At 41.6% G+C, this 121,896-nt stretch overlaps 5 protein-coding genes across 10 annotated transcripts in view; 1 reads left to right on the top strand and 4 right to left on the bottom strand.

The window, feature by feature from the left end:
• Positions 1-260: 260 nt before the first annotated feature.
• On the bottom strand, positions 261-48,617 carry kcnn3 (potassium intermediate/small conductance calcium-activated channel, subfamily N, member 3). The gene is made up of 9 exons (XM_073485744.1): positions 47,517-48,617; positions 35,561-35,656; positions 21,190-21,486; positions 20,026-20,147; positions 17,796-17,937; positions 11,642-11,752; positions 4,139-4,266; positions 1,635-1,704; positions 261-692 (listed from the first exon to the last, which is right to left on the bottom strand). Exons 1-9 carry the CDS (start codon positions 48,615-48,617, stop codon positions 261-263), a joined length of 2,499 nt encoding a protein of 832 aa, XP_073341845.1.
• Positions 48,618-61,860: 13,243 nt separating this feature from the next.
• Positions 61,861-78,879, bottom strand: adar (adenosine deaminase RNA specific). 5 transcript variants are annotated; one of them, XM_073485086.1, is made up of 16 exons: positions 78,794-78,879; positions 73,789-75,559; positions 72,890-73,215; positions 72,037-72,232; positions 71,551-71,735; positions 70,780-70,933; positions 70,369-70,607; positions 69,416-69,572; positions 68,661-68,829; positions 68,353-68,446; positions 68,123-68,239; positions 67,795-67,922; positions 67,495-67,677; positions 67,218-67,330; positions 65,938-66,101; positions 61,861-65,263 (listed from the first exon to the last, which is right to left on the bottom strand). In XM_073485086.1, exons 2-16 carry the CDS (start codon positions 75,424-75,426, stop codon positions 64,939-64,941), a joined length of 4,188 nt encoding a protein of 1,395 aa, XP_073341187.1. In that variant the 5' UTR covers positions 75,427-75,559; positions 78,794-78,879; the 3' UTR covers positions 61,861-64,938. The 5 variants fall into 5 exon arrangements, with proteins under 5 accessions (XP_073341187.1, XP_073341190.1, XP_073341189.1 ...); XM_073485089.1 differs by having other exon boundaries at positions 65,974-66,101; XM_073485088.1 differs by having other exon boundaries at positions 70,780-70,915.
• Positions 78,240-90,106, top strand: LOC141011799 (neuronal acetylcholine receptor subunit alpha-7-like). The gene is made up of 13 exons (XM_073485092.1): positions 78,240-78,309; positions 78,415-78,460; positions 79,811-79,852; positions 80,330-80,392; positions 81,729-81,868; positions 82,634-82,678; positions 83,642-83,751; positions 83,843-83,922; positions 84,165-84,332; positions 85,840-86,034; positions 86,470-86,556; positions 86,676-86,785; positions 88,896-90,106. The coding sequence occupies exons 4-13, from the start codon at positions 80,341-80,343 to the stop codon at positions 89,781-89,783; spliced, it is 1,875 nt and encodes a 624-aa protein (XP_073341193.1). The 5' UTR covers positions 78,240-78,309; positions 78,415-78,460; positions 79,811-79,852; positions 80,330-80,340; the 3' UTR covers positions 89,784-90,106.
• A 5,041-nt stretch (positions 90,107-95,147) lies between these two features.
• Positions 95,148-107,240, bottom strand: snx27b (sorting nexin 27b). 2 transcript variants are annotated; one of them, XM_073486007.1, is made up of 13 exons: positions 106,848-107,240; positions 103,275-103,506; positions 102,884-103,076; positions 102,590-102,654; positions 102,390-102,494; positions 102,188-102,266; positions 100,588-100,751; positions 100,411-100,500; positions 99,755-99,904; positions 99,531-99,659; positions 98,446-98,505; positions 98,291-98,353; positions 95,148-98,175 (listed from the first exon to the last, which is right to left on the bottom strand). In XM_073486007.1, exons 1-13 carry the CDS (start codon positions 107,177-107,179, stop codon positions 98,131-98,133), a joined length of 1,707 nt encoding a protein of 568 aa, XP_073342108.1. In that variant the 5' UTR covers positions 107,180-107,240; the 3' UTR covers positions 95,148-98,130. The 2 variants fall into 2 exon arrangements, with proteins under 2 accessions (XP_073342108.1, XP_073342107.1); XM_073486006.1 differs by having other exon boundaries at positions 98,305-98,353.
• Positions 107,241-119,019: 11,779 nt separating this feature from the next.
• The window catches only part of LOC141011463 (ictacalcin-like), a 6,572-nt gene continuing 3,695 nt past the window's right edge, over positions 119,020-121,896 (bottom strand). The window contains exons 4-5 of the mRNA XM_073484625.1: positions 119,251-119,349; positions 119,020-119,145 (exon numbers count right to left, since the gene is read on the bottom strand). Of these exons, the coding sequence (XP_073340726.1) occupies positions 119,020-119,145; positions 119,251-119,349 (225 nt within the window). The remainder of the gene's footprint in view (positions 119,146-119,250; positions 119,350-121,896) is intronic.

Below are 121,896 nucleotides of genomic sequence, written 5' to 3'. Positions count from 1 at the left end.
CTCCTTCCCTCGTCAAGGAAAGAGCCCCAAAGTCCCTAACATGTCTCATCATTCACACAGGCCCTCCATCTTAATCCCATTATTTCTCCTCATAGTCCCGTCTTCATCCCTCTCTCATGGAGCGCTAGTTTCTGAGGATCACCTCACATATTCTCTCCTCTCTCTCTCTCTCTCTCTCTCTCTCTCTCTCTCTCTCTCTCTCTCTCTCTCTCTCCTGTTTTCTCTTCTTATTTGTCCACTCCTGCTCCTTAGAGCTGTCTTCAGCAGCTAGAAGTGCAGGTGTTGAGGTTGGGACTAGCCTCCAGGCTCCCCTCTGGGCTCAGTGGTGGGGGTGAGAGAGGGGACTCCAAGGCCAAAGAAGGGGCCTGGGATAGAGGCGGTGCTGGAGATGTGACCTGGACTGGAGAAACTGAAGCTGGAGCAGTGGTTAAAGAGGAAGCTGGGGACAGTGGGACCACAGCACCTCCTCCTCCTCCCCCACCACCTCCTCTACCATCCCTTGAGTCCCTCTCTCGGAGCAAGTGGACCAGGGCGGCGTGCTGGGCACTGAGGGTGGCCGAGAGGTGGGCAGGCAGGGTGTTGAAGCCGGCGGTGAGCTGCTCCACCCGCGCCTCCAGGGACAGCATCTGGCGCTCCAAGTCCTCGCTGCGGTCATTGAGCTCCGACATGAGCTCATACATTACGCTCTGCATCTGTGAGAGGAGAGGAGAGAGGAGAGGAGAGGAGAGGAGAGGAGAAGAGAGGAGAGGAGAGTGGGAGATGACTCAGTGCACACAGAGTACTTCGAAGAAGGGAGACAGCTTGCAAATACGTAAACAGGAGTATAATAAGGCTCGCTTTAGTAAAGCTTGTTTAAAGAAAATTCTTTTGTATTGAATAAGCAGTCAGTGAAAGTAAAAGAGAGTGAAGTAAATGTGGAAAGAGGGCAAGCGCGAGGCTGGGGATGAGTGAGTAAGACACTGTGCAAGAGGAAAAAATGTCCAAGAGGGAGTAGAAGCTGGAGTGAAGAGGAGGCTGGAGGGAAATCTCTGTGTGGGCGTTATAACATTGTGAAGAAAGAGAGAATAAGAGACAGGAGAGAGAGGCTGAAAGGAAGGCCTTGTCCCTGCCTTGCACATCCCGGCCTCCGTAACCATGGTAAACGCACAAGTGGCCAATTGAGATGGAGTCATTGAGATGGCATAATTGCAAAATATTTGGTGCTAAAGGCAGTGCTTCTTGGAAAGAGACACACACACACACCCTCGCTCGATCGTTTTCCACCCTCTTATTCAAGTCTCCATCTCACTCCCTCTCCTCTCTCCTCTCTCTCTCTTTCACAATCACATACACACTCACACGCAGACACACACACACACACACACGTGTGCACTCACATTCTCACTCAGACACCCACACGGTAACAGAAAAACATGAGCACTCCCCTCCCTCCTCTCATTTCCTCCTCGCTCTCTCACTCAGTCATCCCTGTTTTAACACTTGTTCCGTTTGTTGCTAGGAGACACAAAGCCACATAAACGGGCAGGTCAGAACTGAAACGGAGGAATGTTTTGCTATATTTTGGGGGGCAAAGGCATGCTAGGTATGAAATACTAATCTGTACGATGTGTCTCACAAGTGTGTGTGTGTCTCACCTTTGAGAGGTCCACTAGTGTGTTGGCCTGATCGCTGAGTTTCCTCTGCTCCATTTTCACACTGCGTAATCTGCAAACACATACACACACGTTAAATACACACACACATAGACAGTTAAAACCCAGTAAATACACAGTAGCCGGTCCAGAGAGCTAATCCCCTCGGGTGTAGACAACAACAATGTGGAGCGGTCACCTTGCCTATTTCAGCTTTATTTCTACCTGCAGTGTGTCGCTTGATTTGAATGTCCACACACAGCGAGCACACAGTGTGCTGCTCTGAAACACTGTAATTTTGTATTGAAGGTGAAAGTGTACATACATTTAAAAGGTGCAATGTCTACAATATGGCCACCTGTCCGCTTACTGCTGCTCAATAAACTGTTCCAGCAATCTGCAGCTGCCGTTAGGCCATGCAGCTAGTAGCTCTATTAGCTGACTTGAGTCTGCCTGGAGTAGACCTGACATCATGACGGGAGTCACCGCAGCCAGGGCAATGGGGCTAACTGTGAACATGGCTGGACACCGGTCTCGGACTGGCAACAGCCTCTGAGACCAAAGGATGCTAGCTTGATGACAGGGGATAGAGTATGGAGGTGATTGTCAGTGTTACTGATGGAGACAGGCTGGGACATGAGAGGTGTGAAGTGGAAAAGAAGCGAGCAGGGGGCGAGGAGCAGGAATATTTTCTTACTTTTCTTACTCAGTGAATTGAGGATTTATTTTGACTAAATCAGAGGTGATTGTGGAAAGATTTATTTAGTGTCTCTTGACTTTGAAGGGAGTGTTTTTTACGATGAGGTAATAAGGCAATTAAGCTCGACATAGTTCAGTCAAAGAGATAAACTTGAATTCAGACAGTGTGCAGTTGTATTTTCTGTTTATAAGGAAATACGCCTAGAAATATTTACTTTCATGACATTTTGTGAGTTTATGTTGTTTATTTATTAGAGATAAAACTGGAATTGTGAAATGTAGCAAACTAGCCACCCCCATACATCCCCCAGCCGAAACTAAGGGGGCTATCGGAGTGGTATCACAAGACAGGATGGACCGAGGAAAGCTGGTTCGCATGCTAACTTCAGCAGACATCTCTGCGACACACTGTCGCTTCTTCACATTCTGTTGATGACTGAAATTCTGGCCATATCTTACACATTGTGCCTTCCGTGTTGAAATAAGACAGAGACCTTAAAGGTGCATTATGCAGTTTTGGGGGAAACATTTTAATCAGAAGAGAAAGATCTTTATTTACAGATTTTGTTATGCCTAACCAAATTAAATGAACAAAGTCTCTTCATTTCCATGACTGAATAAACTGAATGAAGAAAATGACAATTACATAATGTTTTACTTTGTTTATATGTTGCGGACCCTGCCAACTTTCTCTACACTTACTTCAAGCTAATTTTCCTCTGAGAACAGCTTGTTTATTCACTTATGGAAAAAATAAATATTTCTGAGTTGCAAATATTTAAATTCTGACTTTGAATTTCTTCTCCAAAAACTACAAAGCGCTCCTTTAAGATCTAGACTGTAAAGAACAGGATAGTTTTAATACCAAGAAACCTTCTCTTCTCTCCTACGGGGAAACAAACTTACAGGAACAAAATTTGACAAGATAAAATAAATCGTCTTTCTTCAGTCCAATTAAAAATAGAACCTGCCTGAATCTCAAACCACAATACAATAATTAGTGAACTGAAGGTCTAATCTGTGTTTTCATAAAACAAACCCGGTGGCTTCCGCCATTATAATGAAGCACAGACTGATTTTATGAGGCTGCAGACTCAGATGAACTTGTCTCCTTGTTACACGAACAGGTTTGGCCCAGGTTAAAAAGTACTCATATGCCCTAAAATGACCCTGCTACTGTGTTCACAGAGTCTCATCGACAGTCTTTATGTAACAATTAAAACAGCCTTAGGTCTCTTGACTCTCTTGGCTTTTGAAGGCACTTGTTAATGTTCTCCAGTCTAGACCGAATTGTTAAAAGATCAAAGAAGCAAGCAACAAAGACGAGCCACTTAATTGTAATGCTAGACAGTGGATATGCAAACATCTTAGAGTCAAACAACCTTTAACAAGACAGGCACCCTATTAAAATATAACTAAACAATGCATGATTAAGTTGTGCTGTATGTATCAACAACACTCCTCAGCAGAGATAATATGATGATCAGAGTCTCTAATAGTACACAATGCACTGATTATCCAGTCCCACAACTGTATTTGCCTGGTGTGAACTTGCCCTTTAGTAGATGATGATTCATTTTATGTGTGTGTGTGTGTGTGTGTGTGTGTGTGTGTGTGTGTGTATGTGTATGTGTGTGTGTGTGTGTGTGTAGGGATTCATGCACTTTATCCGATTATCAATCTGATTCAAACTGTGGGTGGATAGAAAGTACAGCTGATTTCAAAGGATAAGCTCAACTGCACTGTTTTGTACATGTGTGTGTGCTTGTGTGTGTGTGTGCGTGCGTGAGTGCAAGGTGTGGTCTCACTGATGTATAGCCTGGAGGAACTTCCGCTGGTGTTTGCGGACCCTGGAGTGGTCGATCTTCTTCATCAGCTTGGTGTGTTTGTAGATGAGCCAGGTTTCCCTCAGCACGTTAGCCGCTGCGTTCTTTATCTGCTCCCAGACGATCAACACACGCACAGACACACACACACACACACATTGTTAGCAACAGGTAGCCCTTGGCAACTGAAGCAGGCAACAGGTTTACCCACCCCTGTTCTCTTTCTCTTATTCCCTCCGTTCGCTATTGTCTCCCTGCAAAAGGAAAAACCAAACCATCGTTCTCTTCTTAGAGGCTGCCCTCATTCTCTCTGTCTTCTCCCTTCACACACCGGCTTGCTTGCCAGTGCCTTTCATAAACAGCTCGCTCCTTAGGGAGATTTGGCAATGAGAACCAACAGGAGTCTGTCCCTCATGCACACTCCTCTCTATTCTCTCTGTCTGTCTATAGGCTATGCCACATTATATCGTAGACCGACTCAAATGGACTGCATTATCTTGGCTGGTGGGAAGGAAGTCATTTACTTCAGTACCATTGCGGTTCATTAAAACCAGTGATATTCCATTTAATTATGACATTAACTGAAAGAAACAATGGCAGCGTTACTTGCTGCACTTAAACTAGCTGTCAAAAACAATCCTCATCCCGGCAGAAGAGACGTTGGGAGAACAAGCCATGGTAATGATGCTCAGCGCAGTCAATGGCAAGATGGTTATTTTTCTTCATCTTACTGGTCAGACAGGCTTCAGTTGTCTTTGTGGCTGCTGCGATTTAATAAAAAAAATCGTTCAAAATGTCAGGCTCCAGATTGATTTATGTGACACGGATCAGGCTTCTACTATATCAGTGTATTTCCATATCTGCATCTGTATGTTTCGTGCACTGTATATGCTTATAGGTTGCTATGTAATTACGACACAGGGGTATGACACCCAGCAAAAAAAAAAAAAGCGCGGGTGGATACCATAGAGAAGGCAGAAGGGAGAGAGAATCTGTAAGGACATAAATTGAATGAGAGACTTCAAAGAGATGCTGAGCACTGAACAAAGAACAATTATACCCCCGTCTGAGGAGCACAAAAGACCCCGGCAGCTTGGCTAATCAGCACCTATCCACCGCAGTCAAGGACTGCTCGCACGCATACACGCCTACACATACACACACGCAGACAAACACACTATTGGCTACAGATGAAGAGAGTAGGAGGCTCTGGGCCTTGCAGATGTGTTTTCAATGACACCGAGGAAGTCAAACCGAAATGAGCTAATCCAACATACTATGGATAATATACAAGACCCCTCGAGGAGATTGAGCCACACAGCCAACCAATCACTCTTAATGACAGTTAGCATCACAAATTTACGATTTCTTACCTTTATACAGCTTGTGAGCTGATAAGATATTCAAATATAGCACGCAAATCTCATGTGAATAAAGTTTAAAAAATATTAATGTTGAGTTCACACGCCATGACAAATGGGATTTGGATGTTATAGGGCTGGAGTGTGAGGTAAACCCTGCTATCCCATGTTTCTCCCTCTGAGCCTCATCTCCCAGTGTGTATCAATAGGATTACAGAACTCCCATCCATGTGGCTGGGACAGCACTGACAGAGCTGCAGAGATCCTGAAGAGGCATCGTCAAAATAAAGACAAGCTAGTACAGCAACCACTGCCACATTAATGTCAACATCACTCCTAATTTCTTGATTAGATAGCTTTTTAACCCTCCTGTTATCTTCAAATTTACTAAGTTTATGTGTTAGGTACTTTATGTCCCTTTGTTGACAACTTATATACGCTGCATGCATCCAAAATACCTCTTACACGGCTGGTAAAATGTGCAAATCAACATAAAATTGCACTGATTGGCCTGAAATCGGAAAGAAAGATCTTATTAATGTTTCAGTGGCTTCATTACAGAGCCCCAGGGTGGCGGGAGAAAGAGAGAAAACAAATATCCGGGCCACGTTTTACTACATCGAGTGCTGGAAATGCAATAGCAATGCACAGTACGAGAGATACAATTTGTTCCCAACTTTTTGAACCAGCTTTGTTTATCAGAGCATTGAGAAATGGGAAATGCTAATTCTGAAAGACTATGAGTTTTCAAACATTAACTACTGAGCAAAAAAATCTTTTAGGGAGGTTAAACATTAAAAATAACAGGAGGGTTACCATCAAATTTAATTCACAGGTACTTACATTGTTGGATATTTGCAACCAAGTGTCAGTGACAGTCAGGAAAAAGTTAATTTGTCCTGATTATGTGAGAACAAAACACACTTTCTCAAGTTCTAATCATGAGCCAGGTTACTGAAGAGCACATTTAATACCCCTCATATCTACAGGCCCACTGGTAAATTGATATGTCAAATGCTATTTATCGGCTGATTAATCATTGCAGGCTGAGTGAAATATGATGAACGATGGCATCTTGTGTCTGCCTGGCCGGCTCGCCGAGGAAGTTTTCACACAAACTTCCTGTCCAGCAGTGCAGAGGGAGCCTGTTGCACTGCTTCGGGCCATTTAATTAGATGATGCGAACGCTTCAGCCTTCATTCAAATCCTGGGAGCTGCTCCACATGCAAATAACAGGGAGTGGTGATACCACACTGTTTGTATCTTGCAGTTAATTCCCCACAACACCACTCAGTATTTTTCTTTCTCTCTCCTCCTGGGAGTTAATGTAGAAAACGGCGGCAAAGACGGCAACTCAACGTGAAGTGCAAAGAATACTCCACAAGAAACCAAACGACGGCAGCAGCAGCCATCCGCGGACCATATGGCTTGTACTTGGGTAATCATGTTGGGGCCATATGGCTGGTTTGGGTCAAATATCTGTTCTGGCTGCTCCCCTACATGGCACACCTTATGGCAGGTACAAGAGAAATCTGTTAAGGCAAGGGGTTCCCACACCTCAGCATGTTGGGTGGTTGATGACATATTGCTGAGTATGAATCAATCAGTATAAATAGATATATTTTTGAAATGTCATCACAGTTAATACGACCACATTATTAAAATAGCAGTAACAGCTCTTTTCAAATAAGCATGGACTCGAATATTAACATTTTGGTATCTAGAAAAACCAAAAAAATAGAATTGATTAGGCTCTGACACTTCATTTGTTGCTCGTAGAAGAAAAAAACGGCATTATTTCCATTCATTTTCCGTAGTGATGGAGACATTCGTCAGAGGATCAGCATCAGAGGGAAGAGCCGAGACGCCTGACCCCTGCCAACCCAGGAGAGCATTAATGACCTATGTATGCAATTGGTAATTATATGCTGTGGTGCTAGAGATTCAATGGTGTTTTCAAGGAGAGCACAAAACATAAACAAACAGGCCAATTACCTTGGCAACAACCTCCCATGTGGCAGCAGTGACACGTGGCCTAACCTGCTCTGACCTTCCCTTCACAGCCGGGGTGACAAAAGGAAAAGAGACAAGTCACACACACACACACGCACATGCGCGTGCACACACACACTAACATGGTCGCACATCCACGGATGCCCAAAAACAGAGACAGGACAGGAGAGGGATCACAGGACACTTCATCAAATTAAAATAATAACTGTCTTCTATTACTTGTATTCATTTTTTTGTCTCCTGAATGAGGTCATTTGTGAGAAAACATTCACAGCACACCACAGAGAACCTCTCATGAATGTAGACAGTGCACTCTGGTTAAATTGGTAAAAAAAAAAGTGAAAAACATCAGAGAGATGTGTAAATGCATTCAGTGAGTGTCAAATCAATTTCTGTCGCTGTCACAATACGTCCACACTAATAATGACGTGTCGGAGAATCAGTTATTTTTACCGTGCGGAGTGAAAGCTAGCTGCGTGGAAATCTTCGGGGGTCTAGATTGCTCCCATTTGGCTAGTGGTGTAAACATTGGAAGGCATTGCAGCACCTCCTCCTTGGCCGGAGCCCAGAGTGTACTCTCTGAATATTCAGGGCGGGTGAAGCTCTGAATATGCCACAGGGACTTATAAAAGTGCTCTGAATTAACCAATGGTCCGGAGTGGAGGCAGAATACACAGTCGGAGTGCAAATTTATAGAAATACCTCACATTTTCAACTATGGAACCCGACTTGAAAAGCTTGAAATAAGAGTACTGACCTCAGAAACACAAAGTTAGCCACATTCACAAGGTCAAGCCACTTTCTGCTTCAGCGAGTGGCATTTAATTGACATGGTAGTGCCATCCAAAGGAAGGAGACACCACTTAGCCTACTGTACAGTAAGTGTGTCCACTTTTTTCAGCGTCGAGGGCGCTCTTTGAATGTTCACGGCGACGTTCTGACTAGATAGACTTCAACAGTGCTCTGAAATAACCAATACTTCAGTATGGAGCCATGCACGCATGACAGCCTTTAAAACACACGTTGGATGGCCTGCATCAGGACAACAAGCCCTGATATCAAACATGAGCACTCACAACCTCACACACACCATCGACTAGGGGCTATGTCAACGGTTATTTAATTAACATCCGTGTTAATCCTATCAAAGGGTGGGGAACACTTCACTTCACTGAACACTGCATGAAAATGAACCCTGTGCATTGAACTTTGAATGATGATTTTAAAGCACATGATAAGGCTATAAGGACCTCGGCACCCAATCTGCACCACACAAGATTTCGACTTCAGTCCTGTCGGGCGTGTCTGAAAATCAGATCTGAGGATGAAAGCAGAGAAGACTCAAATGACGCAAAGTGAATATATTTTGAAGTATGTGTCAGACAGTGTCAACAACACCGCACGTATTCGGACTCAAAATGATCTGTCGAAGGAAATGTTTATTTTCCTGCGTGCTGGTGCAGAAGTTTGTTTGGTACTGCGTTGGGCACTGGTGAACAACCACACCCAACACATTTTCTTTACGACACGACACATGTAAAGATAAAGACAATGACATCAAACACAGATATTACCAGGAACACGGTTCACTGGCTGAGAGCTCTGCTGATTGACATTTAATTGACATTCTTGTTAAGACTTCAAAGGGAAGGAATCACCAATTCACTAATGTAGAAAGCCAGTGTATGTGCTTTAGTGTCTATATGTGTGTGTGCGCACACATATGAAGATGGCCGGATATAAAGTCTGTCGTTGCATTATTCATTACCAAGCCTTGAGTGATCGTACTCTCTTGTTACGATGATATGGCAGAGAATGGCCCCCGCCATGTAAATCAATGTGGATACAACAACTTCAATCACTGGTCTCTTAGTAATAGAGGGCAGGAGACAATTACCATCGCATAAACCGAAGACCCTTTGAAGGAAATGTCACCAAGCAGCATGCTGCATTGAGCTGAATGGAGCTGCTGTTTGGCACCTCCCTTACCTGACGACTGGCTTTGTTAAGACTGTGATTTATTGAATTTTGGAGGACAGTCACATTAAAATGTTTGGTATTCTTTTTTATCTAGATATGAATAAAATATGAAACGCAACAGTTTTTATCTATCTCAATGAATGGCGTTGCAATGGCTTATAAAGTTACAAAAAAACATTACTTTCAATTAGATTTTCAGGAACATGAGACTACAATTGCCAGGGGTTATGTGGAAAGATTGCAGAGTAGCTCAATTAATTTCAAAATCTAATTATGAGTTGATTTTGAATATATTCACATACTGTGGGCTATGTGTTTAACAGCAGAATTAACATACAAATAGGATTGCAAATTAATGTGAGGCTGAATCTTTAGTTTATTTACAGTCACAATAACCAGCTACGGTAATAAAACTGCACAGTGCAACCCTTCAACCAACCCGAGTCAGTTTTAGCAACACCATGAGCTAAAACTAATAAATAAATGCATTAACCATATGGCTTTTCCCACTGCAAATGGCACAAATATGACAGAAATGACTCCGTTTGTATGAGTAGCTTGAATGCAAAAGCTCAGGCTCGTTTTTCTTTGAGGCTACATGCTAATGCGAGCTCGCTGATATGCTAACGTACTAACATGTTCCTAACAATGCTTACATGCATTACATTAGGCCTTGACGTAAGTCCGAGACATTATAAGACAGGAGAGAAACCACTAAAAGCATTTTGAATGGAAAAGTGTGTAACGCCAGAGACGGCAATTGTAGGACACGATTCCCACCCCTCTGCAAAAGCTAATCATCTGTTTTACATCAGCCAAAAGCCAAGATTGCTGCCTAAAAGGACTTTGGCATAATGTTTAATGTGCTAACCATAGCATGCTAACATTTACTGAGGTGAATATCTGTACAAAATTCAACGGCAATCCATCCATCAGTCAAGATATTTAACTAAAAGCCAAAGATGTCAACTTGTTGGTGGTGCTATTGAAAAAGTCAGGGGATCACTGAAGTGATTAGATATGGTACATGCTCTGGGGAACAAAAAATAGCTTAATAAATGTCATGGCAATCAATCTAAAAGTTGTAGAAATGTTTAAGTCTAGTCCAAAGTGTCCGATGATTCAAGTTCACTTGGGGGTACATCAAACACAAAAGCCTGGGAACAACCACTTTACATGGCCAGCTGAATTCAAGATCTTTTCTACATCTACACACACACACACACACACACACACACACACACACACACACACACACACACACACACACACACACACACGATCACACTGTTCAAGGTGCTAAATGTCTTGTGAAAACAGACTGTCTCTGACCTGGTCAGAGCCTTTCAGGAAGACAAGGTGAGAGCCCGGCTCCGATAGAGTCTGTTTGGCGTCTCTGTCCATATTTTATCCACACTGAAATTATTGATCTTTCCACCCCATTCAGTCACCCAGATACCCTGCTGCCATAATGTACCCTACATATTTGATATGGGAGCTATTTTTAAAACTTGCAGTCTTTCAACTGTATGAAAAATTGAAAAGGAGCGATGGAGGGAGGGTATGAAAGATGGAGGGAAGAAGACATGGAGGTGGCAAGGACGAAGTGAAAGAGGGGGGAGAAGAGGGACGGTGACAGAAAGACAGAGAGAGGGAAAGGGATTTACTGTAAGAGAGACAAATGTCAGAGGAGAGGGGCGGTGGGCGGGTTGGAGGGGAGGCCATGAGGCAGGAGAAAGATCGGAGTGGAGAGAAAGAGAGAGACGGTAAGTGAGGGAGCAGAACAGAGAGGGCGAGAAAGAGATGACCTTTTATTGCCTTCGCTCAGTCAAATAACATGGCACACTGTCACAACAATACAGGGTGATAATGTTGGGGAGGGTAAAGGAGGGGCAGTGAAAGGACAAGCTGTTTTACCGGCCTCTCAACAACCTTGTCTTCAACCCCAAAGCAATATGAAAAATATAGTACAAAATCACCCAAAGGAGGACAAAACATCAAACCTGTGTTTTTTATAAATTACAGGTCTGTTAGGGTAAGAACCTTGGCGCATGCAAAAAATTTGTGCTCCCCTTTAGGAATTACAGTTTTGCTTGTTTTACACTCATTCACACCACACAAGCCTACACACCCTCTTGGTGAGCTGCGTGTCCATCATGAAGTTGTGTACGTGTTTCTCGGCCTTGGTCAGCTCCAGCTTCCTGGCTACCACAGCAACCACCAGCGCCGTACAGCCTGCACCCTGAGAGAGAAGAGGGAGGGAAGGAGGGAGGGAGGGTGGAGGAGGAGGAGGAGAAAACAGAGCACTGAGTGAGTCAGTAAAGAGGAGGAATTGGTAAATCGGTGGCTTTTTGGCCGGGGAATTAGCCCAGATGATTGAAGGGAGCGAGGACAAATATGAGGATGGGAGACGCGCGACAGAAGGAGAAGTGAATGGGAGAGAGGAGAGGATTAAGAGGGATAGCTCTGTTCCAGATCCACATTTCCTCATGTCGAGAGGAAAGCCAAGTCTATTTTCACTTCCAATCCATCTGGTGTGAGATCCGTTCTATATCGCTTCTATATGTAGCCGAAAAATATTCCCCCTTATAGATGAGAAAAACATCAGAGATTGGCACTACCTAATTTCATTTAATTAGATGCTGTCAATCTGAATTACATGGTGTCAGTCTTCTTCTGTCACAGGAGGCTCCAGGCCTGCAGGAAGTGTAAAAGTGTAAAACACAGACCGGTTTGTCTGTATTCCAGCTCGGCCCACATGGGACATATGGCAAATTCATTTGGGGGAGAGTGACGGCAGTCTCTCAACCAGGAAGACATGCTTGAGAAGAGAAGAAGAGCAGGAACACAGGGAGGAAGACAGACTTAATTAACTTTCAGATTAGACACTGTCTTCAATGGGGCTGCTGAGTGCTCGCAGGTTCCTCTGAAGGGGCAGGAAAAAAGGGAGAGAAAGGAAGAGAAGATAAAGGGAGTGCAGAGCTATGAGTAAATATAAATGGGAGAGGAAGGAAACACAGAGAGGGATGAATGAAGGCGAGGCGCGGGTGTGTGCGCAGGCTGGGAGGAGAGAAAGATGGAGAAGAAGGCAATGTTAATGAGGTCACATATCTCCTGATAAGTAATGAATTAAGATTAAGAGTGTTTAATGAAAATGTATGAGTGCTCTTCCTTCCTGCTTTGCGAGCGTGTGCATCTCACAGTGGGAGAGGACGAGAGAGTAAAAGAGATATAACATGAGTGAGTTCGAGAGCGAGAGCGAGGGAGCATGCAACATTTTCTGAAGCGTGTAGGAAATAGCCAAGACTCCGTCGTGCACGCTCCGGGACGATAAGACAGGTTTGCCGAAAATAACTTTGGCTGGACTCAGTAAAATGTAACGCACTAACACAGCATTAGTGCCCACGTCTATACACTCATCCACTCTATTTGTGTTTATTCAACAACTATGAATAAAATATGATGAAAACCGATGGAAAACCCTTAGAGCATTCATACATGTCTGTGCTTTAGGAAGAAGAGCCCTCGACGAACAGTACAGTATGTACAAGTGCAGCGCAGAAGTGCACGTACCCAGCTGTGTGTATGTGTGAGCTGGTGTGTTCAAAATTGTCCTCTTCGGTCAGAAACAGTGGGGTGCTGATTGGTTTGTCAAGGCAGGCGATGTGCTGGTGAGTGAGTGTGTGTGTGTGTATGTGAGTTTGTTTGTGTATACGCCTGCATCCATTTGATTTCAGCAGGGTTCCCTGTGCAATCTCCACAGAGTGACACGGCTGATGATGGCTGCGCCGCTGTGATTTGTTTCATACGCCTGGGTGTTTCCCTCGCTTCCTCCACCACAGCGCAGCCATCAACGTAGCTGTCAGAGAAAAGGGGGGAATCACCCATCTGTGCCTCTGTGCAACATCCTCACACACTCCAGGTTAAAACAACGACATCTCCTCAGCTTCATGTACGGGCAGAGGAAAACAGTTCCCCCCGAGCGGGTCAGCAGGAGGAATTGGGGGACGATGTTCAACACACAAAAAATGATAAATTTAATTTGCTCAATTAGTGCGCACAACACAAGCACTTAGAGACAGACAAAAACACATAATAGGTTTGAAATGGCAGCTACTTTGCATCTCTTTAACCCGACGACCCATCCAGAGCTACAGTATATCAAGAGGCTGCAGTAGATGGAAGGCAAACAAAAACACAAACTCACATGGGCACCACAACACTTTAACCCCCTCCCTTCTCCATTTGACACTTCTATGCATCACGTAAACATTTGAGTTTATAACGCAATATAATGTAGTTAAATCCAGATATAAGAATATATAAATTCAAAATCGGCTTTTATTGGCCAAAGAATTTGACTCTGGTTTACAAAGCACTCAGTGTACTACACAGAAACAGACATACGACGAGAAACAAGGACAGAAAGAACTGAACAAATAATTCAAAGGTACAGAATAAAGGATGGTGAATGGTACAGGACAGAAATGTACAGTAGTATGTGCAAAGAAAGTGTATATACAGTATATTAAAAACACCATTGGCCAACACTGTAAAAAGAAGAAATATATGTGATTTTACTTAAGTATAGTGTGGGATCATGGGAGTTGTTGTCTTCACAGTTAAACAACCATCACTGCAGATGAAAATCTATCTGACTTGACGCCGGCACGGATGAGGTCATGTATTAAAGTTATGTTTAGTCACGTTGGCCGACTTTTGCAGTCAAAGCTCCTCAGTTTTGGAGCTCCCTGCCAAGGGGCTTGAAGAACCAGTGACGTATTTTGAATCAGTTTTTTTAAAAATGTACCTTTACACAAAAACCTTTTTCAAATTCTAGCACCTTGTTCTACTGCCAACACGTCTTATCTGTTTTATTATCAGTATTCATCTTTATTGTTGGGGGTTTTTATTCCACTTTTTGGATTTTCAATTGCTTGTTTTTATTTGCCTCAGTCTGTATGTTTCAAGCTTGTAAGGCACTGTTCAATTTTATTTTAAAACTGCTGTATGAATACAGCAATTTCTTCTTCTTCTTCTTGTTCTTCTTCTACTTTTCCTTGTTGTTGTTGTTGTTGTTCTTTTTTCTTCTTCCTCTGATAATAATAATAATTATTAGATGTATAGGATTCTGTTACAGTGTGTTATAAGCCATTTATTAAATATTTATACAGCTTATATATAGAGGGTTAAAGTAAAGAGCATACTAACATACATGAATGAGGAACTTAAATAGACACATGCATGCATACATTACAACAACATACACCCTTTGCTGTATAGAATAATAAAGACTACACACACACATACAGACTGACACCTGGCACACCCCCAGGTAGCCTCGGGGCAGTGGTATATTCCAACACTGTTGGCCTTCATGTGTTGTCATAGTAACAAAGGCGAGAATTTCTCCTATAGAAACTCATTACAATAATTCTCAACCAAGAAAAATAAATAAATAATAACCCTGTTCTCTGCCCTCCACTTGTCACCCCTGCCACGAGCCTCACCTTTCTGCGTCCACCTGCATACTCACCGTTTCTCTGATGATCAACGAAAAAAATAACCCACTCTGAACACTCTGAAGTGTGTGTTTGTGACAGGAGAGGAGAGTGTGTGTGGGAGTCACACAAAGAGTGTGTGTCAAGCTCTGTGTCAGTGTTTGTGTGGAGGATGCAGTCTGTAACACTGGGCCTGGGACGTTCTGTATCCAACCCCCTGGTTTGCGTCTTTGTGTGTGTGTGTGTTAACATTATAGTAAGAGTTGTACTCTAAAACACAAGTTGGATGATTCACTCAGCAAATGGGGGGTCTGTGTGTGTATGTGTGTGTGTGTGTGTGTGCATGAGTGTGTTTATTCACACATCTAATGGACTATACAGTGAGGAAAGTAGGTGAGCTGGCAGATACAACGAGGCTGGACAGACACAGTGAGGATGAGGTAATACACATGCAGTATCTCAGTTCTACACGGAGAATATTGGACTTGCTCGAGTTTCTCGGAGACGTTTCACCTCTGAGTTTGAAACTCAGGACTAACATGTGACCTGCAGGGTTTAAAGCCCGCGACACCTCACTAGTTGGTTAGAACCGAAGAAGCCTCTTGGACGAGAGGTGAAACATCTTGAAGAAACTCCGTCAAGTCCATTTGCCACTGTGTAGCACTCAGATACACCATGACCTGGATGACTGAGAAGCTTCACCAACAGTACGCATGCAGGTATCTGAAAGTTTTGGGGAAGTAGCTAGTGAGAAATAAAGATGCCAAAATCCTCTGTGTGACCCTAGTAGATGATTCAGATCATGATCTTATTTTCCCGTGTTGGTGTTTGTTCCTGGCTCATAATAATTAATGTTGCTCCGGGCGCATGGGAGAAATTGTCCTTTATAAAACGTGGTTAATGTTGTGAAAGGGTCTATTTGAAAGGACCAGTGTGTAGGATTTAGTATAATCCAAATAATTCAGAAGGCTCTCTCTCAAAACAAGGGTTTGTTTTGTCCATCCTGGGCTACTGTTGGTGGTGCAACATGGCAGACCTGAGAAAGGAAGGTTTACTGGCGATCCAGTAACTTACTGTGGAAAATACTTAAGGACTGTTTTTGAGAGATATGTCTGTAGGCTTTCTAAGTCGCTCTCTTGCATCTTAAGGCACCTTCACACGTCAACACTCAGCCATTGTGGTTGCTGCTTGACTGTGGGCGCACTCAGCTCAGACCTAAATGGAAGATTGCTGCGGTGATGGATATGGAAATGAAATGCTTTTTTAGCAGCTTATTATTTTCTTGATGAAACAAAAACAGTTCAGAAACTCTGCTCTTTGTTTTGCCAGTGGTCCCATTATCTTACCATGTAACTTGACTGTCCTGAGGACTCTTTACGGACGCTTTTTAAAATGTTAAGTGGTGCTCTTATTTTGTATGAGCACACTGGCTCTACATTTCACCCACTTTAACAAGCTCAACTACCCTACTGGCATTATCTCTATGGGTAAAACCTTGTGCACAATTATTCTCTCAGGTTTTAAAATCCATCAAAATCCTCATTCAGGCCTCCTTCATCTTTTTGAGAAACACATTGATAATGTAGTGCTTAATGCATTGCAGGACTCTGTGATATTATTACATAATTTGTTTAAAAAACAGCTTCATCCCCAACTCAGGTGAGCACCCACTGTGCAGTGACTTTCAGCTTTTCATCTGAACATAGTCTACTCTTACTCAAAGTGCTCTCCCCCTTGGCAACAAAAAAAAAAACATGCAGCACACTGTGTCCTATGAGAGAAGTACTCCCAGGTAACACATTATCATATTTTGAGTCCTAATTTCTTATAAAAATCAACCACAGCCACCACACTTATTAGCACATTTAATTTGAGATAACCTGACATTTAGCTGTAGAGCTATTAAGACATTTTCATTTTCTTGCATTTGAAAAGACACTAATTTCCTCCAGTCATTCAGAGCAGCAAATGTTAAAGTGTTAGCATGGTGTCGTGTCTGCATCCAGACTACAAAATGAGTTGAGTAATTGGGCAAATTTAAAAAAAACTTGTAGTTGTTCCTTTAAACAAAAGAACGGTAGAGATGTAGAGGAGAAGGGCCAGTGTGACAAAGCAGAGACAGAAAATGAGACAAAGAAAGAAGAAGAATGACAGAAGAGGAGGGGAGGACACCTGTGAAGTGAAGCAAAGAGAGGAGCAGTCGGCAGCTTAAACACTCATACCAACAGATGGACGGCAGATAGAAATAAACACATGGCCTCGGGGAAGGAGAGACGGACAGAGAGGAAAAGAGAGATGGAGGGATAAATAGAAAGAGAGAGACTGAACGAGAGAGTGAGGTAGATAGTGCTACAAGGAAAAGAGAGAGAGAGAGAGAGAGAGAGAGAGAGAGAGAGTGGGAGGACACGGCACACTGAAAGGTGGGACCTTCATTATGTAATGAGGACAGACATGGGAATAACACACACACACACACACACACACACACACACACACACACACACACACACACACACACACACACACACACACACACAAGCACACAAAAACACTAACATGCTCTTGTTTGCACGCCTACGCACCCAAAACACACAGAGGCACAGATGCAAGCTAATTCAGGGAGGATTGCCCAAATTACACAAATGGCAGAATTTCTCTCGCAAATGACAGAATGCTCTCTAATCTTCTGACCTTTGAACGAGGCGAGGACAGCACCGTGGGGGAGGGAGAGCGAGGGGGGAGAAAGGGGAGAGAGGAGAGGAGGAGGGGGTGTTATCCACTGACCATGATTCCTGTGAGCAGACAGACTCCTTTGCCACAGTAGGTGTGAGGGACCATGTCTCCATAGCCGATGGACAGGAATGTGATGGAGATAAGCCACATGGCTCCCAGGAAGTTACTGGTCACATCCTGGGCATCATGATACCTAAAAAGAAATAGAATCCGTGTTCAGAGGATAAAGCCAGTCAACGGTAAAAGATAAAAATAATAATAAAGAAAATACAAAAAATCATAACGGGCCCACTGGTCCTGTCTGCAAATGTGGGCGTCAAACCGAAAACACGCGTCCTTCAATTTCACCTGACACAGAACATAACACATAACTGCAGCTCTTGCCTCCATCATTCCTGTAATATGCACAACACTGTTGCCATAGCAACCAAACCCGGTGCAGATCTGAAACAAAGTTTCCCCCCCCAAAGAAAAATAACAGAGAAACGGAAATGTATCGCCTCGGATGTTAGCATCAGATATATTTGCTCTCTGTGTTTTAAGCAGTTCAATTGAAATTTTTGATGTTTTTTTCCCCCCATTTGTTAGTTTGGTTTGGAGATGCGGCGAAATACCAGTTAAACTTGGATGGAGACCAAACAACGGCTTTCCAGCAGACAGGCCATGATGCATTTAATCAAGCTTATTAACCAACTGTGATTCTCCCAGATTTCCTTGGTAATCTCGAAAGCATCTGAGCACATCAAAAAGGGATGGCCACTTCTTGCCTTCCTCTTGATCTCACATCAATAACATTACACGACTCACAAAATCAATTAATGTTATCATTATCAATCTTTAAATGTAAGTCGGCAATTTGATTTACACTTTGAAACAGTGAGACCGCAAGGTCAGTGGTTACTTCATATCCTCTCCTGGTTTTATATAATGTCAGATAAATGGCTAAAAAAAAGACCTGCAACGTGTGAAAAAAGGACGGGAACATTGCTGTTTAACCTTGTGTTTAGCATTTATAAGCAGTGAATAAACGATTAATAATAAACAGTTTAAAACACATTATCATATGTATTCAGTATTAATTAATGCACACCTGCGTTTGTCACATCATACATTGATGCCATGATCACCACGGGCACATCACACTGTATACAGTCACATCTTAGGTTAGTTAATTTTAGCAAAACACTGCCTAACTAGCTAGCTAACGTTTAGTGGTTAGCTTACATTATATCAAGAGGAGTTAGCCTAATGCCAGATCACCAACGTCAGCTAGGTTGATAAAGTCTCCTAATTTCTGTGGTAACGTTAAAAGATTTGATAAAGGACAGCTGAGGTTGGTTGCTGACGTATTTTTAAGATGCTTGAATAAGTGATCTTTAAAAGTATTAGTATGTACACTTTATTATCTTTGGACATAAACCAAAGTCAAAGTCAAACTATTCCTTAAAGAATTTTATTTTTTAATTAATTGTAAAAAATTAACTTTCAGGCTCAACATGTCTTTATGAGTTTTTTTTTAGAATTTTTTTAAATGCCTGATAACACACTATCAGGATTTGTTCATGTATAATTTCTCCCGGGCTGCAATTAATGATTATTTCATTGTCAGTTAATCTGTTGATTATTTTCTTGGTTAATCGATTAATTATTTGGTTTATAAAATGTCCAAAAATGGTAAAAATATGTTTCCCAAAGCCAAAGATGACGTCCGTCTTGTTGTTTCCACAACCCAAAGATATTCAGTTTACTGTCATAGATGAGTAAAGAAACCAGAAAATATTCAAATCAAAGAATTTGGGCTTTTAAAAAATGACTCAAACCAATTAATTAGTTATCAAAATAGTTGGTGGTTAACAGTTGACAACTAATCGATTAATAGATTATTCATTGCAGCTTTAGATTTCTGTATTGTAATTTCCAGTATATTATTCGGTGTTATTAATCACTCATTCATGTTTGTACATCATGGGCTTTAACAAAATCTAGTGTTTGTATACTGCTTTTAAATGCTGAATGGGGCAGTTAAAATAAAGTGTCTGAGACAAAAGTGGACAAACGAAGTAACAACTCCATCGCCTGGATCAAATTAAGTGCACAAGTGGTGAGAAAGCCTCATAAACTAGAGTCTAAAGAGGGATTATGTTACACAAATGCCCCAGATTATATTTCCTGCCAATTGAATTTAATTGCTCAGTTGAATTTGTCATCCAATCACAGTCCAGCGCTCTGTCTCATGCACACACAATACAAAACACAAACGACACAGCTTAGTTAAACTGACCTCTCGCACACTCGTACGGTCCAGGCGGCGATGATCCACAGGGAGATGCTGAAGACCAGCAGCACCGTCCCGGGGCAGATAGTCATGAGGGTTTTCATTACAAACCGTGTGTTAAAATGCACCTGCAACACACACAAGTACACACACTCAGTATAGCAGAGCTGATAAATATTGTAAAACACATTTTACTTTGCATTTAGCTGTGAATCCTGAACCTGTACGCAGTTTCCCACACAGACTTGCTGTTTTACTAATTAGTCTTTTGAGTATCTTTTGATAGCAGCAGCACTTGGAGGATCTTCACTGTAATTGGAGTCGAGATCGGGGCTCGCCCTCTAACACGGGGTCAAGCTATACAGTGTCTTTGAGTAATTGGTCCATTTCGGTGCAGTTTTTATCTGTGGCTCGTTTGTCATCAACTACTGTCAGACGGACGATCTGAGAGCCCTGGAAGGGTTAAGCAACTGATAAATGAGTTGTCATGTTAGAGCTGCAGTTCAATGGCAGCTCCACCTCCCCGTCACTGCAGCCAGAGGGTCAGGACAGCGCCACCGCGGATACACTGCTAAATTACTCATCTAAAAATCTACTCCATCTCTCTCGAAGTCCTCCTCTCCTCCTCTTCAAAGTTTGCTTTTTTCCACCGCTCCACGCTACATCTCCACTTCCTGATTTTACAATAATGTTTATCGTTTAAAGTCATTACGAACCTGGCACCAATCATTTATTGCGCGGCTTGTACACGTCTCTCCGTGCTCGTATTGCAATCTCATTCTAGTCTTTTCTTTTCATGCCCCATTTGAGCCGTACGCAATATCTTGTTCCCATTTCACGCTCCCGTCTCATATTGTATTATGAAAGATCCTCCACAGCTTACAACTAAGTCTCTATGCACAGCGACGACAAAAGGAGAGGGTTGAGCTGGTAGATGAAAAGAAACAGGGTGACTAGAAGGACAGAGGAGGGAAGGACTTGAGATAGTCAGAGAGATAGAGGCCGGGATTGAAAGGGGCAGTGTGGACACAGATTTAATTCAGAGAGAGAGCTCTTGACCTTACCTTTACAACTCCCCTCACCTCTTTCCGGCTTTGACGCACACACTCTTGAATGCACACTGCACATGCGCACACACACACACGCCTGCAAGCACAAAACTCTTCTGACCTTATTTAGGGCACCTATACTCCTGGAGGAGGCGTCGGTGAAGAGTTTGCTGTGCAGAAGCATGACTCTGGCGATGAGGTAGAGGCGCAGGAACATGGGCACGCTCAGCACCATGTCCAGGTCAGCCTCGGCCTGTGACGGAGCGTACGAGAAGGCCAGCCGTGCCCGCCACTGAAACTTAAAGTCCCCAGGCACTGGATGCACCGCAGACACCAGCAGCTCCAGAGCGATCAGCAGAACCCTCTCCATGGTCATGGCAATGCGCCAGTCGTCTGCTCCGTTGTCGATGACAAACAGCTGCAGGGACAGGAAGGACATGAAGAGAGTTAAAAGAGGGAAGGAGTTACACTTGTTTTAATGCGTCACTGTGCAAACTTTTCATCAGGATCCTCTGCTGGCACAGACCAATCATCAGTACAGCTGACTGATCTGATGATTAAAGGAACCAGCAGCAATTTAGAGTAAATGTCTCTTTTCCTTTTCATCTAATCAGTAATCTATTCAGACTCCTCGCAGTGCTTTGGCTCATTTTCATATAACCTATAACTCTTACTAAAATTAGATGATGCCGAGTCATCTGAAGTGGCTGCTCTTGAGCAAAACAGGTTCCTAATTATCACAATAACAATATTATTATCTTAAAATAAATACAACCATGTCGGCACTTCTAACAATGGTACTTTAATTGCAGTTTTCCCTCCCTGTATGTTGTTGTCTTTGTGTTGGTAATTGCTGTAGTTGCCCTTAATATCGTCGCCAAAGCCGTTGTTATAAGGAAGCGGTAAGAGCGGGTTTCATTACAAGGGGCACTCCTCCAGACAGTGCTGACAGGAATTGCGGGGGGTGGTGGTGGTGGTGGGTAGGTGGTGTGATGGGAGGAGGAGAGCGGTAGAAAGAGATGGATGAAGTGCAGAGGAAATGATGAGATAAAGATAGGAACAAGGAGGTATGAGGGAAAGGAGGACACGGCAAAAAAACCCCTCTCTTTCAGTCATCTTCTTCTTTTGAGTTCATAAAGGGAATTTTCCAGAGCAGTAAAATGATTTTAACCTGTTTATAGCACAAAGCAGTGGCCAATTCAGGATGTTTGGGGGGGCAGCGGTGAAGAAAAGGGCATGTATTTGGTGGGGCATCAGCACACTGATTCATGATACATTTATAGAGAACTGGAAGGGCTCCCTAGAGGACACTTTTACATGTTTTCTCCACTGGAAAGACAAAGTAGAGGGCACTTTAATACGTTTTTCCACCAGTGGCACAAAGGATGTGTTTCATCAGTTTTATAGAAATGTATGGCTGTAAACAAAACATAATGCCTCACAAAAATCAAGAAAAATTGCACTTTATTGTACAATATTCTTGAGGAATGTTGGAAATAGGCTGAAATCTTGCAATTCAGCAGTGCAGGTACATTTCCTTTTTGGTTAATCAAAATAAAAATATCATTCTTAGGATTCAATTATGAACAAATACATCTTGATAGTAGATTCTTGGACAGAGAAGGTGAAAGAGAGAGACAGGATTACGACATAAAAGAAGTAGTACAGCTTTAAAAGAAAGGTCGGAGCACAGTGAAAGAAATGAGGAACTCCCCTGCTGTAAATCAGCAGAGTTTACCACCAGATGCTGTGCAGCCTCGAGAAACAGCCAGTGCTAACAATTGCTCTTTACCACATGATTCATCTCAAGGGCTTTCAGCCCACACAAACATTTGTTTAGGAAAACAAAAAAAATACAATAACAGGTCAAACATCAGAACGAGCAGGCGTGACAGCCCGCCGCTCTGTGTCACAGCCAACTGGTCACTGACGGAGGCGGACTGCAGCTCTGCCACTTCCTCCACCACCTATGGATACACACACTGCATATTTCATCTCTATCTCTATCTATCTCAGCAGGATGTAAGTGTTTCCCTTGTTCTGCTGCTGTTACATGTATGCACACATGTAGCGAGCACATGTACACACACACACACACACATATGCGTAGCCTACGCACACACCTGAGTCATTGTGTAAGCTATCATTTGAACCGAGGGTCAAACACTGGCTGTAGTCTTTAATGATTTCAGTGAGTGTGTATGTGTGTGTGTACTGTACTTGTGTGTATTTGTGTATGCCTGAGTGAGTTTGAGAGAGAGTGTGCAGACCCAGCCTCGTCATGGTGACTGTTGCCAAGGCGACAACATCAAAGAGCAGCCAAGCTTAATTAGGATCCCCAGCGAGAGAGAGAGAGAGAGAGAGAGAGAGAGGGAGTGAGGGAGGGAGGAAGTCAAAAAAGAGAGGAACGCAGTGAGAGATGAGACAAGAAGAAAGAAAAAGGAGATGCAGGAAAAGAGACGGAGAGCCGTGTGTGACAACGAGTGATGAGGTACGGAGAGGAAAGCACAGACAGGTTGTCTAACACTCATGTTCGCTGCAGCGACTTGCAAAGGTTTATGTATGCGCGCGTGTGTGTGTATGCGTGTGTGTGTGTGTGTGTGCTCGCATTTTAGAGACAAAAATCAAGTCGCACAGTCACATTACAGAGACTCACCTCCAATTCGGGGACAAAAAGCGGGTTCCCGTAAGGTGAACCCACTGAATTTCAGGGTTAAGACGCATTTTTCAGTGAAAGTTTGGCTTAAGATTGGAGTTACGTATGTAGTAGTTACATTTAAGTCTCCAGGGAATGAATGTGAGTCAATGCAATGTTCTCCCAAGTGACAAAAATAAGTTTCTATGTCGGGCACCAAACTCCTTGCACATGTCGTCATTCGATCTTTTTTTTTTATCAGTGTGTGTGTGTCAGACAGACATCTTTCTGCTTTTCTCTGACTTCCTTCCAAAATCCCTCTCTCCCCTTCCTTCTCTCTATGAATGACATCTCTCCAAATCAAAACGGAGGTGATCCAGTTTCTTGCCACTGGAGGAAATGAGCGCCTCTCCCTTCCTCTTCCCCCCACCCTCTTCCCCTCCCATCCTGTCCTCCCTCGTGCTCCTGCTGTCGGTCTTTTCCTGGCTAAATCGCCACGAGGAAGGGATAAATAATTAAATTCCATTAGGAAAGTAATCTGTCAATGGAAGTGAGTGAGTGCCACTGCCCAACATGACCAGGACAGAGGCAGGGAATGACGGAGGAGGGGGCTGGGACGAGGAAAAGTAGGTAGTGATTGTCTATGTGTGTGTGTTCAAACACAAACTGTCAAGAGGGAAACAGGGAGGAAGATCAGAGCAGCACAGCTAAATAAACTTGGACATAAAGAACAGACCCATTGGGACAAATGAACAAGATCATGGGGAGAAAAAGTGTCCTCTGTTGTTTTTTAATTCTAACAAAACATGGCACTGCAGGGCAGAGGGCAAGGGATGAGGAAAGGCGACAGAAAGCAGACAGGACAGAAGGAGGGCAAAGTGAGAGAGGGAAAACAAAGAGCAGACCGGCGGGGAGGGGGAGACAAAGGCAAAATGTGTGAAAATGAGAGCAGCAAAGATAAGCTCTGGTCTCTTCACAGGTGAAGGTGTGAGGTCTGACAGGACACTCTCCACCTCAAGCATCCCCCACTGCTACATCTGCAAACTGCTGGAGGAGTTTATCATCCCTCCATCTTTCCTCCTCAGCCATCCATCCATCTATCCATCCGTCCATCTATCCATCCATCCATCCATGCCTCGACCCCTTCCAGTCCCTGGGGCTACCTCGGTAATTGTGTTAAGTCCCTGATTGCAGATGTCTCTCATCACGGAACCAGACGCAGTGCTGGCCAGACCCTGCTAGGGACAATGTTGCACATGTGCATGCACATACACACATCCAGACGGCGCTATCAAATGTAGCACAGACTCTTAAAAAAAAAAAAGACGTAGATGCAGGCAAATCAGCCTCATGTCGACATTCCCCCACGGGAGGGAAAAAGACTAAACCCCAGTCTGGGACGGAGACGGCCTTAATCAGCGAAGGAGACAGTGACAGAGCGAACACTGAAAAGCGTGCGCGCATACTTTTACACACATAGTCACACCTCTGGGAAATGTCTTGGTCCTACAGCATGGAAATCCCTCAAACAGGCAGAAAATAACTGGGGCGAGCCAAACGCACACGCGCACACGCACAGAGTGTACGTGAATATGCAGAGAGGATAACACGCTTTCCTCGACTGTAATTGCAGCTCTGAGGGAACACCCCCGTGGCTGTTTCTACATAGTCGACACGCGGAAGGAAGGAGAGAGGGTGTCATGGAAGTGCAAAAGGAAGTGTTGAAAAGTGTGAGAGATGAGGAAAGGTTCACAGTGTGTGCACGAGTGTTGTTGCCACTAGAAAAAATAAAAACAGCGACTGGGAGATAGAAAAAAAGAGAGGATTCCACCAGTGCTGCCTTGAGACCAGGAATCTCCTTCGTTCAATATGAAAAACAGCCTTAGTTACTAAAAATGGCCAGAGGCTTGCAGGAGACAGATCTGACAAGCAAACATTTCTTGGAAATGAGAGGGTGAAATGTTTCTTTCATGTCTACTTTCCGAGGAGGACACTGTGTTTTACCTCGCTCTCATTTTCTCCTCCATTATAAATCCCAAGGTGGATGTACATTATGTAGAATCTGCAGAACACGACATCATGAAGGAGTCCGAGGACTTGAAAGCAGACAACCCTTATTGGGAGGAGTTCACTTTATTTTCCTAATGCCGCCTTTCAGCTTTTGAGTGGCTGTGAGTGCCAAGGTTGTGTCTTCTTGATCAATGGACTGCTCCTAAAATCCTCCAAAAGTAACTTAATAACACAGTTCACTAATGCTCAAAGTGCACTAATGGAGTGGAGAAACATCTATTTCTCACACACTCCCTTGGAGTTTCTATTTGATTAATTTCAACAATGCATTTTTTTTTGCCTTTCAAGGCTTCATTTCTCGCAAGTTTGAGAGCTAAAAAGGAATTCTTCTCCTTTACAAGTACTAATTTTTCTTGTTGCTTTGTATGTAAGAGTTTGCTGGTGTGTGTGTGTGTGAAGAAAAGAAAAGAAGGCCACTGGTGAGCTGGCAGATAAGTGAGTCACGCAGCAGACCAGAACTTCAAATATGTGAACATGCATGTGTGGACGTCCCTGGATGCCACATGAAACACATGAAAGACGTGGTGCAAGCCTCCACAAATTGCAATGTTCAATTTTTTAACCAAATGTTAAGCCTGCATTTGGCCCTGTGAATCATTTATCTTTCTGATGTGCCACTGTGGTTCACTTAACAGCTGTCCTGAGAGTTTTTTTTCTTGATTCATAACTGGCTAGACTAATGATATTTCAATCCTCAAGCCTCCATTATTCCTGACCAATCTCAGTCAACGGGTACAACGTTAACTCAAACTAATGGCGTGCAGCTGCACAGATTGGACGGTAAATCACAGCACTCTCAACATGTCTCCTGAGTTCATGCTGGTGATAACAATCTCAGCTCAAATTCTACTATTATCTGTAAGATAATAGTCTTTATCTGTTAAGTAACACAGTTACAAAGACTCAGTGACGAAGTCTGACAAAGGAGCACACAAAAAGCAAGGTTAAACTCAGGCATAGAACAATGACTTTCAATTGATGATAGAAACACATTTTCAAGGGCGGTGATGAGACCATTGCTACAAAATCAAACAAGACTGAGTTCTGTAGATAAAATTCTTGATTTAATAAGAATATTTCCTTTCGTTGGTGTTTAAAAAGAGAAAATGTGACATGACAAATGTGCCTGAAGTGCATACACAATGTATTGCAAAGAAAATGTGATCAGATTTCATCCGAAACAGACACAAATACTGCAAGAAATAATGGGCAAGATAAGGTAAAGGAAAAGTTCACTCCAAAATGAAAATTCAGTCATTATCTACTCACCCTGATTACTGTGTGTTAAAGGAAGAAGAAATGTTAAAAGAAGAACTTAACTTAAGAAGTTGGGTGAAGTTTTGTAGTCCATAAAACATTTCTGGAGCTTCACAGCAAAACAGAGTTGCAGCATTCTCCTAAACAACTGAAGTAGATGGGGACTTAATGGGGGAAATAATAAAAAAGAAAACCAATGTGTCTGAAGAGATGTTTTCAGCTTTGCTTTTAGCTTATCAGCTACAGCAAAAATCTGCTTTAAAAGCAGTGTAAATAACATCTTCTCAAATCAATTTCTGACTTCCGGAGACTTTGATTACCCCGAAGGAGTTGTATGGAGCCATTTCATGTTTTTTTTTTCAGTTGTTTGTCTGCATTTTAAAACAAATCCCCATCTACTTCAGTCGTTTAAGAGAATGCTGCAACGCTGTTTTGCTGTGAATCTCCAGAAATGTTTTGTGGACTATAAAACTTCACCTGACTTTCCATCGGCATGGGGGTGAGCAGATAATGACTTAATTTTCCTTTTTGAGTGAAATTTTCCTTTAAAGATAAAACCTGATTTAGCATTGCATTCCTATAACATCATCAGAGTCCCAATGAAGAGTTAAAAAAAACTTTTTGAAATGAGAACCGGAGATATGATTTTTTTTGCCCCACACATCCTCAAAACTTACATCACCCACAATGCAACTCGATTAGGGTTATGCTAGCTGCGGCTAATGAAGCCTTGAGCAGAGATAAGGAGCAGGCAACAGAGGTCTGGTAAGCTCACCTTCTCATAACTCCACACCTTGAGATTTATTTACTTTTTCAGACAGTTTCATCCAGCTCTCTCTGGAGCAACTGGCACAGCAGGCAGCTAGAACTGTCAACACATTTTCATTTGTAAAATCGATGGAGATGCTCTGCAATTTATGGTTTTCTAGAGAAATCTTAAATATCTTCCTAGAGAAGTATGTTCTTCAGATGCTCTGACCCTGAACTGATCACACCTGAAGGACATTTGTACTTTGGACTGTGGGAACAAACAGTTCTGCTAACAGCTGAAATGATTCCAGACTTCTTTAAGATAAAATGTCAGCACTTTTTCACTCAGCCACTACCAGCAGAGTCTGATGGCCACTTGCAGTCCAATCTTGTGCTTTTATGCAAATTACACAGCAGAGCTGGAAAATACCAGCCATAACACACCAGTAACCACCTGCACAAGCACTTGATGATAGCATACTTTTGCCAAGGTTTGAGACATTATCAGGACAAAGAAAGGCTCCTGCAGAGGAAAAGAAGGGGAAGGAACACAAGGACATTTCTGTAAAAGTGCCTCCTATTTTCAGCAGTTTTCAACTTAACAACCAGCGTTTCAATAGTTTCTATATCTTATTGTCATAAAGCACATGGATTAGTCTAATCATTGTTTTCTGAATGTATGGAATGGATCAAAATGTAGATTTATTAAATAGCTGGCAGAGTATTGGGGATAGTTTGTCCTCAATCAAGACAATTCCCCTGAAACCTCTATGATTCTTATGAATGATAATTCATGATTAAGTGAATGTAATGAGGTTTTAAATGATTTACTAATGGTAAAGATGAATCTATTGTGTGTGATTGTAAATAAATGTAACCGAATCCCCCAAATTAAGATATTTTGGTACAGCTAATGTGTTAAAGAGTCTCAAGCCTGTTTGTGCTGCAAAACTAATCAGTAAAAATCTTCTGAAACTAATAGTTTTTTTTATTTTTTATTTTATTCATTCATTTATTTATTTTTAAGTTTATGTATATATTTTTTTATCTAATCATTTATTTACTTATTTTCCTAACTAATAAGTTACTGGTGCAAAATGTAAGAATTTTAGTTAAAAAAGTTAACTAAGATTATCAGCAGAATGTGAAGAAATAACGAGGTGGTGCGATGCGATGTCAAAAATGTCCCTGGGCCTGAAAACCTCTTTCTTCCAGCGGTCCGAAGCTCCTTGGTAGTTCTGCTAGCTGCACAGCTAACTGAGCTAACAAGCTAACATAAGCGAGAGTCATGGATGTATAAAAAGAATACAGTTAGCAGCAGTTAGCACTCTGGTGATATGCTGCCCATATAAGTGTTGGGAGTATGAATTTGAGGTGACTAATTTGCACGTATGGCACCTTTAATAATAAATGATGATGAGGTGGTATTTCAGGGGCGATATCTTTTTGAGAACCCATCGTTACATTTTGAACAAGTTTATGGAGGATTCTTGCGATGAATTTGCTCAAAGAAGTACATGAGAACAACCAAGAGAACAAGTCAGACTTGACAAAATTTTGGTAAGAATCAAAAGACATCCCAGAAAAATGTTGGAACACGAGTACGAGTAGTGATTGAATGACTGTGAAAATCAAACATTTGCATATCTTAATGGCAAATATCTTTCAGAGAGGTTTCAGAGAATGTGTCAGTGTGCTGATTTGTGCTCCGATGATTTCATCTCAACACACAGGAACCCACTGAAAATCAGTGTAACAACATTTTTGATTATGTTTGCATTTGTTCTAAATTTTTTTTCCAGTTTGCTGGATTAAAAATGAGAACCAAAACCCTGGAGTGTCGATGTGGCTCTGCTGACTAAGCACAACAGGAAACTGCAATGTTCTCACTTCCAATCAAACATTTCTCATGTCAGCTCACTGTCACTGTCATTTTTCACTGTGTCGCCGCAATGACAGCTCAGAAATCACACACACTTTTGCTACACGTTCATGTCGGTTACAGCGTGCTCCCGTTTGTTTTATGCAGTAAACAATTATCTGTCTGCCATAACAAGCTAATTACTGTCAGTAGTTAATAAGAACTCAGACTCTTTTCTTTGATGCCAGTGAAAAAAGGTCGAAATTTGCGATCTGGGATGATTGCCGATGAATTGCACTATAGTGTAAATTGACTGTTTCTCTGTATTTCATGCTGAGTACAATTGGTTTGGGCTGTCCCGTGACAGATTAGAAGAGACAGTGGAGACGGAGAGAGAGGAGGAAGAGGAGAGGAACATCCAAAAGAGGAAGGATGACATGAAAGATGTGACAGAGAAACACAGACTGAAAAAGAGAGAGGGAGAGAAATGCAGGCAAGTGTTAAAGTATGACGGGGGAAGGGTAAATAGGTGAGAAGTTGAATGCTGAGTAATGACGGAAGAGAGGAGTGAGGGAGAAAGGATGTGAAACTCAACAACAAAATTGAATTGAGGCCCAGAGGAGGAGAAGGGAGACACATCTAATCTGATAAGCAGGAGGAGAAAGAAAGAAAAAAGGATAGAAAAAGAGGAGCACGCTGATGGTGGTAAACAAAAAGTCTTTGAGAGTCTGCGATAAAAGACACGAGGAGGGAGAGAGAAATGGAGATCAGTGAGAGAGAGAGAGGGAAAGGCGGTATAAATGCCAGCTAAACCCGATAACATCAGTCTGATCTCGAGCAACTCTCTGCCTCGCCAAGCTTCTTTACACAAATGTATATATATACATGTGTGTGTGTGCGTGTGTGTGTGTGTGTGCACGTGCATGTAATATCCTGTTACATGCAGGGCAAAATGCTCCGGCAGAATTTGACGTAATCTGAGAACGAGATCTTTATTGAACAATGCCTTTCATTTCGCACAGCATTACTTCTCAGTGTGTCTGTGTGTTTATGTTTGAACCATCCAACAACAAAAGACACACTCACGTCGTATGCTGCTCATGTATACTGGCAAACAGGCTGGGCGCCGGCAGAGTATGACTATTAGTTGCATGTAATGAAACATGTATGGTTTCAGGTGTAGCCTACTTACTGTATATGAGAGCAGTTTTGCACACACTGCGCTAAGCTGTTATGGATGTACATCAACGAATGTACGAATTGTTGTTTTAACATTTCTGTTTATGTAAGCGTAAAACAAACATGAGAAAAATGTGCTAATTAGTTAGTTTTAGAGTTGTTAATTAGTTGAATTTTAAATTTGGACAGAGATGTCTCCCGGAACAAATCATGCAACACCACCTCCTCCTCTTCACGCTTGTTGCTGTGGGCATGTCAAACCGCAAAAGCTACAGCAGCATGCAGCTTGCTAACATTGAATAAATAAGAATCCTGTGATGTTCTCCAACAGCTTATGTGACGTTGTGACTAGCAGCCCTTCTTTTTTGTTTGTACCTGTAATCTTGGAAGTAAGGGACATGCAAAAAAGGGATGCTTAATCATCATTGCCTCTGTGTCCTGTCGGGGTTCTTAGATACCTTGTGATTTCGTCTCAATGCAGAAAAGTCAATAATCTGGAATTTAAAACCCACTTCTTGAGATTATGAATGATTGCCTGCAACGATTATATAAAACCGGGCTGTATGTTTCTGGGGCCTGAACCAATTAGATGGTGAAATGTAGCGGATGTAAACATGTGCGTCGTGTTTACATTCTAAGCTTGGCTACTTCTTGAGTTTTGGTTGTTTTGGCTGTGAGCAAAGATCTAAGTAAACTCATCTGTTTACTTTAGTCATGGATCATTACAAATAGGCTACACTATGTTTTATAAACATAGCAAGTAGTCACACAGCGACAAAAAACAAATCATGTATAGAATTTATTTATTTTTGATACATCAAGATGCATCGGTAGTCATTTTATAATTTTACTGTAGCACTCTGAATTGGAATTGAATCGTGAGGTACCTGCCAGTTTTTGGAGACTGTGCAACCAAATTTTATGACTAGGAGCACCGATGCAACTTGCAAACATTCCCCCTGTGATTTAGTTTTGTTTAAAACATTCAAATTTTAACACTATTTAAACACAGTCTGAACTTTTTGTTATCAATTGATGGTTTTTATAATATCCAGTATAAGGAGGTGCTGCAGCTTCCCCTTTAAAAGTTGTGGAAAATGACTTGTTCTTAAAGCACTACTTTGTGACTTTTTCCTTTAAAATAAAACAGAACATTGTTATTTCTGAAATTGTCTATTCATTACCAAAACATTTATCAGTGATTATGGAATTAATATGGAGTTAATATGGAAAAAAAAATGCAATGTACATGTCAATTTTAGTGGTGCCCCCAAAATCTTGTGCTGGTGCTCCAGCATGATCAGTAAGGAGCACCAGATCTACTGGTGGAAGAAGTGTCTGAAGCCCTGTCTCCATTCTCTCTCCTAATCCTGTCCCACTGCTGCATCACTTTCATGTAGTAATTTTTTAGCTAAATAACTGCACTGCCTGCAGGCGAATTTTGCCCTCATTTGAACGTTTGACCTTTCGACTCCTCATGTTTCACATCACCAGTCAGTCCACAATGCCTACTAAGATGATCACTTGTGTCCCTCAGACAGATAGCCCCATTGTGTTGCATCACGCTAAGTTCAATGGGTCGTCATGGTTCATGCTAAGCTAGGCTAAACATGTCCCGACTCCAGCTCCATACAAATAAGCACACACACATTTCTCAAAAAAAAAGAAGATAAAAGTAGCTATAACCAATATTTTGTGTATGAAAGTAGTTGCTCGTAGTCACAAACCCACAGAGAATTATTATGAGCATTTCTCTTCAGCTCTCAGGCGCTTTATAGATTCTTTCAGCTCCTTGTTTTCATTTGCCAGCCAGTAACTTTACTTCTTCTGAGACAGCTGTTTTAATGAAAAAAATAAAAACAAACAAACAAAAAATGCTCTTAAAACCACATGTATGATACCTGCTCATCACCAAACAGCAGAAAGACAAAGTATGCACAAGAATTTAGGTGCTGATGAGCCTAATATTTTCCTTAAGAGCTGACTTAAAACCAAACCAGAGGGAGAATATGAACATTGGACTACAAATGAATGCAGATGTGGCTCCATAACAGCTTGATGTGTAAATTTGCAACTGTTTGCGAACAGGTTCACCATATAAACTTAAAAGATATTATAATATGTCAAAGTTGTGTTTAGAGCTTGTCTGCTGCACCCAAGCAGCCAAATAATTAGTTGCTGCAGGTTTAAGGGACTTTTCCCTTTTTCCGTGATCATTTTCAGGACAATTCCTGTTTAATAACTTGGGATTTATATTTGTATTTTTACCCATCATTCCTACAGGTAATCATAATTGTACTTATACTAAGGTAAATGCCGATTGAATTTTTCAGGGATACTGTACATTGCAGCATTTCAAGGGTGCTCACCTTTGGTTTTACCTCCAAATAAAGTGCTTTTGATAAAATTACTAAAACGCTGGACTGTTTGAAACCTTTGTGATTATGTGACTGCAATTTCACTGTGTTCCCAAATTCAAGCAATTTCAGAGAGTGCAGTGATATAATAACCAATGGAAATGATAGCCCAAACTACCAACATAATACTCAAGTTGTAATAAACTAGGATTATCCTTTAAAGCTGTCAGCTGCTGTGGAGTAAAAATGCTAGTAAATTATCACCATCCTCATTCAAGTTATTATCAAAAGTGATTTGGGTTTAAATCCTAACATCTCCTCCCCCAGCCTGCTGTGATACCTTCCCACTACCCTCCCCGAGCTCCTGATTTCATTTAATCAAAAGGAATGATTTCTCACAGAGATTAACAGAAGACCATTTTCTCTCCCTCGCTCTCATTCGGCCTTACAGTAGCGGTATTAGCGTGCCTGTCACGTGCAGCAGCCACAGTGTGCGTGGGAGTATGTGAATGTGACATCAAACTTGTGAGCAAAGGCGAGGGTTCTTTTATCAATGAATGCTCAGCCACACACACATGCACGTGCACCACATGTGCATACATCGAGTCGGCTCCTTGAATCTTAATACGCAGCGGCTTCCCATTACTGACTGATTACCAGTCTATCAGTGCCCGTGTATGACAGTGAATAAGCAACGGCCGTCTAGTTATTGATCCACAGACGGAGAGTCTGAACCTCAGAGCTGAGTGCATCAGAATCCCTATCACACACCCGCTGCAACTTTAATAGACATTTTCAGCAACATCCAAGCTGTGATGTAATGAAAGAAAGAAAAAAAGTCCCCGCATTAAACTAATATGTGGTGAGATGGATGATTGTTGCTCCGTGGTTTAGCTGGTGGGAGTAATAGCTGGTGTGGGGGCACTCATTGAGTCTGATTCCCGCAAGGCTCCCATAAATAGTCAATGTGCATCGATTGCAAATGGCTTCAGATGAAAACCCCGGCTAAATGACCGTGGTACCATTATATTAGTGAAATGACAAACAGCAAAACAGATATCATGAAGCATGAAAGCATTTCTGATTGATTGTTTCAGCCTTACAAGAGGTTGAGGCTTTGTGTGTCTGTGTGCCTTGCATGTGTGTTTGTATATTAATGTGTGCTCGCTCTCTCTGTCTCTCTCTCTCTTTCTCTATTGAATGACAGGATTGTTATCGGCCGAGTGTGTATTTAACATTCAGTGTGGATCTGCTCGATGCAAAGCCATGCAGACTGTTTGGCCGATCCCACTACGACTCTCATTAATGTCATTAATTGGCTGGAGCGCACACACACCTGGGTCCTTTGGTCTATCTCAGGAGCCTGAGGGACGACAACAGAATGTGTACACTATGGATAGGGCTCAGATGTGACTCTGTTTATATATGAAGGAAACCACTCCTAGGAATGGCTGGTGGCTATTTTGGGAACTCGTGCCAAGAGTTAGATGAGGGGATCGATACAATTTTCATTTCTGTCTCCTAAATATGAGGCTACAGCCAGCATGTGGTTAGCTTAGCTGAGCATTAAGACTGGAAACAAGGGTAAACAGCTAGCCTTGATATGTCCAAAGATAACAGAATCTACCTACCAACACCTCTAAGGATGTAATCACTAGAGACTCGTCGCAGCTTCTTCAGAAATGCCTTGGAAAAGCGTTTCAGGCAAAATAGCGCGACATGGAGCTGCATGAACAGGAGCTCAAATTTAATTAATGGAAAAAGTGGTGCCACTCCATGCCTTGCACCGAAAAGTTACGAATGTTTTAACTTCTAAAAACTACAAAAACGAGACATGCGGCATAAGAAAGGAGTGCACACCAGGCACCAGTAGCTATGCAACTTGCGTTATTATGAATCCCACTGCATTTGAGTGAATAACTGCTCCGGACGATGAGTGATCCCGAAAGGAGGAGCTGAAGACCGGGAAGGAGGCCGAAGAGGTTGGTGTGTTTACCAGGGAAACTACAGCTCATAAACCTTCGTAGTTAATAGCTTGAGTCAAGCAAGCATTTAACTGAAAACATATTCAAGAAAACCTATGGACTTGAGGGAACCGGAAGTGAAAAAATGCTAACTGATTTTCATGTTTTAGGACTCATTACTATAGCACTCTATAGGGCGTCTTGCAGAAGTGCAGTGTGATCCATAATCCCACTCAAGCTAACTAAATATTGAAAAGTTGTGGTTTTATAGTGGGTTATGTGCATGGCTTTTTCTTGCCCAGGTGAAGTGACTTCCTGTAGTCTTAAAATAGTCCCACACAACCTTTCGTAAAACCATAAATGAGTGAGTGTGAGTGTACAGACATGTCTGCCTGTGGATGTATTTGCACGTGTCTTACCTGAACTTCCCGTGCATGGTAGGCTATGATGAGGCCCAGCAGGATGACTGTGGACAGACTGATCAGACACTTCAGGGCCAGAGAGTACATGGAGCTCTGTGGAGACAAAATAGACACACATGCCCTTAGAAACATGCGGCACAAACATGATACCCACATGATCATCTCTGCTATAAGGGTTGTTTTAATAATCATCTACGAGAGATCACAAAATCTTATGATAAACCACATTCGGTCACAAGTCTGGTTCAATTTGGAGCGAGTCCCAGATGTCACAACGTGTCCTCTGTCACTCCTCTGCTAAAAATGGCATGTGTACCGTAGTGGCACTACCTCAGCATGGACAATAAGAACAAACATTTGCAAACAGACTTTCAAACGCTGAGCAGAAGCAGAATGATAGTATTCGACCCGTCAATATCACTCTGCCGCTGAGCTTTAAATCCTCTGCTTGTCTGGTTTCATAGGGCTTATAATCAATGCACTGGGCAACTTCCGATCAATACAACTCATAGCACTTCAGTGGCTTCTTTAACCCCCTCACCTTGCACACTCAAGAGCACAGCAACATTTACTGGGGTTGATATGTATCTGCACACACAGTATATACTCATTTACACAAGAAACACACAGCTGCGCACTCGTCGTCTACATTAAGATAAACAGATCAGATGGAAGATCAAAAGGAAGAAACATATTAGATTGTTTTTGTTAGCTGTTCTCTGTGGAGGAAATGTTACTCCACTTCTTCTTCTTCTTCTTCTTCTTCTTCTTCTTCTTCTTCTTCTTCTCCATGTCAGTCTGTGTTGGTCGGTCTTTCCCCCACTTTGGTCCCGTCTTGAAGTGTTGTGATTAATCGTAATAAAATTTTCTACATATATAATTACAGTATGTCCGTCATAGGATCATAAAATCAAATTTTGGACAGATATTGTTTCCCAGACGATGTTTTATAATGTCTTTGGTGACCCCCTGACTTTCCTGTTGAGCCACCAGCCATTTAAATTTTTATTGATCTCTACAACTATTGGATGGGTCGCTGTGAAATTTTGAGAAATGTTTTCACGGTCGTTAGAGGATGAAAATTAAAAACGTTTATCTTTACGTTTAACACCTTTAAAAACATCTTTTTTTTAAATTTTTTTTTTAAAAACTGTACATAATGAGTCTGACAGTGTCATGGGAGTGCAATGTTAGACCAATCAACTGCTTTTCAAAACCTGGTGCCTACATTACCCAAAATGCAACCTAGTCACTGAGTGACATCACTGGAGGCAGTTTATCAGATTACATGCAGCTTCCTCTGGAGCCACAAAAGGTTTTATACTACTCTTTCACATATGCAGGCAACTCCCCAAGACTCGTAAACACACTTTAACATGTAAATTGGTAAACCCTTCACTGCATAGAGCAAAATGCAATAGGTGCTGTAAACAGAAGCAACAATTATAAGTAAATATAATTACACTACTCTGATTAAAAATGAGGTAACACTTTATAATAACCATCATTAATAAATGGTAAATGTATAGTTATAAGTTCATTCAAAGTTATTTAACGTTTAATAAATATTGTAATAAACCATTTATTAAGCGTGTTACCAATTACTTTTAAGTGCAGCTAATCAATTAAAGTAATCAATAGTTGGGAACTATTTCAGGTGTCAAACAGATCCTGCATATACAGGATAAGGCTGGTGTTATTAATAAATCTAATAATAAGACTAAAAACAACAATACTTTTATTATAATATATATAATATAATATCTATAATATTTTCCGACTTCAACTTCCTACTTCTGTACCATGTTCACTGAAGAAGAAAATACCAATGACTTTTATTTGGGTCACAAATATGTAGTTTATTATAGTTTTAGGGATTTCTCAGCTGGCGGGTCACCGTAGTTTTGAGCCAACATTACTCAAACAGAACAAACAGAACATATTGGTTGGGGATTATTTTCAGCAGTGGATTAATACGCCTCTGGTGAGTATTTCCAGCAGGATGGTGTATGAAGGAACGCAGAACAACTGTGTGGCTCACTGATGGTTGTCAATAGCATGGAGCTCTATGGCCCAGTGGAATAACGTACATCAGGCTTTAATGGTTGTTAGTAGGATCCTCAGTTTTGGCTTTTTACAGGATTTGTTGACTACAAGAAAAATATATAATATTTATTTTATTTTATTTTAATATATATTTTAATATATATATATAATATCCACAATTTCTTTTCAATTCTGATTAAAAGAGGAAAAAGACCTTTTTAAAAATACGTGCCCCTTAGGTTAAACTACGCCGCTCTCACTTTGTCTACTGTATCTATGAGCGTGACTGAGGGTTCGACTGATATTGACTTGCTGACCTTTCATCAGAAATTGGATTTTGTCAGTGTAGTTTACCAGGTATTTTAGTGTCAATATTCTGTTTGAAAAGCTCATCTAGCTTGTGAAATGTTCATAAAAAAGATTATGCAGTCAGCTGCAAAATGTCAGGAATCAGCAGTCAAACAAAACATTTAGTTTGATTCTGGGCTTTAGTAATAAAACCTGCTGCAGTTAGTGCTTCGGTTTTAAAAGCTGCACTCGCCCGCTGAATTGACTCATTTGTCTACATCAACTCAAGGACTATGTTTTGAATTGCAGAGTACAAAACCAAAAAAAAACCCCAGAGTGCATTAATTCTCCTCACATGACGAACACAGCAGCCCACTGTCCTCTTCAAGAGGAACGTTTCGACTGCAGCCTCTCAGATCAGATATCTCAGCTGTTAAGTAGGACGCCGTTAAGCATTCATTGCCAACCACTCTCTTAATTTGACTACGCGCTCCGAGTTTAGACACATATTACTCAGCCTTTCCTCCAATACGTTATTAAGCAGAATCTACATTGCGTTTTAGGTTCATGAATATATATTGCAAGTCAGCCTCCTGGAAAATAGAGTGTGTTAGTGTGTTACTGTGTCTATTCAGGGTCGCTGTAGATGCTTCATGGCCTTAATGGTATTAATTCGACGTCACACAAACACTCACACACACACACACACAGTCTATTTTGTTAATCCTCACTGACACCCTCCTCTGTTGAGTCTTCCTTTTTCACATAATTATCAAAATTTGAGGGATTGAATATGAGATTCGGTGTCCGTTCTGCCATTAAACTCACACAGACATATAGACACACACTCAGAAGGAGAGCATGAAGTAAGTGTTGTTCATTTGTTCCTCATATCAGTGTGGTTATGGGCCACTGCACAACAATGGGAAAATACCATCTAGCTTCGGCTCTCCGTTGATTTCCTCCATCGGTTTGCCCAAAGCTCTAGCTGTCTTTTGGTCTTTATTCGCTCACACTCTCTCCTCCTGACTCCGTCTGTCTCTCCTCTGCTAACATCTCATTTGTACTCGCTGAGGCAAACTAGGTGCAAAGGAAGCCAACATTGTTGTGCTAATGAGAAAAATGCAGACTTGGATTTCAGAATTGCATCTGTTTAGACACACAGCCAGCTTACTATATGTGAGTTTACTTCCTCTCTCCGCTCTCTCACTGCGTTTACCTTCAGCCTGTCTGCTGGACGTTCAGGTTTGTTTTCAGTTCTGCCTGTCACACTGTCAAGAGCATTTTGTTTCTGCCTGTTTCTGCTTCACTTACTCTGCCTGTATGGTGAATGACTCGCCTGTGACAAGACGTGTGTGCGCACATGCTTGCCTTCTGTTCATTTTCACTTTTTTATACCGCCACTGCCGAAAATTCTCGATTCTAATTGGCTGGCAGGCGTCCATTTATTTCTAGTAACTGGACACGTCTGATGCACTTGTTTGCCGTTCTAAATGAATGCATCTGCATTAAACTTGAGATAAATACAGCAGCAGTGAGGCTAAGGATTTGTTCATACTTCAATAGGGACATGGACAGCTGCAAACAGCAGATGCATGCACGCTACAATCTGTGGCACTTGAAAACAGGATGTGATCTCATGACAGCAAGCAGAAGACCTCCTTTGTTCCGCTGAACAGCAACAACCGAAAGTCCTTTTTGGATATTTGTACTTTCCAGAAGATCACGATGGCAACAGATCTCCTCACAGAGCCTCTCTTATAAACAAGCGTTCACTTTTTTCTACCACATACACAGTTGGAGTGCTTGTCATGTTTACATGTGGACCTCTGCAGGCATGGGCAGATGGATGCAACACGCATGAATTGGGTTTAAGTTGAAACACTTTGAAATTGTGATGTTTGATAAAGTTCAACATTTTGGAATATACGCTTAAAATCAGTTTCTTTCCAAGAGTTAGACAAGAGGATCGGTACCACTCTCATGTCTTTGCATTAAGTATGGAGGTAGAGCGAGCAGCCAATCAGCTTAGCTCAGCATAAAGATTGGAAGCAAGTGGAAATTACTAGTCTGCTCCTTCTGTGTTCAAAAATAAACTTACCAACACCCGTAAAGCTCACTAACTAATGTAAAGTTTATGGTTCACAAGAAGGTGATGTAGGTTTTTTTTTTTTACAGGGAGTTACATGCTGCAACCGCTTACTGATGACCAACAGGCGATCAGAGCACCTTCCCCAAATCTTCTCATCACTGCAGCTCTGTTTACATGCACACAAAAATGCCACTATTTTTCTGAATATGACAATGTTACACATTTTATACCAATCACATTCCACTTGGATATCCCGAATGTAGCATTTTCCGATCAGGACACATGGGATATTCAGACACTATTCAGGTTTGAGGAGCATTCTTAGGACATGTATCTCAATTGTGGTTTTTACTGCAGTTTGGGACACATGACTTCCTGCCTGTTCACGGACAGCTCTGTGCATTGCCTAGCCAATTATTTTGTAAGGCTCGGGTAGAGATGCATGCAACCAAGAAGAGCCCTCATATCCGGTCAGTCACCTTTTCAAAAAGGTGGTGAAAGAATGAAAGAGGGAGGCTGTTTTTTGTTCATCAGAGAATGCAGGGCAGCATGTAAACGGGAATATTAAAGGAACGTTAATTTTCATTCGCCATAAACAGCTGAGAGGGAATAAGTGTTGTCGCGACACTGGAATTTCTGACTTTGATACATTACATTGAAAAATATTGATATTCAATACCATGTTCGATACAGCAGGGAAAAACTGACACAACATTGAGGGTATATTTTTTTTAAATGAAAGATAAATACAACAAGGCTTGTGTACTGTGTGTTGAGCACAACAGCATTTAAGATAAATAACTTTTGACCATAGCAGAGGAATGGGAGGAGTACTGAATAATGAATATTGAAAGAGTTTCAAATATTCAGTATCGATATTTTTGACAACACGAGGAGGAAAATTGCATTTTTCGCGATCGGCACAAAAACCTATATACTTTGTTCATGTAAATGTAGTCAGTGAGGTTACCAGCAGCAGCGTTCAGGTAAAAGCACAGGTGTGAATAATCAACTCTGACTGAATTTCACTCAGGTGCTTCAGTTTCAGACTGCTGGTTTTGTGCATGCTGGCTCACTGTCACACTGCCGTGACTTATCGGCGCACTTGACTGACGTCTCCCATCATTATTGGTATCAGTAACACCTGTGCTCTTCCCACTGTGATGAGTCAAAATGTCTGCTGTGAAAACGGCTTCATGACAGGCAGACGGACAAACTGTTGTTCATCAAGAAACGGCATAAAAACATGCAACTCCATTTGTTACTGTCACATTTCTGTATGTGTACAGATTGATTAAACAATGTACAATGTGTTAGTAAGTGAACTTTAGCTGTGTTCGTAGGCGTTTTTGTTCAATTTGGACAGAACCAGGCTGCATACTTACAACCAGAAAAAAAGAGAAAAGACTTAAAGCAATGATCGCTTGAAGTTGAAGGAGGCCTGTGTACAACCACAAAGGCATTTCGGACCAAACTTGACATATACGTTATATGTTTTCATCTGCGTGTATGTGTAATGTGTAATTTGTGTGTGTGAGTGTTTCTTTCCCTTTTCTTTTTGTCCAGCTGTGCATAAGTGTGCGATTAGTGTGTATTGATCAATGGCTTGGTGGACAGCATGCAGAGATAATGAGCTTTTTGAGCGTCTTGAGTTCAATCTGCTGGCAGACACACAAACACTCACACTCACACACACTAAGCCAGGTAGTACCTTAATGAGGCTTTTCCCCAATTGTCCCCACCTCACCTTTGTTGACACAGATGTGAGAGCAAATACACGTCGCTTGACGACACGTTACTCTCGTAGTGATAAGTCGCTCGCTACATGTGTTGGTAATGCATACGAATCTGTGTGTACTCTCCCTGTCAGAGCGATGCCTCGTTGCAATCAGTCTCCAGGGAAACAGGCAGTAGACAGAGGAGCGATGTCACCTTAACAGGATAAACACACAGACACACACTCGACTGCACGTAGACACACACCATTACGGCCCTACACACTCAATTAAATCCAGACAAAGGGAGATGTGAATGCACAGGCACACACACAAGCAGGTGCATCCATAAGGAGCTGAATACACAGACCTAAAGACACTCCATAGGTGTGTATCCACAGAGGAGACAACTCAGTGACGTAAATGTTGACGCCCCCCCCCCCCCGATGATGCAAGTTATAGCACACCCATGTGTACCAATGCACTCACACCTTCAGAGAGAGGTAGCCTAGCCTTGTTACACTGAAAGAAATGAGCATATTTGTACCTGTTAGTAGCAAGACCTGTGGGACCGAGCGTCCCTTAGAAGCCTGTGATCTAGAAGATGAAGGGAGTGTGGAGGAAAAGAGAGGAGGAGGACAAGGAGGAGGAGGAGGTGGAGGGGGAGACCGGCGCAGAAATGCTGAGATGGCTGATAGCTCCTTTAGAGAATATGGTGGCAGTTGGTGAGTTTAATTCCCCCGATGATCCGCATGGACTGTCTGAAAAGCAGCACGCAGCCGCCGTAAGTGGCCTCGCAGAGAAAGGTCTGTAAAGGTCTCCCAGTAAATGTCTGCGAGAAATGTCATCGATAAGGGAGTGAGGGGTGTGGGGAGGGAGAGGCTGAGGTAGCGCAGGGGGAATGTGGGAGATGTTGTAAGCCTGCTGAGATGGCAATGACCCCCTTGGGGAAATGGAGACGTATTTAAGAGAGGATCGTAAACACTCCCTGTAAGTGAGAAGAAGAAAGGAATGAAGACAGGAAAGGGAGACTGGAAACACTGCTGCTAATCAGTGAAATCATCTCTGCATGTGCTGAAAAATGGACAGTGAGTGGGCACATGCCTCTGACACACACACACACACACGCGCACTCACACACACGCGCACACACACACACACACACACACACACACAGCACCCATCTGGATGTCGAGGTGTCAAGTGTGCGTATTGACAGTGTGACAGGTGATTCGGACAGCAGCTGTGCGTTCCCTCAGAATAGCCATGTTCCATTGCAGGCCTGAAACGTGCCGTGGAGCCGGGGCACCGAGGAGCCACATGCGCCTTTGTGAAATGATCTATTGATCTGACAGTGACAGGCCACATGCTGAGGTCCCAGGTGTCCGAGGGCCTCAGTTATTCTCAGATAGAGACACATGTCAGACAGGAGACCCCGTCCCTTTTAACCTGTTCCTAATAAAATCAATAATAGAAGCTCATAAAAGTGTTTTTAAGAGGCATCGTGTTCATCCTGCATGTAACATTTCAAGTGTCAAGGTCCTGGGTCAGCAGCAAACTGGTGACGCTGATCATGAAAAGAGTTAAAAATACAGTGCGACACACTGAAGATGTACAGTACAGAGCCCTCTGAAAACGTCTGAAGATAAGTTATGATAGCAATTGCTTTTGTCTTGGTTGCTTTTTGTGGGGAAAGCTCACAATTCTTGCCTGAGAGCAAATTAAATTATTTCACATTCATGAATTATTTCATCATCTAATATTCTCTCTGCATAATCTGTCTTGGCTCAACAACTATGATTGGACATTTACAGTATAGGAATTCACTGCCACTGCCTACAGCGCTGAATGCAAAGAGTGTAAGAAGTGTTCAGACTCTTTAATTAAGAAAAAATGGCCAACATCACACAAATATATGAAAATACTCTTTTGCAAGTAAAACTCTTCATTCAAGTAAATGTACATAAGTATTATCAGCAAAATGTACTTTAAGTGTCAAAGTTAAAGTGCCTGTGTGCTGTGAGTGATACATTATTGTATTTTATATTATCAGATTGTTAACAATGATGCTGATGAAGTTTTTCTTCACTACAACAATTAAGTAATAATTTGTAGAAATGTATTTTATTTATTTACTTTTGCTCTATTAACCATATTTACTCGATTAATTAATTAGGTTATCCTCTGTCATAGAGGAGTAAAGAAACCAGGAAATATTCATATTTAAAAAGGCTGGAAACAGAGAATTTAGACTTTTTTTTTCTTAAAAATGACCCAAACAGATTAATTGACTATCGATATATCAATAATAGTTGGCGAACAATTTAAAGCAGCAGTGAGTGATTTTTTCTTTTTTAAAAAAGGTGTTATATAGCTCTGTATTCCAACAGTAATCACTGTTGTCACAGAGTGTTTGGTCATTATCCCATGACTCTCCTCCTCCTGCTCATCAGTAAAAGAGAAAATACATTTTCTGGTATCCCTGCCCACTTTATCCAATCAGGATGGAGAACTTCATGAAGAGGCGGTCCTATCTGCTTGTGAACGTGCAGAGAGCGGGATCCGATTACTGTCCGCATTCATGTGGTGGTGTACTGCAAAACGGACAGGAAGTTAGCTAAAACGATGGCAACACTTACAGCAGCTTTAAAAGTCAACTGTTGCAGCTTTAATTAGAAAGCCCATTAAAATCTTAATGTGAAATGTAACTTGTAGCTATAGCTTTTAAATAAATGTGGAGTAAAAAGTTGAATATTTACATGTGGAACAAAGTAAAGTAGAAGTCTGTGCTTGAAGTAGCATGAATCTGCATGAAGTGCAGTACTTAAGTAAACGTACTTAGTTACTTTCCACATAAGCGTTCTTTCCTGCATCAGAACTTACTGATCTCAAATGTGGCCCTGATCGTGCACTTTGTTCTGAACTCGACTGAATAAACAGCTTGATCATTGGTGATGGACGTTATGATACAATGGGTGGAAAATCTCATCTGTAGTTTGTGCTGACAGGGTTCGAAATCTGTTTGTGCACATACGCTTACTCACTATACCCACAGTCACGAACACCATGTCCTTTTCTGTTAACCTCTCTCCCTTTATCCTTCCTAACACACACACACACACACACACACACACACACACACACACACACACACACACACACACACACACACACACCCTGTTTAGTTCCATTCTTATTCTTCATCTCTATTTTGGGAGCAACATACAGCAGCTGGTTTGGTTGAGAAACAAATGCACACACCGGCAGTATACACTGACCAGTGGGTTTACAGCTATTGTCAAAGACATACCGGTAGTCTTACGGTGCCATTAACAGGATATATGTACAACCATTGATGTAGATTTTCAATAATGAAAAATGATCCGTACATATCTCATTTCCACACACCACCTCTCAAGGATGGCTGCCAATACACGACACGTACAAGGCAGCATCCATTTTCAGCGTGCGGGTTTGTACGACACATGTGTGCGGGGATTGATCGCGCATGTATGTGTGGGCGAGTGATTATCAATAATCAATAGAGGAAATCATTCAAGGGATCCCCCCCTAGACTAGTTTAAAGCACTGCACTTCTCCCTCTGCCGTCCTTCTCTCTCTCTCTTTCATCCACATGATCTCTATCCATTTTTCACAACAACCAGCGGGCTACTTTCCACCTCAATTATCTAAGTGAGGGCTTGAACTGTCTGATGGAACTCCAGTGTCTGTTGGAGTCAAACCAAATCTGCAACCATAAAAGCAAAAAAAAAAAAAAAATTAAATAGACCTTGGCAGTCGGCATGTAGAAGTGAATTTTGATCAGGCTTTGCTGAAAAACCTGAAAGGACATTTTGCATACTCTAACTTCCCATTCTTAACTAGATATCTCAATGAACACAGATTAACCAATAGATAGCACAATGGCTGCCCTGCTCATGTTTACAGCCGTCCATCAATTTGTATTGATAGGCAATTCTGCCCAATTGCGATGAGGACAGTATTTGTTGTAGCTTAAGAGCCTAAATCAGGCTTTTCATTATCGCCTTTCCTTTTTTTCTCTCCATCTAAAGCCTTTCATTTCTCGCCCAGCCGCTTCTCTCTTCCGATCACACTCCCCCTAGTTTGACGCCCACTGGAAGAGCACAAGAGCAGAGGGAGAGAGAGAGAAAGTGAGGGGGACAAATGAAAGAAAAAGAAAGGAAGGAAAGAAAAGCAGGACAAAGAGACAGGCGTGGAGTTGAATCAGACAGAGAAAGAGAGCATTACCAGTGTCTGCCGTCTCCTTCAGGGAGGAGAATAGGTCGACAGAAAGGAAGAAAAGAGACGAGGAGGGACTGAGAAAGAGAAAGATTCGAGCCATGAATTTTCATTAAGAAAAAGGCACGGCCTCTAAAACTGAGGTTTTCATAAAGTAATGAGTGGGAGACAGAGGCAAAAGGAAAAGATGCCAGCCAGCAAAACAGAAGAGGCAGATTTCTCTAGCAATGACAATAACAGAGAGAGAGAGGGAGAGAGAGAGAGGGAGAGAGAGAGAGAGAGAGAGAGAGAGAGCGAGAGAAAGTATCAACTGGAGACCACAAACAGAGAAGCAGGGAGATAGAGACACACCCAGCTGGCCTATTCTAATAGGCTACCTGAAAATCTGTGCTCTCACATGATCCTATATCCTCCTTAACACGATCAGTGATCCATATATGACAAGCTGCATGAGTGGAAGTAATGTTTCCACCTTATTACCCATAGAAAACCAACCCTGTGAGAGACAGAAGGGATGGAGCGAGGACAAAAGTATCAGGAAGGTGAGCACAACATGCTCAGAGGCTCACTGGGACCCTTTGGCACACACACACACACACACATGCACAGACACACACATACAAAAACACAACCAAAATAAACAGACAATAGCAGCCAGGGGCCAATTCAGCTTATTACACTCCCCATTACACAGACAAATGAGATCCCGGCCTCCTACTGATAATCTGCCCCCCATGTCCTCTGCATCCTTGTATTACATCACCGAGAAGCAGCAACTGTCAAGTGTGGTCATTACAGTGCACAACCCTCCAACAACATGGGCATAGTGCTGGTCACACTGAGTGGTTTGTGCCAATTACGAATTTGGTGATTAACCGGTGGGAGCTGGCTAGTTATCTGGCCACTGGCCCGACCAAAACAGCCAAAGCTGGGGCGTCCTGGTGACCAATTAAAGTCCCTGGTTCGTTCTGGCTGGATATCTTTGATATGTATTTTACTTTTCCTCTCACTTTAACTGCCTACTATCAAAAATAAAGGCAAACATAGTGAAGAAATGCTTAAAAAGTGCCAAATTTAGTAAGGAGTTTCCAGCAAACTACCAATGACTATGCTACAGCCATTATAACAGCCTGGTGTGACATTGTGGACACCTTTAATGTACTGAGGTGACATTAAAGGGGCAATCTACCAATTTAGTATTGCACTTTTATAAAGTTGGGGGACTTGTGAGAGACGGATTAAAAACATAATGGTCTGAATCGTAGCAGCAGAGGCTGAGATATCTCAACTTTAGTAAGAGATCCACTGGATCCTAAATTTCCCATAATGCAACTCAAGTGTGTTATTCTGACTCTGTCTTTCAAACTCCACATCATCCGTTGGTGGTGCAGGATTTCTGCTATAGATTAGCAGTCTCCAAGCCCAAGCAAAGATAACACTGATGACATCACTATGACATCATCTCTACGTGACAAACACAACTGTAGTCGCACTAACCACAACTACTGAACTGATCTTTTATGTGTAAGACCAGTGAAGTCTTTCCCCTCACCTTGGTGTACACGCCCCACGACAGCTCCGTCTCAATCACCATGACAACGATGCCAAACATCCCGAAGATGAGAGCATAGTCACTCAGCCGCTTCCTCTTCTCGAACAGCGCCCTGCGATGCCCCAGTTTGTAACCAATGTTTTGGTTCTTCCGTTTGGAGGCCTTGGAGGTGCTGCCCCTGGCCCCGGTGCCCACTGCCCCGACCCCACCCTGCCTGCTGCCCGTGCCCGGCTGCGCCCGCCTGCTCTCCACCAGTGCGTGGTTCTGGTGGTAGATGGACATCTGGTTGGATGTGGAGTCAGTGATGTCATACCCTCCTCTGGGGTACGGCGAGTCTTCTTTGGATGAAATCACAATCTCCGGAGGGCTCTGGATTGGGGGTTGATTGGTAGAGGAGTGGGCCACCGAGGAGGTAGGAGGGGCTTCTCGCTGTCGGTCATGCCCCCCAGCGGTCGTCGCCCCAGCAACAGCTGAAACACCGGCCTCTTTGGTTTCGCTGCTGCTGTCTGATTCAATGAGGTTCCTGCGGGAGGCGCTGAGGCGGCTCAGGGGCTTCATGACCCCACCTGTGTACTTACAGGAGCTCATGGCGATCTCCGTGAAGGGGTTACTGTCCCTGCGGTGGACCAGCGGGCTGGCCTGTCTGTGTTTGCAGCCCCTCTCTCTCTCCCTGTCCCTCTCACGCTCTCTGTCCCTCTCCCGATCCATGGAGGGCGAGTGGGAGGAGTAAAAGAGGGCGTTGTAGACCGGGGAGTTGTCCCCACTAAGGCTGTGCTGCGAGCCCAGGCAGGAGGAGAGTGGGGTGCTGGTGGGGTGCAGGGCGTTGGGGATGGGTGGGGGCAGAGGCTGGGCTCCAGAGGATGACAGGGGCAACTTGGGGAGCGATGCTGGAGGCAAGTTGGGCGTGGCAGGTGACGGGGACGGGGTGCTGCCATTTAGGCGGTCGAGGCTTGATCCTCCCATGTGGTTGGAGTGGTTTGATCCTGGCTGGTTGCCAGCGGCGGAGGGATGGGATATACTGCCCAGGGGAAGGAGGAAGCGCTGGTCCTCATCCTCGCTCCCTCCTAGCAGAGCCAAGCTCAGAGAGGGGGGAGGCTCCATGGTCACGGATGTGGCCAGGCACCTGTCTACAGACAAACAGAAAACAAGAGAAGAAGAACTGTCAAGAAGAAGCACAGGGGGGAATATTTATCATGACAGGACAGACAGAGAGAGAGAGTGGGGCTGAAGAGAGGAGCTTTGTGATGGATAACGGTTAGTTAAAAGAAATGAGGGAAAAGACTGAACTCCAAAAGCTGAAGATGTGTGACAAAGAGGAGCAGCAGAGTGAAGAAAAGTAGCCATAATTGGGGAATATGTTCTTCCTTGAGTCGCATTTGAGTCAGCTGCCCAGTCAGCCCCTCTCAGCGGTCTCTCTCTGTTTCCCACTGTCCTCTCATTCTCTCACATCTCTCACATGCTTCCAGCCATCTATGCCATAAAATGTCATCTGTGTTACATTGATGTTAGCCAGGAGGAGGGTGCAGATCCTCCATGGAAATGAGATCAAGCTCAGAGACTAGAGGAGGATAATCATCCCACATCAGTCAGTACTGATAGCCGGAGAAGTCCTGTGACTGTGTGTGCACCTCAGTCAAAGCACAAGTTGTCTGCATTTGGTTGCATTTTGATTGATCCAAAACAATAACCTACTTTCAGTGTGATATAACCAGACACCTTCACGGCCCCCTCCTCCCCGTCTGCTTCTCTACCTACCTCCTACCTCTTCTCTCTCAGTCCCTGTCCCCCAGGTTAGTTGTGTTGAATCACTGGCTGGATGAAAATAGACCACCACACTTTTTCTTTTTCATGTTGTCACGGCCATCCCATCATCTTTCCGCCTCGCCTCCTTTCATATAGGTCCCTCCACAGGTCCACCTCGCTTTCGCCTCTCCGAAATTGCGCTTCCCCCCCCCCTCCACACAGATGTTCCCCTCCTCGTCTGCGCTCACACTTGATACGATCACTTTGCGTCTTCCTCAACCACCAGCGCTCTCTCGACGGTGCCCATTCCCGATCCCCGTCAGTCACAATCGACTGGAGATGAGGAGGAATAATCCATGGTGACTGGATTAAAGAAAAAAATAAAATAAAAAATCGGTCAACCTGTGGCTGCCAGCACGTCAAAAAAAAATGTGCATGAAGAAGAAGAAAAAAAACGCAAAGCTGAACGTCAAGTAACAGTCCTCAGATGAGCAGCGACGCCTGAGATTTAATATGTGACTCCACCGACTTCCACTCAATCTACAGCTCACTGTCTCCCCGGATCCGTCTCTCACTCTCTCCTCCAACTTCTCTCCCTCTTTCTCCGCCTCCAGTGCTGCCGTCCGCTCCCATTGGACGGAGTCAGAAAGGCGAAATAAGCGCTGAAAACAGGTGGCAGGATTTGCAAGGAGGTACCCGCCACACAAATGTATCATTTATTGCACACAGGTTATTATTATTATGTATTTTTTGTACTGTAGCCTCAGGGAACATCTAATGTCGTTGCTGCCTCTGTATCATAAAGATGGCCAATCTGGTCGTTCATGGCACCTGTTACGCCCACAGAAGGAGGCTGGAAAATCAATGAAACACACATGCATTGAGAGAATTATTATTATTATTATTTTTTGCGTTTATAAAATAATGTGTTGAACAAAACTATGATGCACTAAAATAAAAACCTGCAACACATGGCGTGGAGGAGGGTGTGGAAACAGGAGCGTCTCCGTGCGCACTTCTCTGTTTTCTGATTAAACCGAGTAATTCAGAAAAACCCCTTTGGATCATTGATGGTGTGTTCTGTAAAAAAGATAATATACTAGCCTCTAACCATGATGGTTTTTTTGTATTTCTTTTCTTATCTCGCGATGATCTGCGGGGCACCTGCTGCACACATTGCGGGGATAAACAAAGTTGCGGGGAATTGAATTGAATGTGATCTGAATAATTAATACCTGAAGGACAATACTTGATGATTAACAGGATACTGATATGAGCATTTTCCGTCAGGGATTCCCTCATTTCACTCCTAGCTGACTAATCAATTTATGATTCCAACTCTATACAGTCTATACAGCGTAATCCCACATAATTAGACTATTCCACCTGGCCTAATTGGTTTAGTATTATGGCTCCCTGTGTGCGTTATGTGCGCCCTTTAATCGGATGAGCGCAGACGCGGAATTATGTGGGAGCGGATTAGACCGTTTCCTTATAACAGGTCAGCCTATTCTGTGATTATGCGAGCTGACAGACATAAATAAAGCAAAAATCCTGAATGATTCCTAGTATTCATACAAACAGCAGCCATACGCTAACGCCTCACTCAGACAGTAAATGCGCAAGAAAGACAGACAGTGGAGAAACCATATGTTTCTGCTGCCGCTGTCATGTTTATTTGTGTGTTTTTGTTGTTTTGTTCTCTTAAAGATAGCCTTCATGTGTCTCCTTGAATGTGGTAGGGGATTATTTCGTCCGTCTCTTCCCCATGAGGAGGAGAAGTAAACACAGTAATGTGTTGTTCTCCCCCCTGGCTGAGTCGTGATGGGTCAGTGATGGAGAGTGACTGGCTCAACAAGCGGGAAATTCCTCATAGAAAGGCCCGGGGAAAGGTCAAAGGTCAAGGCAGCGCCATCATAGATAAAAGACATTTACTGTGGACAATGGGACAGAAATAATGAGACAGAGAAAGGAGGACAGAAAATATATATATTTGGGAGTTCATCGGTGGCCTACTTCTGATTTTAGTTTTAGACTGTTACCGTGAGGATATTTCTAAGATATCCAAGACAAGGTTATTAATAATAGTACAAACAATACATAATTAATAATAATAATGATAATCAGCAACAGTTTTGATAACAATTGAATCTAAATGATTATTTTCATTGTTCAAGCAAAAATATTACATTTTATCGGGCTCCATCTTGATTAAATTGCCAGAATGTGCTATTTTTCTATGTTTATATAATTGTAAAAAAGATCCTTGGTTCTCAACCTTTTACAAAACAGGTTGCCAAAATTATAAAAGACGTCGTTTTTGTGTGTGTACGTCCACATTTTGACTCACAAACAGATCCAAGAAAATCTATTTTAAGGCTAATTATATCACCAATGTACTGTTAAAACTGTTCACCAAAAGCTCACAAAATACGTTTGTTGTTTGTTCTATATATATTTTTTCTCAACAACCATCTGGCGACCCCTGGAAGTTCACTTGTGACCCACTCAGGGGGTCCTGACCCTGAGGTCAAGAACCAGTAAAATAGATATCATCAAGTGCCACCCCATTGTCCTAAAGAATGATTGGCTATCTGGCCAGTGAGAGGCGGACCTTAATTCAGTATTTTCAAATGTGCATTGTTTTGTTTTGTATGTAGCCTATGTATATATATATATATATATATATATATATATATATATATATATATATATATATATATATATATATATATATATATATATATAAAAATTTTATTTGTATGGTGCCACTCTGTTGTGATAAATAGGAATATTTAGCTTTTAAATCTCTTAAAAGACCTGATTGTAAGTCGCTTTGGATAAAAGTAAAGGGAAAGTAACGAACTGAAAGACACTGTTATGCTGGTCATTAAAATAGACATAATAAATTGTAAATTAATGCTATTCCAATATGTGTATTTGTGCACATATACCCCCCTATAAACCAGTGCTCCACTTGGCCCCCCTCCCCTCAAACAAATCTGGACACGCCCTGATATGGTTTTGATCTCACCTGCACAGTTGGTATAATCCTCCCCCTTTTTTTCCTCTTCCTTATCCAATAAAAAGACTCATCTAAATTATGTAAAAGAATAATCATCTGGGCTGAACTTGTTCTGGCAGCAGTTTCTTCACAGCTGCTCTGCCAATAAAACACAGCAGAGAGAGAGAGAATGAGATTTGACAAACACAATACGATACAGCGAAGCACAGAAAATGGAAAAAAGGGCTGCCAGAGAGCCAGGGGGACATTAGGACTGACAGAAAATAGGAATGGTGGCAGGCCACACTGTATATCCTTCACAAGTCTTAATATTGTCGACAGAGGTTAGGGGGCAGCAGAGTAAGATGGAGAGTTTGGAGCAATGAAAGCAGAGGGGAGTGACAGAGAGGACGACTGATGGGCCCGCTGAATGAAAAGGTTAGTCCACAGTCCTGCCCTGCAGCACACGTCAGATGCATGGGGCGAGAAATATGTGAACGAGAAAGTGAATAACAGAACACAACGAGGAATAATAAAGTGGGATGGCAGTTGCTATGCCAACGCTGTAGTATACAGATGAGTTCTTCTCACGCCACGTGAGCCATCTCTCTTTCTCATCTCCCTCTGAGTTTAAAGCCACATAAAAAGCTCGACTACAAGAAATGATACGGTATGAATCACGTAAAACTTCCAGTGACACAACAGGTGGGTGGATGGGTGGGCGGGGGAGGAGAGTAATGTGTCGGGGGGAGAAGAGAAGGGAGATGTAGAGGAAATGTGAGGATTTGGACAATGAGGGTCAGGAATGAAAGGAGAGAGCGACTGAATAGATTCTGATCACAAGGACAAACACACACATATTTTTCTAACATCGTATTAGATTAATAAAACATGGGTTATTTTTTCCTGCCGCCTCCTCTGAGCTGTTGAGTGCCCCCTCGAAAACACAAGGGGTGGAAAGCACTGAAGTCCTTTACTTAAAAGGCCTAATTTGATGTATTGGGAGATTATTCACTTCCTTGCAGAAGATTGATACCAATCTCATCGCTCTGGAGCAAATATGAAGCTACAGGCAGCAGCCAGTTAGCTTAATTTAGGAAATAATCCAGGACACAACCCTACATAGAACAACAAAATGTAATTTTTACACTTCTTTTTGTGTACAGATTAAATATACGACATATATATATATATTAATTAGTGATCTTTAGAGGTGCTTGTAGGCGGATCCTGCTACCTTTAGACAGGATCAAGCAAGTGTGTTTCTTCCAGTTTCCAGTCATTATACTAAGCTAAGCTAGCTGTCGGCTGGTTGTGGCTTCTCATCTAACTCATGGCATGAAAGCAAAAAGGGATTAACAAGATGTTCTCCAAATCTCTCTAACTATTCCTTATAATAAAAGTAATTATACCATATGGATATATACGTTTAATACAAACAGAAATCTCAGCTTTATACAGTTGTCATACTTCAAACAGATTCTGGTATCATCATGTCATCCGACAGGAGGGCACCAGACAACATGTGTGTAATTCTTGCTGGTCAATGTCATCCATTAGCTCATTATTATTTGAGGAGTCTGGATCTCTTCAAGGATCATCTTTATCTGTACGTTCAGACACCCAGAGTCTGCTGAAGGGCAGTGTGGACCCAAGTAAACACACAACATTAAACACTCTTACAGGAGAGAATCAGACATGACCACAAATTTCTCCCACACCCGCATTCAAAGTTTCTACTCTCATAAAAGTAGAAATGTAAATCTGAGAATGCCCCCACTACATAGCCTTTTATTACATGTTATGATTGAATTAATGGGTTTAAATTATTTTTTTAGATTTAGATTCTTAGATTTATATATAAAAAAAGTATAAGTATGAAGTATAAGATGACAAAAATAGCCAATAAATTAACAGTAGACAAAATCAAAGCTACGAAAAATTCTCAGTAACATAAATATAACATGTCCGAAATAAATAGAAGGGAGAAGTAAAATACTTCTCTGGTCCTAGCCCTGGTCCCACATACATGTGCAAAGTGACATATATTAATTCTGGTGCTGTCACATACATACAACACAATTGAATTACAGGGTTTTACAGATGCATGAGCTACTTTATGTGAGTGAAATGTAAAAGAAAGCATCTAAAACTGATCACATTACAAGTACAGTAGCATCAGATAGAAAATACTTTCTAAAATGTGTTGAATAATGTATGCTGGCTAACAAAACCACACTGACGGAACTTCGAGGTCAGCTAATGCAGAAAAAGGAAATGAAGAAGTTGATTTTTCTCCTGATCAGACACCTGTTGTTGGACAGATTTATGATAAACGTCAGAGAAGTGGTGAGTAAGTGCATTACTGCATGGCTCTCCTTAAAAAATCACTGGGCTGGCCCCACTATATCAGACATGCTCTTATTGTTGCCCTACGATGGCTCCACTGTATCTTAATGGCCCAGATTGCATTAGGGGCCTGGAAGCAGTGCGGGCTAACCCACAGCCTAAAACCCGACAAGCTGTATGCAGATGGATCTGTGCACAGCAAACAGCACTCTGATCTGACTGCCTGAGAGAGACTAATCAAATACAGAGAGCAGGAGACTACGGGGGGTAAAAGATACAGAGGAGGGGGGGGATGTGGAGGTGGTGGAGTGAGCGGTGGAGATCGCAGAAGGCTGTGTGGGTAATGCGTCCGCTCTCCCATTAAAGTGGCGAGCAAGCAGTGCGGAACATCTCGCCTCCAAACAACTGTGCCCTTTTAATGAAAGGACTGACACACATGCAGGCAAAGACACACACACACACACACAACATATTGACACAGCTTTATTAGATGTCTGCCAGAAATTGTGTGAAACACCAAACAAAATGCTAACCGCTTCATGTCAGGCCTTGTTTTTTGAGATATAAAATATTACATGGAAGTAAAGCGTTGTCAGCCCTGACTGACTGCAGGAGACAGTTGGTTAATAGTGCTGCTACAAGTGCGTGCTGCTGTCACGCTGCTAATATTTGGAAGTGTTTGAAGAGTTCAGAGGCTAACTACAGTTTCACACTGTCAGCATGATAGCAAAGTGTATGCTGCTCTGGTGCTGATGTACTGGATGTGTGTTTGTGTCAGCTGTCTCCTGACTAAAAGTCACCAGTCAGCAGACTAGACACTGCCGGATTTCCACTCATACACACTTTTCCTGTCACTTTAACATCCAAGACCCTTTTTTTCCCCTCTGAGGTTTGGGTTGATTTTGGTTGGCTTTCATGTTTTTTTTTTAGGTTGGATACTGGGCAGCAATTCTAGTCGTGGAGTCTCTGATCAGCTGCTCTTTCTTCATGCCCAGTTGGTTTAAAAGATGTCGAGTCACCGCTCCAGCCAGGCAAGGTGATTATCTTGGCTTTTGTCGAAGCTAGCTATCACAAGGCCAGGGGACGATGGCAACATCATATTCCCAGTTGCCACTCACAATCCAGATGATGACTGTGGCCAGTGCTGCCATGCTCTCGACATCACTCCTTGGAAAGCTTCTGCTCCTCCTGGTCCAGCTCCTCTGGAACAGCCTCTTGACTGACATTGTGTCCAAGAGTGTTTTGATATGCTGTCCTGCAGCATCCGCAGGTTCTGTTGCCCCAGATCCAAAAACAGCCCAACTCAGGGATTCTGTGCAGACCTTCCTCATTATCACAGTTATTGTCACTTAGTTTCACTTCATTAGTATAACCATGGTATGTTTTTGCCCTTACCAATCGGTTGCAACTGACATATCTGTCCTTCTGGTATTATTTTTAGTGCACCTGAAGTTCAGTTTTAGTTGAGGATATAATATGTACGAATTCACACTTAAATGACTCGACCTTTGTTATATATTGTAAGATGTAAAGTTGTGTACTTACGTTACCCCAAATGTTTCCAACAGTGTTCAAACCCGGAGAAAAAAGGAAGCAGTTAGTTTCATTTCACCTGTCGCTACTTCCGGGACAGGAAAGTCAGCAAACTAAACTAAACTTAACGTGAATGAAACTTTAAAACATCGTTTGTGAACATTTGTGTTTTTTGTGTATTTACTACCAGCAAAACAAGCATAACCATGGGATCATTACTGTGCTTAAGTCGTAAGTTGCAACAGCACACCATTGAGGTGTGGTCAACTCTCACTCGCCAGAGACTTCGGTTCTCTCTTCTTTCGCCTCTCCCCTCAGTGATGCTGTTTGTCCAGTAAAGTAGCCTACAGTTGATAAATAGGAGTGAAGATAAATCCACTTTTTAATTCCAAAATTATAATTATAATCTCTGAGCTCTCCTCCTGTCGGTAAATGGCTCATCCATCCCCACTCAAAAGCCAGCAAATGTCTTTTGTTTTGTTTCGATAGAGAGACCCCGAGTTGCAGAAATTACACATACATGGACTTACAACAACTTGTGCAGCTGTCAGTCTATTGATCCTGCTGCTATTTGTCATGAATATAGCGAGTTATTTTTTTATTTGACCGTAGAGAGATAACTGGAGAGAGACACGAGGAATGGAGTGAATCTCTCCTTCCACCCCGTAGTCACCAAAATAAATATTTTACCCTGTTTTTACAAGACACACATCTTTCCAACATTATTTTTTTAGAAATCAGGAGAAAATGATCTTCGTTGGACACCTGTCTCTGTCTCAGCAACAGACTTATCAGCTGTTCCCATTTGCAATCCGAATATTAAGCTCTGATTGTTCAATTCTTTCTCCAAATGGCAGAAACACTCATCAATGACCACAATACCAGATCCATTTGAGTCCCTCAACAAATGTGAGATACGTGAAGTAATTCAGTGGCATCTACTTTTCCCCCTCTCAGCGCTGATTAACTACATAAAGGTGTGGTTGTTCCACTCGTCAGCCAACACCGTCCTTTCTTCTGCTGATTGAAACGACAGCGATAGTTCTGAGAAGCCGCGTCAAATTTAGTCCCAGTTTAATGCTGAGGCAGCGGGGAGTCAAGGTCTCAAACCTTTTGACAAAGGGAATGTAATACTGTATGCTATGTGTCATCCTTGATTGAAGAGGCAATTGGCCAAGTATGTGTGCAGCTGTCCTGATACTAACATTTATACGTGTTAAAGGGGTTCAGAAGCTAATTACAGTTTCAAAGTGTCAGCGTGATAGTAAAGTGTATGCAGGGTTGGTGTTAGTGTGTGTCTGAGATTCTGCAGTCTCCCTGAGTCAGCTGTCTCTTATCTCTCAGCTAAGTGACACTGCCTGATTCCTGCCAGACTTTTTGTGACACTATTCCTTAAAAAAGTGCTGTCGAACGGTAATGCCAGTTTTGCTAGATTTAATGTAGTGTGTCTTCATAGTGGTGACCAAATTATACTGCCACTGTACTTCCCTGGTGCTATTGTACTGAACAGTGTCCAAATATCCATTCAGTAGTGTCATAACTGACACTAGCTTTGGTGACTATATAATAACATGCAGTAGCCACCATTACATTCAGCTACCAAATGTGAAAAGGGAAATAATACAAGCGTCATAAAAGTTGTCAATATGCAAAGCAAAATCCAAATAGCTTCCGTTCCAATTATCACTTGTAGAGAAAAAAGCATCATAACATAAAAAAAACATAAAAAGAGGAGAAATTTATTTTCCTCAATGCAGAAAAAAGTGTAAAGTGCAAAACAAACCAGCTTCTCTGCACTTGCGTCATTACATCTTTGTCAGCAATGAAGTTTTCCCTCATTACCAAACTTTTCTCTGCCGTTCTGGCTTCAGCCTCCACAGGAGCCACTTTTTTTTAGAGTTGTGCAACCTGATAAGGGGACGTTAAAAAAGTATGTTTATCGGCAAGATACAGCAGCTCGTCTCACACATGAAATGATGTCGTGGTTCTGATTTTGTCCACTTGTTATCGTTCTTTTGGGCCGAGCTCAAGGTCCACTCGCTCGCTTGCTCTGGAGCTTTCCGCAGAATCAAAAGGTCTTCATCAACAGATTGAGATTACTCAATTGCCATTTAACTGTAGATGTTCAATCTTTTTCTATAATTCTAAGAACCTCTAGGACTTCTCATATATGCAGAAGTTGACATTGTTTTATTGTGTTTTGTGTTTTTCTGTCAACACATATACATAATGTACATATTCATAGCACTGAGATTTATAGTCAAATTGGTATTCTTATGCTGTTAGTGGTAGCCATGTTGCTAACGCGCCGTTTGCCACAGCTACCGCTACCTGTAGCTGCCATTAGCTAGTCAGCTCAGCAAGCCGTGCAGCTAGTGCTCTTTATGAACTTAGTCTGCCCAGACTGGGAGCTCAGAGCTCCAGAGTAGTGTTGGTGTTGTTTACCATCATACTATCACCTCCTGAAGGTATAAAGTGGCAAGGGGCTAGCTGGTTAGCATGCTAACTTCAGTAGATATATCTGCAACACAAAACACAGAGGAATGGTCAGAACTGTTTTATATTTCTCAACCTTTCTGTTCATAATTTTAGTTATTTTTCTCAATGTGTTAAAGTAAAATTCTTACATATTGCAGCTTTAATTAAAAAAAAATAATAAAAAAGCTCTCAAAATTTGATGGCAAATCATCAACAGTTGTTGAGATTTTTCAACCCACTGACATTTGAAGGTTTGCAATATTCAACCTCGGCTTGAGAGACTATTTAAGATGAAAAATTAATGACACTGTAACACTCCATTATACAGTCCCACTACTGTACTCCATTTGGACACATACTCCTACACTCAATTACTGCCCCATGATATGACGCATTACACATACTGTAGGTGGGCTTCATAGAAAGTGCTGCATGATTTTTCACCATGGCAGTAACATTGTCAGTTTTAGTTCTTTCTGTGCCATTACCACATTACATTATTTTGTACCAAACCCAGTAAAATGGCAGTACAGTTGTGACATTATTACACTGCGGCCAGGACCATTGTATAAAACATTAGTGCCAAACTGAAAATACCATCCATTACCCTCACAGCACCAAGGCCCCTCTTTTCCTTTCTGATGCCTCAAGGACTTGGGGTTCCGTCCCTCCTGTCACACCTTCGATGGCCAGTATAAATTTGCACCCGACTCCACAGGTTCTCATGATCTTGTGTTTTTTTAAGCTGAGCTCCTAAGCCATCTCTCTCCCCACTCAGCCTTCATGTATTCCCTCCTTCCCCTCTCTCGTTTATTTCCATTGGAGAGCATCGATTGGCTCGTTTAAGCCCTTCGGTCTGGACTAATATTTCACTCCATGCAGCCCTGATCCACTTGTCCATCCTTCCTCCCGTCGTGCTTTACTCCTCTCCTTCTACCATTAGTCCTGCCCTCCCACCATCCAAATACTTGAAAGGAGGAGAGACAAGCCCTCATTATGCACACAGGCCATTTGGACTGCACAAACACACGTTTAAATCACTATTTTCCACTTGAAGGGAACCTCATGATTGATCTCTAAGCTCCGACTGTAAGTGGAGGTCTATTATCATACAAACTGGTAGAACCAGAGGATGCCTTTCGTGATTTTTCCTTCTGTCAGAAGTTGCTTGGATCACACTTCTACACATCCTCCTCTAATGAAACAGGCTGTTTCGGGGGCATTAACAATAAAACTATTTATGAGGCTCTACACTGATTGGCTGGTAATGTTGCTGCCGTCCTGTCCCTCGAGAGAGACAATTGCTGCTGAGCAGGAAACAAGACCGGATCTGATGCTGCGCAGAACTGATTCAGAAGTAGACACTGAATATCACTATTTGTTCACAGTGACACCTCGCCGAGAGCGGCAGCTCCAAATGGCTTGTTCAAATGTTCATAGTGTTACTGCATCACATTTAAACAAGGCTGAAACAGTGCCGAGTATCAGTGTTATCCATTATTATGGTTTTACAATGCATAACTTCATCTCTGCAAGATTACACCGAAAACAGGCACATTTCGATTTCCATAATACCCACTTTTGGGCCTTTTGCTTATTTGGTTGTCTATATCTTTGCACTTTTGATGCTATTTGCATGTGGTTAGATGTTACTCGGTTGCCCTGTTTGAACCAAATGTAGGCCTACACTCATTCACTTATGCAGAACCTTACCCAAAAAAAGTCCTTAGCCTAATTTTAGTTTAAAACATAAAAAATGAACTAGTTTAAGATAATCGGATTATCTAGAACAGATGTGACTTTATGCACCATGTTGAGTGCCTCATCTCAGTGCTTCATTCCACTCCGCCAACATAGAGCAATGGTAGCTAAAGATTAAAAATGAAATCTGCCAACAAAAGCTAACCATCGCCTTTCTTAGGTCATATGTTGGTCATGGAAAGGGGCTTTTGGGGTCCAGAGGGAACTCATTAGGCCTCATTCACGAAATGTAAATAACCAAATCTGACAGTGAAGTGCCTTTAACATATGACTCATCATTCAGCTAATAGGGCTACTAGCCTCACGACCAACTCGGCATATTGGCTAACGGCAGCTAGTAGCTACAGCCATACCTAAAAAGAGATCACTTCATATAAAGTGCTGGTCAATAGATAAACTAGATTTCAGTGCTGCAGATTGATTGAGAAATCTACCCAAAAATGTCGTCAAGCGACTACATCTACAAACTAGAAATGGCAGAAAATGGTATGGGATACGCATGGTCCAGTACAGGAGGGTGGTTAAAGCTGACCAAAATATCATTAGTACCCATCTACAGAGCATCAGTGATATTGGCGAGATGTCTGCAGAGCCTGAAAAAAAAAATACTAAAAAAACAACAAAAAAACATCCACCCCAGCCTCATCCAGTTCACCCTGCTCCTGTTTGGCAAGAGATACAGAAGTATTCTTTGCCATACCACCAGACTACTACAGAGCAGCTTCGACTCCTCAATTCATCCTCAGCACTCCATCATGAAAACTGTTTATTTTTAGGACTTATTTATTCATTCATTTATATATATATATATATATATATATATATGTATATATATATGTATATATATATATATATATATATATATATATATATATATATATATATATATATATATATATATATATGTATATATGTATATATATATGTACATATATATATATATATATACATATATATGTACATATATATATATTTATGTATCATAAACAACTATAATTTGACTGTACAATCCTGGTTGTATAATCATAATTAAATCAGCTCTTCAATCTGTCATGAACGTCAGGTCACCTGGGCTGGATTTCATGTAGCCTCCCTCCGCTCCACACATTCACACAGCCTCCAGGCTGAAGGTGAGGACATGTTTCCATCTGCTGATCCTTTGGAGCATTGCAATTGACTCTGCAGCTATTTGGAGGCAGACTGGAACTAAATGCCACCTTGAGGAAAGGAGCACCTGCTGTAAAAACAAGCATCTACTCACTCAAACTTTCAGCTTAGAGTCTCTCCAGTCATTATTTCTCATGCCCAAAGCTTTGTCACAGATGAGAGTCAAAAACAGAGGCACTGCTGGACATTTACAGTCCCCCTTAGTGAAACTCAATAGCAGCTCTGACACACTAAAGAAGGCAGTGATAAATAAATAAAATGCTCTAACAGACTGATAAGAAAAACAAACAAAACCCAGAAACACATCACTCCACTGAAACAATGCTACGTATTTATTTTTTTCCTTACTTTCCAAACTTCATTGGTAAAAAAACAGCATATTCCATTGCAGTTTAATTAAAACATCAGGAAAAAAATATAGAAAAGCAATTGTAGATGATTTACAAAATATATACATTAAACCTATACAAATACATACACACACAGACATATATACAGCTTTATAATCAAACATCCACTTTTGCAAACAGTGGGGTCCAAAAGTCTGAGTCCACTATGAAGAACTGTTGATTTAATGATAAAAATAACAAAACTTTTCAAATTTACTTTCCTTTAAAGCTCCTTTTTCAAGTTCAAATGCATCAAGATAATGTAATCTCTTATGGTATAATTTGTAAGAAATGGCCAGAATTCAAAGGCAGATCCAAAACTGTAGTCAGCAGCATATCTGCTGATAATGATACTCTTTGTTTTAACCATCTATTGCTATATAGCAACTAGCCACTGTTAGCAAGTAGCTCAGGTAGCCATGGAGCTAAGTGGCCTCGCAGTGAACATGGCTGGACACCAGACTGGGACTGAACACAGCCTCCGAGACCAACAGATGCTCGGATTAACGACGATGAGGATTCATTTTGTCCAAACCAAAGGAGATTGTAGAGAGACAAACTAAGACTGTTTTGGTGAGTTTTATTAGTTTACGGTACAAATTGCTCCTTTAAAGAACTGCAATGAATACTAAAAAACAATATCCGTCTTGCTACATTATGTCTTAAATGAGTAATTCCTTTCGCAGGTACTGCTGAGAAAATAGTTTCCACTTGTTTTTAAGTCACAGTTTTAAAACTGTATGAAGGATCAAACAGTAAAAAAGTCCTAAATTAAAACTTAAGAGAGCCAGCTACATATTAACTAGAGAGGTGCCATTCTGTTCCACAGAGGCACAACACCACAAGCTTAAAACAGTCTGAATTTTTGTCTGCAGTTACTAGACCTCAAACACAATGTATGTGAGAGTGACAAACTGTAACATGATTGTTACTGTGCATTTTCAAAAACAAAACCCAAAAAATGATGAATTTCTGCACTACATTTCTACAATACAAGAACACAGGAGGACAAGAAATTTTGACTTTCCCTAAATTAAAAATGATTTTACTAACTGCATTAACATAAAAAATAAACTATTTGATGAAACATTTGTTGGTTTTCGATAAATGACAGTTTCTGGAACTGGACTCAGGCTTTTGGACCCCACTGTACATCTGTGTGTTCATGTATTTGTATATACCTGATGTATATATTGCACCATCCATCTACACGTCAAAAACCAAAGACGGAGACCAAGAGACTACAACCTCTCCTTAGACACCAAAACCGTCCTCACTTAGCAGTCCTCAAGAACTGGCCATGCAAGAGAACCAAAAGCCTTTTTGTATCGAGTTGTTAAAAAAAACAAAAACAAAAACAAAAAAAACAGGCAGGACAGTTGAGACTTTCCAGGACTTGCTAGCATGGCCAGCTGCTGATGAACTTACAGACAAAAGTGAAGAAAAAAGGAGAAATACTCAAACGCACACAGGAAAAACAACATAGCATAAGAACAGAACATTTGTATTCCTTGGAGGTCATGACATCAGTAATTCTATATAAAAGCACGAAGCACAGAGATGAATGGGCTGATCAAAAGGGGCACACTGACTGGTGCTATGCTAATGGTAACCATAGCAACAAAATATGGATGCACAGCTGAGGGAGAACAGCAACTTTAAATTGTACTCAGAAAAGGGGCCTGATTGAAGGCTTCAGAGTATGTACAGGAGCTACAGCCTCAAATGTCTGACAGTGAATGTTTGGTCAGAATAGAAGTTGGCATTGATATTCTTATTTACAGTGAACGCCTCTTGTGTACAATGTAAGCCGGGACTTCTTTGAGCAAGGACTACTTTTCAAGTTAACTTATGACATCTAACTAGGGTGGGTGAAAGATTGAGATTCCTGCTGCGAAGGTCCCATTATCTCTGCTCGCTGGCTTAAAAGGCAGCTGTTCGTATTAGGGGAGCCCAAAAAAAATAATAAGCACTTCATGAAAGAGGACGAAAAATTAAGGTAATCACAATTGCAAACACTGATACAATGGTGGGTCATATTGGGTTGGATGCCAATTAGCAGCACTTCTCAGCTACTCAAGCTCTCCTGGCAAAATTCAACGACAAACAGAAGCCAAATCAACTGGGTCCAAACTGCAATGGCGACGGTCAGAGAACCTGTAAAAATGAGTTCACATATCGAGTAGACCAGTGGAAAAATAACAGCAGCGTATTCCAAACACTACAATGACAAAGGGAAAAATAAAAATTGAAACCAACCCAGTTCTAAGCACCATAAAGGAAGCTGACAAACTCACTAACTGATTTGCAAACTAATACAACTCAACCTTAGAACCCCTCTGCTATCGTCCGACAGCGGTTCAGCCTCTGGCGGAAACAGCCAGTGTTTAGGGGCTTCTGATGTAGCCAGCACAAGACTTCATCTTCCATGTGCCAGTCATTGCTTACAATAGCAACTTGTTATGCAAGAATGGAATTGGAGTTGAGAGACTACTCTTAATTTATCTGCATATGAATACAGATAAAGAAAAAAGCTTAAAAAAACTAGCCTCGTCATCAATAGTAGAAGGGTTCTGAGTTTGTGTTTCGGCCAATGTGCTCCGACTCTTATGCTCTCCACGTGGTGGGTCAATTTCTGCATTCAAATGCAGAAATTTGTTCATAGAGATCAAATACAAACCAGAATTGCAGCAGTGTTTACCATGGTGACTCTTCATGTAGTGTTTACATTATTCTGTACACCCCGTGCATCTCTCCATAGCTCTCTGTGACCCCACTCATCCTCCAGGCTTTGTCCTCTTCCTTTCATTTATTCTGTCCTTTTCCATCGCTCCTCCTCTGCAGCCTTTAACCATGTTCCATCACAAGATACAGTTCTGGCCGCTGGCTACACATTTTTTGATTGTCCTTTTTTTCCCCTTCAATCTGTCCCTGCCTTGTGCTTTTCTCCCCCCCACATATTTATATCACCCTCTTAATAGCAACACCCTGAACTGTCCTATGCCTCCTCTTGCTTTATCTCCATTGCTCCTCCGTTTCTACTGCTGCCGTATCCCACAGGGACACTTGCTCCATTGTTCCCGTTTCCCTCCCCTGCCTCAAAGCTCTTCTCTTCCAGTGGCTTGCTAATCCAGGCGCCGTAACCGTGGACGCTGAGAGCCCGGAAAAACTGCTGCTTTGCTAGCTGGAAGGACGTGGCTGACATCTTGGCCTGGGAGTATGAGGGCAGGGAGAGGAGGTCAGTGCGGCCGCAACGCTGGCACAGAGTGCGGAACAGACCGAACAGGTTGGACTTGGAGACTCGGGACACGCTCAGTTTGTTCCTAGAGGGAAGAAATTATAGTGCTCTTTAGTGTAGTTCATAAATACAAAAAAGTGTGTCAGTCATGGAAAACATAGATTGTCTGGCAAGCTGGCGTGACACATTTTTTCCCGCTGATCACGCAGTGTTTCCTATTTAGCTTACTTAACTGCCTACTGTTCAGTTTCGTGTGACTTAATTAAAATTTTATCAAGCTTGTGGTTACTTGACAGTTTTTACTGAATACAAAAGAGCACTTGATATGATCCAAAATAAAATAAAGGCTGCCTATGTGTAAGTTTTGTAAATGGGTCATTCATGGTTTCTTATCACAGGATGAGGTGATTCCAGCAGCAGGCACAGAGAACCAAATTATAAAAACTGATTGTCAAATCTTCAAATACTGTTTCTGGACAGAAAATGACTTTTTACAATGACATAGCATCCTTATGATCAATAATTCATACAGACAGATAAAAACACATTTTCAGAACTAATTTTAGAGGCAGATTGAGCTCTTGGATATATCTACTTGAAATTAAAAATCTTCACTCAGGTTAATCCAAAGTTATTGTTTGTCACTAGAGAACAACAAAAACACTCAACAGCAGCACTACAGTCGTTAAATAATAAATATCTGAGTGGATAAGAACAGACTATGCATCCAATCTAAAGTATTAATATACAATGCTTTACCTATAAGGAGCGACAGGATTTGTATGTTTTGCATACCCATCTAGTTTGCCTTTGGTCCCGTCCAGCACCTCCACGCTGTGCTGGTCTGGAAAGCTCCAGTTCACACTGGACTCCTTGGTCTTGCCCGTGTGACGTGTGGAATCATACACACTCACCCGGCCCACCTACAGTCCAACCAGGTGGTGTGGAAGAGGGCAAGTGGGGAGACAGAACATATTTTTTTCATTAGGCCTAATTTAGCCCTTCACTGTGATTCAGCATTTCCAAACAGAGCGTGTAAAATTGGTTGTGTAATGCGTTTGTCAGTGTGACGGCTGTGTCACGCTGTGAGTCGATTAGGATGGAAGATTCAACCAATGTCACTGACTGTGTGGATGAAAGTCAAGACAGTGTTCAAAAATGGGCTACAACAACAAGCTGAGCTGTGCTTAACCCCTTGTATAGACGTGGCTAGCGTGACCACAGTGGTCAAGTCTGTACCGGTTCCCTCTTATCCACAAGTTTCAAAGTGTTAAGCAGCAAAGGAGCAGCCAAACTTTCTGTGCAGTTTTCCTTTGATGCATTTGAGAAGTCCTGATCCATTTTTCCAATGTATATGATTGTGTTAAATAGTAGCCTGCTTCATAGCGAGTGGCCAAAGGTTAGCAGTGAAGTTGTGTAATGGCCGTACATTAACAGCTTATGTTAAGGTTTGCCAATGAAAATAAAACTGCAGCGATACCACGAAGTTTTTGTGTTTTGCTTCTCAGCTGCTGGGCAAAAGTGAAGGGAGAGTCTGTGAGATGACAAACAGCAGCAGACTCTGCTCTGGCTCTGTAGCAGAATGTACATAAATATATTAATTCACTGTCTTATTAATATTGGACACCAACCTTACTTTTACACGTGTATTGTCGGGGGAAAAAAAGAGATTGGAAGTGTAAATAAACTCTTCGGGTTGCGTTTACGCCTGTGAGATGCAGTGTGCACGGAGCTGGTGAAGACAGCTACACAGATCAGGATGACAACATATGCGTTGAGTGAGACATTTGAGGTAAAAACACGTCTGACACATTTGCTGTCTAGACACAGGTAACTGCCAGCTCCTGCATCCAGAGTTATGAGAGTGACCTACATGCTTTTTGCTAATTGATGGATGAGCCAAATTTTAAGAAGATGAGCAATGAAGAAACAGTAGTGCAGGTACAAATAGGAGAGTTGGCAGCTTAATTGATTAATTTAGTGAGAATGACCTCAATACTCCTGATTAATGTCCACATATGACACTGCCAAACACGTACCTCCGGGTGGTTCAGCGTAAAGGGAGTGGGGAGACTTTGGCCGAACGCTTCACCGTCTCTGGCAAGTCGACAGCAAACAGCACGCGTCAGGTGCCCGTGGCTGTACAGATAGCCTGACAGATCAGAACAGCAAAGACACAGTGTAGAACAGAAATTTGAGACAAGAAGCAGTGTAAAAGTGGGAATTCATCCAGCTTCACTGCTGGGAACTCTCATGAATATTTGTCACAATATCTGCTCGTCATTCCAGGGTAATCAAAGTAACAGTATCTTTTACCAAGCGTGATGGACTTCAGGTAGATGGGATTCAGGAAATGGGTGAGCAGCGCCCCCTGCAGACCTAGCACGTTCCAGCGCAGGATCTTATCACTGCAACTCATGGTTCGCAGCCTCTCGCCGTGCTGGATACCGTCCCATGTGGGCACAATGGCACTTGACTCCACTGGGATGGTGCCCTCGCCTGGCACAAGACACAACAAACACACAAACAGACAAAAGGTTACAGAGGCTGGAATCATTTGCTTCCATGCACTGCAACTGATACATATTTATGAAGTGTGCCAGCCTCATCTCTCACCGTTCTCCACTTTGGTGCGGAGCTTGCCCTGCTTAGAATTCTCAAACAGAGGCTGATGACCCTCGATGTCATCCCCAGCTTCACTGCATGACTTGTCAAACAGGGCGCCATCCCCACAAGGTGCCGTGCTATGGATAAGAGTGAAAGAGGAGACATGAGTTATTGACAAAAACACACACACCATGATGACATGCAGTTTAAAATAGAAGGCACCACATTGATCTAAACATGAAACATTGACGTATCGGAGTGATGGTTGGGACAGCAATGAAAGAGGATAACATGAGTGTAGGTGAAGGAGGAGAAAGAAAACATCTGATACTCCTACCTGATGTAGAGGTGAAAGGTGATGTCAGGTTTGATTTGCAGTTTGTTGTCCTCTGCTGGCTCAAATATACTGTCGTCTGTGCCGTCATAGTATTTGAGCAGCTCACGGTACAGAAACCTGAGCGGAAGGCAGATGGCGAGTTAGACTTATAAATAATGGGTCTGGGAGAAAAGCGGGGTATTTTCAGAACAGGGAGAGAAACATTGATAAAGGGCGAGATCTATTTCTACCGAACAAATCCCCTTCTGGAGATGATTTCAGCGTGGCAATCATTAACAGTGTCTCCTTTAAGGCTCAGCTCCTCCCCTTTGACACAGCGATTTCCTGACAGAAAGAAGGGAGAAACACATTCAGTGTCAAACACAACAATGCAATGCCTCTTGGTTCTGCAGTGACCTAGTTCTGTTTAACTTGACAGTGCATGCCTCTGAGCACGGAAATCAAAAAAACTAGGCTGCAACACAATTCCTTAAACTCCTTAAAATGTTATTACCACCTGTTTGCGTCATAGGTTATATGCTAAACATAATGGATATACCAGTTCCCAGGCTGACAACAGTGCCCAGGCCCTCCCCCCTCCGCATGACGATGGTGGCCAGAATCTTCCGTCCCAGAAGGCTGTGCTGGATGCGCGTGGTCAGGGCATTGAAACGCTGGTGACTCAACATTGCTATCTGGTCGTGCAAAGTGCTGCCACTCACTGGAAGCTAGAGAGAGGAATGTATGCAAGACAGGACAGGTACATAAAAAGGAAATGAGGATTATTTTATACATATTTTATATTTACTATAGCAAATTATGACTGTGTCTAAACATTTATGTCTGAACATATCTAAGGCTGCATGAGTATCTGGTACACAAACAAAACTATGCAGCCAGAGAAAGTGTAATGTTTGTATGTTGAATGTTTATGAGATCCCAATAAAAAAATCAACACTTCCTATAGCTGCTACAAAGCTAAAACCTTTCAGTGAACAAAACTGATTTATTCACTGTGAAGCGGCAAATATGTTAAATTAAAGAGTCTGTGTGTAGTTTACTTTAGATCAGTTATGTTTTAACTGAGGTTACAAGCATGCATGTAAACGTTTATGCTGTTATCATCGTTCGCCATAATGAGATAGTTTTTCAATTACATGCAGGTGTTTGGTGTGATTAAACTGAAGCTCGATCTTTCAACTAAGCAATGATGAGCTAAGCAAATCCTGTTGTCATGCTATTACATACTGCCTTATCCCCATATTGAACCAGATGGTGCACACAGAAAATATAAAAATGCTGAAAAGTCAGTACCTCAGCTGGGATGAGCTCCCCAGTACGGGCTGCTCTCTCGGCCTCTCCAATCAGAACTCGTAGAGCAGCATCTGCTGCTTCCTGTTTTCCCTGCTTCTTGTTGGATGCACACACTGGAGGGAACCAGCGTCCGCCCAGCTTGGCCTGGTAGGTGAACCTGAGCAGGTAGGGCGAAGAGAAAGGCAATCAGATGTGGATTTGACAGGGTTTTCTCTCTCACTTTATGGGGCCCAGACACACCAAACCCGACATGAGAGGACTAGTGGTGACGAAAGCTGACCGTCACATCATGTTGCCCCCGTCTCGACCACAAAAGCTGCACTTGAACACACTGTAAAGACTACAGCCGATGGTCAATGGCGTGACAGGAACTCTCTCTCCATACCATCAGTTAGCAGTATATATCATTTAGAAAGTGAAACTGGAAAACTTGTGACTGCAAATACAAAAACGGTTATGATAAAGCAGCCTTTTTGACAATGCTCTTGCTAATACAGCCACTTCTAACTGAAAATATGTCTGATAAAGAGTTGCAAATGGCACTATGAAGAGGGGGAGGCAAAAAGTGAAGATACACTGTGCTAAATTGGTGAAATACTGTAAACTACAGCAACAGGCTCAAGGGGCTTTCCCTTTTCTCGCCGTTTCTCTTCTCATGCACTGATTTGCTTAGCTGAACAGCCAACCAGAATGATTTCTCTCACCGCCAGATGACGGGACAGATTTTACATGCTCAATCGGGCAAAAAGTCACCAACAAAGGCATACTGCAACAACTAGGGCTACAAACGCTGCAGACGGTCATGACATTGGTCTGGTGTGTCAGGGTGTTAACCATGGTTGCTTTAAATCAAATAGGAGACACATATATATACATATATCCATTTGAGCATTTTCCTGAGCATTCAAGTGTAGCTAGAACTACAGAGATCATAAGATACAGTTCACACATACTTGGGCTCGTGTGCTGGCCCAGATTGACCGACCAGTCGGATCTCAGCAGCAAATCCCCGGGCTCTAGCATACTCCAGAAGACCCGACACTGCATTGTTGTTCAGATGGTTGATCAGGTCCCCAACTCCTGCCTCATGTGCTGCTCGCAACTCGTCCGCAGTCAGAGGAGGCAAAGAGGGACATGTAGTCCCAGAACCACTACCATCACTATCACTCGAAGAGCCCAGGGGCAACTGAGGCTGGAAAATAGAGAAAAAGCAGAGAAAAAGAGTTGTGAATGGTATGGCCAAAGGGAGCAGAACAGTTTGGCCTGTTGTTTTAACAAAGTCATTCCTCTAATTTTCAGATATGCAAACCCCATTGCCCTCCAAAATGAACAACTTGAGTTATTCTCAATCTCTCACTCCTCACCTTGTTGAGCTGCAGTCTCCCATCAGCCATTAATTCTTTGACGGCCTCCTCTGCAGCCAGCTGGCGGGCTGCCTTCTTGCTTGGTGCTGAGGCCTCTGGAAACAAGTTCTCTCCGACCTTCACCCTGTACATGAACCTGAACACAGGAAAGCGACTGAGAAGGAGAAAAGTGTGGAGAGAGAGAGCTTTTTGGTTTTGTTGAGTTACTGCTCCAGACTCTTGAATTATCACATTTAGATAAATGAGGAGACGCAACAGTGTCAGTGAGAGGTGCAATGTTGAGCCGATTAATCTGTAAGTCGATTGAAAGAAACGTAATCACTATTGACCTTAAACTCTGTCGATATTCAATCAATCATTTTTTTTATTAAGCAAAGACTAAATTATTCATTGTAAAAGTAATTGTAAGATTAATCAATAATAAAAGTAATCGTCAGTTGAAGCCCCAGTCTCCGTAACATTAGAGCTTATGGTGTACTAGTGATCAAGACAAATACATGCAGATGGTTCTTGGAGGAAAACACAAGTTCATATTATATCTCCAAGCTGGCTGCCTAAAGGGATGGAATATAAACACAAAGAGTGGTAAAGAGTAAATGGACAAAGATGGTATTGTGTTTTGTCAGCTGACTACAGTACTCGTCACAGATGAGAAATAGCTGATCAACTGCTTCCCTGAGGAGGAAATGTACGACCACAAAGGGACATGCAGAGTGGGGGAGAACACCATCTGAACATGAAGATGGCTTCAGAGGGAGGTGGAGGAGGTACCTTGGGTCGTGTGGTGGACCTGCCTGCCCGGTGATGATGAATTCGATGGGGTTCCCGCTGCGCTGGCTGTACTCCATTAGGACAGACACGGGATTCTTCCCACCAGGGAGAGAGCGGGACAGTGGCTGACGAGGTCCTTCGCCAATCCCTATCCCACAAATCCCCCCCATGTCTTCAGTTGGTCCCTGGTAGACAATGGAGGAGACAAATGACATATTTCAATTAAGGCTGTTTTTTGTCACTGTATTTTTGCATATATGGCTTCCAATTTATTCCCAATTAATAAAAGGGCTTCAAAATAATCACAAACAAAACATTGGTCTCCACAACCTCTTACACTTGACTGATGTTTATCAACACTTTGCTGTTTACAGTAGTAAACATACTCTCTACTCACATATTAATAACCTGAGCGATCTCAGGTGTTTAAAGCAAGAATTGGCAGTCCTTAGCTGATGGGGAGCTTATCATCACATTCAAACTTACACTGGTGTCTGTGAGTAGAGCCATCACTTGGTCCATACCGGCAGTACCTCCCTCTTCTCCCGTGCTCGCCCCTCCCTGCATCTCTCCTATGAGGATGCGCAGGGTGGCCGCAGCAGCGTCCTTTTTTGCAACTTTCTTACTGGAAGCTTCTGCGACAGGAAACAGCCTCCCGTTGAGCATCACCTGCATACGGAATCTGACAGAGGGAGAAACAAACACAGAAACAGCGATCTGTCAATACATGATTAATCGAGCAGCTATAATTTTCCGAGACTACTGTGTTGTATAACAAGCACAGTAATTTTCATTCTTAACTGGCAGCATCATATGTCTTCATTAAGGCAGATTTATCTCTCGCACTTTGAATCGATAGGTTTGTCACCAGGCGCTTTACAGAGGATAACAACATGTGGGTGGAAAAACAAAAAAAGATGGATGTCACATAATGAAAGCACATCAACAAACCTTGTGTTTTTGAATATACACATTGGTTACATTCAGGGATGCACTGATCCAACGTTTACTTTCCTGATACCTCAATTCAGAGCATCTGCGGATACGGTTTACAGCTTTATTGTCAGTGCTTTCTTTTCCTGAAATTAAAAATCTACATGAAGTAATTGGATTAATTTTTATGTAAAGTGAGGCAAACTGAGAAACGCTATAATAACACTGACAAGAACATTGTATTACTGTTGATTGGTCAATACCTGATCCATTTCATGAAGTGGTTGTCATGAGTTAAATCCCAACATTACAGGATGAATACACAGACAATGATCACAGATGAATTTTCTTTACCCCCTGTATCAATTAAAACGTGACACGTAACAGAGAAGATTAAAAGACTAACCTTGGGTCGTGAGAGGGTCCCGACTGGTCAAGGAGCAGGAACTCACAGTTCTGGCCCAGATACTGGGCGTACTCCATGAGGCCGCTGACGGGGTTCTTCAGCCTCACCTCCTGTAATTTGGCCCACAGGTTCTGGGGAGGTGGAGCGGCCAGTGACACGGCTACAGTTCCCACAGTGTTAGCCTTCTCCGCTGCCAGTTTCTCAGCGTCCGTCTCTCTGCGAATGGCGTTGAGGAATTCTGGGATGTCATCAGTGGCCCACTGTCCTTCGGCGGGATCATCGTCTTTACATAAAATAGAGGTGGGCGCTAGAGCAGTGGATTGAGACTGAAAAGCAGAAGTAGAAGGGTTAATAAATCAGGGTACAACTCCATAACTGCTCACCTCACCTGACTACATCTTGTAAAAAGGCGCTTCACATTCTCCAGATAATGTTTTTTCTCTTAAAGGAATAACTAAATAACTCACATGCAACCACTCACATATCTGTCCAGTAAATATAAGGCTATAGCAAGCAGCCTGCTAGCTAAGCTGAGCATAAAGACTGAGAACAACAATTAAGTGCATTTACCAAAATGTCAAACTATTCCTTTAATCTTTGTATATGCTGTGCAGTTTTGTTCTGTGTTAAATATTTTGATTTTCTACAAATTTTCGCCACTCAACTATCTAGGTCAAAAAGATTCAATTTCATTATCTTTAGTTGTGTTTCGGATCGTAATTCACACTAAAATATGTAATATATACTGTATATGTGACATAGTGTTATTGGAGTTATCCAATTTGAATGATTCTTTGCTCTTGTATTTTTATTTTTCATCACATGACTGCCATGCCATCTTCGTAAGAATGTATTCAACTTAATACTATTAAATATAAACAAAGCAACATTTTTCTTACCGCTTCACTTTGACTTTGCTCTGGCATCCAACCTTCTGGAAGTGGCAGTGGCTCCAGGCCTGGTATTGGTGGTATTGGTGACAACGACATAAGAACGGACCCTCCTCCCTCATCTCTACTGGCCTCTAGCTCCATCTTACTTTCTTCAGTTGGGAGGCTCTGTGCGGCTTTAATGCTCCTCTCCATCCTCTCTCTGCGGCGGGTGGAGAGCTCCCAGGTGGGAGGGTTGACTTCTCCATTCTTAGTGACCTCGCCTTGCTTCTCCAGGGCGTAGAGGGTGGGATTGACCTGCTTGGCAGTCCTTAAACCCAGGTTTTTTGCTATGGAGAGAGCAGTAGCCTCCTGTGTACGCAGGAGATACTGCAGGACTAGCTCCTTCTGTTCTGCCATTGTGGGAAGCTTCAGTTCCTGATCAGGGGGACTAGTAGTGCCCGGATGTTGTTTCTCCTGGTGCCAACCTCTTGCTGATGACCGGGACTCCTCAGAGTCAGACGACTCTAAAGAGAAGGAGTTAGAAGAACTGGATTCTGTGTCAAAGTCCTCGTCTTTGACCGGTCCCAAGTTCTCAGCTGTTTCTGCTTTTAGCTCAACCTTCACTTCAGGAGGGTGTTCTGAGCTGAAACACAGATGGGATGGTAGACTCTGTACTTTAGAGTCTTGATCTTCCCCGCCTCTGACAGGTTCTCTGTAAAGAGTCCACTCGGGAGGGAGCTGTCCTTGCTTAGAAGCTTTCTGTGAGCGCTCCAAAGAGTACAGGGCCTGGTTGACTATCTTTTTGGGCAGATGCAACTTTCTGGCTAACAATTTTGCAGAGATAGTCTCACTGGGCTTCAAAGCAGCCAAAGCACTGTGGACCTGCGCCTCAACGTTGGGAGTGAGGGTGATGTTAAAATTATTAAAGCTTGAATTTGCTAAGCTACTGGATACATTGGGTCTGTCAAACCTTTCTCCTCCTCTGTTGGGCCTGTCTCGAAGGGACAAATTTTGAAAATTCTCATATAAAGAGTCTGTTTGGACACGCCATTGTCTGTTGGAGTATTGATTGCGGTTTTGGCCTTGTGCCTGGTTTTGACTCAGGTGTCGAGGGCCTGGGGTGCCTCGCGGGGTTCTTACAGTGGGTGGGTATCCAAAACTCTGGTCCTGACTGTACCCCCCTCTACCCCTATGGCTACTGTTGTTTGGATATCTACTATAGCCTGATTGGGGCTGGTATGTGGAACTAGGCGGCCTTCCAGGTACTACTCCCCCTCCACCTCCACGTGGACTGCCTCTGAACTGGGGTGCCTCAGAGCTCTGTCCTCTCAGGAACTCTGCCTGTTGGTACTGAAAGGAATTAGGAACAGGACTGGGGCCGTGACTCGGATTATATGAGCTGTTGTGGGCCACTGGTTTAGGGGCTACTGCACTGTGATTTGGAATAGGTGGAGCGGAAGGAATGACAGAGGCAGCTGGAGGTTGTATGGGCCCTACAAGACGGGTAGGACCGTGGTAGTAACTTGAATATTGGTTCTGCTGTGGGCCAGATCTAGGGTAGATTGAGGCTGGGCCAGGTCTGTGGTAATTATCGTTGACGTGGAGGTCCGGTGGTGGATGCCTGTGGAAGTGTTCTTTGGAAGGCCCTCCTCTACCTCTGCTCATAGCGCAGGGGTTGGGCGTGAAGGGGGCCGGTGCAGCTGGCTGTGCAGCTTCTGTATGAGTGTACGTCCTCTAGCAAAAACAGCAGACACCCTGACGGGGAAGTCAAGGCAGGCCAAATGCACACTGAGAGCGCCTGAAATACAAACAAGGGACAACATCAGGGGAATATTAATAAACAGAAATAAATAACAGTTAAGATAATTGAAGGGTGGAAAAATGAGAAGCAGCAGCTAGGGCAAGGGAAACTATTCTCCATCCAATCACACATCTTCAGGTCCTGCTGGCAAACCTCCAAACTGCTCAAGTGTCCTTGGATAAGTCAGTGAATCTATACCACCTCCAAGGACAAAGTTTCTAACAGGATCCTAAACTCTTGCCATCCTGAAATGCAGTGTAAATTACAGTCGTAGACGATAAAAAATATCTGGGTATTATGGAAAAAATAAAGATTATGTAAGCCTGTAGGCCAACACTGTAAACTTCACTGTGTATAACTTCAGATTAAACCCTAGCCAGTTTACAAGGATACTGCAGGGTGACATACTGTTTCTCCCAGCCACACTGAAACTTAATCCCAGGGTAAAAGGATGGTGATTAATAATTCAGACCTTCTTGTGACTATTCTGTTTTATTTCTGGCCTTAAAAATTATGGCTGGATCTGGATCCATAGCGGAGACGAAAAGTGAGACACTGATGCAGATGAAAAGTTCCAAGGACACAAGAACGTCAAGGGCTGCCTGTCAGTGACAAGCTGTGGACAGAAAACCATGCAGTCATTATAAACAGTCATGACTATAATGATATGGTTTTGCACAACTAGGTTTATTACTTCATCCAGAAAAAAACAAAAACATTCAATGACTTGAATTGTACATCCTGAAATGCATAGTCCAGAATTCCAATATCCTCCTATGGCACAACACACATTGATTCAGCCTCAAGTGTCATATCTGACAACACTCAATAATGTCTATATCAGTGAGACTGACAACATGGGGACACCCAATACTGAGTCAGGTTTCATCCCCTCTGGCCCAGTCAGCATCACTGGTCTGTCACATAGAGCTGAGCAGGCCGGAACGCAGCCACATTAACAGAGAACACCATAGTGTTGGTCCATCACGGTAATATGGGCCGACAGGGCCGGCAGCCCTGGGCCCAAACGGGGCTACAGCTGACTCATCTTGACCCTGATGCAAGGCAACAGTTGACAGCCAAAATAACAACTCTGTGTTTTTCTTAAGCCACTGTCATTATGTTTGTCTCTATTTTGAGCCCGGACAGAGGCATGAACAAGACGACCCCTCTGACAACTGATGAATCAACTCTTTTGCACACTTAATGCTGTCATGTCAAGACATGTCTAAATACCACCTATGCTCAGTTTGATGTTCAAAGTGACCCCTTCCTCTGAGACACTTTCTGTCCATTGTCAACATAGCAGTGCACAAATTAAATCTGGTATGTGCTCCAAATTTGTTGCACACATATTGGATAGAAGCATAAGGCCCAGTTCGCTCAGACAGTGTTGCTGATCTCACCTACTGTAGATGAAATGAAAGTGGCAGCAGTGGAAAAAAGTGGGAATAGTTAACGTTGCTGCTCCTGCAGCTTCTCAGATGACTTCAACAGAGACTCACGACACAAGTCAAAGAGAAACCCAGTAAAATAAACACTGGTTGCGGACTAGAAATTGTTAAACCACGTGTTTAATTTGAGAAAAGGCTAAACGTTTTCCAGATCGCAGTGGTCTTCCGCTTTGGATGAGTGAGGTCCCTCCACAGTGAAAACTCCAGTTTTGTCGCTCGCTTTTAAAGGCTGTGTGCACTCCTGTAAAATACGCGTTGCTTCACTGTTACACTACGAAAGTAAAGGGAAAATCCACCGACTGGCTGGTGTAAGAAAAGGGAAACATAAGGAAACAAACGCAGGTTAAGTTTCGATTTCATTTCTCACCAGTAGTTAAGTTTCTTTTGTCGGTCACGTGACCTGCAGAGGCTCCCCGCTGCCAGACAGACAGTCATTCACAGACATGAAGATATGACAGTCAATGAACTATTAAATATAATACAATCATAGCACATCCGTGGCCGTCTTTTAATTATCATGTTTAAAGAGGTCGCCCCCGCGGTCCACCTCAAACAATCAATGTGCCGGTGTTACTGTGGAGCCACAAGGACATCCTCTCCTGGACGCATGCTGTAGACAGTACACTGAGGCAGAGGAGACATCACATGCTCGGATCAGATTCTCACATTAAAAATAAAACGGAGGAGGGAGAATGATAGTAATGTTATACATTTTGGGAGATACAAATATCACAGCAAAACGCTGAGACCTTGTAACCGGATTGTGACAGGCTGGGGGAAAAAAATAATGTCAGAGTACTATAAGGTGAAGGTCACTATTAAACACGAGTAGCACAGACACATGTTTTGCCGTAAAATAAATATATAACCCATTTTCACAAATGAATCTGGGAACGCTGCTGCTTTCACTCACAGTTGAACTTAGAAAGCAGAGCAGCAGGGAGGCGTGTCCTCACACAAATCACAGCAAAGTCAAACGTGCGAGTGGTTCTCAAGTTTTTATGATTAAGTAGAATTAATTTAATGAAATCAAACATCTGTTCCATTACATACAGTTACAATTTGTTGAGACATGTTCACAGTCAAGCAGAAAAGTACTGAGCTGCAGGATGTATAAACCAGTATACTCTGTCTCTACACCTCTCATCTTTGTTTACTTTAATCTGGACATGCGTGCTCATGCTGTGATGTTTTACAGGATGTCTACGTTACACACAACAAAACAGAAGATACCTTTCCTCTTACAAATTACATCCAGACAACAACTTGAATCAATTCATCATTGAGGTTTACGTGAGTCACAAGAGATGGATAACTTCACATTATAGACATCATTTTAAAAGGGTTAATCAACTGATGAGAGCCCTGACGGTTTTACTTTGATTTTCCCTGATGCAGACTTTGAAGGAGGACGAAGCTGCAGCGCTGACTCGAGCAGCTACAGGTTAGACGTGAGGCTTTACATTTTCACCAAACCACCGAGGAACACGTGCTTAAATGTTTAACTTTCTGAATGAGTTACGGTAAAGCCACTTGATGGGACAAAGGCTTTAGCTAGCGGGCAGCCGACTGAACACCGTTCCTCCTCCAGCTAACGTTAGCTAGCCTGCTAGCTCATCACTGGCAGCAGTAAGTTACACCGCACTGGCACTGCACCATTTCCAACTACCGCCCGCAGCACTGCCAAGTCCCTGTCTGCTAACCCAAAACACACAGACCACTCTTCACCTAAGCCATAAAAATGATTTCAAGAACCGTAGTCGCTTTGAATTATTACCTTAACTCGCAGTGTTTCGCTTCAGCGGGCTCGTGTCGGTGTGCAATATTTTAATGCGGTGCAAACAATCAAAGAACTGGTGCGCGAGAAGTGACGCTGGTCCGCTGCGACGGACACAAACAGCTACACGTCGCGTGTTGATGACGCGACCTCATCGGCAAGGTTCGAATATGGTTTAGATGCGTCCTTTTGGGATGGATAGCTTCACGGATATGCACTCTTAACTTTCACAGTGTTATTGTAATGTGTTGCATTTAAAATGGCACTTTCATGGCGCTAGAGCAGGTTTCTTTTCTCTATATACTTAAATTAAAATGATCTTAATCGTCTTAAACATAATAAAACAGTCACATTTTTGCCATAGCAGTTTTTAGGGCATTCGTTGTTTACATGTTTTTTCTGCTTCCAATAAAATTGTTGTCCCCCAAGTTAATATTGAATTCACTTTTGGCCATTTTCAATTTTAGTGCATTTAAAAACAAACATCTAAATATATTCTTTATGTTTATATGTTATATTTAAATAAAGTGATATTGTCAAGTCATCACAATCAGTCTGCTGTGACACAGTATCACTGTCCCTTAATTTATGTGCACCACACTTGTATCATTGGGGAGGAGAAATGTGCTTATATGCTATCAGCTTATAATAACATCACCATAGGGAAAGAAACAGGATCTATTTAGTTGAATTCTGATGATGTGATGAGGTGCTTTCCTCTACCGCAAAGACTTCTTGAAGAACTTGAGACTCATACAAGTGTTTTTAATATTGAGGTTTGAGGAAACAATGGATTTTGTCTACCGTGATAAATTTGCACTTTTCTAACATATCCAGTGGGTGTCAGCATTACACTGTGAATGTGCTAATGTCAGATTGGACAAATAAAAAAACAGAGCAGCTTTCAAATATTGCAGGCTGGTGTAAATTAGACAGTGACAGCCTGTAATTACTCAAAACTGTTTGATGTTTCAGTTTGTTGCGACTGATTTAGAAATGTTTGATGTTTCCTTGTAGGTCACTGGTGTGCTCCTTTGAGCTTCCTTCCCAAGCTTTGAGGTAAAGACACCTGGGCTACTAATACTATCTAATCCCAAATTCCTTTAAAGATCCAGATCACCAACCTGGGTGAAAAAAGCAGCGAGTAAGTCCACGGTAAAAAAGAAAGGAAAGGTTAACTGATGTGATGATGACAGATAAGTGCATATCAAGGAGTCTGCAGGAATTGATGAGCAGAGGAGCATGAAGGATGAGTTTAAGCTGTAGGTCACGGTAAGCCCAGATTCAGTATGTGAGTGACTCTGACACACAGCATCTCTCTCTTCAGAGGAGTATTCATTTCACTGCATTTCTCACCCACTCCGTCTCTCCCTCTCCCTCTCTCCTCCTCTCCCTTCTCTGCCACTGCCGGCGTCACACTCTCTCCACTTGTTCTCTCCAATCTTTCTTCCTCTCCATTTCCCGCTCTCTATCTCTTTCTCACCCTCATCTTCCCTCCTCATTTCTCCGTCTTCCACTCTTTCTCTGTTAACACAGAGGAATGCAGTATGTGGCAGGCTGTGGCTCTGTGGCTGTTGATACTTGCGACTCTGCTGCGGGGTGAGTGACTTTCATCTGTGCTTTGAGTGAGACTGTGCTCGAACAAGTGTGAGTTTTCTGCATGTGCTCTTTACTGTATGCTGCGATCATGCATTGTCCTCTATTTCTAATAAGTGTGCACGCAGCAGCTCACTTAGAAACTGGGAGAGAGTGTGCTGTTGTGCAGCCAGAGGCAAAAAAAATTGATTGCTTTTTGTAAAGAGCAAGCAACAGCCTGCAGTGTAATCATCTTTACAGCAGATAAGAATACTGATAGATAGATAGATAGATAGATAGATAGGTAGATAGATAGGTAGATAGATAGATAGATAGATAGATAGATAGATAGATAGATAGATAGATAGATAGATAGATAGATAGATAGAGAAGGGTGATTATGAGGCTGCTAGTGGTTAATTTACTATGACAGGACATTATGGCCACTCTGGACTATTAATCTGAATTATAGGCATACCATCTTTAGAGCCATATTGATATTAATTAAGGTCCAGTTAGTGAATATAGATTTGACACCAAGTGCATTAATCAGACCATTTAACACTCCTTCTGTATACACTGCAGTTTATAAAGCGGTATGAACAGACATTGTGCAGCTATTTAAAGTACTTTTTAAACTTACTCAGTGCGCCTCTTATATCCACCAATGATAGCTCCCTGCACATCAAAGTGATTACCTCATGGAGAATGAATCATGAGTGAATCGAAGCCCTTGTTGGAGTTATAGGGTGAAGACAGTCAGTCCCCCACTCTCATCGTCGTGAGTGCTGTGTGTGTCTGTCTGGGGTGTTTCAGTGTTTAATGGCCTCACTATTTCCTGCATGGAATGAAACCGACAGATTTTACGGCCGTGGAAAGACTTTGACTGTCTGCTGGCGATCAATCAGAAATGTAATTGATTAGGAGGAGCGGGGTTCTTTCTGTCTGCTCCCCCCTTTCTTCCTGCCTTCCTTCCTTTCTCTCACACATTCTCATTTTTCTCCTGTCCTGTGTCATCTACTCTACTAAAGACCTCTGGGTTCCTACAAGAGCAGCTCCATCTTTAAAACGTAACCTCTCCCATACCCCTAAAAGCTCACCCTCTGTTTTACCTCCACTGGAGCATGTCTTGTCTCCCTCTCTTAGTTTGTTTCTCCCTCCCTCTCATCCACCTGGCCTACAATTTCTACACCACTTTTTTCTATCATCGCAATCACACCGTTTTTCTGCCGGTGCTTTCTCTTCATTGCTTTCTCCAGACACAGCCGTTCTCTTTGTAACCGTCACCTTTTCTCTTGCTCTTCTTGTGAGAATCCTCGCCCCTACATTAAACTCTGTCTCCCCCCTCTCCCCTGTTCAGTGTCAGTGCAGGGTCCTCACCAGCGGTTCCTGCTCAGGGAGCTGTTGAGGGACTACAACCCCATGGAGAGGCCGGTGGCCAACGACTCCCAGGCGCTCACCGTTCAGTTCTCCTTTACTCTAATACAGGTCATGGATGTGGTACGCATGGCAGAAATGCATCATAAACACGATTACACACTAAAATAAGAATAGAAGTAAAAATAGAAACTATACCAGAACAATCCAACAATTAAGAACAAAACTGAAAGACAAAAGTGACAGTGGTGTGATAAGTAAGACTAGACAGAAAGTTCTCGCTCAGTTCAACCCCACAAAGCAAATCTTTGTGGGGTTGACATATTACTGAATAGTTACAGTTTACAAGAAAACAGAATCAATAATAAAAAAATTGCAAATACACTTTAAACAGGACAATCCATGTTTACACAAACACCATCTCTACAAAGCCATTGCAGCAAGTGTGGGACAATTACAGCGAGCAGTAACTCTGTACATGTGAGCGCTGTGTGAGTTTTTAAGACAGACATGAAAAAAATAGGGATTTTAAATAATTAAATTGGCATTTTGTGTGACTTGGTGCCCCCACAGAGTGCAACACCGCTGTCCCAAATACAAATCCCAGGTCTGTTATAATTTGTCAGATGTAATGTAGGTGCTAACAAACAAAACTAATTATGTCATTACATACATGTATGTAACGCTGTGATCCTACCCTCTCACTGAAGTTACATAGTGCAGAAACAAGTGATAGGGGGGCGGAGTGGCTGAGACAGAGACACCATTAACACTATTACAAGACACTGTACCATCAACATGATTTTGAAGCAGTTGTTTTAAGGTAAAACATAACATAATGTTGCTTTAAATCACCTATCTTATATTACATTCTTTGTGCTATGCAAGGATGAAAAGAACCAGATCATCACCACGAACGCCTGGCTGCAGATGGTGAGTACAGTGAATGGCAATTTATAATGTGATATTGATCTGTGTAGATCTTTTCGTATGCTCCCCATCGCTTGCAGCATCAGCTACACGGTATCATCCCTGATGCTGGTTGGGTTTCAGCATCATGATAATTGACACTTGAGCAGGACAAACACATTCGTACTTGATTGCAGTTTACTCATCTGTCTGGCACAAAAACGGACCAAGCTATTTCTTTCTGCAAGTCAAGGCAGGTCAATTTTATTTCACAAATCAATTTGGCCTCAAAGTGCTTCACTCTCTACCATTAAACCCTCGGTTTCATTAAGTAAAAACGCCCCAGAAACTTTAACAGATGCTTCTTCCAGAACGAAAACACATGAGATAAGGTAAAATAAGATAATCCCTTATTGATTCCTTAGAGGGGAATTTCGGGTGTTAAAGCACCACAAGGACAAAATAAGTTCAGGTACTTAAACAGAGAAACTAAGAGAGAATAAATGATTAACTGTGTGTAAAGTAAGAACAGAATAATATAGAAACTGTACAAGAGCAACTAAACACAACGCAGAATGAGAGCCCGACTGATACTAGATTTTTGGGTCCGATGATAATTTAGCCCTAGTATATTTTTCTGTGTATTGTTCTGTAAAAAAAAGAACTTTTTATATCGGGGCATATCAGGTGACTTATAAGCCGATACTGAGATATCTGTGATAGGTCAATATCAGCCTATAACATCGACTGATCTACATATAAGTTCCCTATTCAGCCAGTGTTGCACTTGATAGTGCAATATCATCTCAAGCAAATGTGACATAGTGGATGCAACATGCAAAAGAGTAGACCAATAATAATTGTATTATTAGTATATAATAATAGTTTAATAATAAAATAACAATATGAAAACTCAGGCTGACAGTGTGTGCCTTTTTGTCTGTTTTTGTTCATGTGCAAAACCAGAGTTGTGCTTGTGTCTCCCAGCAGTGGTACGACCACTACCTCCAGTGGAACCAGTCAGAGTATCCTGGTGTAAAGAACCTCCGTTTCACTGCTGACCAGGTCTGGACACCTGACATACTGCTTTACAACAGGTATATACGGCACACAAACACACACACATTCTCAGGGCTGCTGCTGCTGCCGAGCTCTAAATTGTCTCATCACTGTGCTGACTTCCTCCAGTGCTCATGATAAGTTCGATGCCACCTTTAAGACCAATGTGCTTGTAAACTCCAGTGGATTCTGTGAGTATCTGCCTCCAGGTACGTCTTTTTAATTACTCAGCATCTTGTCCTCAAAACTAAACTATGTCTTCAGTCATTCTGCAGTCATACAGAATTATTCAAGCTGCAGAAAATGAATTACTGCAATCCAATATTTTCCTCTTCACTTACCTCCAGATTGCTGCACCGAATAACATTTTAATCAAGTTTCCCTTCATTACATCCTGGGATGATTTTACTTGACTTTGATATTTACTGCATTTTTCCCCTTGCCTCTCAAGGAATATTTATCAGCACGTGTAACGTGGACGTGCGATGGTTTCCATTTGACATCCAGCGCTGCGAACTGAAGTTTGGCTCCTGGACCTTTGATGGCTGGCTGCTGGACATCCAGATGAAGGAGGCAGATGTGTCAGGATACATGCCCAACGGAGAGTGGGACCTGCTGGGTAAGACTGGGTTGTCGAGGCCCTGGATAACAAACATGGTTGCTTAGTAACAATGCTCACATCATTGCCGTGCAGTGCTGTATCTGACCTGTGAAGACCTGAAAATTAATTGGATTAATATAAATAGATGTTTAAATAGATGACAGGAGATGTTGTAGGAGTATGCCGTATAAACTGAGACAAAACGGGTTTAATGCAAATACAGACACATTACACTTTAACCCTCTAGGCGCCAGAGTTTATTTAGGAAAATATTCCGTTTGGATTGTAAGATTTCAAAAGGCTGTAGCTTGGAAGTGATGAGAGATAAATTCATAGTGTAAATGAGAAAAATATTCATAATGACCTAAAGTTTGTGATGGGAGTAAATTTAATCATCTAATTTGCATATTGTGACGTCACCAGGTGACTGAAAGTAACTTTCAGTAAAACTGATTTTTGAACATATTTACACAGAAAAAAAATATTTATATTGTCATCTCATCCTCAAAATAAAGGAACAGGAGTTTGATTGGAGTAAATTTACTAATCTAATTTGTATGTCACCAGGTAAAAGTCAGTAAAACGGAATTCTGAACATATTTACACAGTAGATTTTTTTTTTTTCATCCTCTCATCCTCAGAGTAAGTGAACAGGAATCTGATAGGAGTAAATGTCCTAATCTAACTTGTAAAAAGAAAAGAAAACTCTCGCCGTGATCAGCGTGTGCTGCTTGTGTGACAGTGTGCGCAGCTGCAGCATCGTCAGTCACTCGTCTCTGACGAGCGATCGTCATCAGAGGGCAAATCGTCCCCTTCTGAATCGCGATCAGCAAAGATCTGTGCAAGCACCTCATCCGCACTGTAAAGTCTTTTGGGCATTTTGTTTTTTATTACAAAAATCGCTATCTGTCTCTCGATCTGTCCAGCACACTTCCGCCACCGCTCCGCGGCTCTCTCCTCTCCCACTCTGCCCGCTTAGCCGCTGCCGCTCCGACAGCCGGTGTCGGGTTTCAAACTTTTTTTTCTCAGGTATTTTGCATAGAAACACACCCCCAAATGACGTCAGGATTGAAGCTGAATCTATTGGCTATCTAGTGGTAGCAAGCAGTAACAGCACAAGGCAGTAGATTTAAAGATACAGGCTGTTTTAATGAGCAATGTTGCCTGTCGCAATAATGCGACTTTGGCGCCTAGAGGGTTAAGCCCTGATGTTTTTATGCACTTATGGTTCTATAACTGGAAATATATAATTTATCATAGACAGGCAGACACCAACCTTGACATTCATAAAATCAAATCTGTCGTTCTACACTGACTTTCAGCTTCGTTCAATCACATCTTTTTATGATTCTGCTCCTGGCATTTCTATCCCATTTCCCTCTCACTCAGTCAAAAATATTCAATGGTGGTAACAAAATATACTCAGTTATTGTGAGTTCTTGAGAATCTCTACGTGCTGCCTTCTTGCCCTCTCAGCCCTCCCTGGTGTTTTCTGCATTAAAATGTCTTCTGTGTCTTCCGTCAGAGGTCCCTGGAGGTCGTCATGAAGTTTTCTACGACTGCTGTGCAGAGCCCTACCCGGATGTTACCTTTGTGGTGACTTTACGAAGGAGGACCTTGTTTTACGCCCTCAACCTCCTCATCCCCTGTGTGCTCCTCTCATCCATGACCTTGCTGGTCTTCCTGCTCCCTGCCAACTCAGGGGAGAAGATCAGCCTGGGTGAGGACCAATAAGAGGAGGGTGGAGAGGGACAGGGGTGACGGATGGTTTTACAATAAGAGAGCTTGAATATGAGAAAACAGGAGGAGAAAATATATTTCCTATATTTCTACTTTTCTAATATTTCTCTTACAATCTGTCAGTCAGCATTGCTAGAAACCCTTCAGTCAGCCATGCAAAGCTTTGAATGGTGTCAAGAGGGCTTCGAGTGAGGTAAGAAGAGACAGAGAGAGGTCAAAGACAGAAAAAGCAGAGGGAGAATGAGACTAAAAGAGTAAAATCGAATGAGTTTTCCTATGAGTGTCAGAAAGACCGATGATAGTGGCGAGAAGTCAAGTGCAACATACCAAGTCTGTTCCACTGAGTGTACTCATGTACTTTCTTCTTCCCTTCTTTGCAACCCACTGCTCCCTGGTGTCTTGTGTCTGCCTCCAGGCATCACAGTTCTGCTTTCTCTGACTGTCTTCATGCTGATGGTTGCAGAGATTATGCCCGCTACATCAGATTCTGTTCCCCTGATCGGTCAGTTTCTTTCACTCTATGCACATGTGTGTTTCTGTGGGTTTTGAGGGGGGAACTGACAGTGTTCAGACTGTTAGCGCCCCTGTGAGTGAAATGTGCTCCCCTCCTGTACGTCTCAGGTCAGTACTTTGCCAGCACCATGGTGATTGTTGGGATGTCAGTCGTAGCCACAGTCATCGTCCTTCAGTTCCATCACCACAACCCCAACAATGGACAAATGCCCCGCTGGGTGAGTTTAAATATTTGAGGTTCAAGGTTGATTCATTTGTCATACTTTTACTTAGTAATTACAGCCTGTAGTCCCTTTATGCCAAAACACAACCTGAGGACAAAAGCTGTGACAGGTTCTCTGTGCGCTGATTCTCAGAAACCTAAAACTGTTCATCTGATCCACCTCAGCTCCACTGATGTGGGTGTGTGTCAGCTTCTTGGTTTTGCTGACGTTGAGAGGAAAGGTGGTTTCTGTGCACAACTCCACAATATTGTAGATTTCTTCTCATGGTTGTTTGTAATCCTGCTGATGACGTTGCTGTAGTCCACAAACTTCCCACTTTCTTGATGCCTGTGCAGTGTACAGTGTAAACAGGAGGGGGCTGAGCACACAGCCCTGGGGGGCTCCGATGTTCAGAACAAAAGTGGAGGAGGTGTGACCGCCAGTCTGAACTGCCTGCGGTCTGTGTTTCAGTTGCAGATTGTGGTACTCGAGTACAGAGTGCTAAATTTCATTGTTTCAAGGAGGAGATTTGAAATCAAACAGCATTCTGATGTAGGTGTTATTTTATTTTCAAGGTGTGAAACTAATTAGTAATACATGATTACAAAGTTTAAATGCTGGCTGGACCAGTGTTTTAGTCAATTTCAAATGCCTACAGCACATATTGGGATAGAGATACAGGCAAAATGACCCAAAAAATATTGATAGTCAAAGTAGTTGTTGTACGTTTAGCTTTTTCTGCATTGACAACACAGTAAAAGGGCTGATCATGGCTACTTTAAATGCCAATATCAGTCCATAAAATAGGAGAGGGGACAAAATGAGAGATTACAGATTTGAATATTTAGAAGAAGAAGACGACATATTTTGTTAATCCCTTTTAAGGGAAATTCAGTTTATTCACACTTTTGTTACAACTGCTTGTTAATGGTTGTTACTGGTTGCACTGTAAAGTTTTTGGAGCAATCTCCAGAATTTCCCTCAAATGTTCTGTCTTAAATCAGGGCTGAAAATATTACAATTGATTACAGTTGTCTGAAAAGCTGATTTGGTGGGCTTAATAGGGAATTTTATGGAACACGTCTTCTATATCAAATGTCAAAAACAATATTCAAAATACTTTACAAAAAACAAACAAACAAAAAAACAAACAAAACAAACCCACACAGTATCATTGACCTGTCAATTCAGTTTCATTCTCCTTTCCCTCCACACCTGCACTGCATCTCTTTCGTTAGCCCCACCCTGTTCCTAGTGTTTTTCCACTCATTACCCTCCCCCGTGTTTTCTCCGCCTCACTCCACCTGCACCTCATCCCTTCGTCAGTTTAGTTTGTATTTAAGTGCCGTCTTTAGTTCAGTCTTTGTCGAGTCATCTGTTGAGTTTCTCTGAGCCTACTATTGTGTTTCACTGTTCCTGTGATTCATTGTGAAAAAAACTTCATCTCAACTTGATCTTCCTGCCTGCTGTTTTCTGCATCTGGGTCCACCTTCTCTGCACCAGTATGATTCATAGTACAATGAATTTTAGAATATAACATGAAAAATGAAAAAGGAAAAACATGAAAAAGGCTTAAAACACAGTGGTTAAACCAACTGGATAAAATAAGAGGGATGAATTAAAATCAGTATAAGCTAGACAATAAAAGTGTGTTTCCAAAAATGATTTAAACTAACAAGTGCATTCAGATAAGCGGATCCTTTTGGGCAGATTGTTCCAGAGCCTGGTCTCTATCTTGACCAAGATGTCACTGCTCGATCTCAGATTGTGTGAAGGTTCATTAGGACTAACACTTCATTTAATAAAGCTATGTACCTGATCATGCAGTGCTTTGAATAGTTAACAGTAGAGATGTTTAATCAGTTCTAAAGAAATTAAAAGCCTTGGGGCTGAGTTTTTTTTTTTTTTTTTTTAACTCAGGTGAACAGTTCATTTGCAGTAATGTGAAGAAATGTGATAAAATAAAGGCTTGTATGACATTTTTTTTTAAACAAGCAACAGAGTGATTAGTGTAGGAGGGGATAAAATGTTATAACAAGATTTATAGCAGGAGATAGATGTGCTTGTACTTGCTCAGCAATATGTTGAAGGCCAGTAAAAGAAATCTTGTGCCCTTGTGTGCCAGGTGCACTTGGTTCTGCTGCAGTGGGTTCCCTGGTTCCTGCGGATGAAGCGTCCAGGAGAGGGAGCAGAACCGACTCTTTCCAGCAGCCAGGCAGACTCTCAGAGCAAGACCCTGTCCTCTCCTACCACAACCACCACCACCACCACCATCCCCACGCCGGTGCCCTCCATCCTCCCCCAGAGCCTCAACTCCCTGCAGGCCAGCCTGGCTCAGCTCAACCACCCTCTGTCACACCCTCTGTCCCACCGACCCAATCCTCAGGCTGTAATCCTTCCTAATCCCAGCCACAGAGATCCAAGCCCCAATCCACACCCACAGCCCAACGGTCATCTGCTTTACATGGGTTTCCAGACCTTCCAGACCACGGCAGAGCTGGACCCCAATCAGAGAAGCAGAACCACAAGTTATGGGAGGGTTAACAGTGGACTAGGCGGAGGAGAAGGAGAGGGATCATCAGCAGGAGGAGGAGGACCAGCTGGAGATATACCTATCCATCACCACCTCCCATCTTCCAAGTTTGGGAGCTCCCCACAGGAAACTCAAGTGTCCCCAGATCCTGATCAGTCGACCACATCCTCTGGACCCTGCGGCCTGGAGGCTGTGGCAGGAGCAGGGAGGTCAGCTGCCATACATACCCACAGCAGTGTGATTCGATCTGTGGCAGTAGACAGCCAGCTGCAGGCTCTCCTGGCGGAGGTGCAGTTCTTAGTCGAACGTGTTAGGGAGCAGGACCGGCAGCTCAGCTTGGCGGAGCAGTGGCAGTTTGCCGCTGCTGTCATCGACCGCCTGTTCCTGGTGGGATTCAGTGTTTTCAACATCATCTGCACCATCGCTATTCTCATGGCTGCACCCAACTTTGGAGAAGCACTGTCAAAAGACTTCCTCTGACAGACCAAAAACAGAGAGATCAGAGAGAGCGGGGGATGCTGAGGGATAACACAGATGAAGATTTACTGGAAGCACAATTGCTGTTGATGACACTGGGACATAAAACAGCAAATATTTCCTTTGCAGTAAGAAAGGATGGACTGTGGCACACGGTGCGATTCTTTCTCTTAACTTGAAAGTCTGCCATTTTTCATGGTAGAATACACCTGATCATGTTCACATTTACATTCTTTTCGCAGTGGTTTCCATTGAAGCTTGATTGATCATTTATGCCTCGATCATTTTGATGAATTTTGATTGAAATAAAATAATAAATTACTTAACTGAAACCTTCATCGGGGCATCAAATGTCTCATCACAATATGGATGATTGTTTGTGGACTAACCAACAAAATCCTCAGTAATGTTTTCTTGAACAGTGAAGTAAGAAGTGAAGGTTTTTAGGGAATAGTTTTGTGAATGAAATCGCATGACTTTATTACATTTGTTATAAAATATTTGTACTGCCGTCTTGGGATGCTACATTAAGATGCTCTGTAGAAAAATTGGACACTGATGTGCTGCTTGTAAAATAATTACACTCATGTCATAGTTTACACTTTTAGAGTTACTCACCTTTAAAACTAAAAGTGTTTACAGGTGCTCTGCCACCTCACTTATTATCAGTGGAAAATATTCCTGACGATACAGACCAGAGTTCCTGTGTGCTCGTCCTCAAATATAATGAATACTCTGGTACACACATTTTATGATCACTGAGGGTGGTCTCTGCAGGATTTTGTTATTTTTTAAGTTCTCTGAAATTACATGTTTATATTTGCAAAACGGGAATTATCTAGTTAAAAATGCACTAATTTACAAACATTTCTAGAACAGAAATCTGAACACTAGGTTCAAAATCCTTGTTTCATTTTGCTGAGTCAGAGGTTTTTGCGGAGGGAAATCTGGATGTCTCTTTTAATCACTTCTTAAATCAGAAAATATGTCATTAGCCATAAAAATCACATTTTGATGTTTTTAGTAATAATAGTTACATAAATCCAGCTATGAATGTTATATGAACATATCCCTCTGTAAAAAAATGTCAGAATATAGACAGTAATAAAACTGGAACGTTCGGTGGGTGTAAGTGCTCCTGAAGTGGAGATTTCTTGCTCGGAGTATGAAAGAAAACTCATTTTGAAAGGCCTCCAAAGATATATATTGTATACACAATACAAAAAATACAAAGACTTGGTGAATAGGGTAACATTTTGAACTAGCAGATCTCACCAGTAAACTATCCCAGTTGATTTCTAATATTAAGACAATCATGTTTTCTTATATTTTAGGTTTAAATATGCAAATAGGGCAATCTAATTAAATATGCACTCATTTGCATTCACACCAAGAGCAGAAATTGTAACTAAAATCAACATTTTGGAAGTTTTCTCTCCACTAGTCCGAATAGACATGTTATAGGAGCAAAATAGCCCCAAATCCCAAAATCTAAATCTAAATCTTAATTTAAGGTTTTTCCCAAGTTTCTTTACTTTTAATAGGATCGTCAAAGTCATTGTGATCGGTATCTTTCCACATGAGTACCCCGTTCCTGAGATTAAAAACAGAAAAAGAAGAATCCTTATCACAATAATACAGCCAGGACATCATCCGTGTAATGGGATGATGACATTGGTGATTCGCTTCTGCAGCAACTTTATCAATCACATTAGCTTCATTATATATTGCAGTGAGTGCAGTGAAGCAGGAAACAGAATCATATTCGAGAAAAAAGTGCCGCATACTGCAACAGGGATCTTTTTTTCCCCTTCGTAAGTCACTTTCTATAAATCTAAACTGTGCATTAACATGATATCCAAGCTGAGGGGGTTGGGTGAAGTGCTGTCTCTTGTTTCTGAATGTGGGATTCACTTTTACAGTCACAGCTAGAAGAATATATTTCAAAGCCCTGGTTTTATTTGTGATGTGGAACATTATTTTCTGTGTGTGCAGTCAGAGATAAGGTTCAGATTGCAGTGTGAAAGAGAGAAGACAGAAATCATAGGTCGTGTCAGCCTTTCACAAGGCTTTTTATCTCATTGATACACACACCACAGCACACTTTCACGCATCTATTCACATTCTTGTATGTGCATTAAATTGTCAACTCTGTGACCCTGGTGTTGCAGACTCGAATGCCAATAGGGTGTGACAGACCGAGCTGTGAACATTACGAAATAAATTGTCTGGTCTTTTGTACTCTCTAGACATGCATCATATGTTTAATTCTCTGGCTCCCCTGCCTTTCGATCGAAGTTTCGGGGGATCGAAAGTTTAAAAAGGACGCAGAGGCAGGGGGACAGCAGGAGTGAAGGGGAGAGGTGGGGGGTTTGGGGGGTGGGGAGAGAGAGGAAAGGGACGATGAAGGTAATGAAGCACAGCAATAAAGAGGGCAAAAGGAAGAAAGAGACAGACAGAGAGATGGAAGGGAGGGCTATGCAGAGGCACAGAGATGGAGGGGGAAGCATCGTGAAGGGGAACACAGAAAGAAGGCGGTTGCATGCTTGAGAGAAACAGAGGAGGCTGGAAAAAATGTGCTGAGAAGGCGAATAGGAGCCGATAAAGTTTTTAACTGATTGCTCATTAATGAGAGAGGGAGGGCTGGAGGAGGGAGAGAGAAGAAGAATCCCTCCTCCTCCTCCTCTTCCCCCTCCTCCTCCTCCTCTGGGATGCTGCTGCTGCTAAACTGTACTTAGACCAGCATTTAGGGGTGACTGGACATATATTCTCAATTGGCAAAGGGTGTCTTTATGAAGATTTATTAGAGGGATTTTGGCAAACACTCCCATGTAAAATGATTGACGAAGAAATAATGCAAACACTTTATGGATGATTGAATTTGGCTAATTGGTGTCTTGGCACGGCTGTACTCAAACCTTCAGCACTGAGGCTATTAATTTGGCTTTCAACTTTTTTCACTAAGTACAGTATGAGCAGGCAGGGCGGTTAACTATTGGAGCATTTCACAATGCATTTCAATGGCCTACTGAGCTCCTTTTGTCTGCGTGACTGCTGGGGCTGCTGCCTAACACAGCTGAGCGATGCAATACAGCACGGGTAATAAATCTAAGATACTCTCCTCCTGCGGTGACATCCACCTGCTTTCTGTCGACAGCTCACACAGAGCCGTTTGTTCAGAGGGGAAGCAAACCGAGTCATACAAAACAGAGGGGCATGCTGCAGCGAGCAGGAGAATGGGATACAGAAAGCGTGTTTGTTATCAAGGGGCCACTGCAATGTGTGGCTGCAGTTGTCACACAAATTCGCACCTACATCCACGGACACGTGAAGCAGCACAACCACAAACCCACTCACACATTAAGTGGTAACGTGAGGACCCTGCTGCAGACCTAATGCAGTAACCACGCGTTCTCCTCAAGCTCTCTCTCTCTCTGCTGTTCTGTATCTCTGCTGCTTGTGCAGTGCTGTCAGTTCTTTGTTGTGTTTGCTCATGTGGAAAAAAATAAGAGAGGGGAGAATATAAAAGGAGGGAATAATAGTTGATATAATGTGGTGTATTTTATTGGTTTAATCTATTCAGAAATGTCAAAGGACTAGGGAAATCTGAAAGGAAACTGCAGTATTTTCTTAGTTAACCGGCTTATTTCTAGTCAGTCAGCTTTTCCTACTTTAAAAGTGAAGAAGAGGACATTGCAGGCAGGTTGCCAGGTTTTCCACAGACAATCAAAATCCTCTAGACTTGCATATCTTTGCAAAATAGGAGGGGGTGAAAGAAAACCAGCACAGAGAACCACACATGCTGCCTGCAGACACACTGTATGAACCTACTGAGTCACTATGATGCTCCTATCTAAAAGGTGCAAGAAATCTGAATCAGAAGTGAAAATCTTCATTGATTGATTTTCATGACTGAATAAACTGAATAACAAACTGTCCTTAAAGGACAACACGATTTCATACCGTTTTACTTTAAGTTTATATTTGCAGGATGATTCTAAGTAACCACCTTTCTAGTTTAAAACATTGTTCTGGGGACTTTTTCTCTTGAGGATGGCTTTTTATATTCAATTATGGAAAGAAAGAAATATTTCTTAAGTTTGTATTATTACCTCATCAATATTGTAAATATTATCTGAGTTTAAATCTCTTTTACAAAACTACATACTGCCCCTTTAATATTTCAGCTCACCAATCTTACACTGTAAACTTCAATTTTAGCTACAATTCAGCTACAAAATGTACTTTGTTTTGCTTTAGAGGTGTTATTCTTTAATTAAAAGGTCCAGTGTGTCATATTTAGTGGTTGTAGACTGCAACCAACTGAACACCCCTCATCTGAGCCAGAGTTTGGTTTGTCCATTCAGGGATACTGTAGAAACATGGCGGTGCAACTAGCAGACTCTGACGTTACGTTAAAGTAGCTAATGCTAGCTAGCTAGCTAACATTGCAAACGAGCTAACGTTAACATTGCCAACGAGCTAATGTTAACGTGGCTAACACTAGCTACCTGACATTAATGTTGCCAACACTAGCAAGTTACATTAACAATGCTAACTCTAGCTACCTATTGTTAATGTTGCTAACACTAGCTAACATTAAAGTGGCTAATGCTAGCTAGCTTACATTAGGCCAGTACAGTATGCTGGGCACATACTGTAAAACTATTTTTTCCACTAACTGGCAACTACCAAGACTATCGGCTCACAAACCTTGTTAGAAGCTGTAAACAACATAAACAAACAATGTTTAAAAAAAAAACATAAAACTTTTATCCTGCACCTTTCTACAAGCTCTGTACATGTATTACTTTTAAAAATGATGCATCTACATTAAAATGTTATAAATATGACCTTTAAGGTAGGCCGCACCTCCTTTCATGTGATAAATTAGCGGAATGAAACTGATCAACATTCAAGTCTGATCCTGCGCAAGACATCTCTCAGGACAGGTCTCTGGCCCAAAGATGTTAGCTCTCAAAATTCAGACGTTCCAACAGAATATCCCCCACCAAGAACACTCAATAGCTATTAATTACCGGGTGCAGGCACTCGATGCAGGTCGATAAGGAACGGCTATTTCACTGCCTGTTGGGTAATTGTCTCCCAGATCTCATTAAAATACGTTGGAGTTGGGGAGAGAAGAGGAAGGCAATGCAGAGAGAGAGAGGAAGAAAGAAAACAGATGTGGGTACACAAAGGGAGAGCGGGAGAATGAGCGTAAAATCATCTTTATGGGATAAATCTCACTCTGCTTACTGAGAGCCTGGAGGGTAACTTCTGGCAGTCCTCAACTCTCAACTCCCACCTACTGGTTTTGTCTCAGGTTCAACACACGCAAACACACAGAATCAACAAAAAACTAACTTTGCATCAATAAATCGGTTTATTTAAAAGAATATGTTACAATTTATTACAGTAAGCGACATAACCAAACACTTTGTCTTAAATTTTACATTTCAACATGTCAAAGAATCTGCAGGTTGTCAATGTCCCTCCTTTTCCTAGCGTGGCTCTCTGAAAACCAAACCATGTCAGGTGAAAAAAACGGAACAACAGACGCTGAATTTAACATCGTATCTTACTGAAATAAATAACGTTAGTGACACTTAAAGAGAGAGAGGGGGGAGCGCACACTTGGAGGTGGGCAGATCAGACATTGTCAGACAATCGAACACGTCAGACATGGTCCAGTAAACAGACAAGAATCCTGGGAAATGCATTCGGCCTTTAGGGTTGCACATTCAGTCTTTCAATTCAAGGCTCAACACATTCAATTAAACCTCTTTTACATACCCACCAAGGTCTTCTGAAGCTCATTCATCACCCAAAATGGCTTTTGTGAACAGCACCATCGTTATCACAAGCACTCTTAGTAAGAGATGTCAATCTATGACTCTTTACTTGCTTGTAGTTAACAAAAACATACTGTTGATATTCTCATTACGAGCTAATAAGGAGTTAGCGCTGAGCGACAATTAAATATTATGATTTAATGATATTCATCGGCATCATACCCTGATTACATGACCTTATCTTCTTTGCTTTGTGCATCAGTTTATTATTATTATGTTACATTTGTTTTTGCATAAATAAGCCATATCATGACACACAGTATATTGATTTTAGATCATGATAATCAGCCGTATCACCCAGCACTTACACGAGAGCTCATCTTGTACAAGCTAGTAGCAACTGAACATGTAATATCATGTATATAATATATATTAAATGCAAGAAATAATGTCCTTCTATAGAGTTTTTAATGCTACAATGCTACAAAGACTTAAAGGGGCACTATGTTGTTTTGGAGAACACATTTAAACTTAGAATTTTATATTAATGAGGTAATAATACAAACTCAGAAATATTTACTTTCTCCACAACTGAATAAACAAGCTGTTCTCAGAGGAAAATAAGGTCCCAAGAACACTGTTTGAAGCTAGAAAGGTGGCAGGGTCCGCCGAATATAAACACAGTAAGACAGTATGAAACTGTGTTTGTCCTTTAACGTCAGTTTGTTTATTCAGTTTATTCAGTCATGAAAACAAAGAGGGTTTATTTAGTTTGTTTAGGCATTAAAAAAAAAAAAAACAGTCGATGAATGATCTCATCTGATTGAAAATTCTTCCCCAAAACTACGTAGTGCACCTTTAGCGATTATGACAGTAACAACACAAATTTGCAAAAAGCAATGATTCATATCTAATATCAGCATTAAACGTGTCAAGGTTTAATGATGTAATCACCTGTAATGACATTATTTTATGTTTTAGTGTTCGTCTTTCCCTTTACATCAACAGATAATTACTGTATGTTATTACATTATTCTAGGAATGAGAACATTAACCGGGCTCATTTAGAAGGACATTAAATCACACTGTTTATTATTACTTTACACTGCAGAGTTGCTACAGAGGCTTTAGTGAATGTGCAGTTATCTTCATATCTATCACGTTGATGTAAGGTGCAAGCCGCCCTTTCTGGCTAAGAAATCCTCTTCCCACTTAACCTGAATCTGGAGTGCATGAGTGGTTTAACAGTACAGCAATGGACCCGCTACAGAGATAAATAGTGCTGCCGTTTGAATTACAGGCCTATTATAAATCCTGTGGGAGTTCTCAGAAACTAAGTAATCACTGTCGGCAAGAGAGCACTCAGGAAGAGAAGGACCCCTGCTGTCTCACAAGGGTAATGCACACTGAATATACTGTACTACACCTGTCTGATCAGTTCTCTACAATGGCCCCAAAACATTAGCATGGAGTGTTTACGTAATACTATAAATACATAAAGGTTTAATGCATGGCTCTGCACAATGCACTCCATTTGATGATGCAGTACATAATCATACTGTAGTCAGTCAGTAAAAGCTGAATGTAAACTAAGTGCGAGTATTATGCCCACTATCTGCTTCTTAGGTTACATTTCCCACATTTGGAGGTTGTTAATACTGTTGGATAAAGTGCAACATTAGTCTAAAGTTTAACGTGTTCCCGCTCATGTGTCGTATCCTCGCAGCCGTGTGCTCTGGATGAAAAATGTGTCTAACAATCCTACAAAATGTCTCTATCCCTTCTCTCGTTTGCCACGTTACAATGTTAATAGATTTCTTTCATAAAAGTAAATTTTAGCGGCAAACATGATAATTTATGCATGTGGCATAATTCAGCCCTCACTTACATTCTGAGGACCTCGCACTGGTCGGCCTCTTGTCTTCTGGGGGCGCCCCTTGCACGCATAGTAAACATGCACAAACACATTTGCACGCTAACAACTGGCCAAAAAAAACAAAGACACTGCTGCTCTGCTCGCTGAATCGAGAAGCTGAGTCTCTTCCTGTGATCAACCCTCAGTATCGCTGATAATGTGTTGCGTGTGTTCCCGTTTGTGAGCACTTACAGTTTTCACTTTCCCTTGTTAGTCCATTGATATTTCCTTATTCACTTCAGCTTTCTCTTCCCGGTATGACTGCTTCAGTGGAGGCTCATGTACTGGTCACATTCTAAGTCCCTGCCAGTAAGAAGAAGGCTTGCATGAATCCAGTCTATAGAGGCCTCATTTCTTTTTGACAGAGCTCTGCTTAATGCATGATTATAAAGCACTGGATTCAAGAGTTCTGGTTCATGTGTCTGTAGCTTTCTATGCGTTCGTTTATCCGATTTGTTCAGTTGCAGATGCTTCTTGGTTTGCATGTATTGGGGGAAGCTTCTCGGGTTGTAGCTGATGGGGTGTAAATGATGACCATGTGGTTGATAGCTGAGTGTTGCTGGGTCTGGGGCTGGATGAGGGCCGAACTGAGCCGAGTCGATGACGACGGTGTCCAGTTAAGAGGTAACGATCTCCCTTCCTAGATGCCTCCATCCCTTCTGTGCCTCAGCAGCTGGAAAATATTCTGCAACAGAAATGGTAATCAAGACGAAGACACACAAACTCAGAAACAGAAGACAGACAAAGTCACAGAGGCTATTACTGGATCATAGACTGACAAGAGGCAGGCAAAGCCTTACCTTGCCACACATACCATCTTTACTGCAGTTCTTATTGTCCTTGTCGGTTGCCTCCTCTTCCACCTGTAGAAACACACACATCGCAGGTATGAGTAAAGGGCACAAATACATGACTTGTAATAGAGTAGGTTAGCCTGTAAGCAGATGCTCCTTACCTCCTTCCTCCACTTCAGCTCACAGAAGACTCTCTCGAAGCACTCATGCATGTAATTGAACTGAACATCAGCCATGCAAACATAAAGAGAGAAACGTTACATATTTTCCTTTGAAGGAATAGTTCGACATTTCGCAAAAAGCGCTTTTTGGCTTTCTGGCAGAGACGGTTGATGAGATCGATACCACCCTCATGTCTGTACTGTAAATATGAGATTACAGCCAGCAGCCTAGCTTAGTTTAGCTTAGCACAAAGACTGGAAACAGCTAGCCTGGCTCTGTCAAATGGTAACAAAATACACCTACCAGCTCCTCTGAAGTTCAATAATTAACACATAATGTCGTGTTTGTTTAATTCATTTGCAGTTTTAGGGAGAATTATGTGCCAGACTATTTCTTGGCTGGGACATTTAACCTCCTGGAGTCTCTGCTCATCGCCAGGAAACTGCACAGAGCCAAGAAATAGTGTAGAAATAGCTTTTACATTACACCTTTTGTATGGATTAAACAAACAGGACATAAAGTGTTAGTTAGTGAGCTTTAGAGGTGCTGGTAGGTATATTTTGTCACCACTTGACAGAGCCAAGCAAGATCTGTTTCCATCTGTTCCCAGTCTTTGTGCTAAGCTAAGCTAAGCTAAGCAGCCAGCACAAACAGCTAGGGGAGCTTAAGCTGTGCTGGTAGGCTGATTTTTTTGTGCATTCTTTATGTTAAGATAAGCTGGCTGCATGCATTAGCATCATATTCACTGTACACACATGATAGTCGGTATTGATAGATGCAACCTTAAAACATTGCAATATTATTTAAAGGCCATATCATCCAGCCTTGTACTAACATACCATATATCCCAACAATTTTTTAACTAAGACACTCAGGAAACTGGTTATGTGAATATCTAAGTCATTATTCATGTTGATACATACATACATACATACATGTTGAATCATCTCAATTGCAAATAAATTTGCTTTACATTATAATTTTTTTATGTTTCTCATGAGTTACAGTTCCAAAGTCCCATAACATTTTTATGTACAGTATGCACATTACACACATTGTGTAATCATGTGTGTGTGATACTCACATAGGGTGTAAAAATCTTGACCCAGCGTGGTTTTTTCTCTCCCCGTGCATATTCAAAACAAAAGGCCATGCCCTCTTCATCCGTGTCCCACCGCTGCATCTCTCCCCAGTCAAATGCAATCACCTGGTTCTGGAACAAGACAGAGGATTCAGTATGCTAACTCACTATACGTACAATCTCATGTTTAAACATACGGACACGCAGTAACAAACAGTTGCCCTTGCCTCGAGCGTCCCTTCCTCGGTGCAGGCGTGCAGCTTGAAATGGTGAATGCTGATGGCTGTGATGACGTGCCCTTTACGTCGGGAGTCACATGAACAGTGGGGGAATATGATCTCATTGTAGCCCTCGCAACCCCTCATCAAACTCAGATACTGAGAGAGAAAGAGACAAGATATTTTAAAAAAAACAAACATATTACAATATCAAGTTTTGCAACTGACTGACGTTTTGATGCAGGATGCACCTTCTGATGTTTTACTTCATCTAAGCTTTATAGCCATGATGCATAGTACAGTCAAACACTATAGTTGTTCTCTGCAGCCACACTGATCTGAAAATAGGGTGTGAATAATTAGATTCTGTGGCAAGTTTAAACTCTCTAAAGTGAGGGTGATATATTTATGTTTTCAGACAGAGCTTACTTAGCACTAGCTTACTTCCCCCCTGCACATTTTCCCTGTAAGGATTTGTGTCTTTGACACTCCAGTCAAACCTACACACTCACTCAGTGAAAGGAGACTTAACAGGTGGAAGAGAGGGGGTGATATAAGACACACTGAACCACAGTGAGTAACTCTGTCTCTCTCTGTCTGTGCAAGTTACTCAGGAACAGTAGTAGAGTAGCCGTGTGGTGTCTGTCCATAAGTGAGACACTGACCATGGACATTTTCTTCTGCTCTGCCAGCTTCTGCAGCTGGTAGGACTTCTGCTCTGCTTTGATGAAACCTTTCTTCACATCATCCAAGGCCTGCAGAGATAGGAGGCACTGTTAGAAAACAAACAAACAAACAGATACGTACACACACAATGGAGACAGAAAGACAAATGCACATACCTGGTGAAAGAAGTAGTTGACAGCAAGCTGGTTGTCATTGAGCAGAATCTCCTCTTCTGTGGTGAAGAGCCACTTACGCAGGGTAAGGCAGGTTCCTGGGATGGCTGAGGTATAGTTCTGTACATACAGTTTGTGGGGGAACTCGTTTGGGGCAAGCTTACGCACTGAGGAAGGAAGAGAGACCAAAAAAGAGAAAAAAGAGAAAACAGGGAGTCAGGGAGGAAAGGAAGGAAGGAGAGAGTTAAATCATATTCCTATATGGTGAGTACTTTTCTTTCCTGACCTTCTCTACAATTTCGAGCAAAAATCTATTATCTTTCAGTGTGTTCAACGGAGCATTTAGTGTCAAATATGTTCTATGCTCTGTTTGATACTGGTAATGTGAAAAAAAGTATTGCAAACTAAAAAGGGCTGTGAAGAGACGTTGTGGGCAAAAAATAAATAATCTATATGTGGATGCTGCCAAATGTGCAAATATCTAAGATATTGGGGCTGCAGCAGTCGCAGCAAGGGCCAGACATGTGACAGGGAAACCGAGAAACAGAGTGAGCAAGAGGAGAGTGCAAATTGGTTGAAGGAAGGTGGGTGTGTGTGCCATGCCACGATGACAAAAAGAATGATGATTAATTAATTTGGTGCAGACCAAAATGCTTTCGGACGATTTTCAATGTAGAATTAGATTAGATTTAGATTTTTCAATTTAGAATTTAAATCGTCACACCCCCCAGAGGAAAATCTGTCTGAATGAGATGGTGGCCAGACCTTTTTGACAGAGCAAATTAAACATACTCGCAGATTTGTCTGGATCGCAGGCTAAAACAATTCAGGATCTGAATTTATAATTGTGTTAATACCTCAGCCTATTGATTAAAATTATCTCTTCCTCTCTTCGTATGTCATCGTCATGTGAGAGAGAGATGGGGTGACGCTAGGTTAGTGATGACAACAATGCGCTGCACTTCCAGTACACAGCCACTGGGCCTGTCGGTCAGCAGCTAACTTAGATGTAAGCGAGATGTCATGTAAAAACGGCATTAGCAGCACAAAGTACACACCTACAGCAGTAAGGAGTAACTGTCATGCCTGGTAGCCTTTTCGGACTGAGGTACATTCACGACAACTATTTTGCTTGTGTTTGCATTATGGTGGGATTTAACAGAGTTGTTTATGTATTTATTAGACTAAAAAAGCTAAGAAAGCTTGAGGAAGGAATGAACTAGCTGCTAACACATCTCCTGGCTGGCCAGCTGGAACTCAGGGCAGTCGGAGGAATGGCTCAGGAGGGAGGGCTAGAGGGAGACAGTGGGATTTCTTTGGTTTGATACTTTTAAAATTTAGCTTGTTGGTTCCTTTGAACCATTGTTCAAACACATTAAAAATCCCTTTTGTTTTCACTGTGGCTTCTGTCTTTGTAGTGACAACAGAGCACACACTTCATGGAGAATAAACTCAGTGGTGCTGTGTGAAGTAAAGACCTACTACTGATATTATGTTAAAAAGGATGGTTGATGAGGGATCATAACAAAGATTAAAACACATTTTCAGTGCAGGAAAGGAGCATACACACAAAGTCAAAGCTTAATTACATGTTGTTACTAACCAAAGGTGTGGTTGATGACCTCAAACAGAGCAAAGTAGCTGGCTGTTACACTGTCCATCCCTAGTTTCATAACCACAGCCTGAAAGAGAGAGCAAGAGACAGAATGAGAGAGGGTGAGGAAATGGAAAACACTGGCAAGATGACTATCCTGAGGTCGTGGTTATAATGGCTAACAGTTAGACCGGCCTGTGTATGTATTTACCTGGTAAACCTGGTCTGTTGTGGAGTTTTTGCGAACTCTGACAGTGAGCGTGGTTTTGTCGGGCATGGCTATTCTCAACTCCACATCCGACACGCCGTTATAGTTCTAGGTCATGAGAAGGAGAGACAAGCTGTACGGTGAGTCACAAGACCACAGAGGACCACAAGAAAACACACACACATGTAGCTATTTCTTTTTACCTCATCTGATTCAGACAGGAACTCCTGCATGATGTCACTTTCTCCAATTACCCGTACAGAGCACACTGCAGATGAGAAAACAATTTTATGAGGTGCCTTTTTTACGTGTAGCATATGAAATAAAAGTGGTTATACAACGACATAAACAGTGTAGCTATGGACTTTGGAGTGGACAGTATTTATCTTGGCCTATTATTTAACTAACAAACCAAAGAGAGGATGAAACCAATTTCTAAATTCTGGCTTTACAAAAGTTTTACAGAAGCCCGACACCTCTGGCTCTCTCTCCCTGACCTTTCTCCAGGTATTCTTCCAGGCCTCTGCGTCGTGCGTCCAGCTGCTGCTCCGACAGGGAAAAAGGCCATTTCCCAGGCAGCTTGGGGAATGTAAAGTTGGCAAACTCCCTCTTCAGGTTTTGGTGTAGGATCACAAATTCGCGGTAACGCTTGGAGCACAGCTGCCTGCCTGCCATGTACACATTATAAACCTGGAAGAGAGAGTGTGGAAAAAGAGAGTAATGATAATGGAATGACAGGAAGTTCAATTAATAGGTCTTCAAATTTAAATAATTTCCTGCCCAGAGTTCATGATAAGTTACAGACACTGTGCATCAAAGTGATCTGTGTATAAATTCATTCTCCTCCTCTTACATTTACAGTGTGTATTCATCCACAAGTGCACCCACCACAAACTTTTCCTGGTTGAGCTCAGTGTGTTTGTAGCTCGGCACAGAGATGGGGACGGCCTGCTTGTCGGAGTAGTCATAGCAGGACTGGGCTGAAACGTCGTCTCCGGGATCCAGGCAGTCAGCCTCCTGCGGCGGTACGGACAGCACTGCCAGCACCAGTTCCCTCTCTCCGGCCCGGATCAGGTCCACCACCTGCTTGTGGGTCGCTCCCTCTACATTCACACCATTACTGTTGAAAACATGGAGGAAGACATGTAGATGTTAGGGAGGCGACACTATTAATAGTTCACTTTTACTCACTGTTCATTTTTTTATTTAGCAGAATTTCATCATTTAATTAGTTTTTAATAAGAGCACTACTTTCTTAGTTTGATCTGAGGCACATTTTAAGGCTTGAGCTTTTCTGGACTAAATTACACAAGAAGATTTTACATTTCCAAGAGCAAAAATATAAGATAACCACAAAACAACATAAAACAATCAAATACAATAATACTACACACTGCAGCAAAGTGCCAAAAGACAAACTAACATCAACAATGAAATGAGTTTCACAAAGGAAGCATTTAAACAAGACTGTTGTATTCAGACACCTTTAATCCATCATCATTTTGCATTGTAAGCTTAACTCAAGGGCAAAGAGTGAAACATTAAATTATGAGATTCACAGCCCAATGAATTTTAAGAAATTTGGAGATCCCTAAAGTACATACATTCTGAGTGAAATGGCAGAAGATGGATGAGGTGTTAAAGATAAATGGGCTAAAATTTGGAAACAGCTCCTGTTTATGCATGGCAGAGTGACAGAGGCGTTGTCCTAAAAAGCACTCTGAGTTCACATCTTCCCCCTCTGGAACGGGACCTTTGGTTTATGTCATTAGTACAGCTGAGCATGAGCAACAGTGGGTGTGTGCCCTCTGGCAGGCATGTGTCAGAGGCCTGACAGTGCTGATGACAGCGCTGTAGCAACCTGACCTATAGTTAACTTTACTCAAAACAGCCACAGCATCTCTTATAAAAGCTCTCAGCATCACCTCAACAGTCTGTGACTTTTAAAACAAATTTCAGTGTTAAGGGTGCCAGAATGAGATTCGGTCAAATTAAATGTAATTATTCAGTGCTTTGTGTTTTGTGCTACTGTAATGGGTTTTTCCAATTTATACAACAGCTTGCAAATATGTGCATGAATGCATGACTTGAACATTTTCCAAAGACTGCCTCAAATGCCACTTGTTATTCATTTGCATAACCCAGTCAAAACCTTGGAAACAACTTACACAATTACACAAACTTCACAATTTGTGTGGCATAAAGTGTTTAGTCAAAAATCTGCACTGATCATTTAATACAGCGACTTCCTCTTAATATTTTGTTCAAATATATTCGTCTTCTCAGATACAACTTAATAATACAACTAAACTTTTCCTACCATCCAACCCCAAAAATAAACTTTCTTCTATAACTTTCAAGGGTATAACAACATGCAAAAGGTTCGTATATGCTTATCTTAATTTTAATACAATCTCACAAATTGACCAGAGAGGCTCAGAAATGTTTGTCATCTCCTAACGAGAACTACTGAGGCAGCCAATGTACAATTAATGCAACTGGTAGTGTTCACAGGTGGGAAACCAGTCTGTAATGTCAGCCATTATGTCATTGCATGGCTTAAAATGACAGCTGACACCTAATAAATCAACGGCAAGAGATAACTTCGCATGAATATGCAGGCGAGTAAAAGCAGGCCTTCTGAGGCAGTCCGCACATAGCAAAGCCCAAACTAGTGTTGATGAAAAGATGATTATGTAAGTGTAAATAAACAAAGACTGATGGAGGGGACAAATAAAACCATCTTGCAGGTGTAGTGGGTGGAGGATCACGCGTCTTGCACAACACAAAATACAGACTAAGCATTTTGGCAGCGCTTTCCTTCTAGCAGTTTATGACTATATAATAAGGACCTGATGTAGTGGCCTTTGCACTTGCACTGTCAGCAGTTCTGAACGTGATAAATAGTTTTTAAGTGACATTCTCCTGTGTGTCATATCTTCAGCCCTTGTGACTTTGAATTCAAGGTTATAATACATGTGTTTATATCACTGGGGTAGAGTGAGAGTAAAGAGTTTTTGTACTTTGTACTGTATGCACTCTTCATTACACATATGCAGCAGAACATACACATGCTAAGACTGCCACAATATACATTGTACAACTTAAACAGAGAATTGGCATTGTTCTAAGTGTTTAACATTATATATATCATCAAGAAGGAGGCTGAAAGGAGTTGTCTTGCACTAAAGATTATTCTGCATCAAAGGCTCAGAGCAGGAGTTGTTTGTAAATGTGCAAAGAAGTATTGATTGCATAGCGAATAGCAGAGTACCACTGCAGCTAGTACATAGGCACTCCACTGTGTGTATACTTACTTATTGTGTACATACTGTGCCTTGACAGCAAGGCAAAAAGGCTCTGTGCACCAAAGTCAAGTCTACAGCTGACAACAACAATAACTACATACAGATCTACTCATATTTGGGCCTGAGTATCCCTTAATCCCAAATTAGGCTAGCAAAGCCCTAGTAAATGCAACCCACACTGTGGTCGCTTAACTAGGGTAGCATGAACATGAGCACAAACGATACATTCAGCCAATAATCAAAGGATGATATTGACCAAAATATCTAATATGGAGACGAAATAAAAAGGCAAACACACATACATGCATGCACATGCTCGCACACAAACACATAGAAATAATGAGGTCAACAAACTGCCAGGTTACTGCAGGCCATCCATTACCAAAGCAGTGTGCAACAGCCAGCCAATGAGATACTGAACTTTAGAGAGCGAAGCCAATCAGAACTGAACTGAAGGCATCCCTCCCTTTCTGCATCACCTTATTCCACACAAACAGACACAGTGAAGCGCCAGTGCTGATGCTGAGCTGTGCTGCGTGCTCCTCTCCATAGCAACAGAGCCTAACATCAGCTAGTATCTCCATGCATACTAACGTGGCAGTGAGGACAACCACCTCCATCCGAAACGCAGCACACACATCAGTGCTCACTGACTGTGCCACCAAAGCAATGTGGGGTTCATTTCCCAGATTCAGAGATGATGACTGGAATGATTTGCCTTGTTTTAACCTTCAGGATCAATGTAAGCAAAGCAAGCTGCACTAGATGCAGTGTGCAATGTCTGTTACACACTGCATCTGCCATGACATGAATGTGTGCAAGGGGTGACTAGAGAATATTTGGCATGCTGTGGATGAGTGGAATAGGTTTCTGTGTGACGGGAATCCCTAATGATCACTGGATCTTGTCTCTGTGACACATACACAGACACTCCTTTCATTAGGATGAACTGCTATTCTGCCCTGCAAGACCAGTATGATGCATGCAAACACGGGCTCCATGGTGGCCGACACTGGTCCCGCTAAAGAGACAGTTTAGATGCTCACAGGTCCTGCTTTCCTTCATTTTGCACTGACAGCCATTCTCAGGTGACAGAATCACCTGTATGTTGCTCAATATATGCATCGGTGAAGCTAAAACAGTAGCCACTTACACCTCAAGAATCCTGTCCCCCTTCGAGATGCCGGCTCTGTCGGCGGCACCCCCCGGTAGGACAGCACTCACATGCTGCAGCGGAGCGTACAGTTCCCCGTTAATGCTGCGCAGTTGCCCTCCTTCGCTAACTTGTCCCCGAACATTGAACCCATAGCCCGAGTCGGACTTCACTATTCGGACTAGCCGTGGGCCTGAAGTAACGGTGGTTGCCGTCTGGCAGCTGCCGCCGGTGCCCGGTGTAACGTTACCGCTACCGGAGCCGTTACGAGAGGAAGGGTGAGGCAACGGAGGGACCGACGAACAAATTCCTTGCCCCTCGACGTCCGCCATTTCTCTACACTATTTGTATCATCCACTCCAAGTCAGCCGGCGATAAATATCCTACAAACATTAGCTGATAGTAGCAGGCTAATCAGCTTGGCTAGCTAACTGACCGAGATCACCGGAAAAAGCCGACAGCGGCCGATGACGCCCGAGTCCGCCCCAGGAAGCGTTCCATGTGGGTCAGCTCACACTCCCTCCTCAGAGCGGGCAGGCATCATGAGCACATCATGAGGGGCAAGCGTGCACATTCCCCCAGTTCAAGAAAAACAAACAGATAAGAAGAAAGTTTGATGAGAAAAAAATATTCCCGTAGTAGGTCATAATTGTGAGTTAAAAAAATATATTAAAAAAAATCATAATCATACTATCTTAAAATAAAAAAAGTCGAAATTTTGAAATAGAAAGTCAAAAATAATGAGATAAAAGTCATAATTATGAGGGAAAAAGTCAAAATTGGATAAGTCACAATTGTTATATAAAAAGTGAAACATATAAGATAAAAAGTCGAAATTATGAAATAAAAATTCCAAATCATGAAATGAAGAGTAGAAATTATGAAATAAAAAGTCATAATAATGAGATAAAAGGTCCAAATAATGGGAAATCCTACATACTGCAAATAAAAAGTCAAAATTGTGAAATAGAAACTCCAAATCATGACATTAAAAGTAGAAATATGAGATAAAAAAAATCCAAATTATGTAATAAAGAAGTCGAAATAGCCATCCATTATCCGTAACCGCTTATCCTTTGCAGGATTGTGGGGGGGCCCATCCTGACATTAACTCTAACCCAGTAGTCAAAAAGATGGCAAGTCATAATTATTATATAAAAAAGTCAGATTTATGACGTTAAAAAGTCATAATTGTGAGATATAAAGTCAAAATTCCATTCTTCTACATGATTTGATTAAAACTGCCACAAGGATCTTTTTGTTTATTCTGGTGCCCCGTGTGGACAAAAGTGGAATGAGCACCACCACCTCCTGTAGTATAGCTCTCGACCTAATGCATACTGTGAGTGGTAGGTCATTGAACTACATACCGTGTGGTTATGTGCCTTAAGCACTCTGTCATGGAGCAGCACAGGATGGTTCAAATTATTGCACTCACACACATATAGGCTCACAGAAAAAGCGTGTTGTGACAAAGGCCTAGGTTCAGCAATGGCTCATAGAAATGTATTTCAGACCGATACTTTTTATGCTTTGAGTACATTTCAGAGCCTGTACTTTCTTACTTTTTCTTGAGCAAAGAAACTGAATCAGTACTTCTACTATTACCAGAGTCGTTTTTTACACATATATTGGTACTTCAACTTGATTAAAGATTGTATGTACTTTTGGCACCTCTGTATTTACTTTAGAGGAAAGAACAAAGAGATTATGAAACAAAGCAAAGAAAACCAAGCCCAGATCTCACTGATGGGTGTGGTGTATGATTGACAGGTAGAGACACTTCTCTGATCTACAACCCAATGTTTTTTAAATGGAAATGGTGGCGAATGGAACTGCAAGGTGTTAAAATAAAAGTTCTACCCAACACAAATGACATGATTCAATTTTTATTTTATTTTAGAATTGAATTTTTGTCTTATATAAAAAGTTGTATAGGCTAAATGTATATTTTATTTGAAAAGCAAATTACATTAAATTGATCCTGTAGAGAGGCCTTGTGTCAAACATTACATATTCCTAATTAAGTTGTATTTACTGTAATTCAATTTCTTTAATTCAGTTCAATCTAGAACACGAGTTTCTGGTTTCTGGGAAATAAATGAAGCTGCCATGAGCAGTTTGATTTACAGCCCCCCTAGCAGGTTAAACCTGCCATGGCTCCTGTTTTGTCTTTCTTCACCTCTGAGGTGTCGGCTGTGAGGCTTTGGACATTCATGTTTTCTAAACAGGATAATCAAAATAAGTTCTTCTTTAGGGAAGTTGTAAGTCTGTAAAGATGATTTTAAAGGGATTTCTGCTGAGTGGATGTGCAGTAGTTGGATCAGATTTGACCGAGGTTTCCTTCTCAGAACGTAATGTGGCTGGAGTACTGGCGCAAGTTGGAGCACTGAATTGTTTTAATTTAGTACAAATTAACTAGTTCAAGAAAGGTCTGAAGCAATGTGGACAACGTTATTCTTCATTTTATATTATATTTATAACTGCACATAACTTAACAACAAATGTCATACTCCTGGAAAGTAACACTACCCTTGTTGTAGTCCAGCTTGCAGAATAAATTGTCCACTCCAACTTTGTTTGTAAGCTAAAGAAAAAAAAAAAGGTTGAAGGTGAGGTTCGCCCCGGGCGTCATACAAGCTAGGACTGCCACTGCATACTCTTACACATGTGGACCCATGTGATAACATGTTTTCCACACACCTGTACTGCCTGGCTCACCTGTAATTAAGCTGGCTGCATACCATGCTCTGGTTCTGGTATATTATTTGCTCATTCTTCCTTTTACACACACTGTATCACACACTCACACATACCAACACTACTGATATTACTGATTTCCACATTTTGTTGATTTGTAGTTTGACCCTTCAAGGTGATGTTTTGTGTGAGCTTCCTTTTTTGTTACAAGACAGAGACAACTTGTATCTAACTGCAGCTAAACTCTGTAAACCACCTCCTTACTAGATTCCCTGTTGTCAAACAGGCCGCAGTTGTTCTTGGAATATCCAATCAGGACAGAGAACTGCATAAAGAGGATGTCATGTCTGCTCTGCAACGTGCAGAGAGCAGGATCCTCCTGTTTGCTGCTATGTTTGCTATGTTTACTGCTGTGCGCTCATAGGCAGAGAGGAGGGTGGGGATGGCTAACTGCAAAATGGACACGAAGTTAGCTAACACACGGACAATGCTTTAATGCCAAACGATCCACTGTAATTTTCAGAGGCTTTAAAGTATGCTAAGAAACAAAGATTTCAAATTTTTAAGATCATGGTGGTCAGAATAGGCCCACCAACAGGCTGCAGTTTTTCAAACAAGACAATTTCATTTACAAGATATAAATCACCGTCGTAGTGTTACTGGTACATTCTGAGCTGAGACTAAACTAAAAGTTATTCAAATATTTGATTCAAAGCAGTTTGACTAAAGGAGCTCAGGAACTAACGTCAAGTAGGCTATTCTATTTTGAATGACAGAAGTGAATATAAAAGAATAACATTTTAGAAATGTCTTAATTGTTCATTAACACGATACAGATACTGTGCAAACTCAGGCAAGTGACCCTCTCTAAGTGGAGTGGAGAACTGAAGTGGACATTTTCTTCAGTGTGCTGGATAACAACAAAGAGTTTATCACTCTGGCTGCAGCCCTCAGCAGGAGCTGCACTTAGAAATAAATACTTTAATCCCATTACTTCAAAACATTCTTGCCCTTTGTTAAGTTGTACCCCTGTAACTTCCACCTGTATTTCAGCCACATATAATACACATGTGAGGGTCATGTGTTGAGAAGGAAAACTTGAAATGTGCTGAGTTTGAGTGTGTATCACTGATTTTGAACCAAAGAATTGAATAAGAAAGAAACAAAAATAAAAGTTGTCACATTTTAGAAATGTTTTGTTTATTTAGTAACAAAATACAGATATTGTGAAAAACCTGACCCTCTCGACCGCACATCTGCTCAGCAGAAATGCCTTTAAAATGATCTTTAAGACGTTATCTGCATCTGCAGTCCCTCTGTGCTCAGTTTGTCACTACCACGAGGCAGGCTGCTCATGGCAGCTTCATTATATATCCAGACAACCAGAGACCAACCATTACCAACTCCTATTCAAAAATATAACTGGATACAAGTGAATTAAATGCATCTCTGTACAGTCAAACTTCATTTATTGCACACAGACACATATGGGCTCACAGGGAGACAAAGGTGATGCTGTTATGTAAAAAAATCCTGATTTATCAATGATATTTACTCAGAGGTGGGATGTAACAGAAGTACAAAAACTTCATTACTGTACTCAAGTGGACAACTTCTAACTTTTACTCCCTCCATTTTAACAAAAATACGCAATTTTAAGTGAATAAAGAGAGCAAAGACTGGACTACATAGTCAACAGTATGTTCTTGTTCCAGAAAAAGGAAGACATGACAAAAACTTTCCTGACGCAGGAGGAGTAAGTAGGAAAGAAATGGCACGCTTTTAACACAGACCTGTAAATGTCTCTTTGATGTATTGCTGATGATTTACAATATATTTACAACTGCTATTGTTTTTGTTTCTTTAGATGGTTTCTTGATCCCCCAAAATAATAAATGCAATTAAAAATACCTTAAATTGTAGTCAGGTAGAGTTGACAGTGTGGTTTTTCTTCCCCAGGGAAGTTTGACCTGAATTATGCCTGTCAGGGTTACTGACTGAAATTCCACCTATTTAATCATCACTTTGTGTAGCATCTTTATCTGCAAGTATGACCTGCAGCTTTCCTAAACTGGTGCTACTGGTAAGGAACTTAGTTGTAAAGGAAAACAAGAAAGATTTCATTCTAGCATTGTCACTTTGACACTTGTAAGTTTTTCTGGAGGGTGAAAACAAAGTAGAAAACATGCAGCACCATTGCATTAGAAAGCTGTGAATTCCTCTTTTACATATGTTTATGTTTCACAGTCTATTTATCCTTTTTCTCTGTCTTGATCTCACAAACAAAGTTGAACTGGACAATTTCTTCAGTGTGCTGGACAACAAGGATGATGTCGAAACATTCCAGGAGTTCATCACTTTCAGTGTGATCTGCACTTAGAAATAAATACTTGAACCACATTACTTCAAAACTGTCCTGCTGTCATGAAATTATACCTAACAAAAAACCTGAGTGCTCTAACTTCCACCTGTATTACAGCCACATACATAAAATGTACATGTCAGAGTCATAGGTGATGAGAAGGAAAACTTGGTCACATAATAATCATAGATGTGCTATTATGTTGACTTCAGGGACTTGAAATGTGCAGAGTTTGAGTGTGAGAAAATAATCTTTAAAATCTTATCTGCATGTATATGGAATGAATGTCAGGGTTAGTGGTATTACACCTATTATGTGACATGTCGAAGACGAAGACAAAGAAGAAGAAGAAGATGAGATACTTTGTTCATCCCGTTTTAGGGGAAATTCTGTTTTTTTCCGACTTATATCACATACATTTATGTATGGAGACTTGTAGCTTCCCTGAACTAACTGGTTTTACTGGCCTGAAGAGGGGCTTGAGGGAAGGCAAGAAAAGACTTGAAATGTAAATATTTGGGGGAGAAAGGCATGTCAACCTCTATATAAGAGGGTTTGTGTCCATGCTCTTCTCATATCCTTCACTTCCTCTCTCTCCACCGTCACAGGTTGCCATCCAACTTTGGTAAGTGGAAATATTGCTTCAAAATATTTTCTCTCTCTTTATTTGAAAAAAGGACTACGGCAATACCCATTTTGCAATGACTTTATTTTAATAGTTGATACCTAATATGCAGTATTGAGCTTGGTGGGGGTATTGTGTGGAGAGCTGCATCTAAAAAGAATAAACATGTCAATATATTTTTGGGTTTTAACAACAACAATTTGAATATTTTAACAAAAATCATGAAGTTGGTGAGAATGCAGTAAATAACAATAACCAAAGATTCTGAGGAAAAATCATCTAAAAAAAAAAGAAAAGTTGTTTAAAAGGTCTACAGGTGTGCAGTGGACAGAGTGTGGACAGTGTTTGTATGGAGCACAAACCAGTGAGGAGAAACAACCAGTGAAGTCAGTGTGCGAGCAGATGCATTGAATTGTTGTAGTGAATGAAGACTTTCCCGTCACACCAAACTGACAATTTGCTCCATCAGTATTTGATCATGTCTCTTGTTTAAATATACACTAGAAATGTAGAATTTACCCCTGAGGGTGGAGAAAAGACGACAAGGCCACAAATGTGCGAAGGAGAAAAGCAAAATAAGAGTTGAAGTCTGCGATGAATCATTTCAACATTACAGCTTTGATTCAGTTGATTTTAAGTGAATAAAGACAGTAAACACTGGACTACACAGTTAACAGTATTTTCTCGTTCCAGCCACCATGCCATGGACAAGGGAAGAAATTAGGGAAATCTTTAATAAGTATACTGGAAACGACAAGACTTTGACCAAGGAAGAATTCCTCAACCTGGTCAAAACTGAGTTTCCTGACGCAGGAGTAAGTAGAAAAGAAATGGCACCCTTTTAACAGAGATCTGAAAATGTCTCTTTGATGTATTGCTGATGATTTACAATATATTTACAACTGTTATTGTTTTTGTTTCTTTAGATCACAACCATGGAAGAAGCAGATGCATTCATGGGCCAACTGGATGACAATTCGGATGGCGAACTGACTTTCAAGGAGGTTGTGAACCTAATAAAGCCCCTCTGCATGACGTACAGACCAAAATAGAATATAATAGAAAAAATGACTTTGGCCTGACTGCTTCAGAAGTTTCTTGCCTTAATAGATTTGTACTGAACGTAAAAACTAAGTGCTTCAACTTGCACCAGTATTCTAGTCACATCTATTAAAGATATACATGTCATTATCAGAATGTTCTGAAAAGTAAAACTTGGTTAAACACACAGTTTTATCACAGATGGGTTACTTTGTTGGCTTGAGAGATGTGAAGGAAATGTGCTGAATCTCTGTGAGTGTGTAACTGATTTTGAATATCAGAAATGATGAAAGAAGAAACAAAAATAAATGTGGTCACATTTGAGAATTGTTTTGTGCGTGTTCATTAATGAAATACAGATATTGTGCAAACTCTGGCATCTGGCACCTCTGTGCTTCACATCTTCTCTGCAGAAATGCCTTTAAAATGATCTTTAAAACATTATCTGTCCATTGCCAAACTGACAATTGCTGCTGCTTCACCAGTATTTGATCATGTCTCTTGTTTAAGTATACACTAGAAATGTAGAATTTACCCCTAAGGGGGGAAAAAAGACGACAAGGCCACAAATGGGCAAAGGAGAAAAGCAAAATAAGAGTTGAAGTCTGCGATTAATCCATTTTTTAAAAAGAATTTCATTATCTGCATGTATGTGGAATGACTGTCAGGGTTAGTGGCATAACATGAATGACAGATGGGTCTGAATAACAAATAGCTACAAAGATGTGCTTCACAGGTGAAGAAGAATAAAACAGGAACCATGACTGGTCTAACCTGTTAAGGGGCTCTAATGACTCCACGCATTCTCAGTCCCTCTGTGCTCAGTTTGTCAGGACCACGAGGCAGGCTGCTCATGGCAGCTTCATTATATATCCAGACAACCAGAGACCAACCATTACCAACTCCTATTCAAAAATATAACTGGATACAAGTGAATTAAATGCATCTCTGTACAGTCAAATTTTCATTTATTGCACACAGACACATATGGGCTCACAGGGAGACAAAGGTGATGCTGTTATGTAAAAAAATCCTGATTTATCAATGATATTTACTCAGAGGTGGGATGTAACAGAAGTACAAAAACTTCATTACTGTACTCAAGTGGACAACTTCTAACTTTTATTCCCTCCATTTTAACACAAATATCTGTACTTAACTACAATTTCAAAACAGGCTGAATATATAAATACCAGTTGAGCAAAATCTTATACAAGACAGGGCCTCAAAATTATGTGAAACGGCAGCACCTGTTTGCTTTGTAAAGCAGCACCTTCTTTAGCAATTTCATTCAATAATTCTTAATTCTTCAAAATCAATACAGCAACACTTTTCACTATTCTCATGATCAGTTGGTTGGTTTATTGATTCTAGCTCGATCTTTAAAACGTTGTCTGCATGTCTGCGATTAATCCATTTTTTAAAAAGAATCATTTTAACATTACAGCTTTAATTCAGCCATTTTAAGTGAATAAAGAGAGCAAAGACTGGACTACACAGTCAACAGCATGTTCTTGTTCCAGAAAAAGGAAGACATGACAAAAACTTTCCTGACGCAGGAGGAGTAAGTAGGAAAGAAATGGCACGCTTTTAACACAGACCTGTAAATGTCTCTTTGATGTATTGCTGATGATTTACAATATATTTACAACTGCTATTGTTTTTGTTTCTTTAGATGGTTTCTTGATCCCCCAAAATAATAAATGCAATTAAAAATACCTTAAATTGTAGTCAGGTAGAGTTGACAGCGTGGTTTTTCTTCCCCAGAGAAAGTTTGACCTGAATTATGCCTGTCAGGGTTACTGACTGAAATTCCACCTATGTAATCATCACTTTGTGTAGCATCTTTATCTGCAAGTATGACCTGCAGCTTTCCTAAACTGGTGCTACTGGTAAGGAACTTAGTTGTAAATGAAAACAAGAAAGATTTCATTCTAGCATTGTCACTTTGACACTTGTAAGTTTTTCTGGAGGGTGAAAACAAAGTAGAAAACATGCAGCACCATTGCATTAGAAAGCTGTGAATTCCTCTTTTACATATGTTTATGTTTCACAGTCTATTTATCCTTTTTCTCTGTCTTGATCTCACAAACAAAGTTGAACTGGACAATTTCTTCAGTGTGCTGGACAACAAGGATGATGTCGAAACATTCCAGGAGTTCATCACTTTCAGTGTGATCTGCACTTAGAAATAAATACTTGAACCACATTACTTCAAAACTGTCCTGCTGTCATGAAATTATACCTAACAAAAAACCTGAGTGCTCTAACTTCCACCTGTATTACAGCCACATACATAAAATGTACATGTCAGAGTCATAGGTGATGAGAAGGAAAACTTGGTCACATAATAATCATAGATGTGCTATTATGTTGACTTCAGGGACTTGAAATGTGCAGAGTTTGAGTGTGAGAAAATAATCTTTAAAATCTTATCTGCATGTATATGGAATGAATGTCAGGGTTAGTGGTATTACACCTATTATGTGACATGTCGAAGACGAAGACAAAGAAGAAGAAGAAGATGAGATACTTTGTTCATCCCGTTTTAGGGGAAATTCTGTTTTTTTACATTTACATTTATGTATGGAGACTTGTAGCTTCCCTGAACTAACTGGTTTTACTGGTCTGAAGAGGGGCTTGAGGGAAGGCAAGAAAAGACTTGAAATGTAAATATTTGGGGGAGAAAGGCATGTCAACCTCTATATAAGAGGGTTTGTGTCCATGCTCTTCTCATATCCTTCACTTCCTCTCTCTCCACCGTCACAGGTTGCCATCCAACTTTGGTAAGTGGAAATATTGCTTCAAAATATTTTCTCTCTCTTTATTTGAAAAAAGGACTACGGCAATACCCATTTTGCAATGACTTTATTTTAATAGTTGATACCTAATATGCAGTATTGAGCTTGGTGGGGGTATTGTGTGGAGAGCTGCATCTAAAAAGAATAAACATGTCAATATATTTTTGGGTTTTAACAACAACAATTTGAATATTTTAACACAAAAATCATGAAGTTGGTGAGAATGCAGTAAATAACAATAACCAAAGATTCTGAGGAAAAATCATCTAAAAAAAAAGAAAAGTTGTTTAAAAGGTCTACAGGTGTGCAGTGGACAGAGTGTGGACAGTGTTTGTATGGAGCACAAACCAGTGAGGAGAAACAACCAGTGAAGTCAGTGTGCGAGCAGATGCATTGAATTGTTGTAGTGAATGAAGACTTTCCTGTTACACCAAACTGACAATTTGCTCCATCAGTATTTGATCATGTCTCTTGTTTAAATATACACTAGAAATGTAGAATTTACCCCTGAGGGTGGAGAAAAGACGACAAGGCCACAAATGTGCGAAGGAGAAAAGCAAAATAAGAGTTGAAGTCTGCGATGAATCATTTCAACATTACAGCTTTGATTCAGTTGATTTTAAGTGAATAAAGACAGTAAACACTGGACTACACAGTTAACAGTATTTTCTCATTCCAGCCACCATGCCATGGACAAGGGAAGAAATTAGGGAAATCTTTAATAAGTATACTGGAAACGACAAGACTTTGACCAAGGAAGAATTCCTCAACCTGGTCAAAACTGAGTTTCCTGACGCAGGAGTAAGTAGAAAAGAAATGGCACCCTTTTAACAGAGACCTGAAAATGTCTCTTTGATGTATTGCTGATGATTTACAATATATTTACAACTGTTATTGTTTTTGTTTCTTTAGATCACAACCATGGAAGAAGCAGATGCATTCATGGGCCAACTGGATGACAATTCGGATGGCGAACTGACTTTCAAGGAGGTTGTGAACCTAATAAAGCCCCTCTGCATGACGTACAGACCAAAATAGAATATAATAGAAAAAATGACTTTGGCCTGACTGCTTCAGAAGTTTCTTGCCTTAATAGATTTGTACTGAACGTAAAAACTAAGTGCTTCAACTTGCACCAGTATTCTAGTCACATCTATTAAAGATATACATGTCATTATCAGAATGTTCTGAAAAGTAAAACTTGGTTAAACACACAGTTTTATCACAGATGGGTTACTTTGTTGGCTTGAGAGATGTGAAGGAAATGTGCTGAATCTCTGTGAGTGTGTAACTGATTTTGAATATCAGAAATGATGAAAGAAGAAACAAAAATAAATGTGGTCACATTTGAGAATTGTTTTGTGCGTGTTCATTAATGAAATACAGATATTGTGCAAACTCTGGCATCTGGCACCTCTGTGCTTCACATCTTCTCTGCAGAAATGCCTTTAAAATGATCTTTAAAACATTATCTGTCCATTGCCAAACTGACAATTGCTGCTGCTTCACCAGTATTTGATCATGTCTCTTGTTTAAGTATACACTAGAAATGTAGAATTTACCCCTAAGGGGGGAAAAAAGACGACAAGGCCACAAATGGGCAAAGGAGAAAAGCAAAATAAGAGTTGAAGTCTGCGATTAATCCATTTTTTTAAAAGAATTTCATTATCTGCATGTATGTGGAATGACTGTCAGGGTTAGTGGCATAACATGAATGACAGATGGGTCTGAATAACAAATAGCTACAAAGATGTGCTTCACAGGTGAAGAAGAATAAAACAGGAACCAGGGCTGGTCTAACCTGTTAGGAGGCTCTAATGACTCCACACCTCAGTCCCTCTGTGCTCAGTTTGTCACTACCACGAGGCAGGCTGCTCATGGCAGCTTCAGTATATATCCAGACAACCAGAGACCAACCATTACCAACTCCTATTCAAAAATATAACCGGATACAAGTGAATTAAATGCATCTCTGTACAGTCAAACTTGTTATTATGAATAATAATATAAATATATATATTATTCCCATGATCAACTGGTTGGTTCATTGATTCTAGACACAACACATGCCAAGGGAAAATGAGTAAAAATCCGAACACAAGGGGGCAGCACTGGAGAGATTACTTCAAGACATCAAATCAGTTTTTTAATGAAATGAGCTGGAGATATATTTTCATACACACTGTATTAACAACTGTTTGCCTCTCCATCAGTGTTATTTCCTTTTCTATGTGTGAAGCATCCAAATGCTGACACAATACTGTAGGTTCAACTATGGGATGGCTCCCTGAATGATTGGGCTAAGAGACTGTCACAGTAGTTATCAAGTTGTATGAAAAAGCAGATAATATCTGTATTTTGCTAATGAACACACACAAAACATTTCTCAAATGTGACCTCATTTAATTTTGTTGTTTCATTCATCACTTCTGATATCAAAATCAGTGATACACACAAAGATTCAGCACATTTCCTTCACGTCTCTCAAGCCAACATAATAACACATATATGATAAAACTGTGTGTGTTTACCAAGTTTTACTTCTCAGAACATTCTGATAGATGTGACTGTAACACTGGTGCAAGTTGCAGCATTCAGTTATCTATTTTTATTTAGCATAAATCTGATAAGGCAAGAAAGTATTTAATTCTTACGGCAGATTTCACAGAGGGCTAACACAAAGGTCCCAAACTCTCTGAAATTAACAAGACCATCCCCGTCTCCATCCAGCATGTTGAAGAACTCGTCTACTTCAGCTTGGCATGAGGGCTAAAGAAAGAAAAAGGGTTGTAAATAGATTGTAAATCATCAACAATACATTGAAGAGGCATTCACAGCTCTATGCTGCAGTCGTGCTACATCTTTTCCACTTACTTGTATTGGAAAACTATCATTCTTGAGCAGGTCACAGACTTCTTTCTTGGTCAAAGTCTTTGGGTCTCCTTCTTTTCCAGCATGCTCGTCAAAGACAGCCTGGAGGAGTGCAATTGACGAAATAATCTTTGACATGGTGGCTGGAATGAGAAAATATTGTTACCTTTCTTGTCCAGTGTTAATTTGTTTATTAATTTTACATGGTTGTGGTTGAGCAGCAATATGTTAATGCTTCATTCTTAGGATTGCTGCTTTGAGACATCCAGTTAAAAGACTGGAAGGAGCTCAATGAACGGCTTGTTAAGATTACGAATATTCATGCACAACACACTTCCTTGTTTGTCTTATAGAACAGGTTATTTGAATCGGGGGTAAATACTACATTTCTTTTGACTATTGGTTTTAAAGTCCAAAAAGTATAATGCCATATTTAAAAAAGGATAATTAAGACACATTTCCACTTACCAAAGTTGGATGAAAAGCTGTGAGGCTTTAGAAGGTGGAGGAGAGGAGGATTTGAGAAGAGAGCACGGACACAGACCGTTTTATACAGAGGAAGACACACCTTTCTGTCTAAGCCCACACCCTCCCTTCTCTCTGACCTTTTTACACCCTTTTTTTTTCTTTTGTTCTTCTCTCCAGAAAAACATTTTGAATTTCGATCTATTTTTGCTGGTCTGTTCATTTTTTTATTTTCCGGTAGTTGTGCAGTCGAGAGGGTCTGATGCCTGAGTTTGCACAATATCTGTATTTTGTAAATGAACACACACAAAACATTTCTCAAATGTGAAGACATGTATTTTTGTTTCTTTCTTATTCACTTCTGGCATTCAGAATCAGGGATACACACACAGACTCAGCACACCTGTTAAACCAAGACCTCCTTCTCAAAACATGTGACACATGTATATTATATATATATGTGGCTGTAATACAGGTGGAACAGGAACGCACTCAGAACAAACACAAACATAAAAATATGTTAAAGAGGCATTCACAGCTTTATGTTGCAATGGTGCTACATGTTTTGTACTTTGTTTTCACCCTCCAGAAATACTTACACAAGTGTCTAATTGACAATGCTGGAATTAAGTCTTTCTTCCCTTTCTTCACAGATAAGCCCCTTAGCAGTAAAATCAGTACAGGAAAGCTGCAGGGCATACTTGACCTATAGATAATGACAGACAATGCAAATGGTATTGAAACATTTTCTTTGGCCTTGTCTTTGCTTTATTAGGACAGGTGAGGAGTGACAGGAAACATGGAGAGAGAGAGAGAGAGAGAGGAGGACATGCAGCAAAGGGCCACGGGTCGGATTCAAACCCTAGGTTGCTGCGGCGAGGACAAAGCCTCCGCACGAGGTCACACGTCCCACCAACTGAGCCACTGGGGTGCCCCGAGCGCTAATACAGTATTATGAAGCATGTTACACGCACATATCTGTCCAATCTTGTCTTTGTCGAACTGTACCCAACTACAATTTCTGTTATTGTTAATTGATTTTATTATTTTTGTGAAATTATGCTGGATTAAACTACTCAGCAGATGATATATTAGTTAGAGAGAGCATTACCTTAAACCACTATTAAAGCTCTACTAATAGACCAGACAGAATCTTCCAGAAAGTTATAAAACGTGTTATAGATATCAATATATCTAGATTTGATACTTTCAAAAGTACATTTTTCAAGGGTATACCAATTTTTTTCCTTACGTTTCTCTGCAGCTGCATATCATTCGATGAGATGATAGCCACCCAAAGCGCTGGTGCATGCCAGGATTGGGTAGTCTAGCTTAATTTTCTCATTTTACAGACTTAACCAAGAAATGTATTGATAGATTTGGTTGCATTCCTAAATCTAATTATCCCTTTTCATTGTCCCAATGTTCTGCTTTTGATGACATCACATCACTAAGTGTTGCTGTATTGGTTTTGAAGAATTGCTATTGAACTGAATTGCTAAAGCAAACAGGCGCTGCAGTTTTACATAATCTCGAGGCCCTGTCTTGTGTCAAGTTTTGCTCAAATGGTATTCACATAGTCCTAAATAAACTGTTTTGACTGTACTGAGATTAATTCACTTGAATCCAGTTATATTACACAATAGGAGTTGGTAATGGTTGGTCTCTGGTTGTCTGGATATTTAATGAGGCTGCCATGAGCAGCCTGCCTCATAGTAGTAACAAACTGAGCACAGAAGGACTGAGAATGCGTGGAGTCATTAGAGCCCCTTAACAGGTTAGACCAGTCATGGTTCCTGTTTTATTCTTCTTCTCCTGTGAGGCTTTGGACACACCTCTCATTCAGGCTTTCTACAAGATAAATTGTTGCTTAAAGTCATTTCTTCTTGTTCTTCAGAAAGAATTGTTTGATTCTCTCCACAACACCAAGGGGAAATAAATGCCATGAACACTTTTCAAATTCAAACACAAGGGGGCAACACTAGATGCTGTGTAAAGCATCTGTAGTGGTTAACCCAGTGGTGAGCATACTGCAATGGTGGACTCGGACAATAATTCAAGTCCAGGCCAATCTCCACCTTCAGTCTGTTCACAACCACTTACAGTGTTTCTGTTGTATTATTCGTGAACCAGGAAAAAAACAATTTCATACTGTTTTACATACCTTTCTGGCGTCAAACAGTG

This window comes from Pagrus major, chromosome 17 (genome assembly GCF_040436345.1).
Source record: "Pagrus major chromosome 17, Pma_NU_1.0".
In the NCBI taxonomy this organism is placed as follows: domain Eukaryota; kingdom Metazoa; phylum Chordata; class Actinopteri; order Spariformes; family Sparidae; genus Pagrus; species Pagrus major.
Note: the sequence above shows the minus strand (reverse complement) of the source record. Positions and strands in the feature narration are given on the sequence as shown.

Excerpts from the sequence above, each read along its gene's own strand:
- kcnn3 (XM_073485744.1), bottom strand. The coding sequence starts at position 48,617 with ATGGAGCCTCCCCCCTCTCTGAGCTTGGCTCTGCTAGGAGGGAGCGAG. Across the intron at positions 20,148-21,189 it reads GTATAGGTGCCCTAAATAAG|GTGCATTTTAACACACGGTT; the intron begins GTCAGAAGAGTT and ends TGTGTGTTGCAG. Across the intron at positions 17,938-20,025 it reads ACCGTACGAGTGTGCGAGAG|GTATCATGATGCCCAGGATG; the intron begins GTCAGTTTAACT and ends ATTTCTTTTTAG.
- adar (XM_073485086.1), bottom strand. The coding sequence starts at position 75,426 with ATGAGCAGAGGTAGAGGAGGGCCTTCCAAAGAACACTTCCACAGGCAT. Across the intron at positions 68,830-69,415 it reads GGGAGCTCATCCCAGCTGAG|CTTCCAGTGAGTGGCAGCAC; the intron begins GTACTGACTTTT and ends TCCTCTCTCTAG. Across the intron at positions 67,923-68,122 it reads ACCTTTCACCTCTACATCAG|CACGGCACCTTGTGGGGATG; the intron begins GTAGGAGTATCA and ends TCTTATCCATAG.
- LOC141011799 (XM_073485092.1), top strand. The coding sequence starts at position 80,341 with ATGTGGCAGGCTGTGGCTCTGTGGCTGTTGATACTTGCGACTCTGCTG. Across the intron at positions 84,333-85,839 it reads CGGAGAGTGGGACCTGCTGG|AGGTCCCTGGAGGTCGTCAT; the intron begins GTAAGACTGGGT and ends GTCTTCCGTCAG. Across the intron at positions 86,557-86,675 it reads AGATTCTGTTCCCCTGATCG|GTCAGTACTTTGCCAGCACC; the intron begins GTCAGTTTCTTT and ends TGTACGTCTCAG.
- snx27b (XM_073486006.1), bottom strand. The coding sequence starts at position 107,179 with ATGGCGGACGTCGAGGGGCAAGGAATTTGTTCGTCGGTCCCTCCGTTG. Across the intron at positions 102,267-102,389 it reads CAACAGACCAGGTTTACCAG|GCTGTGGTTATGAAACTAGG; the intron begins GTAAATACATAC and ends TCTCTCTTTCAG. Across the intron at positions 99,660-99,754 it reads CCGAGGAAGGGACGCTCGAG|AACCAGGTGATTGCATTTGA; the intron begins GCAAGGGCAACT and ends GTCTTGTTCCAG.